Below are 127,712 nucleotides of genomic sequence, written 5' to 3' on the forward strand. Positions count from 1 at the left end.
TCAGTAATATTGGTGTAATCGTTAATTTCACAGACTACGGTACAAAACTTCAACATGAATTAAATGTTTGTCTACAAACCACAGATTCCGTCTAAATATCTCTGCAGACGCTCGTTAAGATAGGCTTTCGCCTAATGTTTGTGAATTATTTGACGTTTATTGCTTATTAATTAATTGATGCCCTCCAATTAGCCAACGGAGGTCATGCTGGACGGTCCGCTATTCTAGAAATGCGCCAAATGACATATCTGATTCGCTACAAGAGGTGCCGAGGCCAATCGTTTAGTAGCCAAGATGAGCGTGATAATCACTGGTCGAAATGTGAGTTGGATACAAGCATTATCTAGGTGTATACGATTATTTTGAATTGATCAATAAGATAAAAGCACACACAAACTGTGCTCTGTGAAAAGGGGTTTTTAGTGCATGTGCGTAAAGTACAGTTCCAGATTAGCCTGACCGTGTGTGCAGTCCGCAAAGGCTAATCACGGACGATATGGTCCGCCTAAACTTGAATTTTGTTAAGAAGAGAGTTACTTAAAACAAAACACATCATAAAAGCGGACATTGCCGTCCCTGATGAACCTGCACGACTGCACAAGCTATCTGGGACGACACATGCATTATGTCCAATTTTCTCAGAGCACGACTCATTTATTGTTACGAAATTTCACTTACGTGTTCGGAGAAAAACATAATTTAGATACCAGTACACAATATAATAATAAAAAATATGGAAAATATCGATTCCCTATCAAGAATCACAGTTATGATATTAAGCAGCTTATTTAAATAAGATAAGTGGGCATTTTTTGATTAACATGGCGTTTTGTTTTGTAATTTATGTCGCGCTTCATTCGAATGTTTTATTTTATACTTTCCGGTGGTTTATAGAGAAATATCAGTGAATTAAAACTGATAATTTCACTGTTTCAAACAATGAAAATTATCAGTGAAAATTATCGATAATTTTCACTGTTTATGTTAAATGACGTCATTTTTTTGACGAAATGACGTCATGTTCCCAACGAAATTCTTTAGTTAAACTCTTTAACAATGTATATAAACTGTGAAATAAAGCATAAAATAAAAAGAAAATTTGTTGGATTCGGTGGATTATCGATTTTAATTCACTCGTGATCATATAAAATATATATTTTCACTCGTGGCTGCGCCACTCGTGAAAATATTATTTTCTATTATCACTCGTGAATTAAAATCGATAATCCACCGAATCCAACAAATATCCTCTATTTTATTTCTTTTGTAACGATACACAACTGCTAGATTGTTTTTTTAAGAATCTGTTTACAATGCCCTCAAAGTTGTTGTTCACATATTTCCCAGGAAACGGACATCGTACGTTTTTTATTGTTGACAATACTTAAATAGCCAGTACAAACCCGCATTCCATTCCCAACAAGAAATTGGTGTTATAACCTGTAAAATTTAGTGAGCGTGTCCGCGTTCACATCATCTTTCCATTTAGGTGACCGTCCAATCTCTGTACATCTTACTGCCGACCATAACCACGTGATTTATGGGTCGCCAAGATGGCAAAGACTAGTCCATGGTCTAAACATGTGGCGTCGTAGCGCAAAACATTACAGAATATCCGATCACTCACAGTCGAAAAACAAGGCAATTAAACCTATCGCGATGCTACAATACATTCGCCTTCCTCTCCAGAAAACACAAAGTCTGAAGAAATGCGAAAATCCTTTATCGTTTAAATACTCCATTTATATCTGCCATACGACATTTCCTTGAAAATATATTTCCTCGTCTTTGAAGACATGTTAATTGCCAGAGAAAATAACAATATCAGATTGTGGGTGTCAACAAAAGAGTTTTTGAGAGCATTAAGCGTTTTTGAAGCTCGCTTATTTTCCTCCTGTGAAATGCCCGCAAAAAAATGAGCAATTTTGTGTCAATTATTTTCGAATTATCTTCTCCGAATAAGCCATACCCGCAAAGAAGATGAATGTCTGGCCTCACATTGAATTCTTCAAATGTTCAGTTTTGTTTTCGCCACAAATATATTATATCTCAAGTTAAGATGCTATCTTTTAAAACGCCAATGGCCAATACAGAAACTAATTGAAAAATGAACAAGCTGAGAGATGTTCACCGTAAGTTCGTCCGGAACTTAATAGAGCATGAATATCACTGAAGATTTGTCTATTTACTTTTAATTATTACTGACAGTGTGAGTTATAGGTGTGCGTATAGTAGCCTGAAAGTTTAGATTTTTGTAAAATATTATGCACATTTTACATTGACACAATTTTTATTGCAAGATGCTTAAAGCGTCACGTTTCATGTAAACGTATGTGCATTTTAAGTTACAAGATAATGACACTGACAGCCTTTGCTTTTTTATGTTTATTCTCACATAGAAGTTTTGTTGTTGGTATTTGTAGTTTCAAGGAAGTCCCTCCTTACAAAAAATCAAGTTTAGGCGGAAAGTGTCGTCCCTGATTAGCCTGTGCGGACTTTTATTCATAAAGTTGTTTGACTAGTTTCTAGTGAAGTCACACATAAATATAAAAAGTGCTGGTTATTGCCGCAATAACAAAACCGTCTAGCCGTACATGGTTGGACACTTATAAAACAAGCAATTCAATTGTATGCAAAATATTGATTAAAAAGAAATAAGGTCATCCATATGTGTAACACATATCATACACTTACCCGTACACATGTAAATACCTCGATGTCATAATCACTATATGAAGTGCGTCTTTTTATGACTATTATTTTTATATTCTAATTGTCGCGTGTATCAGGATTGTCTGGCATTCGTCCAGTAAGTGGTAAGCATATTAAGTATGCATTTTACTTAAATGTTGGTATCAGTTTGTTTACTGTTGTTTATTTTATTTGAAATGTAGCATTTTTTGCAAACATGGAGATTAATTGTAATTAAACTTATAAATTTAATAATATTTAGTTCATATGATACTTTCAGAAAAATTAAAACAAAACCAATGTCAAACATTTTGTCTTTACCTTTGCACAATCCTTTGTTACATCCATTTATTTAAACGAAAAATAATATTGATATTTGTAGAAACTAGCTTGACAGTGCATACTTGTTGAAGTATTAATAAAATTCGCTTGGTATCATTTACAAACAAGAATCAGTACACGAATATTGACTTATCGGACCCCTTCATTCTCGGTGAGATTTATGTGTAAATCTATGACAAACTGCGTCGTCTGTCCACAATTTGGGTCTTTATCGCGATAGAAGTTTCGCATTTTATTCAACCTTGACTTAATTTGCACAGAAAGTGTATGACGTAGACATCTTGGTTTGGATTCTTATTAGACTAGAATTCACCAATACAACAGTTGCACTTGGTACAAATTCGTGAATATGCCATTTGTACAACATTCTGTTTTATTTTCTGTCGAGTCGTTATCAAGCTTTCTCAGCTTGTATATTACAATGTGATCTAAGGTCGCCATGGCGTAGTGGATATGGTGTCAGACTTGCTATCGGTAGGTCACGGGTTCGATCCCTACTGTTGGAGCGTTCTTTAGATCTTGTCCTTCCTCGAACCCCTTTTAAGCTCAACGGAGTCGTGGGCCTCGTTTCGGGTAAAGTTTAACAAGCAAACAGTAAAATTGTATGACTTTGGCATGATTAAGTCAAACTTGCGAGTAATTGATACACCCGCTAGCATGTTTCAAACGGGACCTTTCGAACAAGCGGGTCATTTCAACCTTATGTTGGAAACACGAAAACGGTTAATATCCCTCCAGTGCAGAATATTTTCCTCAGTTTTGTCCCAACAAATTTTGTCTCTATTCTAAAACTTTGCATCAATATTAAGCACATCGTTCTGCGAAATGAGTTCACAAGAACCTTTCAGATAAGTTAAGATCATACACATAGCAATAACGTCAATTTCATTAATGGCTTTGGGGAAATTACTTCATTTTTATTATAACATTTAAATAAAATCAATGAAACTACGTGATGAAATTATTGTTCATGAAACCATGAGCAACATGCTTACAAAAAAGTTCATGTTAAGTTTAAATATTGTTTCTTCGTATATTTTGAAAACTTGAAACTTGCTAATTTGATGAAACGTCTATTTATATAATTATATTCAATGGCGTTGTACAAAACATATAAATATACATACAATTGATAAAAATATGAGTGGTTGATACTATTATGCAGCATTAATTAAAGGATAAATAATCTAAAAATGTGTGATATAAATAAAAATGCAAGAAACTTAAGCAATAAAACAATACAGGCTACGATATTAAAATACAGGAAAAATAAAATATTATGTTATAAATTGATATAACTAGGGTTAAGAAAATAATTATAATTATATTATGAGCAAAGTTTTGGCAATATAAAGATACCTTTTTTCATTAACTAAAATGATAGGTGAAATGATATTTCTGCAATCTGGCTGTCGGATCCCACAGCTACCGGTCACCCTTACGGACACTTCTTTTGGTTTTATTTCTTATTTGAACTATTGTGACTACAAGTCACAAATAGACTGACCAAGTGTGACTACAAGACACAACTTGAAGGTTAAAATTTCAGTGTGACTATAAGACACAACTAGAGGGGTTAAGCGTGACTAAAAGACCGCTGGATGATGTCATTCAATAATTGAGCAAAGATGCCCTAATGATTTTTGGTTACCGGTCACTTGTACAATAAATATCCTTTTTGAGCAAAGAAGCCCGCACAATTCTTTAATTTCTTAGTCTTCCGAGTCATGGTTGTTGGAAAAATAAGCCCATACAACTAAGCCTCTATTTGTTTTGAAATCACAGGTATTCGAATTAAAATAGGTTTTAAAAGTCTCTGAAGAGAAATGTTTTCAAATTCCTTTTGAAAATGTCTATTGAGACAGAAGTCCGAATACTTGATGGTAGGCCATTCCACAGTTTCGGACCAACAACTCCAAAACTCCTGTCCATTAAAGTTTTTCTCTTTGTGCGTTTCACATCATAACATCCGTTTCTACGAGACGGTAGATCGTAGGTTACGTGCTGGTACTTTTTCTTTTAAAAGGTATTTCGGCGCGTGACCAACAGAACAATTATACATGAAGGTCAGTAATTTGAATGTTATCCTAGCCTTTACTGGTAGGCAGTGTAGTTCATACAAGGCATCTTTTGAACTGTCATATTTCTGTCGGTCGAGTACCAATTGGACACACATGTTTTGGATACGTTGAATTTTATTTATTTCGCATTGAGCTGTTCCATACAAGATGAGATTACAATAATCCAGATGGGATATTACCAAAGACAAAACGAGTATTTCTGTTGCTTATTTTGTTAAGTATTTCCTTTGTTTTTTTGTTTTTGATTTTAAGGTAGTTGTACATGACTGTAAGGGACCTAATTTTGATGTGTTCTTTAAAATTTAGTGTTTCGTCTAAATATGGACAAATACCGTATGCATTTTTCTGCTTTAACAGTGTCACCAGCAATATCTATTTCTTTAGATTGACATTTATTTGATTGGGGTCTACTACCGAAATTGATGAATTCCGTTTTTGATGCGTTCATTTTCAGTTTATTCTCGTTCTTCCAGTTGTTAATAACGAGTGCACATCTTTCAAGTTCTTGGATGGCAGTTTTTTCAACTTAAGAAGATGTAGGTTTGAATTGCTTGTTTGCGGTGTGGTCGTCTGCAAAACCGTAGACTGTGATGGAGGGAGGAACAACATCAAACAGTGTTCCAGCGTACGTCAGGTAGAGCCATGGACCAAGACAACTACCCTGGGGGACACTACACTCCAAAGAACTTGTCGCCGATAAAGCTGAATTAACACTTATACGACAGCTTCTTGGACGAAGATAAGAGTCTATCTAGTTTAGTGCCGTGCCACATGCACCGTATTGTGTTTGCAACACGTCTAGTAGAATGTCATGATCGACTGTATCGAAGGCAGCACTCAAATCAATGGCGATAAGTGCTGTAACCTCTTGTTCCTCCATACCTTCGAGTATATCATTGACTAGTCTTAGTAAAGCAGATTCACAAGAATGGAATTGTCTGTAGGCTGACTGATTTTTTGGAAGGAGATTGTTATAATTTACGTGTATATTGAGTCTAAACAGCGCAGACTTTTCAATCACTTTCGATAGAAATGATAAGTTGATCACTGGTCTACAGTTGGCATAACTCAGGTCTAGTCCAATTTTCTAAAGAAGTGGTCTAACTATTGCCTGTTTGAATTTTTAAGGAAAAACTCCTTGAGTTAGAGAGAGATTTACCAATTTGGTCACGAACGGTAGTAACTCGTTTAAAAATGATTTTAGTACTGTTGTTGCAATGCATTTAGTTTGCATGATTTTGTTTGAAGATGATTGATGATCTTTTTTACTTCATCTTGTGTTAGCTCCTCGAACATACCGAAACATGGTACTTCCTTGTGATCGGGTGTGAATTTTTCGAAACTTGCATGGGCATCTCGAATTTTGTTAATTTTATCCAGGAAGTGATCGGCACAATTTTCAGCTATCGCGGTGTCGCTTTCACCTTCCGGCATAGGGTTATCAGTATTTTTTCCTGTTAATTCTGATACAAACTTGTAAAGTTTTATAGAATCTCCGTGAAAATCAATTACTTTTTGACTAAGCGATCGTTGCTTCTCTGCATTCAACTCGAAAGTGTATTTATTTCTGGCATTTTTGAAAAGTTCAAATTGGTCTTGTTTGTATTTTCGCCACATGTGTTCCAGTTTGCGTGTTTTGCGTTTTAGTTCAAGAACGTTTTCATTAAACCATGGTTTTGGTGCACGACAAATTTTGTTTTTCTCAATGTATGGAGCGTGTTTATCAAGAATTCTACAGATTTTATCTTCAAATTGCTCTACAAAAGTATCTACTTTGTCTGCTGTAATTGACATTTCATTGAGGTCGTTAGTAAATCCTGACTGGTCTAAGTTTTTAAAATTTCGAAATTTTATTGTTTGACTCTTGATATTTTCTTTTTGTACTTTGCTAACGACTTTGACTACAAAGTGGTCCGATAAGAAAGGGCCTGGTTCACACGAATTGATTTCAATACCATTTGTAGCCTCAGAGATTACTAGGTCGAGTGTATTTCCCTCTGTGTGTGTGCTGAAATTAACATGTTGTTCCAAACCTATTGCTACAAGAGATTTCTTTAATTCAGTCACAACACTGTTAGTTTTGTTAACATGCAAGCTGAAATTTCAAAATATCATAACATTTTAATGGTTGGGAACAATTTCCTCCATTTATTCGAAAAATTCTGTCAAAAATTGGTGTTCAGTCCCTAATGATTGTGGTCTGTAAACGTCAATTACATTAATTGTAATGTTTTTTAGAATCAGTTGCCACATACCATGTTCAAATGTCCGGGTATTACTACTTGAAACTTTTCGTACAGTAACCCCAGTCCGACAAGTTAAAGCCACTCCGCCGCCTGTTCTATTTGAACGATTTACATTACTCATTGGGTAACCATTTTGATTTAAGTCTGGGGTATCTATTTGGTGTTGCTTTTCATCTGAGAACCAGGTTTCTGTGAATACGGCAAAGTCGATTTTTTCTTCTCTCAGATATTGACCAATCAAAACATCTTTGTTTCTGACAACAGAATGACAGTTTCATGTAAAGCAATATATGTTTTCGTTTAGACCATTTAGTGTATTTCATTTCTTGGGGTATGAAAGGTTGTTTAAGTTTGCATCTGAAATGTTTTGTGTGCTGTGTCTTATCAAAGATGTTACAGTTGGAATTTGTGATGGTAAACTTTGTAGATTATTTAAATTTACTCCACTATTTGTGTCCCATACACGTAACTCTTGATCACCTACCGTCTCGGGTACCTCTATATTTCAAAAGATTGTATTGCTTTAAAATGGTTTACGTTCCTTTGTTTGGTATTGTATGATTTCTCGATACTGCAGATAAATCCAATAATTGGTCTCTATTATATCTTGTCAGACACATTTGTGATTGCAAGTATGTTAATCCGTTTAGAAAGTGATCACCACAGGTAAAATATTAATCCGTAGAATGTCATGATCGACTGTATCGAAGGCAGCAATCAAATCAATGGCGATAAGTGCTGTAACCACTTGTTCCTCCATACCTTCGAGTATATCATTTACTAGTCTAAGTAAAGCAGATTCACAAGAATGGAATTGTCTGTAGGCTGACTGATTTTTTGGAAAGAGATTGTTTTAATTTACGTGTATATTGAGTCTAAACAGCGCAGACTTTTCAATCACTTTCGATAGAAATGATAAGTTGCTCACCGGTCTATAGTTGGCATAACTCAGGTGTAGTCCAATTTTCTTAAGAAGTGGTCTAACTAATGCCTGTTAAAATATTTAAGGAAAAACTCCTTGATTCAGAGGGAGATTTACCAATTTTGTCACGAACGGTAGTAACTCGTTTAAAAATTATTTTAGTACTCTTGTTGCAATCCATCTAGTTCGCATGATTTTGTGTGAAGATGATTGATGATCTTTTTTACTTCATCTTGGGTAAGCTCCTCGAACATACCGAAACATGGTACTTCCTTGTGATCGGGTGTGTATTTTTCAAAACTTGCAAGGGCATCTCGAATTTTGTTAATTTTATCCAGGAAGTGATCGGTACAATTTTCAGCTATCGCGGTGTCGCTTTCACCTTCCGGCATAGGGTTATCAGTATTTTTTCCTGTAAATTCTGATACAAACTTGTAGAGTTTTATAGAATCTCCGTGAAAATCAATTACTTTTTGACTAAGCGATCGTTGCTTCTCTGCATTTAACTCGAAACTGTATTTATTTCTGGCATTTTTGAAAAGTTCAAATTGGTCTGGTTGTTTGTATTTTCACCACATGTGTTCCAGTTTGAGTGTTTTGCGTTTTAGTTCAAGAATGTTTTCATTAAACCATGGTTTTGGTGCACGACACATTTTGTTTTTCTCAATGTATGGAGCGTGTTTATCAAGAATTCTACAGATTTTATCTTCAAATTGCTCTACAAAAGTATCTACTATGTCTGCTGTAATTGACATTTCATTGAGGTCGTTAGTAAATGCTGAGTGGTCTAAGTTTTTAAAATTTCGAAATTTTATTGTTTGACTCTTGATATTTTCTTTTTGTACTTTGCTAACGACTTTGACTACAAAATGGTCCGAAAAGAAAGGGCCTGGTTCACACAAATTGATTTCAACACCATTTGTAGCCTCAGAGATTACAAGGTCGAGTGTATTTCCCTCTGTGTGTGTGCTGAAATTAACATGTTGTTCCAAACCCATTGCTACAAGAGAATTCTTAAATTCAGTCACAACACTGTTAGTTTTGTTGACATGCAAGTTGAAATCTCCAAGAATCATAAGATTTGAATAGTTGGGAACAATTCCCTCCATGACTTCGAAAAATTCTGTCAAAAATTGGTGTTAAGTCCCTAATGATTGTGGTCTGTAAGCGCCAATTACAGTAATTGTAATGTTTTTTTAGAATCAGTTGCCACATACCATGTTCAAATGTCCGGGTATTACTACTTGAAACTTTTCGTACAGTAACCCCAGTTTGACAAGTTAAAGCCACTCCGCCGCCTGTTCTATTTAAAAAATTTACATTACTCATTGTGTAACCATTTTGATTTAAGTTTGGGTTATCTATTTGGTGTTGCTTTTCATCTGAAAACCAGGTTTCTGTGAATACGGCAAAGTCGATTTTTTTCTTCTCTCAGATATTGACCAATCAAAACATCTTTGTTTCTGACAACAGAATGACAGTTTCATGTAAAGCAAGATATTTTTTCGTTTAGACCATTTAGTGTATTTCATTTCTTGGGGTATGAAATGTTGTTTAAGTTTGCATCTGAAATGTTTTGTGTGCTGTGTCTTAACAAAGATGTTACCGTTGGAATTTGTGATGGTAAACTTTGTAGATTATTTAAATTTACTCCACTTTTTGTGTCCCATACACGTAACTCTTGATCCCTACCGCCTCGGGTACCTCTATATTTCAAAAGATTGTATTGCTTTAAAATGGTTTACGTTCCTTTGTTTGGTATTGTATGATTTCTCGATAGTGCAGATAAATCCAATAATTGGTCTTTATTATATCTTATCAGACACATTTGTGATTGCAAGTATGTTAATCCGTTTAAAAAGTGATCACCACAGGTAAAATATTTATCCGTTGAGTAAGTTTTCACCACAAGAAAAATATTAATCCGTTGATAAAATATTCCCAAAATATTCACACAGATCAAATTGTTTCTACTTTTATTCTGTTTTTAACATATCTGTTTTTTAAAGATAAATAAAGTATTGCATCCGTCAAACATTAATGATCAAAATGATTCACTGAATAAGGTGTCAATTCTTTAAATGTGGAATACAGAAGCGGCCAGTATAGTTACGATTTAGCTGTTGCACGGTTTAGTACGTTTATTGTATTGTACAACTCCCGGAACTCACAAGTACTGCTACTTAATCGACAGACTTTCCCAACACGTACTAGAGGATAAAACATGGTTGTTTTCCTTATTTGATTAATCTAAGCAGTCGCTTGCTGTGTTAGTATTTTTTCTTTTATCCAATTCTTTTTTTTAATTTTCTAGATATTGATAAGATAAAAGGAAACAATAAAAAAAAGATATTCTAACGCGTCGACATTGCGTTTCATGTTAGTTACTATTTCAGTTGGTGATAATGTGTTGAGCATTACTTTGCGATGGAAGATCCGGGGTCAAGTCCCACTGGAAGTTTTGCGATTGATATTGCCAATTATACCATGAACATATTATGTTTATCAGATTCTACATTAGTTTTAACACTTTTTAAAGCGAACACGGTCGCGCATTTTGAGTTTATAATGATGCTATTTAGAATGCTCCATATTATTTTATTCTCTTAGAGTGTTTTTCCAACGATAATTAAAAAACAAAACAAAGAAAGTATCGTGATCCTTTTAATCGAACGTACAAACGTTCGATTTCTATACGATAAGTTTGAACACTTTTTTATCCGAAGTTTGACCACTATGCTCCGTTAATGTGTATGACCACTTTATGATCCGTTAATGTGTTTGACAACTTTATGATCCGTAAATGTTGATGCATTAAGTATTATCTCTAAATTATCCACAAATCCCGATTCCGATTTGTAATATTATTAGTTCGTCCAATAGTAGATGAATCATATAATTTTCCTGAACTAAATTAAGATGAGGCTACGGGCATTAACGGAATGGTAATCATTGCACGATGTACCATACACAGCTTAAATAATATACTATTGATACACGAACAAACTGGTTATTATAACCTTATCCACCGTAGTTTTTGTATGTGAAATTGTTTCGTGATCAAACACTCAACCGATTGATTTTAGTTCTTAAATCAACTCATATTCAGCCTTGACGTTAACCAAATAACCTGAAACAACCGCATTAATTAAATACGATGATTTGCCTGTTTGTTTGTTTTTAAAGTGTATCGATTTAGGAAATTTAAGACGCTAGGTTTACATAATTTATGTTTGTCAATCGACTTGTATTAGTCCTATAAATCGACGACACTATATCAAAAAGCTTACTGTCATAAGCTCGAGAAATTGAGTTTATCTAAGACAATTGATCGTCTTAAAGGATAATACTGCTTTAGCTTTGAACATTCAAAACGCATCATCAATGCTGTTTATGCAATACCATTCATCAAACTTATTAAAGAAAAACACTAAATGTATCATGCTAAAGAAAGATAATGAATCAATCGTGTTCTTAGAATACAATGACCTAAACGTTTAAATCAAAGACATTGCATCGAGCTCCCTAATCAAAGACAGTGTATAAGTCGTTTTAATGAAATACGGTAAAACAAACATGCCCATAGAAAACGGTGCATTCAAATAAATTAATTGAATTTAAACATTTTCCCAAACGCTGCATCATTCGCGTTCAGTGTAATATACATGATTTACTCTGTGTTGTAAAAAACTAAAGCATATAGAAGATAAAAAATAATAAAACAAAAGCAACGTGTATAACGTTTGTACTTGTATTACATGTTATTGTTTATTAAAGTTTAATTGAGCTCTAATTCGATTTCATAAAATCATTAAAACAGGAAACGTTACACATATTTTGTCTACGGTATATCGACGGTTATTTATATATCAACGTTGATGTTCAGAAACAAAACCTTTTGATAGGGTCAATTAACTGAGGAGTGTTTTTAATATTAATTGTATTGAAATACGGGTCAAATAAATAATGATATGTTGTGTGATTCACACATGCGTTAGTCGGAAAATGGCTTATCCTGTGTAATTTTAGTGGGTAAACGTACCGATAAATTTTGTTCTAAATTGATTCCAAAATTATTGCCTTTTTTATAAACAAGAATATTTATCAAATATATCGAAACTAAAATTAGTGCGTCATCAAAGTCAAATTCGGGGTGGTATTTCAAGTTTGAAAATTGTTATTCGAAACAAGCATACATGATTAAAATCACGATGACATTTGCAATATATTTGGTATAACTAATACGCAATTTTCTACCTAAACCTCTTCATTTTACGCCGTTGATTGTTCGTTAGTGTCGATATACCATAGTTAATAAATATATCACTGTTCTACATTTATTTAAGAATTGTCTTACATATTTTCACGGGTATCGCAACGGCTTTAACAGCTGTTATTTAATATATTAAGGATCTGACATTATACAGTATTTTGTTTCCACTAACATCGTATAAATCTGTCAAAGTCTAATTCAACATTCTTGCTAAAACTTATTTAATTTAACTTAAAGTTTATTAAAGCGAGATTATACGATTTTGTCAAATATTTAATAATTTATGTAAAACGTATAAAAAACGTATTTAACATATATTTCAATATAAATTAAAATAAATGTTAAGAAGAACATGCGTCGAAAAATGCTAAATAAGCCAGATATTTAATTCCTAAATCGAAAATGTCTGTACAGTCGAATTCGCCAGCCTGTAAATCATACATGTACGATGTGAATCTAAATTTAGTTTAACGGTTCATTTTAAATTCCTGAAACAATATCTATTCATACGACACACGAACACTAACTAAAAAGACGTATGCTTCGGTTATTGTAAGAAAATATGTACGAAATATATTCTTCACAATCGGCTCGGGACGCTAATTTTCTCTTTGATGCATTTTAAGAAATTCGTCTTCAATGTATATTTTGTCTTGCCTATTTTATGCTATTGTAACATATTTTATCAATTTATTACAATTTAACACATATTAAAAATCGTATAATCTCGCTTTAAGCAAATTTGATGTAATGTGGCTAAAATGATCATAAACTTAATAGTTATTTTAGTGAATTTAGATTAACTTGTAAGACTGAAACAAATAGGGTCGACAAACATTTTAACGTTTACGCCTTACACATCATCCACCGTTATATACACTGCAATAGACCGGAACATGATAAAAGTTACACTGCAATAGACCGGAACATGATAAAAGTTACACTGCAATAGACCGGAACATGATAAAAGTTACACTGCAATAGACCGGAACATGATAAAAGTTACACTGCAATAGACCGGAACATGATAAAAGTTACACTGCAATAGACCGGAACATGATAAAAGTTACACTGCAATAGACCGGAACATGATAAAAGTCTGCGATACATTCCGTTTACGACTTCCACGTGTACATTTTATTTAACTATGTTTGTTCTTAAGACTTACACATTAAGTCTGTGTACTAATACAAAACGTATCGATGTGTATGTATGCATGGAAGTGTAAACGGGGCCCATAACAGACGAGGTGCCATATACATTACACTTTAACTTTGTTATAAAACCTTATTCGATAGAATCTTCTTTAAATATGGTATTTAATCAGTGTTAGTGTAGTAGTTTGCTCAGTTATTACAATTATATTTCCATACATGGCACATTCATTGCAAGATAAACTGGTAGTAATTTTTTAATTGTTCGGGTTACAAATTATGTACGAACATAAAGCTGCTTCAGATAGATACTTAATATACCAGGCTATATAATGGGCAACGTAACGCTCAACCCAGTTTTGTGATGAAATTGTTCCAAAAGTGTAACCACTTCGTTGTGTGTCAGTGGCGGTTGTAATTCACGTTCAGGTGTTAATGCTGGTGAGGGCAGGTCATGATTCAGTGGAATAGCCTGGTGTAATGAGCATCTATCTCAGGCACCTTCATGTTCCGGCCTATTAGCAGGTGTAGCGACTTGGACATTAACTATGTCCCGAATTTCAGCTTGACGTCCTAAATTGGTATCACCGCTCAAGTCGCAAACGTGACTTATTTGAGCAGTCGTTGGACGTTGCGCACGATCGTTGTTTGCACACCATGAGGTGGAGAGAGGCTGCTTGACATGCGTTTGTTCCGATGTTTCATCCGCAGAAACTTAAAAAAAATAAATAAAGATTTCAATACAATATTGTTAATCAAACCAAGTCGAATGAAGCATTTTTATTACGATAATTATTTTTTGTTCCAGGACCAACGTCTTTTATTTAAGCATACTCATACAACTCTAAAATACAAAACAAAAATATGCCAAAAAACTATAACATACACATATAGAAGAAATACAAATAGTAAAAAAATATAACAGTATTTTTATAAACATTTTTTTGTTTATTAGCGAAGTCATTAATGTAAAACATGCAAAATAATAATAATCAAGTTTATTAAGTTCGTCATTAGTAATTACCTTAAACATACGTTTGAAATACAAAATAAATTTTGTATTAAAACATTTAAAGGTTTATACACAAAAGGTGGAACTTATTCAGAATTGTACACGTCTACATAGGTTCTAAAAATAAGAAACCGTGCATCACTTCATAAATATTAGAGCGTGAGTAACGTTTTAGGGGATTTTGTTATCCACACGAGGCTTAACATTCATATAATTATTGCCACACAATGCAACTACTAAATGGTACATAAGGCACAAAGAGATATGCATATGTTTGTAAATGGAATTACATAATGCATGCATTAAATTCTTTATATTGATTGTTTGTATTAAACTGTCTTAGGATAGTATATTTGCAATTGTGATTTGTGAGTTGAAGATAATCGTGCACAAACAAACGATTAACGAGAACTTAAAATATTGGTCATGTTTTAAACTATCTACAATAAACATGTTAACTTTAAAACAACCACTCATAAAAAAGTACCCTTTGGTCGATGAGTCACGCTAATTGACTTTGATTTTTTTAATCACGAACATCTAGAGTGCCAAACACCGAAATTACACGATTTGAAAATTACCATGGGCGAAATTCACGAAAATTCTTGTATTTTTGTATACGAACTGTTCTTAAAAATTAGCATAAGTGAAGTATATTCCTTATGAATGAACACGTTGTTTGTATCCACAAAGCCGATTTACCACGATTATTTATTTGGTATTCCATAATGTTTGTTAATGTTTTTTTCTACGTAAAATCGTATTCGCATAAGAAATATTTTCATATACATAATTAAAAGCAGAAACAACCATTACAGGTTTCAATCATTTAAAACCCGTGTAAAAGTGTAAATATTGATTAATAACTGATAATTTTTGCTTACAAAATGAGTTTTTTCACTATGAAATTTATATCCCATGGGATTTTTGCATTTTCCCATGGGATTGTTTTTTCCCATGGGATTTGTTTTAATGGGAATACCTTTCCCATAATTTGAAGATGGAATTTTTTTTATATTTTTTAGTAATATAAAAATCCAATTTTTTCAAAAGGAAAAACAATAACATGAGAACGAATTTATTATTTTTAGGCATGTATTCATGTAATTGCATAATGTTGATCATCATCATTACCGCCGCCGTCGTCGCCGCCGCCGTCGTCGTCGTCGTCGTCGTCGTCGTCGTCGTCGTCGTCATCATCATCATCATCATCATCATCATCATCATCATCATCATCATCATCATCATCATCATCATCATCATCATCGTCATCGTCATTGAGATCGTGATCCTTCATTTATCATTATGATCAAAATCATTACAATCATTATCAACGGTATCAGCAGCAACAGCGGATAATGATCATCATCGCCACCATCATCTATCAGTAAGGCATTTTTGCATTCGCTAAAATGATCGCTATATCTAAACCCATTTAGTGTCAAACACAAACACTATTATCTTACTATTTTATACTATTTTAATCTTACTGTCATGGAAAGGAGGTTCAGGTCTCGTCCAGGGCGTTGCAAGACGACCGCCTGAATCGCTTTTGGAACTGCTAGTGATCCCGAAACGTGATTCAAACCTTTCGCAGGGTATATTGTTTCCTGACGGATAACACTTGACCTCATCTCGCAGACAATCTTCCCCTTCAAAGCAAAGAAAAAATGACAGAGTTAATAACGTCATCGTTAAATCATCATAATTTTCCTCCTCCTCCTCCTTCTCCTCATCATTATTCTCTTCATCACGATCATCACAATCATCACAATCATCATCATCATCATCATCATCATCATCATCATCACCATCACCATCATCATCTTCTCCTTCTTCTTCATCACCATCATCATCATCATCATCATCATCATCATCATCATCATCATCATCATCATCATCGATATCGATATCGTGATCCTTTCATTCATCAATCTGATAAAAACCATTATAATCATTATCAACGGTATCAGCAGCAACAACGGAGAATGACCATCATTGCCACCATCATCAATCAGCAAGGATTTTTTGCACTCGCTAAAATGATCGCTTTATCTAAACCAATTTCAATTCAAACACAAACACAATTTAATCAGTATTTAAATCTTACTGCCATGTGGAGGATGTTCAGGTCTCTTCAAGAGCGTTGCACCTGGACCGCCTGAATCGCTCTCGGATAAGCCATTTATCCCGAAACGTGATTCAGACCTTTTACACGGTGTATAGTTTTCTGCAGGATTTCGCAAGACCTCATTTCGCAGACACCCCCCTTCCAAGAGAAGAAATATTGACTTAGTTTATAACGTCACAATCTTCATCGTCATCGTGATCATTATCATAATTACAATAATAATAATAATAATAACAATAATTATCAGCATCAGCAGCAGTTGCAGAAGTAACAGCGTCATCATCATCATCATCATCATCGAGATCGATATCGTGATCCTTCATTCATCATTAAGATCAAAATCATTATAATCATTATCATCGGTATCAGCAGCAACAGCGGAGAATGATCATCATCGCCCAATCCTCAATCGGTAAGTAATTTTTGCACTCGCTAAAATGATCGCTATATCAACACCCATTTGGGGTAAAACAAAAACACCATTTAATCACTATTTTAATCTTACTGTCATGGAAATGAAACTCAGGTCTCGTCCAGTACGTTGCACGCGGACCGCCTGAATCGCTCTCGGAACTGCCATTGATCCCGAAACGTGATTCAGACCTTTCACACGGTGTATTGTTTCCTGCCGGATTACACCTGACTTCATCTCGCAGAAAATCTCCCCCTGCCAAGCAAATACAATTTGACTGAGTTTATAACGGCATCGTCAAATCATCATCATCATCATCATCATCATCATCATCATCATCATCATCATCATCATCATCATCATCATTTAAATCGATATCGAGAGCCTTCATTGATCATCATGATCAAAATTATTACAATCATTATCATCGGTATCAGCAGCAACAGCGGAGAATGATCATCATCGCCACCATCGTCAATCAGTAAGGCATTTTTGCATTCTTAAAAAGGAAAGTACTGACAGTACTGGTGTGACGATGCTTTTGATGGATATAAAAGACTCAATTTAAGTTTATCTACATCACCACAATTGTGTATGTGTGTACAAAAATTTTTGGTGCGAAAAAAAATGTGTACGAAAAAAATTGGTAAAAAAAATTATGCCCAAAAAAATTGGGTACGAAAAACAATTTGGTTACGAAAAAAATAGGGTACAAAAAAACATTTGGATACGAAAAAAAAAATTGGGTACGAAAAAATTTGGTAGGACAAATTTTGGGTACGAACACAATGGGGGGTACGGGGAAGTAGTACCCTTGGGGAACTTGACCCATTTAGCGACACTGGGAGGCGTGTTACATTCTCGATCAAATATAACAAGAAATATCTTTAAAAAGATATTCGACGTGTATTTTCTGTACCACTTATCTTAAACAAGAGGGCCTGAAAGGCCCAAAGTCGCTCACCTGAGATTACACGATATTATTGGGACAAATCTTCTGACCAAGTTTCATGAAGAGCGGAAAATTAATGTGGCCTCTAGAGTGTGAACAAAGGTTTTAATATAGCCATATACGGAAAAAAGCCCCGCCCCCTGGTAGCCATGTTTTTCAACCAACCGGCATAATTTTTTAACGCATCCAAGAAATTATCGGGATGTATCTTCGGAAAAGTTTCATGAAGATCGGACAGTAAATGTGACCTCTAGAGTGTTAACAAGATTTTACAATAGCCATGTAAGGAAAAATGTCCCGCCCCTTGGAAGCCATGTTATTCAAGCAAACATAATCATTTTCGAACTCATCCAAAATATAATTTAGACCAATCGTCTGACCAAATTTCATGAAAATTGTACAATAAATATGGCGTCTAAAGTGTTAACAAGGTTTTACTATAGCTATTTATAGCCATATAAGGAAAAATGCCCCGCACCCGGTGGCCATGTTTTTAAAGCAACCAAAACCATTTTCAAACTCATCTAAGATATCATTGGAACAAATCTACTGGCCAAGTTTCATGATGATAGGAAAATAAATGTGGCCTCTAGAGTGTTAACAAGGTTTCACTTTAGCCATATAAGCAAAAATGCCCCGCCCCCGTGGTGGCCATGTTTTTCAACCAACCGGCATCATGTTCAAACTTGTCCAAGATGTTATTGAGATGAATCTTCTGACCGAGTTTCATGAAGATCAGACTATAAATGTGGCCTCTAGACTGTTAACAAGATTTTACTAAAGCAATATATAGCCATATAAGGAAAATTGCCCCGACCCTTGGCAGCAATGTTTTAAGCAAAGATTACCATAATGATTTTCAAAGTAATCCTAGATATCGTTGGGACAAATCTTCTGACCAAGTTTTATGAAGATCGGAAAATAAATGTGGCCTCTAGAGTGTTAACAAGGTTTTACAATAGCCATATAAGGAAAAATGTCCCGCCCCCTGGCGGCCATGTTTTTCAACCAACCGGCATCATTTTCGAACTCGTCCAAGATATTATTGGGATGAATCTTCTGACAAAGTTTCATGAAGATTGGACAATAAATGTGGCCTCTAGAGTGTTAACAAGATTTTACTATAGCAATATATAGCCATATTAGGAAAAATGCACCGCCCCTTGGCAGCCATGTTTTTCAAGCAAAGGTTACCATTTTCGAACTCTTCCAAGATATCATTAGGACAAATCGTCTAGCAAGTTTCATGAAGATCGGAAAATTAATGTGGCCTCTAGAGTGTTAACAAGGTTTTACTATAGCCATAAAAGGAAAAATGCCCCGCTCCATGGCGGCCATGTTTTTCAACCAACCGGCATCATTTTCAAACTCCTCCTAAATATCATTGAGATGAATCTTCTGACCAAGTTTCATGAAGATTAGACAATAAATGCGGCTTCTAGATTGTTAACAAGATTTTACTATAGCCATATACCATATAAGGAAAAATGCCCCGCCCCTTGGCAGCCATGTTTTTCAAGCAAGCATAACCATTTTCGAACTCATGCAACATATCATTGAGACCAATCTTCTGACCATATTTCATGAAGATTGGACAATAAATGTGGCCTCTAGAGAGTTAACAAGGCAAATGTTCACGCCGCACAACGCACGACGGACAAAAGGCGATCACAAAAGCTCACCAAGTGCACGTTGCGCTCAGGTGAGCTAAAAACGTTCTGTTACAGTAAAACGTTATTGGGTTATAACATTACGTTACTTAACAGATATATTTAAAACTTGATATGCTCTTTAATTACACCATGCCATTTAATTTCACATGTATATCATAGCAAACTTTATATTTCGTTGTTTTCTTTCCTACGTTAATGATGTTAAGTGTGCGGATGTCATTTTACATGCCCTTGTGCATGAACATATAATTTTTCTCTTTGATTATTGTTTTATCTCTATATCAATACGCTTAGGCATGTTTGTTCGTACGGCAATAATATCATGATGATTTCCGAAAGTAGGCATGAGCACATAGTCGAATACGACTTGAATACGTGAGTTCGCCCATGAACACATGGTAAGGTTAACTAACTCTCAGCGATATGACCTAATATGTGTTTAAAACAGCAAACAATATCCAACAAACGAATGAATTATCAAACATAGTATGTGCACTGATGTGGCTCTGTAAGTTCTGTTCGAAAAGTTTATTAAATATGCAAAATGAGAAAGCACGCATAAGAGCGAGTTTCATAGATATCGTATGGCTATTATGCTGTTTATATACTATACTCGCTATAACGTTTACAAACGGCAGGTTCGAAAAAAATTCGTTTTCTTTACACTCATAATCGCGTTAAACGTTAATTATACAAGTTTTCATTCGCAATGTATGTACAGATTCACGACAAATGTCAAATACAATACAGACAGTACATAGTTATTTCATTGATTTTTACATATAATGGATGAATATAACTGATTCAAAATTAATGTTTTCAAACTATTATTAAATCTTTTTCCCAGAATATACTGTCCTATTTATAGCTGAGCTTCCTTTACCCTTTATCAATGATAATCAGCGAGGTATGCCGATTAGAAAAATCGAGATAGCTCAATCGGACTGGCTCGGTCTTTTACAGTCGCCATTGTCAAGAATGTGTTCATGGTATGATAACTTAGACGAGCTGCTTCGCAGCATCGTCAATGATCGCTATATCTAAACCCATTTAAGGTCAAACACAACCACTATTTTATTACTAATTTATTCTTACGGTCATGGGAAGGAGGTGCAGGTCTCGTCCAGGGCGTTACAAGCGGACCGCCTGAATCGCTCTCGGAACTGCCATTGATCCCGAAACGTGATTCAGACCTTTCACACGGTGTATTGTTTCCTGCCGGATAACACCTGACTTCATCTCGAAGGCAATCTCCCCCTTCAAAGCAAAGAAAAATTGACTGAGTTAATAACGGCATCGTGAAATCATCATAATTCTCCTCCTCCTCCTCCTTCTCCTCATGATGATGATGATGATGATGATGATGATGATTATGATCATCATCATCATCAAAAATATCATCATCATCATCATCATCATCATCATCATCATCATCATCATCATCATCATCATCATCATCATCATCATCATCATCATCATTATCATAATCATCATCACCACCACAATCATCATATTAATATTCATCATCATCATAACTACCATTATCTTCACGCATTTAAATTATTGGGGTATAAACTGTTATCTTTAATGGAAAACATTTTCAAATAATGGATTCACAAACTGGTTTGTTTTTGAGAAGAAAACCGAGATGAGTTAAGACAATGTACACATTTTCCGCTGAAGCAATTGAATTTTAATATTAACATCACCGGAAAAAACTTTGCGAAACCTAAATTTCGCAAACTTAATTTCCTTTTTCTTTAAGATTTGCCTGCTTGAGATAAAGTATGCAAAAGAAGTCGTATTTGTGATTAATAACTGATTATAAAAATTATGTTTATTTATCTCATCCCATAAAATTTAATGACACAGTTCGTCTTTAGTTCACTTTGCTTTAATAGAAATCCCATAAATCCCATGAGACCGAACATCTTATGGGGAACAAATCTCATGAGAAAACGAAACAACCCCATCGGATAGGGTATTTTGAACAACAAATGTTTACTAAAAAAAAGTTGAAAATGTATATAAAAATACTCAATATATGATCGCAAGGGAGCATTGTATCGCAAACTGTATATCAAATATGACTATCTTAAATGACAAAAGATACATATATTTGCGAACTTTCGGTTTCACAAAGATTTTCAGGTGGTCGTTTATAGAAAGTTGATCCTTATGGTCTACCTACATCATTGATGAAACCAACCGATGGAAATTTCTATGACATTTCACACAAATCAAAAAACACTTCAATAGTATGTGTTTTAGAACATGTTGTGAGAAACAAAAGTAACAATAGGGTCATGTGCTCTAAGGAACTCACCTGTGACACAAGGATTAATGGTTTTAAAGCACAAACCTGCGTCCCAGGTTGAAAATAGTAAAAGTTCTTTATACAACTTAAATTTTATATTATATGTACCTTCTAAATTTTATTTCGGCTGAGTAATCTTCAGAAAAACAATTCTGACATGTTTATGAAGATTGGACGAAAACGTGACTATAAGAGTGTTAAGATATTTTATTTAAAATGATCAAGTGAGCTAGTTTTTAAGTCCCCATTACCCAGTTTCTATCTCAGTCATGATTTTATTGGGACAAATGTTCTGACCAAGTTTCATGAAGATAAGCCAGTCAATGTGGCAAAAAGAGCGTTTCACGACACCATACAATAAACCCCAACCCCAATCCCGCCCACCTCCTGGCCGCAATGTTTTTGAACAAATTAAAAACCATTTACACTTATCCGAGATTTCATTAGAATAGATGTTCAGTAAAATACAGCATCATCTGCAAACAATAATAAATAAATATATAGCTGGTCTAACGTTATCATGTGTTCATTGATTTAACTTTAAAGAGGTCGTTAGCGAAAAGAGAAAAAAAGTAATAGCGAGATTTTCTACACTTGCAATAATCCAACTTCGCAATTAAAGAAATCCGACAACGTCCCCATATGTTTACACATAATTTCACTACATCGTACATCGACCGAATAATATTTAACCATTTACCGTTAATGCCGCTCTTAATAAGCTTGTACCATAGTCCGTTTCGATAAATTGAATCATAGCATTTCATTAGCCCAATATAGCAACCGTATAGTTTCTGGTTACTACTAAGTTGTCTATGAAAGCCTTCAGAAAAAAATAGCATTGAATGTGTTATAGTTAGATTTGAATCCGAAGTGTGAGCTTATTGTTTAGAATAGCCCACCTTTTAAGTCGTTCGTTTATGACAACTGTAAACAATTTGGCAAAACAGCTCACTTATGTTATACTTCGATAGTTGTTTGGGTCAAATGATTCACTTTTTTTGAAAATATAAAGATCTATAACTACTCCCTTTGACATTTTCGAAATGACTGTTTTTCATGAATATTGTTAAATAATATTTCCAGTGGTGTATCAAGGACCTCCTTTCCTACTTTAAAATATTCGTATGTAATATTATCAACTGAATGAGATTTCCCAATAATTGTATTGCCTTTCGAGTTTCTTCCTTTGTAAATAAACTTTCCAACTCTTCAAATGTCCATGACTTCATGTTTTTTTGTAGTGTGACGTGATACATAGTCGTTAATATATCCTTCTTCGTTACTTATATTTAAATGAAGAAAACGTTTAAAAATGTTCAATAAAGCATCGATATTTTCACCAGATTTATTAAATTACTCCTTTTTAAAAAGTTTCCAAAATTCCTTTGGGTTTTCAGATCGCATTTAATTCATTTTGTTAAAATAACACTTAGAGTGTCTGCACTGATACGTATAATCTTGTTTCGCTGTAAGCATCGCTGTAAGCATCGCGAGTCTACTATGAACATCTGTATACAAGTTGAACGTGTTTAGCTTCTCAATATATATATTTTTGTTTACATTCACTATAAAATCATTTGTTATTTGTGTTTGAAAACTGTGAGCATTTATGCTGTTTTCGAGCCATTTTAAAGTATTTATCTCCATATTTATTAACAACAATGTAAATCGGCCGACATTTTTCATCCGAATCTAGATTGTTTTTTTATTAACATAGGTCATGGCATAAGCGATTAACTCCTGTTGTTATATCCGTTAAAACACATCACTTTAATTATTATCCCATTTAACGTAATAGCTTACAGCGTTTATTACATCACACATTGCGATTAAATCGCTATTTTCATTCAAACTGGTAATGACGTATATTCTACTCGTATTCATTCGCCCGCATTAACGAACCGTCTTGGGGGTCGGGCTATGGTTGTGAAATTTCTCGCAAGTAGTAAGAAACATGGATACAAATTGAATATGATAGTGATGATGAAGAATTTACTGCTAAACCGCACATGTATGAGACGGATTTCAGTGTGTGTTTTCTGAATCTTACTCGGGCAGCGAAAAATCTTTTGACGATGCTCAATATTACCATCGTGTTGGGAATAAATAATTATCTTACTTGAGTTAATGCCCATGCCGGAAACAAAACACAATTTTAATTTTGATATCGTTGATCGTAATTCAACAATGCGATCGCGTTGAATATGACGTTGTACGGCACATAATTATCGACATAAAACGGATATTTGGAAGATTTCTGAATGGATTTATTGAAACTTCAAGTACAACATGCGAAATAATAAGGTAATGAAATTAAAACAAGGGCATTGTGTAGGTAACAGGGGGAAGGATGGAACACTGGTGCAACAGGGTGTGGCACCCCTGTGTAAGGACCTAGTATTATAGCGATTATTGGCTATGAAAAAAGTTGATTTAATTTTGGGAGGTCTAATTTCTTATCTGATACCGCAATGTGTCTGCAATTATCAACTTGAGATGTATCCGCTGACATATTTCAACACCCAAATAAGAATAAACTACACGACACCATCTCTATGGAATAACACAATGCGCTGGTAACTTGTTTTAATTTGAGATCTTGCGTATGTAATTGTTAATGATATTTGCGGAGGATAAGACAATAAGACCTTAAATTTAATCCAAATACTTAAAAGTAATGAGAAATCCGAATTCAATGCAATAAATACTAAAATTAATGATACATGCACAACACCCTTAGCATATTATATATTTCATTGTGAATATTTTAATTTAACACAACTGAATGGTGTTAGAAAGCAATATATATTGCATTTATACTATTCCAATCGCCATTAAAAACATTTGTTACTAGTCTGTGTAGTGAACAGTTAATTATTTGGGTTAAATATCAATATTAGTAAGATTTCATATTTTTTATCTAATAAATTCTTATAAGTTGAGAAAATAAAACGGATAAGCACACTAAATATTGTTGAAGACCCAGTCCATAACCCGATTTAGTTATAAGTTGAGTGTAGTTGCCATTTTATAGTTGTTATATTGATACATATATTATTTCTTAATAATAAGCAAATGGTTCAAATAACGTTTCTATTGTTACCAAACCATTGATATGTACATGCTTATGAAACACAGTGACATTTTGAAGTAATTTGTGTATGACATCAACATAAAGGCGTAACAATAATGCGTTTCCGTATTTCTAGTTATTCTTATGCATAAACAATATTGTCCCGCAATTTAAACAAATATGAAAAGCATTTTCAATTTTGAAATCCGGTCAGGTCCTTTTTTCTTGATTTGGGGAAATGGCATGGCCTTCCGTATTGTGGAAAAATAATCGACGAAATTGAAAAAGGAGAAGACATTTCCCATAGTAAACTTAAAATAAAAATTGCATCAATTTAAAGACATTATTATAGGGGAGGGCCTTCCTCTTCGGGGAAGGGGCCTACATACGGCTCTACATAAAGAGTGTGCATTTTGTAGTTTTCCGGACGCTCAATGCACCCAAAGGCACACCGAACAATGTCGAATAATGTTTGTCAAGCAAAATCAAAACAAATTTCAACACACGCTTTAAATAAAACTTAAAGAACAACTAACAAACTCACACGATACTGATTGTCGCTTAGCTCGAAATGTTCAAGCTTAAATGCGTTATCAAAATGGACGAACTTCCGTCATGCGCGTTGGGTCGAGTTTACATTATCACCTAAACATATAGCAGAAATACCCGAGAGGATTACGGAAGTGGCCGATCAACAAAATGATCGGTTATAGTATCAGAATATTTGTTCCATGATTTCAATCGTTTTAGGATATTTTTATATATAAAATAGCATATTTCGTAATAATCATGACAGTTCAACGTTAACTCAATTTAATGATGATACCCAAATAGTACACATATGGTCATTTTAATTTTGCTATGATTGTCGTAACGATCCATATGTCGTAGAAGTGTTCATCTTCAAGTATCGTAGAGGTCAACTATGCATTGTACTTAGCAAATACTACACCTTTGACAGGGTTTGTAATCTACATTGATTTGATGGGGTCCGCAGGAGTCTGGTGGTTAATTTGAACAATACCGTTTTGTCCCTTGTGTTTTTTTAAGTATATTTCTGAATATTTTTAAATACTCGTTTAAATGATATCGTTTGACCACAGTTTGGTATGTTTTGATCCACGTACATTAGCACACACGAAGAGACCTAATCGTACAACGAAGCTGCATATAAAATACGTAACCACGGGGTTTATGGTTTCAGAAGATAAGTTTGTTTTCACTATTAACAATATATTAAAAGTTTCGTCATTTATAATAAGCCAATATAACACACTATGGAAAGATTGCAAGGAAAACAGTATTTAACAAGTCTCTTTAACTTTTCAAATAAGCAATTGAAAAACAACGTGTGAAGTCATTTACCTACCACTTCATTATGTATATTGGGGATGATACAATGCAAACAGGTTAATTACATGTATTACCTCTTTGCAGACGCTTCTTCTCTGAAAAAAGAGGAAACAATAAATTAATATGTATGCATCATCAATGCAATACGTATCATTACATGAATGCCATTAACTCTGCCTTTCACGTTCGTAATGATTTATATATAATACATGATCAAGGACGGAGCAACGTATTAACCAAAAATTAACTTAAACCCTATACTTATCCTTATCTGATAAGTATGCGTGTCCACATCAATACAATACAGACGCCCTATTTTATATCCTTATGAACAGTTAAATTCTTAATATATTTCGATTACAAACATGTCTTAAATAGGATCGTTTTAAAATTGTTATAAAGGCGTATGCAACAATGGCTAAAATAAAAGGTAAAGCGTTTGTTAATTATATTGTCAACACGCGCCATTTAAGTATAGCACGTTGACTCCAAAGAATAATTTGTTGTGAATAAATTTACTCCTGAATCATATCATCTATGCCGGTCACTTGGCAGCAAAACAATTTAAACGTAATCCTATGTTAAATTGTAAAATACTTAATTTCTTTATGCCATGCCGCCATAAGCAGTATTAAATCGGCTCTACGAAAGATTTCAAGCGACCAAGTCCTGTGGATTCAATATGTAGAAATAAACTGTGGACATATTGCAAAGTTCAAACTGTTTTGTGGTTTTGGATTTCATGGGAATTAAGATTTTTAAAACGCCGAGGCGAATAAGGGTTTATACAAAATCACTCCTTCAATTTTAAATTTGTAACTTTGTACAGGACAACTACACGATGGCATACAACCAAATATAAACCTCACGTACTCATGTCATAGAAAAACAAATTCAAAGTTATTTGTTAAGTCTCTTTGGGTTAACCCCCAGGTAGTGGTTTGCAAGGCACACTTTGTAAAGGAATACATACATAATAACAAACCTCTGTACTACAAAAACATACAACAACACATAAATTGTTTGCAATTACCATCTTTCTAATTCATACCAATTACTTAAGCGACTTAGTTAAAGCAAGCGGAAAGGCTCCATAAAGAGTTTGACAAACTTAAGAAGAAAAGCGTTCTTAAGAACACGTAAGTGTGGCAATGTGTCGATGCTCGGTCCATTATGTCTAATAATATTCTAACAAATAATTCAGTATTTGACCAAGTTTTGTTGTGACTTACCACTTTAAAAACAATTGTAAAATAAGATAGAACAGCTGAACATTTTAAATGAAGATTGAGAGGACAACAAACTGTTAGTGAGTTTGCATATAAAGTATATATTAACCATGTAACAACAATATGTAGTTAACAGAGAGACGATATATATAAAAATATGTGTCTTGTTGTTTAAGAGACAGAACGTGTTTAATTGATTATATAATACGAATGTAAAAAACAATTAGACAGTCGCGTTGAGTCTAGCTTTTACCCCCTATTGATTTATTTAAACAATATATTTTATCGTCAATATTTAGGGCTACATATCTAGAATTAGAATTAAACAACTCTCGACACTTTTTGTTACATACACAGATAACTATATTTAAAAGTGCGAACATTGGAGAAAACTTACCTTCTCGGCGAAACTCCGACAACGAAAATAAAAGACAAAATAATGTAAAAAATGTTTTCTCAGGTTGTATATGATATATTAAAAAACACCCATATTGTGAGCACGAACCGGACTGAGGAGTTATGTGCGTTTTTTATAAAAAGTTGCAACCACAAATGAACGGTAAAACAAACTGGCGAAAAGTATACTAGGGGTGAAAACGTGTGTGCAAGAATTGAACTTAAAGCAAAAGTTAGTATTAGTGTCAAGCATTTTTAAATAGTATGTCAAGGCAGGAAATGGACATTCAATTAGACTTATGCAACAGAAAATCGTCTTCATACTAAAATATACAATTATTATCAGGTCTGATATATAGACAGCTGTTCATTATAGCAAACAGTGAAATTCGAGAAGCTTTATCAGACGAAAAATTCAACGTGAACTACAATTTACCAACACCCGCATGTTATGAAACATGTAAGGCCCTTATCTTTATTTGCATGTCTTGTCAACATTGTATTTAACCGCTAACCTTATTGAATAAATATTAATAGCAAATTTAACATGTAATGACATCTCTGCAAGCGTTCAAAAGAAAAAATAGTTTGTAAATTATTGTGCGCTAATGTGTATCTGCATGAAAACACATGTGTTCTAGTCACTAACATACCATTTGATTATTATAATTGTGAGTGATTAATTGCAAATATGGATATTAAATGTTCTACCTCTTTGACGACGTTTGTCCGCTGTAAGAGAAAGGTATAATTAAATTAACATCGAGGTATTTTCTAGGCTTACATAACAAACATGTAACTGTTTACGTAGACTGCGATGTATACATAACGTAATAATATGGATCGATGTTTATGTTCAAGTTGTCATTGTTTCCCTAAAATAGGAAAGCCCAATTAAAATTATTTAGTATTTGGGCTGATTTCCATACGTCCATATCCTTGTCCGTTCTAATCAGCATCAGTGTCCACATTAACACAATAAAGATCATTTTGATAAATCCGTTTTTACCGTTGAATATTTTTTATATATTTTTCTGAACACAAATGTCTAAAAGATATGTGCCTTGAGATTGTGCTAAAAAAATATTTCTTTATATTTTATAAAATCGTTCGAACACATGGGTTTGATAATTTTTTACCGCATTTGAATGAATTGAAAAAAACAACAACACATATTTACAACTAAGTTCCATTCCAAATAGTTCACCTAAAGGTTTCTTGGTGTCAGAAAATACGATCGTTTTAAACAATTTAGATATGTTATGTCAATTGTTTAACAATCTTCTCTTTAGCCCTTCATATACGCGTAACGAACATGCCCTAGTGTTTCTCCCAGTTTATTTACTAATATGATCTTTACAAAATATTATGCGCTAAAGTGAAATTGCAAACATGGTAATTTAAAATTTTACCTTTTTTAAGACGACCTTGATGACGATTCCATTCTGTAAAACAAATGTATAATGAAATTACTTTAATCGAAAGTATTTTTTTATATAACTGTCAACTAAGTCAAGGCCCGCTTTTTTAAATAATTAGTATAAGTCACCTGCATTGAGAGATGGTATGTCAAAGACAAGCATACGGCCTTTGGTTTATTAACAAAGTCATAGTTAAATAAATCAAACATCTACACTTTAGAATCTCTATCAGGAGCGACATTCTATGTCTACAACACGTTGACTTCATCGTTGACTTTTTCCACTTTCATGAAATGTTTAACTTGACATAAGAGGAGAAAATGTTGAAGAGTATCACGTGAAAAAACGCTGTCCGTATGTTGAAGGTAAAAGCTTAAAGTAAAAAGGTAAATTTATGAGCGCTATTAAAACTTTGTCCATTCATCGACTAAAAATGACTTTATTGACGAAACCGTCTACAAGACATTTGAATGTGTTCATATAAGGAGAGAAATGATCTCTTTAGAGAACTGAACCTCTCTTTAATAGACATCAAAGGCATACTTAGTGGAATGTAAAATATACCAATTGCTTAGTATCGTTTCAGGCCCCAAGAAGCGTATAGGGTTTCATACCAGGGGTACGAAGGTCATACAATCATAAACATGGTTTCAAGGAAGGCATGAAGTAGCACTCAGGTTTTTTTTAAAGTATTGTTGAATATTTCTTGTCTGAGTTACATACCAATACTTGCGGTCACAGTAATAGTTATTGTTTGCTTTTGTTTATTGTCATAAAACAGACAAATTAGACAATTCTAAATATACACCATTTGTTTTAAATTAAAAACATGAATGCTTTTATTAGATATGATGTTGTTGGCATTTCTTTTTGTATGGCTTTGAAAATCTTATTTAGTTTTCAGTTATATATCAACAATGTGGAACTCCGGCTACGTCAGTCGATTAAGTTGTTTTATTAGCGTCCCGACGTATTTTTTGCAATGGACAATTAGCCAAACGGCATTCACTCTATTTACACGAATAAACGCACCCACACACTTATACAACTGTTTGATTTGCGCAATTAAACGATCAATGCAAAGAATAGATACTTTTTGTATAGGTCTATATGCGACTTGCACGCATACACGATGTGTGTAAAATGCACTGCATGTGTGTTTATTATAGAAAAGTGAAATAAAGATTGTAATACCACCAAGAGTTGAAACCAAACCTATACAAGAGGAATTTATTTAATCGCACGTTTGTTTTTACGTAATTTGGATAATGCAAAGGTTGAAACTTCAGACTCATCCTAGCTTATAAACAATCAATACTCATCTCGATACAAGGGTGGTAGTCATTGAACAGTGTAAGAGATCTTCCATAAATATCCTAGACTATATCTCATTTTGAATAAATTTTCGAGGACAACAAAAACACAACATGTCAAAATGGTTAAATTAATAAGTGTTGCTGATGGAGTAATGATGTCTCATGGTCAACTACTGTTATACCTGTTTGGTTATCATGTTACCTTGCAATTAGGCGGATTTAAGGCATATGACAAAATAAAACAAATGGAATAAGAAATCAAAATGTGTAATTATGCTCAAGCTATGTTTGTTTTGTGTAGAATGCAAAACAATAACACTTTCCTTGTGCGACCAACTTAATTTAACCGCTGCAATATTAAGAAACTACGAACGCTAAAATAAGAAACTATAAGGAAACTTAGAAACTAAAGGGACTGCTTTAAAATGGCAAATCAAACGAAATGCCTGCTGGCAATCCTTGCAATGTTGCAGAAATAATGTAAATCATCACCACACTATATTTTGAATTGCCAAAACAGGTGTTAATTAAAAGATGGTTTTCTGTGTTGATCATATATAAATGGTCGTATATAAACATTTACCCTTAAATTGTTTCTCTATTTAAATTTTATACGGTATTCGTTGGGCATATTAACAATGTTCAAAATGTGGAAGTTTTACAACACTTTTCAATATGAAATATTCCCTTAAATGTTTGGCTCAAAAGAAGCATGTCTGAAATAGAAGAATTGTTTTCACATAATTTCAGATACTATGTAAAGTATTGTTATAACCTTTATAAAAATAATGGTGTATGATAAATGCTTATGACAGTAACTCATAATGGTTTGTTTAATATATTATACATTTTTCATCCTCGGCCAGGTGAATCGCGATATAAATTTTCATATAAACACTTTTTCTAATGATTCCTATTAATATTTAATTCCAATCTACTGGCAGAGAATCAGTTGGTATCCCGTTATTGAATAATAATTATGCTTAATAACATGTTTTGCCACGTTTTTAAGTTTCTTCTTATGAAGTCACAGAGCGAACTGCATTTTTAAGTTGTAATTGTTTTTGCAGATATTGCGGCCAATGATACCGTGACGTTTTGTTTTATGTTGTATCAATAGTCATATAACAATCACGTTATAAATCTTACGAAGCTAATGATAGAATATCCTAAAGCAAAACAATATATTGCATTTCATGTTAAAATGAATATAAATAATTTTGCGATATTATTTAAGATCTTGAAACACAGAATGATCTACATTACATACATATCAAAATATTGACCCTTAAGTTAAACTAACAAACATATCATAATTTATCTCATACCGAGACTAAGTGCTTTACAAAACCGCTAAATAAATAAAAGCTAAACTTGCATATACTATGCAGTTGTCAATGCATATAATTATACACCACTCTGAATACTGTTGACAATAAATTGGAACGCCCTTTAAAATGACCAAGATATACCTATATATCTAATTTGTTGACTCATTATTTACAGAAGTGAGTGTAGAAATTACATTATAAAAGTAAACACTACAAATATTCGACCGAAGACCATGGCATGACAATAAGTGTTTTATAGGGCCAATAAACATAACACTTCTTGGCCGTGTTGATCAAGAAAATATATTTATGTAAAAATGTGTATATGATACATATGCCCTGTGTATATGAACTTGAACATTGGTCTGTTAAAAACATACGGGCATTATTTGAACAGAGTTATTCGGATTAATGTTAAGTTTATATTGAACATGTGATGATTAAGATGTGAACTGTGCATGTATGAATCAAATTGCTTTGTAAAATACTACATTAATATACATGATGTAGATGATTAATTAATAAATTGCATTTATGTTTTACCTTTCCTCCAACGTTCCTCCTCTGTAAAACAAAGGTCAAAGAAAATTAATATCGATAAATAATGGTTTAACCTTCACGATCGAAACAATTAATATGTACATGTACCGACACTATACTGATCATTTTTTGTATGACTTTTTTTTCATCGTCAGATATTACATACATACATACAAGCATATATTAAACATAGTTTTTTAAGAACAGGTACTAGATGGGTATATAACTGACATCAAAGGCATACGTAGGGGAATATAAAATATACCAATTGCTTCGTATCGTTCCAGGCCCCAAGAAGCGTATAGGGTTTCATACCAGGGGTACGAAGGTCATACACTCATAAACATGGTTTCAAGGCAGCATGGAGTAGCACTTAGGGTTTTTGTAACGTATTGTTTAATATGTCTAATCTGAATTTCATACCAAAACTTTTAGCAACAGTAATAGTTATTTCATGCTGATGTTTATTGTCATAACCCTGACAAATTAAACTATTCAATATAAACATTGTTAGTTTTAATTCAAACACATGCATGCTTTTATTTGATATAATGTTCTTGGCATTTCTATTTGATGGCTTTATAAAATTTACTTAGTTTTAAGTTATACACCAACAAAGTAAAACTCCGGCTCAGTCAGTCGATTAAGTTGTTTTATTAGCGACCCGATGTAAATTGTTTGCAATGGACAATAAGCCAAACGACATACACTCAATCAACACGAATAAACGCACACATTCACCCATTAAAACTGATTGAACTGCTTTGCGAAATTGAAACATCAATGCAAATCATTGAGATTTGTTGTATAGGTTTATTATATTATTCTGCAACTTATACAAGTTTTGTGTAAAATTCACTTCAGGTGTGTTTTATAAAAAGTCGAATTCGGTAAATGACTATTTATACCGGTAGAAATCAATTTATTTACCTAACAGCATTTGAAATGATATCGTCCTATAAAGGGAGCAGTATGTTTAAAGTTTTTACTTTTTTGTTATTTGCCATTTCAGGCAAGAGTTAGCAAAGCTGTGAAGTTAAATTTATTTAAGAAAAGAAAAAGAAGAGCAAATCAAAATAAAACTATTGTGCATCGATATGTTGCTTTTATTACAATATTATTATAATTTTCGGAAACTTAATTTTTGAATCTATATTTTCGGACACCTGGAGTTTTTGAATATCGTCCGTTCTTAATTTTGGGACAAAAAAACACAATTATTTTTAAGTGTCCAAAAACTGTGAATAAACACTTGCTATTTTTTCCGATTTGAACTCAAATATAACTTGTACTGCTTCTTATTGCATGACCGGTTTTATTCACATTTAATTAAGTAATTAATAATTCACTAAATAATATTATGTCACAGTGAAGCTTGTCTTCCTCAATACCCTCAAATAGGTTTAAACCAGAAAGTACTAGCTGTCAAAAAGACTTCATCTGGATTAATGACTATCAATTTATGTATTTACTCGTGTGTTTTTTTACAAACTACAATTCATGTGAAACATATGCGACCTCCCGAAGAATAAACATCAAATCGTTTGCCTCGTAATTCTTTTTTCTTAAACATTGTAACACTCTATTTACTTATAAAAAATCAAGATATTTTTAGAGTTTATTATTTCATCATATTTATTTTCTAACTAAAGTAGAACTTGTATTGTTATATTAAGGATCGCCTGCAATTACAAAAATTATGTTAGCTTTATAGAGACGATAATTTTGTGTTTAATGCAAGAGCGAAAACTCTAATATCATCTTTTGAATATTTTTATTTAAGTTTGATCCACTTACATTAGCACACACGACGAGACATGATCATACAAAGGACGCTGCATATCAAAAACGTAACAACGAGGTTTATGGTTTCAGAAAATAAGTTTGTTTTCACTATTAACACTATATTAAAAGTTTCGTCCGTTATAGTAAGCCAATATAACACACTATGGAAAGATTGCAAGAAAAACCGTATTAACAAGTCTCTTTCACTTATTTAATGTGCAAGTGAAAACTATCGTTTGAAGTCTTTTACCTACCACTTCATTATGTATATTGTGGATGATACAATGTTAACAGGTTTATTACATGTATTACCTCTTTGCAGACGATTCTTCTCTGAAAAAGAGGAAACAATAAATTAATATATATGCATCATCAATGTGCCTTTCACGTCGGTAATGAGTTATATATACACGAAAAAGTACGGATCAACGTATTTAACAAAATTTGACTTTAACCCTTTACTTATATTATCTGATAAGTATGCGTGTTCACATCAATACAATATAGACGCCCTATGTTATATCCGTATGAACAGTTACATTATAAATAAATTTCCATTACAAACATGTCTTAAAAAGGATCGTTTTAATATTGTTATAAAGGCGTATGCAACAATTGCTAAAATAAAAGGTAAAGCATTTATTAATTATATCGTCAACACGCGCAATTTAAGTATAGCACGTTGACTCCAAAGAATCAAAAAACTAATTTACTCCTGAATCATATCATCTATACCAGTCACTTGGCAGCAAGGTTATTTAAACGTATGCCTATGTTAAATTATAAAATACTTAATTTCTTTATACCATGCCACCCTAAGCAGTATTACATCGGCTCTACGAAAGATTTCAAGCGACCAAGTCCTTTGGATGCAATATGTAGAAATAAACTGTGGACATATTGGAAAGTTCAAACTGTTTTTGTGGTTTTGGATTTCATGCCAATGAAGATTTTTTAAACGCTGAGGCGAATAAGGGTTTATACAAAATCACTCCTTCAATTTTAAATTAGTAACCTTGTAAAGGACAACTATACGATGTAATACAACCCAATATAAAGCTCATGTATTTATGTCATACCAAAACAAATTCTAAGCTATTTGTTAAGTCTCTTGGGATGAACCCCCAGGAAGTGGTTTGTAAGGCACACTTTGTACAGGAACACATACATAATAACAAACATGTGTACTGCCAAAAAAACAGCAACACTTTTTAATTCATACCAATAACTTAAGCGACTCAGTTAAAACAAGCGGAAAGGCTCCATAAAGAGTTTGACAAACTTAAGAAGAAAAGCGTTTTTAAGAACACGTAAGTGTGGCAATGTGTCGATGTTCTGGCCATTATGTCTAATAATATTCTAACAATAATTCAGTATTTGACCATGTTTTGTTGCGACCTACCACTTAAAAAAAAAGTAAAATAAGATCACACAGCTGAATATTTTAAATAAAGATTGAGAGGAAAACAAACTATTAGTTTGCATATAAAGTATATATTAACCATATAACAACAATATGTAGTTGACAAATATACGATTTATATACAAAATATGTTTCGTTTAAGAGACAGAACGTGTTAAATTGATTATTCTTTGCGAATCTAAAAAATAATTAAACAGTCGCTTTGTGTTTAGTTTCAACCTCCTATTGATTTATTTAAACAATATATTTTATCGTCAATATTTAGGGCTACATACTGAGAATATAACAACTCTCAACACGTTTTGTACAGATAATTATATTTAAAAGTGCGAACATTGGAGAAAACTAACCTTCTCGGCGAAACTCCGACAATTCTAGAAATAAAAGGCAAAATTATGTAAAAAATGTTTTCGCAAGGTGTATATGATATATTTAAATACTGCCATAATATGAGCACGAACTGGACTGAGGAGTTATGTTCGTTTGTTATGAAAAGTTGCAACCACGAATTAACGGTAAAACAAACTGGCAAAAAGTATACTAGGGGTAAACAAGTGTGTGCAAGAATTGAACTTAAACAAAAGTTTGTATAAGTGTCAAGCATTGTTAAATGGTATGTCAAAAGCAGAAAATGGACAGACAGATAGACTTATGAAAATATTCTTCGTACTAAAATATACAATTATTATCAGGTCTCATATATAGTCAGCTATTCATTATAGCAAACAGTGAAATTCGAAAAGCTTTATCAGACGATAAATTCAACGTGAACTACAATTTACCAACAACACGCAGGTTATGAAACATGCAAGGCTCTTATATTTATTTGCATCATGCCATGTCAACATTGTTTTCAACCGCTAACCTTATTGACTTACATATTAATAGCAAATTTAACATGTAATGACATTTCTCCCAGCGCTCAAAGAAAAAATAGTTTCTAAATTATTGTGCGCCAATGTGTTTCTGCATGAAAACACATGTTTTCTAGTCATTAACATATCATTTGATTATTAAAATTGTGAATGATTAATTGCAAACATGGATATTTAATGTTCTACCTCTTTGACGACGCTTTTCCGCTGTAAGAGAAAGGTATAATTAAATTAACATCGAGGCATTTATAGGCTTACATAACAAACATGTAACTTTTCACGTAGACTGCGATGTATACATAACGAATGATATGGATCGATGTTTATGTTTAAGTTATCATTGTTTCCCTAAAATAGGAAAGCCCAATTAAAATTATTTAGTATTTGAGCGGATTTCCATACGTCCATATTATTGTCCGTTCTGATCAGCATCAGTGTCCACATTAATACAATAAAGATCATTTTGACAAATACGTTTTTACCGTTGAATACTTTTTATATAATTTTCTATACAATAATGTCTAAAAGATATGTACCTTGATATTGTGAAAAAGAAAATTTCTTTACATTTTATAACATCGTTCGAACACATGGGTTTGATATATTTTTACCGCATTTGAATGAATTGAAAAACAACAACAATATATATTTACAACTGAGGTACATTCCAAATATTTCACCTCAAGGTATCTTGGTGTCAGATAATACGATTGTTTTAATCAATTTGGATACCTTATGTCAATTGTTTAACTATGTTTTCTAGAGCCCATCATATACGCGTAACGAACACGCCCTAGTGTTTCTCCCAGTCTATTTATCGATATTATCTTTACAAAAAAATTATGCGCTAAAGCGAAATTGCAAACAAGTTATTAAAAATTTTACCTTTAAGACGATCTTGATGACTATACCATTCTGTGAAAGAAATGTATAATCAAATTTCATTCATCAAAAGTATTTTTTTAAATACTCTTTTGAGAGATATTTGTTTATAGGATTGAAATACAATGTGGGACCATCGTCAAACACGTATATAATCTACAAAATTAAATTGAATTACGTTGTAAGTCTACAAAAATATTCTATACAATTTAAATGCGAACCGTCATGAGATTAACCAATATAAAGAAATTGCGACAAAAGCTTCATGAACAGAAATTAACTTGCTGCCAACACTTCAAAAAACGATGAATAAAAGACCAAATTACGGTAACAATATTTTGTATGGTTTTATCTTATTAGTTTAAATAAACACACCTGTTAAATGATCGGCCGGAACTTTGGACTGGCTTAAGTACTTATGAGACAGAGGCATTTGAGCAATTGTCTAGGTCCAAGCGCAAAGGTTTAAATACAATGCATATCTTGATCAGCATATCATACGCATAATTAAGTCAATAATCACATTTTTAAATAATTAGTATTAGTCACCTGCATTGCGAGATGGTATGTAAAGGACAAGCACATGGTCGTAGGTTTATTAACAACGTCATAGTTCAATAAAGCAAACATCTACACTATAGAAAATCTATCAGGAGCGACATTCAATATTAACAACACTTTGACCTCATCGTTGTCTTTTTCCACTTTCATGAAATGTTTGTCTTGACATAAGAGGAAAGAATGTTGAGGAGTATCGCGTGAAAGAACGCTTTCCGTATGTTCAAGGTAAAAGCTTAAAGTAAAAAAGGTAAATGTACGAGCGCTATTAAAACTTTGTTCAGTCAACGACTCAAAATGACTTCATTGACGAGACCGTCTACAAGACATTTGAATGTGTTTATATAACGAGATGAATGATCGCTTTAGAGAACTTCAATAGACATCAAATTCATACTTAGTGAATGTAAAATATACCAATGGCTAAGCATTGTTCCAGGCCTCAAGAAGCGATAAGGGATTTATACCAGGGGTATGAAAGTCATACACTCATAAACATGGTCTCAAGGAAGGCATAGAGTAGCACTCAGGGTTTTTGTAAAGTATTGTTGAATATCTCTAGTCTGAGGTACTTTCCAATACTTTAAGCAACAGTAATAGTTATGTTCTGCTGTTTTTTATTGTCATAAACCAGGCAAATTAAACAATTCTAAATATATACTGTTTGTTTTAAATTAAATACATGAATGCTTTTATAAGATGTGTTGTGCTTGGCATTTCTATTTGTATGGCTATGAAACACTTATTTAGATTTCAGTTATATATCAACAAAGTAAATCTCCGGCTACGTAAATCAATTAAGTTCTTATTTTTGGCAGGCTGATGTATTGCTTTGCAATGGGCAATTAGCCAAACGACATTCACTCTGTGAACACGAATAATCGCACACACAAACTCATTAAAACTGTGTGATTTGCGCAATTGAACGATCAATGCAAAGATTTGAAACTTTTTGTATAGGTCTATATGCGACTTGAACGTATGCAAGTTGTGTGTAAAATGCACTGCAGGTGTGTTTATTAAAAAAAAAGTGAAACAAAGATTGTTATACCACCAATAGTTGAATCCGAACCAATAGAAGAGCCATTTAATCAACAACACGTTTGTTCGCACGTAATTTGGATAATGCAAAGGTTGAAACTTCAGACTCATCCTAGCTTGTAAACAATCAATACTCATCTGGATACAAGGGTGGTAGTCATTGAACAGTGTATGAGATTTTCCATAAATATCCTGAACTATATCTCATTTTGAAAGACATTTTCAATATATCAAAATGGTTGAATTAATAAGTGCTACTGATGAAATAATGGTGCCTCATGGTCAACTACTGTTATAGCTTTTTGGTTATCATGTTACCTTGCAATTATGCGGATTTCAGGCATGTGACAAAATAAAAAATGGAATTATGAAATCAAATTGTGTAATTATGCTCAAGCTATGTTTGTTTTGTGTAGAATGCCAAACAATGACACTTTCCTTGTGCGACCAACTTCCTTAAACCGCTGCAATATTAAAAAACTATGGACGCTAAACTAAGAAACTATTAGGAAACTGAGAAACTAAAGGGACTGCTTTAAAATAGCAAATCAAACGAAATGCCTGCTGGCAATCCTTGCAATGTTGCAGAAATAATGTAAATCATCACCACACTATATTTTGAATTGCCAATTCAGATGTTAATTAAAAGATGGTTTTCTGTGTTGACTATATATTAATGGTTGTAAATAAACATTTACCCTTAAATTTTTTCTCTATTTAAATTTTATACGGTATTCGTTGGGCATATTAACAATGTTCAAAATGTGGAAGTTTTACAACACTTTACAATATAAAATAAAAACTTAAATGTTTGGCTCAAAAGAAGCACGTCTGAAATATAAAACCTGTTTTCACATAATTTCAGATACTATGTAAAGTATTGTTATAACCTTTATAAAAATAATGGTGTATGATAAATGCTAATGACAATAACTTAAAATGGTTTGTTTAATATATTATATATTTTTCATCCTCGACCAGGTGAATCGCGATATAAATTTTCATATAAACACTTTTTCTAATGATTCCTATTAATATTTAATTCCAATCTACTGGCAAAGAATCAGTTGGTATACCGTTATCAAATTATAATTATGCTTTATAACATGTTTTGCCACATATTTTAGTTTGTTCTTATGAAGTCACAAAGCGAACTGCATTCTCAAGTTGTAATTGTTTTTTTTGCGGATATTGCGGGTCATGATACCGTGACGTTTTGTTTTATGTTGTATCAATAGCCATATAACAATCACGTTATATATCTTACGAAGCTTATAATAGAATATCCTAAAGCAAAACAATATATTGCATTTCATGTTAAAATGAATATAAATAATTTGGCGATATTATTTAAGATCTTGAAACACAGAATGATCTACATCACATACATGTCAAAATATTGACCCTTAAGTTAAACTAACAAACATATCATACTTTATCTCATACCGAGACTAAGTGCTTTACAAAACCGCTAAATAAATAAAAGCTAAACTTGCATATACTGTGCAATTGTCAATGCTAATAAGTATACACCACTCTGAATACTGTTGACAATAAATTGGAACGCCCTGTAAAATGACGAAGATATACCTGTATATCTAATTTGTTGACTCGGTATTCAGAGAAGTGAGTGTAGAAATTACATTGCAAAAGTAAACACTACACATATTCGACCGAAGAGCATGGCATGACATATAAGTGTTTTATAGGGCCAATAAACATAACACTTCTTGGCCTTGTTGATCAAGAAAATATATTTATGTAAAAATGTGTATATGATACATATGCCCTATGTATGTTAACTCGAACATTGGTCTGTTAAAAACATACGGGCATTATTTGAACAGAATTATTCGGATTTATGTTAACTTTATAATGAACATGTGATGATTAAGATGTGAAAAGTGTATGTATGAATCAAATTGCTGGGTAAAATACTACATCAATATAAATGATGTAGATGATTTATTAATAAATTGCATTAATGTTTTACCTTTCCACCAACGTTCCTCCTCTGTAAAACAAAGGTCAAAGAAAATTAAAAAAAGAAGATCGATTAATAATGGTTTAACCTTCACGATCGAAACTATTAATATGTACATGTACCGACACTATACTGATCATTGTTTGTATGACATTTTTTGTCATCGTAAGATATTTCATACATACAAACAAGCATATATTAAACATAGTATTTTAAGAACAGGTACTAGATGGGTATAAAACTGACAGCAAAGGCATACGTAGGGGTATATACAATATACCAATTGCTTCGTATCGTTCCAGGCCCCTAGAAGCGTATAGGGTTTCATACCAGGGGTACGAAGGTCATACACTAATAAACATGGTTTCAAGGCAGCATGGAGTAGCACTTAGGGTTTTTGTAACGTATTGTTTATTATCTCTAATCTGAGTTTCATACCAAAACGTTTAGCAACAGTAATAGTTATTTTATGCTGTTGTTTATTATCATAACATTGACCAATTAAACTATTTAATATATACATTGATAGTTTTAATTCAAAAACATGCATGCTTTTATTTGATATAATGTTCTTAGCATTTCTATTTGATGGCTTTATAAAATTTACTTAGGTTTAAGCTATACATCAATAAAGTAAAACTCCGGCTTAGTCAGTCGATAAGTTGTTTTATTTGCGGCCCGATGTAAATTGTTTGCAATGGACAATACGCCAAACGACATACACTCAATCAACACGAATAAACGCACACGTTCACTCATAAAAACTGCTTGAACTGCTTTGCGAAATTGAAACATCAATGCAAATCATTGAGATTTGTTGTATAGGTCTATATGATTCTGCAACTTATACAAGTTTTGTGTAAAATGCACTTCAGGTGTGTTTTATAAAAAGTCGAATTCGGTAAATGACTATTAATACCGGTAGAAATCAATCTATTTACCTAACAGCATTTGAAATGATATCGTCCTATAAAGGGAGCAGTATGTTTAAAGTTGTTACTTTTTTTGTTCTGTGCCATTTCAGGCAAGAGTTAGCAAAGCTGTGAAGTTGAATTTATTTAAGAAAAGAAAAAGAAGAGCAAATCAAAATAAAACAATTGTGCATCGATATGTTGCTTTTATTTCAATATAATTATAATTTTCGGAAACTTAATTTTTGAATCTATATTTTCGGACACCTGGAGTTTTTGAATATCGTCCGTTCTTAATTTTCGGACAAAAAAAAATCAGCTGTTGATTAGATAAATAATTCACATTTAATATTCTTCATAGAAGTGTACCGACAAACTTATTGCCAATGATGAGATCTATTTAAATTATAAAGTCAAATTGAGTCTTTGCATTTCTAAATTTTTAATGAAGATTAAAATAAGAGGGTTGTTTTCCTTTGCTTATATTTCCTATTTCAACACACTAGCTTCAACTGCTTCTAGTTGCAGGGCCGTTTGGCATCACAATTCATTTATTAATTAATAATTAACTAAATCATAATATGTATTGCAAAAGTGAAACTTGACTTCCCTCAAATAGATTAAAACCAGAAAGTACTAGCTTTCAAAAAAGACTTCATTTGAATAAATGACTATCGATTAATGGATTTAATCACATTTTTTACAAACAGCAATTCATGTGAAACATACCTTCATCTTCAGGCTCATCATCCACAGTCATACGGTCCGCGACCTCCCAAAGAATAACCATCAAATTTTCCGCCTCGTAATTCTTCTTACCTAAAGATTGAAACACTCTATTTATTAATCAAAAGATCAGATATATTTCATATTTTATTATTTCATTATTTTAATTTTCTAATAAAAGCAAAACTTTTATTGTTGTATTAAGCATCTCCTGCAATTGCAAGATTGCTGTTAGCTATATAGAGACATACATTTGTGTTTATTGCAAGGGAGAAAACTCTAATATCATCTTTTGAATATTTTTATTTTAAGTTATCCAGCTTAGAAAAGATTAGCTTAAATATTTCAACAAGTTCATAATAAGCAAAATTCTAAACCAATATTGGTACTCAAATATAATAAAACAATGAAAATAAAGTTAACATGCTCATAAAAATGAACCCTTCAGGATCAACTTTAAATAACAGAGAAATGTTTTTGAATAGTTATATATAAAATGTTCTATTTTTTACTTATAAAATTGTTAAAATGTGTATATTTTACCTCCATTTTTGAGCATATACAACTGTATGGCTTGTTTTGATTGGTCTTCAGAAAAGTCAAACTCTTTTAACGTTTGAATAATGATCTTATCTTTTTCAAATGGATCTTTCTTTTGAACCGCGGGCCGCTGCTAAAATTGATATACATGGGCATGTTCATAGGAACAGACACTTGAATATCAGTATTGATTATTGAACATAATTACGGATCTTTCTACTTAACTTTGAGCCTTTGCTAAATAATTTCATTATAAATAATTAGTACATATATTTTTAAGAGCATGAGGAACATTTAAAACTTAACAAATCTTATAATTATTTATTTTTGTAATCTCTTATCAAAGCAACAGCTTTTCTACCTCACAAAAATGAATGTATTTATAGTTGTTTTACAATGTTATTTTAAGCCAATTTGTTAGTCAGTTGTTTAACTTAATAAGTTATTTGAGCTGCTCTCTTCAATCTGTTAAGTTGACAGCATTAATGTTTAAGTTAAAACTGTCAATAACTTGACTCCATGCGAACGGATTCACTTAGAATGTGTAATAGTTCAATTGATAATATTGACCAATGTGGCATAATTCGATTATTTTTTTATTTGCTGCTTACATTCTGGATTTGTCCGTCAGTCTCTGGTCTTTGTCCAGATCCAATCTGTTGAATAAATTGCTTCCCCTTGGCTATGAGGACGTGCTGGCAGTTTGGGTACCATTTGGCGTGTTCTTCCATAGGGCTGTCTCCATCCTCCCAACCTCGCAAGCCACCACCGCAGTAGTAACATCGAACACTGTCACCAACGCCTGCAAATGAGGAACTTCATTTACAATACAATCCTGAAGCTTTTGATTGTTAAGAGTATGCTTACTGTACATTGTTCAAATAAAAATATGAAATCTTGTCAGTATGTAAATATAATCATTAAATATTAAAGTCCAATATAATAGACACAAACATAAAAAAAGAAACATAACTTGGGATAACATTAAACATGACAACCAAAAGAATTAAAAGTAAAAACGCATGTGAATGTTCACAATTTCTTAAATTATAATAATTGAACTATCGCATAAACCATCAGCTACTGCATTATTTGTTGCTTTTAGTATCTCAAATATTTTGCTTGCCGGTATATTTAATAAATACCACTTTTTTTCAATTCTCATTTGAAGGCAAAAGCACATAATTATTATCAATAAATAATGAATTTATTCAAGTGCTTACTTGGGTAGGACAATTAGTCAATATTAAGTATCAAAATCATTATAAACAAATATAATGCATCAATCAGGATATTAAACTTGCCAGGTAATTCAAAAAAAGTAACACAATTGAACTGACAGCACCTTAGTTATAAAAATATGAATTCATATTAAATTATCCAAATAAAAAATTGTGACATCACATTCATATAAATAAAGTAAAATTAAACATTATGTCAGTCTTAAAATTCTGTCAGTGAGCTTAACAAGTAAGATGAAAGTACTCAATGCAGAACATGACTCATGAAAATCTCAAGTGCCTGCCAGTTGATATTACAATAAGGATCCTTTAATCATATGTCCTACAGGATATTAACACTGTCATAATTTACCAAAGGCTAAGTTTCATGATACCTCTTACTATCTTCTCATTGTCATGTATGTTAAAATATCTTCCCGACCAAATAACATTGTTAAAAAGTAAAAATGATACTTAAATATATAGTGTTATTAAGATAGCTAATGTTTATTCGCTTCAGAATAAACCATTTTATCCAACGCAAGCAAGCTATTTAAATATATTGGTATATAAACGAATTATCCGTCAAACAAGAGATAACTTTCATGAAAATTATTCTCTCGCGTAAGGGCGCTGAACCCTAGTATATAACGGGCTCAAATTCCACGTGCGTTCTTTTAACCTGTTGTCTCATTGCTGTGTAAGTTGCATTTCATTGTTTATTTAGAAATGTATTTGCTTTTAATACCTGTTATGTTTTTTCATTCATGTGTTTTTGCATGGTGAATTGTAGTCACATTTATTACTTATCTGGAATTATTCATTTTCAATCCTGTTGGAGAGATTAAAACTAAATTACACAACGCGTCGCCGTGAGCACGTGGTCTTGTAAATCTGTCAATGTGTTAGTTCTAATATTTTGTTTTGAATTTGATTTGTTTGCAACGTTATTTACACAAATATATATTTAGAAATATAAATTTATTTGTGAATAAAAAATAAAAACATACGCGTTATCACCGTGTGCTTGTCGTTACAGTATAAATGATAAAAAAACAAATTCACACATAAAATAAACTTTCTTTTGTGCACTGATTATTTGCTGTCGCAATTAAAGCAGTGTAGTTGGGTTATTATTCCATATTGCCATGCCACCACGCTCGAGGAATCGTAAACGAAGTTGCGGAGGCTTTACGGGCCATGGAGACGCCGGATGTCGGTAATCGGGCACCAGCACGGACCACGCGGCAGTGGTACCTGTCCTGGCGGAACCACTGGTATCAAGTAACAATCAAGATTTCACTGTTACAAACATGGTCAGTCGTTATTGGAAACTACAATGTAGGTGTGTAATTATCGTATGTTTCTAATATTTCGACTTTCTCTTACTAAGTTCTCGGTGATTTGCTCTTTAAATATAGATCCCAATTATTAAAGACGGCGCTAGTTAATTTTGGAAGGTTGAATATAATTTCGTTAGCGCGTTACAAACTGTATGTTTCAATTTTACTAGTACTTGAGACAGGGTGTGCTCGGGCTAGTTTTTTGAAGGTGTTAACTATCTCATTCAATGCATGTGAATTGTTGACTTGTTATTATTGTGCACATGAATGACAGTGTCTCCGGCCTAGCTACGCCCGTTAAGGCGTCTCGGGTGGAATAACAATAAACTCGTGGTTCTGGTCTTTAATGTGTATTGGTCAGATCCTGTAGTAGTAGTAATAATAATAATAATAATAATAATAATAATAATAATAATAATAAAGATAATAATTATAATAATTATTATTATTATAATAATAATAATAATAATAATACAGAAGTCAATAATAGTGCATAATAAAATTGGCGCTTCTCTCAGAACTTCAACTTCATTCAATTGACAAAGTGTCTGTCTCGCTTTAATGTTGATGGGCCTGGCAGTTACGTTGCAAACTCGTACTTGTATTCTTGCAGTCTTTCCCGGGTTACCAATACTAACCACCCTAGGACAAACGATGGCACTATGACATGGTATGTCTTCAACGGCTTCGGTAACAGCTTCAGTTGCGAGTCTTTGTTTCCTGAAGAAACCGGTGACAGTTCTGCTCTCGCCAGGATGTAAAGTGATCGGTTGTGTTGCTGTAACAAGTCCCATCTCTGTATTTACGGACATTAATCCACATTTCCATATCTCATTTACGGTTGTATTATCAGCCCTGGGTTTCATTTCTCGTAGAACATTCTTTCCGAGTAATAGATGAGCAATGCCATGATATTCTTTTTTTTTTAATTCAATATCATACATACAATGTAAACATGTATATGATCATACAACATAGTGATTGTACAAAGCAATAAAGTTCAAACATGTTATACAAGATATGCTAATATATATTTTTTTAGAGAGAAAAGAAAAGAACAACAGAGGAATAGTTATGAAAAATGATGAGTTGTATAAAGTCGGAAGAAAGCATGCTGGACTTGTGTGTTTTGTTGTATATTCACAATGATCTTGTCAGATTGACAAAAATAAATAAATAAACATAACTGTTTTAGAGAGATAAACTAACATTATAGTGAATGTATATAAGTGGACAAAACATTATGAGAATTTAATCCGATTCCATTTTTGTTCAAAGATTTGTAATGAGTCATTACTGAGGGCTATTTCTTTCTCAATCTGGATTTTTAGTTTAAGACTATGGACAAAACAATTAAAATTTGGTACTAGTTTTTTGTACTTCATGTTTAAGATAAAATATTTCATCAATATGACCATAAAATTCACAATATTATTATAGTCTATTGAGTTCAATGAGTTAATTCCGAAACTTATATTTAAGAAAGATAGTTTAACGTTTAGTTGATGTTGTTCAAGAAAAGATATTACTTGATTCAAAATAGGCTGGATGTGTTTGCACTCCAAAAAAAGATGTTCTATAGTTTCAATGTTTTCACTGCAGAAGTCACACAGATTTGAGTTAGATAATTTGCATTTAAAGAGATATTTATTTGTAGCTATAATTCTTTGGATGTATTTATATTGAAAATTTCTCAGTGTGCTTTCAATAGTTGCTTTATATGGCATGGTAAATATGTGTTTCCAATTAGGTTCATTTTCTCCAAAAAGGACTTGCCAATTATTTTCGATTTTGGAGTGTGTGTAAAATATTTTATTTGTTTTGTTTTTTCTTCCAAGTATGTTTTCTACAAATGTTGTTTGAGTACATGGTGTATTATTTGTATTGATTTCAGATTTAATATGTATGGGTATGCTTTTGATTAGTGTGTAGTATTTAAGAAAATTATTTGAAGGTATTCCGTATATGTAGCATATATTATCAAAAGAGTAGAAATCCTTAATTCTGTAGTCATATAATTGGTCGACATATTTAATGCTTCGTTCAAACCAGTCTTTATAGAAAAACGTCTTATTGTTTGAAGTTATGTCTTTATTGTTCCATAAAATTGTTTTACTGCTGGTTTGGGTTTCTAAGTTATGAGTGACATCACTCCACGCTGATAGAACATCAGACAGAAATATGTTTTCGTTTGCAATTTCATGTAAGATAGTATTGCTGATTTTACATTCAAAGAGTAAGGAGTCACCATATTTTTTTAGGATTTTCTGGTAGAATAATTTCCATTTACTCGTATTGGTATTATCTAGGTATCTTTTAACCCAGCTGCATTTGATTGCATTCAAGAATGAGTCAATGTTCGTTAAGTGGATACCTCCATTTTCTACAGATTGAATTAACTGAGTTCTTTTTATTTTATCAGGCTTACCGTCCCATATGAAATTAAATATTGCTGATTTTATATCGTTAATAACATCATTTGGTGGATTTGGGAGAACTGTTAATACATATATTAATTTAGGAAGTGCAACCGTTTTCAATACTGTGTTTTTTCCGATTAGTGTAAGTTTACGATGATGCCATGATTTTAAGCAGTTTTTGAAATTCTGTAATTTAGGTAGTATGTTTTTAAGAACTGTATCATTTTCATTATTTGTGAAAGTAATTCCTAACGTTGTGGCTTCATCGGATGTCCAATTGAATTTCATTTCTTTTTTATATTGAACATTACTTTGTTTTAATTTACCTACTCGTAGCACAGTACATTTACTTTTGTTTAGTTTAAGACCCGATGTCATTCCGTAAAGGGTTAGCGACTCTATTAGGTTATGGAAAGAATCGTAATTGTCATTTAAAGAATAAGTTGCATCGTCGGCAAAAAAGGATTGTTTGATTTCTTCGTCAGGTTCTAGTGATATGCCTTTTATGTGTTTATTTGATTGGATGTGATGTGATAGATACTCGATGCAAAAAATAAATAGCGATGATGAGAGTGGACATCCTTGTCGAACCCCTCGTTCGATGCCATGATATTCTTGCACTGGAACTATGAGCAATACAGTTTCTATGGGCTTCTGCGTAAACTCAGTCTCAACATTTGCAAATATGTATCCGCTATATGGAATTGAATTGCCATTTGCACATTTCAGTTCTACACCGAATTCGTCCATAGGGTATAATATTGGCTTTGGTAACAGGGTGTTGTAAATGAGTGCCGTAGTGTCATGTCCATCTAATTTGATCGTGTCTAAATTGGCATCACCTATCATTCGTTGTAAAATATTTTCCTTTTTGAGTGTTTTGGAGTTTATGGCATCCTTGCTGGTTCTGCTCTCATCCAACTCCTCGATAAGAGCCTCTTCTAGTTTAAATGTTGCGTTCGATTGTGGTTATTATTTCTGTTATCAAATGCGCCATTGTTCTCTTGGTTTCCTGTATAGTCATGGAAGAATCTACCATTTCTTGGGCGGTATTCTCCCCGACTTCTGAAGTTGGTGTTGCCTCTATAGCCTCTGTACGACTGGCCTCTGTTAGTCTATGTACTGGTGTTAACTTGATCATTTGGTTTCTGTCTTTCTTTCACCACTCTTTATATCTCCAAAATTGATTTCTAGCGTTTTAAGTATCTCCTCAGTTGTCGCTGTGGGTTTAAGTGTGGTAAGTATTTTCCTGGGTTTTCACCAATGGCATTTCGTATGGCCTGTCTCAGAATCTCTGTGTGGTAAATGTTGGAAATGAGAATACTTTCTACTTCAATTTTCCATTATTGAAATTGTGCAGGGTCGGAAAATTTCGGAACGTTTGGCTTGATCATGAATGACATGTGTTCTTGTTGCCGGTTGTTGTCTTTCTGTGCGTATTGGTTGTCTGTTTATAATAACTAGGCTCTATTAGCTCGCCATCTAATGAACATAAGACGCTCTGTTTTTCCAAAAGACTCTGCTCTTAGTCACGTTTCTGTTGTTTCAAAGCTCGAACCCTTTCTGTATATTGCCGATCTTTTTCTTCTCTCAAGCTGTCTCTTTCTTTCATCTCTTTCAGGTGTGCTTTCATTTCAATTGCTTTGGAAATTTCATTCTCCTTCAGCCTCATCAATTCTTTCTGTTTCTGGAGATGCTCTATATCATCGTGGCCACTTTCATCCTGTATATCTCTTTTGATAAGCTGATGATCATATGTGTTGTCTTTTCTCCTCTCTCTTTTAATTCTGTCCTCAGAATGAACAAATTGAATAATATCTTCTTGTATTGCTTTCTGTTCCAGCTGTCACGTAATCGTTCATAGTTCATAGACGACACATAGTTACTGGCAATGTTTATTACTCTTAAATTACCGGTGTGTAGCCTATCATTCGATATCTCGTCATGCGCGAATTGCCAAGATGACGAGATTTGCATTAACTACCATTTTCTCGTGTCACGCATGGGACAAGTCGGTCCCTCTCTATTCTATCGGTTTCTCTGCATAATATAGGATAAAATATTCAACAACACCATGTATCAGTTTCTAGTCCAATTTAATGTCTAACATACTTAATATTTTCGGTTATACAAATACAGTCTGATAGCTACATGATCGTATCTTTCTCGATCCGTACACCTCCAAGTCTAAACGCTAACTGTCTTGTTTCCCTCTAACATCTGACCCGTGAAACTCAGTTATGAATCCCATTGGTCAGTGTTCAATACGTGCTTATTCCTGATTGGCTGAATTTCAACCTACTGGAGTAGTCACTATTCAAGTATGCACACGTTAATGAGCGTTGTGGTACAAATAATAAATAATGCAAATACAGCCTAAGGCTTCTGTCAACAGCATTGTAACCCCTTTGTTGTTAATGCATACTCGCTACTGATATACTTGTCAATATTTCGTACATAAAGAAAACCCAAATATTTCACCCAATTTCTCATCATTATTTGACACAGCCAATTTAGTTCTCTGTCTACAGCGGCTATGGATGCTGAGGAGCCCTCACTCAAAATGTCCAATGGTGTTCTTATTTGATCAACTCGACCATATTCACCCACTGTAATTAGAGACTGTCCACTTTCTGTGTTCATCTTTGAACAATCCATGCGGTAATCATATCCGCATGCTCCTTGCAACACAACATCATCATCGTAGACAATGTCAATGACTGTTTCCCTCATTCTCTGAAATTCTAAATCCGAATCTGTCCCTCTCTTCTCTAACGTTTGTGAGTCATGAACTTCCTGTTGCCATCTGGTGACGTGTTCTTCCTTATTTCTATTTAATTCATCCTTTTTCTGTTTTGCCTCTCTTCGAGCTTTAATAACTTCCTCTCGCTGTCTTTGAAATTCATTCAGCTGGGCCATTTCAATATCTCTATCCCTCTGCTTGATTCGTTCAACCTTTTCTGTTCCCCTACTTAATTCATAATCCTTTCTTAGCATTTCCCGTCTGTGAAATCTCTTTTCCCTGACTGTCACACCACCATCCATGTTTCAAAATGTTTATTTCAACCAATCAGAAGATTATAAAGTTTATATGTAATGTTTCCGGTTATACGAATTCACGTTATAATGAACACTTTGTATTGTATATTGTCATTTCAAAACACACTGTTCGTAAAACGGTATTGTCTTCAGAAGCGTCTATTTCACAACACACTGTTGTTAACGTTAACGTTTCTTTCACATCCACATATGTAAACTTTCATACAATCAATGTAACATGCAGATTTATTCACTTAATCACTGAACTAAAATGAATAAACAATTTCAAATTCACAACTAAATGTATATTTAATAAACACTAAACATGCGCACAATAATCACATTTAATCATCAATCTTTATGATAATATATAATCCAATAATTATGCAATTATTTGAATATTACGTTCAATTTAAAAATTAGTATGTATAAAAATGACTAAATCACAAGAAAGCTGTATATCAACCACTTAAGTACTATAGAGAAATAGCTATTTAATATCTTACCGAATAGAATTTCTAAAATATTTACTAATTTTACAGTTAAATTTTGATTAAATTTTTTAAAGAATGCCAAAAAGTATTCAACTAATCGTAATTTAATTAAATTATAATATTGTAACAAGACCATAAAAAAATCTAAAACATTTTGTCAAAACACTCTAATACGGGCAAAAGCCCGCGAAGCGGGCGTTGGCCGTTCATATATATGTAAATTTAGACATAAAATTACATAAGAACACCACATATGGATGCGTCTCAAAAAAAAGCCACGCGACATATATTTTCGCGATGCTATTTATGACCTTGAACAAATAAAAAAAACACTTTGACATATGCTAAATCACATGTAAATACATACCTCAGGAAAAATTATATCAATGACATCATAATTGTGTAGCGAATCGCACTAAATATTATCGCATTTTTTTTCTTCGCAACCGTTCAGGAATTAAGTCATTACTTAATTATCTCCCCTGAATACTCATCTTCAGTGGGTATAAGCCGAAGACTGGTTCACTACATATAGTGACAGTCTTTACCAAACACAATTTACGTGAACATAACCCGTCTTAAATATATTGCCGAATCTCAGATTTCTGTCGAATTTATTTGCTTTGATCTTTTCGATATCTTATTGTTATTATTATCCTGACAAATCACAAACGCTTGTTAAAAAATTATTTGTTTTAAACATTATAGTTGGCATCTCTATTCTTCCAGTATTATCGCGGTATTTCAATAACGACACCCTACTGTTTATTTGTCAGAATTTGTGACGCATTTTCCATTCGCTCTCAGAAAGAAGTTGTACGTGTGACCATGAGCAATATTCTGGTAAGTTGTCGTTGTTTTGCATTATAAACACATTTATTCACAAAATTTAAAGATATTCCGATCTAACTTTTTAGTCTTTTAGCTTTAATTTTTAACGTATTTACACCTCGTCTGCTCGCACTTTACCGATATCCCGAAAGGTTACATATCACTATACTAAGTTTAGGCCTAAAACCACAAAATCCGATACCTTTGGATTTTCGTACTACAATTTTACGTAAAAAATCTTCCAGATTCGAAATCAACAAAAAAAAAGACATATATAAATTGTCTGCATTATTGATCAGATTTAAGGATATGTGTTGGTTTTCCGTCTATAGAAGCTGTTCTGCCAAGGCAAGAGCTGGGCATCACACAAGCCATTCTATCCAGCAAAAATGACAGTTTTGGTTTACAGAAATCAACAAAGGAGGGATTCTTCTTCAATTCTTGAATCTTCTTCAAATTTGTATATAATCTATTTCAATGCATTATATACTTGAAACTTCTATGGTTTGTTTTGCCATTCTGATATTTTTATTCATTTTGTCCTTAATTAAAAAAGAGATTTTAAACATTTATTATGAATAAATCTGATTGAAAAGCGGCTCAATAGATAAGTGTTTTGATTGGCTGTACAGAAAATGTGTACGTCAAGGTACAAACATGTATGTCCAAGTACAAATTGTACTTTGACGTACAAACATATACTTGGAAGTGTATTTTATATTTGTATGTCGTTGTACAATTGTTGACTTTCAACCCAAATGGTACGCCATAGTATGTCTTTAGGGTTATCTAAAGAATTCTCCCACTTAAGAGATCAATACAGAGACCTCACAGTGACTAAGCCAGTTAGCAGACACCCCATCCATTATACCACAGCCACCGAACTAGCTTAAAATTCCTGTGGCTAGAAAAAAAAAGATGCTAGATCTTGAAGCTACGAAAATGTAACTCGTTTTTAGGTAGCGCACCTCTAATGATTTCCCGCGATTTCTTCGAAGGTTGAAGAGCCTACTATTAGGTGCCGTAGCCTAGTGGTTAAGGCGATAGACTAAAAATCTTTTGGGATATTCCCGCGCAGGTTCGAATCCTGCCGACGACGTATACTTTTTTGCGACGCGTTTTATTTATTTTCTAACGTAATTTGATTTAATATGGCATATAAGCTATATTTATTGTAAAATATTTTGCAATTTTTATGCACATTCTTCAATTATTAAAATTAAAACAACGTTATGGCGAAATTGGGTGATTTACTGTTGAAAATACGAACCATGCATGTTGCATTTTTATTTTGATTTCAAAAAGTAAACGGTAAATCTGTCTATTTCTTGGTATTTTTGCTGTATATAGTGTTTCTATAAAAACTAAGTTTAAAATATGACTTAAATGACACTATTTTGAATTTTATGACACTTTGTTTTTAACCGACCCAATTTTTACTTGGCTGAAATCACTTGCATTTCATGGCGCTCTTCCATTGATAAAAAATTGTAAAAGAGTAAATGTCTGTAAAAGAATACTTATTTCATCTTGTTTAAACTTTAAACACCTTTACCGCATATGTACACACCAACTGCATGCCCATATTTGGAAATTTGAATTAATTATGGAAATTTTATAAACCCCAGGGGTGAAAATAAATTGGACAAAAGCCGAGCGTGTGGGTGGTTTTGAAAAAATCGGTATATTTTTTTAAAAAGCATGGAAAGCCTACCTACAAATTTGCATGTAGTTCAGTGAAATGATGCTGATTGAGAAAATAATTAATTAGATTATATTTGGATATGTGCCCATTAGAGGTGCGCTACCTTAAGATTGAGTTTTTAAGATGCATTACTTAATTATTGCAACAATTACAATATTTTGAACACAATCATGTCCATATATTTATTAAAAATACATGGTTATCAAAAAAACTTAAAAAGCTTTTGCCTGTAAATTAGGTAGCACCTATAATCATATTACATAATCAAAGTAACATTAACTTTCTCTATATCAACGGTTTACAAACGTGCGCAATCAATTTCCGGTATTTCGCTTTCCGGTTTAAAAAATCCGGTTCCTGTTCAAAGTTCAAACGGCTGCGCTACAATGTTTTACTTTCGGTGCTTGCGAAAATTGTTTATCAATAACCTGTCAATCAATTACTACGCGCGTTCTCCGTTTCCGATAAACGCCTTTTAAACCCCGACCGGTAACTCAATAACTATCCAATCGCAATATATGCAAATTTTACAGATTAAACCTGTGAAGATTTACAATATTCCGATTTAAATCAACGTACGACCGCTTACTAATCGAATCGCGCTTTAAATATCAGACATTAATATAACCTGAATATATAAATATAAATATAAACCTGATTGACTAAAAAAGACAAAAATAATAAAGCTCACCACACCACCGTCAAATAAATCGATGATCACGAATCAACAAAATGTTTACACACTGTAACAATATTTAATGTCACAACTCCAACTCCAGCGACGAATCCCTGGTCCGGTGTAGATGTAACGTTCTAGAAGATGGGGTCCCTTAAAACGTTATGTACCCGCGGGTTCCTGAAGATAAATTTTTGGTACCGTCCTGAAGATCTGGTAAACCAAACGTGCACGCTATCTCATTCGACCAAACATTCGAAGACTGCAACGTTGGGCGCCATTGTCTCCGGCCTAGCTACGCCCGTTTAGGCGTCTCGGGTGGAATAACAATAAACTCGTGGTTCTGGTCTTAAATGTGTATTGGTTAGATCTTGTAGGTTTATAATTAAACCCTACAAAAATGGATTTAAATGTGCCGATTAAGATGGCGATCTGTACGTGTTTGTTGTCTTTGTATGTCAGACAAATTGCGGGAAAGTAGCGAAGTAGTGCGGTGAATAGATATTAGTACTCGTGCAACCGGTAGGTTACAAACTACTATTCTAACTACTACATTGGAGTGATATCTTACTTCTTATATTAGAAGCAAAGTAAGTTGAACAAAAGCCTAAAACATAATTAATACTGAATACACAAATGAATACTGAAAGGTAACTACTAGAAGAGATGTTCTACTATATATCTTTATAAAGTAAAAGGACATCTTATTTTTTACCCTATGACAACAGCAAAAAATAAACAACAAACATTTAATTAATTTATTCATTTCATAACAACAATACTCTTTTCATTACTAAACAATCACTTATTTTAGGGATGCAACATGTTTTAAAACAATTAACCGGTTAAATAATTTTTGTCACCGGTTTATTAATTGGTTAACGGAAAGACTAAAACAAAGCTAGCTATTCGATGTATTGCTATGAAGTCGGGTTGCTGTAGTGCATAGGTGACCGGAAACACTTTTCTTTTCACATGAAACACATAGACATGCAAAATAGTAAAAACTAATTTTAAAAAAATTAAGTGAAATACAAATAATGTAGCTATCATATTGTCCATTACGGATAACAAGTATTGCGATCTCATACACTTCTAATTACTTTTTTAAACGTACCCTAGTGCGCAACTGTAAAATAATTAAATACATACTACATGTAATAATTTTAATGACTTAATAAGTATTGGTTTGCAATTGAATTTGTTTAATAATTCGCTCTTAATTAAAACGATTGTGGTAACATCGTGGATGACGTAAATTACAAAGACAATTAAGACTTATAATATTAAATTCTGATTGAGCTAATACGACGTGAACTGATCATACTTTCAAAAAACGTTATATTGTTGATACAATTTATATTTCTATGCACTTATTTACACGAGCAATCAGTATTGTAGGTTGGTTAACAAAACATCAAATAATCAGGCCAAAGGCTAATGCGATGGACTTTACACGTTTTTAATAAACGTGCCATTTAAGTCTACTCTAAACGCCCAGACTGAGTGCGCTTTCATTTCTGACACTGCGCTTTCGGTACCTTTCGGTTTCAGTAACCGTTTTCGGACGCAAGCGGTCAAAAGAACTTATGTTGTGGGTGTTACTTTGCCGCGGAATGGGCTGTTTTTCCATGGCCGTCTGAATGGGATGAACACGTGTTTAAGGATATAACATTTTTAGAGCTTGTACAAATCATGTTGCTTTTTGACGATGCTGGAACAGCAGCGTCCAAGGTTTGATAACCAGTAAAAAAAATCTTCACAATGGCAACCTATGTGTGTAAAAGACCGAGCCAGTCCGATTGAGATAACTCGATTTTTCAGTTACTTCCCTTGGCATTCGCCATTGCGTAGGAGATTGCTCGTTGATTTTCATTGATAACATTCTCCTAGCAAAGTTGTCGTTCGTGTTGATAAAGGTAAATATTAATAGATCCGCATATCCTGGGGAAACAGATTCAATAAGTGTATCAGAACGTTAATTTCAAATTAGTAATTTTACATCTATTTTATTTTTATGGACCAATGAAACAACTATATATTTTCTCTATTTTGTTTGATATTTGTTCTCGATTTAGTAAATAAATTGCGAATCAAATCATGTAAAATTAACTTTTTACGTGATCACAAAACTAAAGAATGCGAACGATTTCGAACCTGCAAATCATAAACGCTGCACTGCTATGATATATATAGATAAAACAACTTATTTTGCGTAATTGTTCGTCCCGCTAGCGCAGTGGTAAGGACGTTCGCTTTTTCACCTTTTCGACACCGGTTCGATTTCCGCTCCCGGCGCAATGTTATATTTTGTATGTTTTGTGGTCACCATTCCTGACAGTTGTTTTTTTTCCGGAAAATCTCCCCCCCCCCCCGCAGCATTTGACCATACAAAAAATTAAAAAGTATTTCAGTACAAAACAAATAACTGGAAATTGCAATATTTGTTCTCGATTTAGTAAATAAATTGCGAATAAAAACATGTAAATTAACTTTTTACGTGATCACAAAACTAAAGAATGCGAACGATTTCGAACCTGCAAATTGTAAACGCTGCACTGCTATGATATATATAGATAAAACAACATTTCTTTGCGTAATTGTCCGTCCCGCTAGCGCAGTGGTAAGGACGTTCGCTTTTTCACCTTTGCGACACCGGTTCGATTCCCGCTCCCGGCGCAATGTTATATTTTGTATGTTTTGTGGTCACCATTCCTGACAGTTGTTTTTTCCGAAAAATCTCATCCCCCCCGCAGCATTTGACCATATAAAAAATTAAAAAGTATTTCAGTACAAAACAAATAGCTGGACATTGCAGCTATCATTCAAAATTTGTCCCAACTGTCGTCAATCTAATCTTATTAGGTAGAAGTGCTGGACACACTCCGGGTCCCAACATTATGCAGCCTCAGCGCGGACGTAACTCATTACCTTGGAAAACACAAATACACACACTGGGTGCAGCCTAGGCGCGTAAAGACTCAAACAAGGCAACAAACTCAAGTGCGGGCACAATCATTTAAAATTTACATATTGAATACGATATTCTAACATAAATTACACAACCACCTAAGTGTATATACCATGTTTGATATTTCGTTCGATTGTTAGATTTCAGCATATACATGTATAAGGTCATTTCGCTATTAGTTAACTTATCCATATGTTCGTGGGCGAACTCGGATAGTCAAGTGCTTATACGATTGAGCTCACATGGTCCGGCTATGTGCTCATACCTACTTTCGAGAATCATCATGAATGTATTGCCATACTTAATGAACAAGAATGTGACCCGCCTCCCAGTTTCGCTCAATGGGTCAAGTTACCCACGGGTACTACTTCCCCGTACCCCTAAACTTTTTTTCGTACCAAAAATGTTTCGTACGCAAATTTTTTTCGTACCAAATTTTTTTTCGTACCCAAAATTTTTGTATCCAAATTTTTTATCGTACCCAAATGTTCGTATCAACATACACAATTGTGGTGATATAGATAAACTTAAATTGATGTTTTATATCCATCCTCTTCAAAAGCATCGTCACACCAGTACTGCCAGTACTTTGATTTACTTGTGGGGTCATTATTTACAGAATAAAGAGATTATTCTACGATTCGATCATCAAGCCCTTAAAGAAATTATCAATAAGAAAACTATAAAAATAAGCAAGTTATGCGATTTATACGACAACTCATGGCTATAATTTTGGAATTTCACGGGATTTTAAAATGTATCCATATCCCAGGAATACATAATGATATTGCTGACGCTATAAGTAGTTTTCGGTGGGACAAGCTGGCCCAACTTTTCCCATCAAATATTCAGTTGGAGATCGCCAAGTGATTTCGGGCGGGCTTATCAAAACTCGAACAGAATCGTATTGCAAACGCGTTATCGATCCTCAAATCTGGCCAACAACTTTAGAAATGGTCTACCAGTACATTGCTTTTTTGTAAGTTCGAGAGTATGCGCATTCGACAACTAGCTTGCATATTTCGGCCATCAGTTATTACAACAAAATTAACAACCTTAAGATAGTTCCCGGAACTACATTGTTCGTTAAATGTTAAAAGGATTAAGGAAAACATCGGACTCGCGTCTTCCGATATCTCCCGCGGTGCTGAAATTATTATTAAACAAACTCAGACATGTATGTCGCTCACTATATGTGGAAAAAAATAGTTTGCTGCCGCTTATATGGCATAACTACGTGTGAGCGAATTAAATCAGCCTTACCCAATATCAAAACAAAGCGTTGTTTGTTAAGAGGATGTTAGTATTGTTAACACTATTTTAAGTGTTTATATACGATCTTCAAAAACGGACAAGCGGCGGGCGAGTGTAATTATCGACAGCGAAATAAACTAAAAAAATAAAGAGTGTAACGATGTTTTCTACAATATTGAAAATACCGCCCGTACATAGGTGTTCCCCTGTTTTGTCACTTCGATCACAGCCCTTTGACAACTATTACCAATTTAATGCCGCGCTGAAAAGAACGATTATAATAGCGGGTCTTGACGATCGGAGGTTCAAATCTCATTATTTTAGAATCGGTGGTGCTTCAAGTTTATGTAACAAAGGGGCATCCGTTACGGATATTAAATCTAGGGAAAAATGGCGATCGGATGCATACACAACATATATTAGTTAGTTTAGGGCTAAATAACTATGGCACCCAGAATTAAGAGTGATTAAAAACCTGCATCACGATTATGGCGCATTTTACTTCATACTCAATTAGTTAAGAAAGCGGTAGTATTTTATCTATTTAATTTCGGGTCGTTTTCTTATAATTTTATTTGCGATAATGTTCTGATCTGGAAGCGGCACATGCAAATCATGCTATGTGTTTGAAATGTGTTTAAGTCGTCATTCAAGTTTAATCAAGATAAAAAGTAAACGTTTACACAAATCTTGTTGTTTTGTTTACTATTGTTGTTATTTCTACAGGGCATTTATTATGTAAAGAAAATTAATGCAGATCTAGTCCAATTTCTTTTTATCTTTTCTATACCATAAATGCTGATACAAAATCTGATGTTGTACTACAACTAGAAGCACATGTGGATTTTCAAAAATATAAAGATAACGATCTGGTTAAGTACGACGATCATTGTTGGCTTGAAATAAATTCATATTTACTATGGATATAAAACCGATGTCGGGCCTCTCAAAAACTGGGACATAATCCCTGAAGAACCTTGTAAATATTCATTTACTACATATGATAAGATAAAGAATAATGTTGACTTATTTTATAAAACGCTCAAGCTCGGAGCATGTATAGTTTTTCAAAATTATAAGATAATATTCTGCCAAATGGCTTATGGTTAAAAGCACGGCGATCAACTTTGTCTTTAAATAAATCCAAATTTATGGTTCTTGGTAGAGAAACCGGTGCCGGGTCTCTACCGGAACTAGCACTTAATCCCAGAAGAACCTTATAAAGATAATGTTTCATTTACAAAATATAATGAGATAAGGAATAATGTTGATACATATATTAAGTTGAATTTATTGCATAAAGCGCTCAAGCTCAGAGCATGTCTAGTTTTTCAAAATTATTAAGATAATGTTCTGCCAAATGGCTTATGGTTAAAAGCACGGCGATCACCTTTGGTTTTAAATAAATCCATATTTAAGGTTCTTGGTAGAGAAACCGTGTCGGGTCTCTACCGGAACCGGGACTTAATCCCGGATGAACGATATAAAGATAATGTTTCATTTACACAATATAATGAGATAAGGAATAATGATGATAAGGATAATAATGTTGAATTTATTGTATAAAGCGCTAAAGCTCAGAGCATGTCTAGTTTTTCAAATTATAAAGATACCGATCTGCCAAATGGCTTACGGTTTGGCGTTCACATTGAGCTTTAAATAAATTCATATGTATGGTTCTTGGCAGGGAAACCAGTGACCGGTCCGACACTACCGGAACGGGGACTAATCCTAGAAGAACCATATAAATATAATGTTTCATTGCTTGCACTATATGAAGAAGTGCAGAATAATGGTGAAAGGATGACAATGTCAACATATTATATAAAGCGTTCCAGCTCAGAGCAGGTTTATGTTATGATTACTTCAGAACTTAATGAAGTTATATGGTTATATTAGACCGTAAGTAATTTATGGTTATAATGGAAACAAAATACTACATGTATATAACCTTAACGCTTGTTTGGAAGCTTCGTATATAAATGAATGAATCTCATAAATGCATTTCTTGGGATAAATCTCCTCATGACATCATTTTCATGTATCGGAGTTCTTGTAGGCAACATCATTTACGTTTCGATTGTCGGTTCATCCATCGTCAGGGACGCATTCCAGAGGGCAGAAGAAAGGGCAGGGGGCACTGATCTTGGTCTCCAAAGTTGAGGGGTTAAAATCAAATTGGATTATAGAGGTGTTATGCGTTTAGATCAACTGGATGTATATATACGCTCTTTACTCGAGCTTTAGTCTCCCCTAGATTTGCTCATTATTCGTTGTGGTTAAGATCAAATTGGCTCACGCTCTATGTAAAAAATATCGTACAATTTTAAATCAAGTGTTCGTAATCTACAACTGTTTATGCCAAATACCACGTTTGTATTTTCTCAAATACTACCCCGTTTAACTTCTTGGCGTTACATTGATAGCAATAGGGTAGCGAATAACATTAGGAGACTTCTTAACTATAATATTTCAACATGTTTCATTAAGAATGGAGGGTGTTACGTTAGATACACTGTCATTGAAGACCTAAGATTTATTTTTAATCTGACGATACACACCTGTCCAGCATGGGTTATGATCATTTACTTGAAACTTTGTCAAACGCCATATATTCATTTGTATTTGGAAACACCCTATATTTCCATTCTAATTCAATCATGTTTGTATATCTGTCTAGGCACGGACCCTAGATTACACGGATAAGAAACGGGACCGTTACGCCAAATATCTTGTCACGTGACCGTGTCGTAACTATCGATCTTTTATCGAAGCGCCGAGGTTATACATTTGATGTACCCCCTCACTTATTTTGTTAAATTATAGTTTCATTTCTAGGCCGATTTTGACAAATTATATATCATTAAAAAGCTTACGCAACGTAGTTTTCAGATATAAATATATATTAAGTTTTTCTTCTGATTTCGGCAGCCCGGCGAGTTATAACTTTAACTTTTGCAAATATCATACCGTTTTGGAGTTTTAAAATCTAGATTTACGGTTGGCATGTTCGTACTTTATACCGATTTGTAGCGTTTATATTTCGAGTTCAGTTTTAAAAATAACATCTGGCTTGGGAGAATTGAATTCTGTATATGATAGAAAAAAATGGTTTAAAAATGAAAGCAAGTAAGGAATGAAGGCGGAAGAAAGTAGCGCGCGGTCCTAACGAACCGAGCTGATGCTAAGGTCTTGGCGATAATGGTTTTGTTTAGGTACCGGCCATTGAATTTCCTTTGCCATGATTATTATATTTTTTATGGAAGATATTGAAATATTTTGTTCTAGAGACATATCAATAAAGCTAAGTATTAATGAAGCTTAATAAATTAGCGATTTCAGCTCTTGATTATAACACAGAAAGGGTGTTAATTTTATGATGAAACAGCGTAATATAGCGGACCCTCTCGATATTATTCGGCTTTGCATGCATACTTGAAATGAAATGGGTGTCAAAAACATTCATCGTTTGATGTTTATTATCAACGAGGTCATTATGTATAATTATATGAAATGTTATTTACCTTAAATTATCAATTTATTAAAGATTCTTGAAAATCACGGTCGGTGTTACGCGGGTCATTTCGTATTTAGACATCAGGGCATCATGTCCAACTATTCAAAATCAGATTTGTTTTTCACTGGGACGATGACGGCTTAGATTTAGACAGGCAGCCATATAGTATATTCAGACTTATACAACAGTACATCGTCTTCAACTCAAATATATAAATTATTTTTAGACGAGTTGTTAGGTGATTACACATATAGCAGTGATGATTCTGAGAATGGTGCCATGTTTCTTATCCGTGTAATCTAGAGTCCGTGATTTGAGCATTTTAATCGCGGTGTTCAATAAAAGATATCTCAATAATCTTGTTTATTGATAGATCTGTGGTTGTAGTGCCCCTGTGTTCAGCACAAACCAATTATCTCGTAATGATCAGATATTGTGCCGACCAATACTAAATAACACTATGGTTTCATACGCCACAGAAGGGACCTATACTTGTATATTGGTCCCTAACCACAGGTGGCAATATCTGGTCAGTTTACACTTTTTATGATACCTCCATGTCTTCTCGTGGTATTAGTGGTAATTTCTTGGAGTAATGTAACGCCAAATACTCAATTTTGCATTTATAAGATATGTAGCGTATTGAAAACATTTATAGTCATCTGCACATACAGATTGCCATAAACTAAATACTGTATAGATGTCAGCCAGCTTAATCATAATAATTATAAGTGCTTAATACCTATACATGTACATTTTAAACATTTAAAAAATCTAATACTTAGCATTTAACGTATTTAGCGGGTACCGGGAAATATGTATTATTTCTTACAAAACATAGCTATGCATTTGTTGTTTACAATCAGCCTTGACAGATATTTTACCAAACTTAAATAATAAATTAATTCCGAACGTATTGTGCTTGTCGTTGGATAAGTAATGTTTATTCGCTTCAGAATAAACCATTTTATCCAACGCAAGCAAGCTATTTAACTATATTGGTATATAAACGAATTATCCGTCAAACAAGAGTTAACTTTCATGAAAATTATTCTCCCGCGTAAGGGCGCTGAACCCTAGTATATAATGGGCTCCAATTCCACGTGCGTTTTTTTACCCTAATGTCTCATTGCTGTGTAAGTTGTATTTCATTGTTTATTAAGAAATTTATTTTTAAAAAACCGCCCTACTCCCTGTGACGTTTTAGAATGACCATCGATACTCGCCATTTCTTCATATACTTTCAGCCATTGTATCCATGACTTCGTGTTCCCTTCGCCTGTCATCGTCAAGGCTGATCAGAGACTGATTGAACATATTATCGACTTCCGGTGCCAGAGTGCTGTCTGTATTAAGATCTATATCCGGGACTTCCGGTTTCGGGGTCTTGATTATTTTTTACAAACATCCTTCCGGGGTCGGGGGATATAAGCTATCATAATTGTATTGTATTATTTTTTTAATGTATTATTTCTTACAAAACATAACTATGCATTTGTTGTTTAAAATCAGCCTTGGCAGATATTTTGCCAAACTTAAATAATAAATTAATTCCAAACTTATTGTGCTTGTCGTTGGATAATGATTCCTTATTTGGCCTTAGAAACTATTTTTTTCTTATAATTCCCCAAACAAGTATCATTCCTTCTTTCCCAATTTCCGCCTATCAACTTAATAGTATTATAATTATTTAAGTACTGAAAGTGTAACTGTTGAATCATCAACCATGTTAAAGAACTTTTACGACAAAAATAATAAATTGATCAGGGAATCCCACCTGTGTGCTGTTGACACCATGTCACATACCTGTGTACACCAATCCTGCCTCAACTAGGTCCTCGATCTTAACAGGGGAATGCTTCGGCCAGGGGTTCGCTGCCTCTTCGAAAGACTCAAACCTCTTGGAAATCTGTGCATAGTGAGGAAACTTTGGCTTTATTGTGCTGATCCCAAGTGTGCTTGGGGTCGAAGTTTCCTGTCTGTAATGCGCCACCCCATTCCGGGACTGTATTTTGTCTGAAACAATTCAAATATATCCTGCATAACCCAACAGTACAACCATAAACTTAGTTTTTCCAAGATTGTCGTATTGTTCAAAATGATATACATGTTAATACATATGGAAACCCAACGAACACATTATTTTAAGCGAATGCTGCCTATATTTAGCATATGCCTTAACTACAATGGAAAACTTATTTCTCAAAATACAATGATTTGAATATACGTTAGTAAAACTAATAATTGTCAAAATGAGTGTAAAGGTTTAAAATTCGTAAATTTTAACTTAAAGTGACGCATATAAAGCAAGTAATATTACTGGTTCATTCATTTTTTTCAAAACCTCTCTTTGTAGAACACACTATATTGTATTATTAAATCTGTTAACACTCTAGAATAGCGTCGTGTGGTTTATGCAAACTGGCGATGTTGATAGTAGTAGATTGTGTGTCGCCTATAAATACGCTTCATGTTTTTCCGATCATTTGCATACAGTTGCAATTGTATTTAGTGAGGCAATATACTCTGAATCGAGTTGTTATTCATTGAGTCCTCATGTGATTAAACTATCAAAATGTATCGTCCTTCTCTGCACCACTAGTCTTCAGTAAACGCTTACGCAATGCCTGTACTTGTGTCTAGGTCCCAGAATAAGGAGATACAACGCACATTTAGCCCGATACGTAGACTAGATTTCATATCCCCGTTTAATTGGTTTTCCGCACCAATTTCAAAGACACCATAAACAAACACCAACACTCGTGTAAAGCTACAGAGAAAACCTAGTTGACACAGTCTTAAGATTGTTTGAAACAAGAACTTAGCGACGCCAACTATATATATTAGTTTGAAATAGAAAAAGAATTTTCCAAGTAGTAATTAAAACGCACAAATTGCAAATTACCCTTAAGACTAGCGGAAGTAAATGTCAGGTCGACGTATCCTATTCTTCCGTGGTGAGTTGAAATTAAATATTCACGCCTTGGGGGATTGACATAACTATACATGTAGATGATACTATTGGTATTCAGGTATAAGTGACATGTATTTTTATGTTATCTCGTTACTGGCTTCATAGTACGATCTCTTTCGGGTCCTTTAATCGGTAAATGGTCATTTGTTTGTTTCGCAAAATAAAATACTTATCCAAAATTTGCGGTTTATCGGATATATCTGACTTCTGCTTTAATATACTCACGTTCGATCAGGATTCTTAAGCTCGGCGCAAACCAATTTCTTGAATTAAAACGTTATATCCACTCGTGATCGAGGAATAAAACGGTTCGTGTATATACCGTCTTTTCGTTTTTCGTTTTGTATTCGACACAACAAAACATTAAAATCAACGCCTATTAGTTCATATCCCGAATAACCGAAACGAAAACAAAATTGACCTCTTTTTATCGTTTTTCGATGTACTTATTATATAACAAAACGCGAAATGAATTGCCTTGTTCATATTTCATTTCAATCTTCATATAACAAAAGTCAATGATTAAAACTTAAAACGGTTTGTTTGGTCCCGTTTAACGTTATTGGCTTGATATTACGGTTAACGAAAAACGAGTGGCGCTGTGCAAAGATCTATAAATAAATGTGTATATATTGATCTTTGCTCTGTGCTGCTGTCTCGGGGAGGTAACTCATTAGTGGGTTTTGCGCGTATGTTGTCCCTTACTAAATAATAAATCACTAATTTCCATCAGCATGGCTTCTTACGTGCTTTGTTGTTGTTTTGTTGTTTTTTTTTTTTTTTGGGGGGGGGGGGGTGAGGTGAAGTAAGGGAAGAAGACGTGGATATTTTTAGTTTTTTTCCAGGCACTGTATTTTTCCCAATTGAAATGATCATAATATTGACATCTAAATGTTTCCCAACGTACCGGTTTTTCATGTCTATCCTATGGAAAGCCAAAGGGGACCCCCGCTAAAATACACAAGTGGTTAGCGTGTTGCTATGATATTAATTAGTGAAAAATTATCTTTTTTGATCCACTATCAAATATATATATAACAAGGTATGCAACTCAAAATCACCCCAAAACGGGGTGCATCTCTTTGAACAGCCATATCTTCATCAATTGTGCAGCGATTTTCACGATCTTGGTCTTATTCAACGCAAAAATGAATTTCTCGAAATGTATATGTCTTGCAATATTTTCACAAATGATGGGTCAACTTTTAAGAAATAACACGATACACAACTCGCATGGCCCAGTTGACAATATGTAGGAAAAACATCAACCATATAAATTTTTACCGGTACTATTTGATTTAAACAAACGATTGTTTTCAACTATAAAAATCAATTAAAGGGGCCTTTTCACAGATTTTCGATGTCAGAAAGTTGATGTCAGTTGTATAGGGGATAGTGAAGTTGAGGTCAGTTGTAGGGAATAGTGAAATTAGGGTCAGTTGTTTAAGGAAAAGGGAGGCAGCTTGTCAATGGAATATTGATGATGGAGTTAGTTGTCTAGGGGATAGTGAAGTGAAGGTCAGTTGTCTATGGAAAAGTGAGGCAGCTTGTCAAGGGAATAGTGATATTTTCTAGCGAACAATCAAGTTGAGATCAGTAGTCTAAGGAATGGTGAGAAAAATAGACAAAACAGGTTGATAGTCTAGGGAATGGTGTGTCATGTTGTCTAAGGAATAGTTGAATAGACATCTTTGGATAACTTCTATGACTGTAAGGCATGTTTATAAAATACATAATTTAAATGTAAAACAGAGCGGGAAAAGGTACATTGATTTCGATTTAAAGGGACCTTTTCACAGATTTTGGTATGTAATGAAGTGTTTCATTAAGTGCTTTATATTGATAAATGTAAACATTGGATCTTAAAAGCTCCAGTAAAAAAAAACACAAGACAACAATCAAAGAAAGAAGGAAAAAATTAACCCTCTTCTGGGCTCGAACCACTTCGGACCCCTGGAGTAAGTCTATCGGAGTAAAAGTCTATTGCTAAGACCATTTGGCTATCCGTGCTTACACAATATGTGATGTATTTTATACTAAATATTATCAATCCTCGTATCATCACAAAATATAACGACAGCAACAGAACTCTCCAAATTATTCAATCGTTTTGTGTTGCAACGCTTTATAATTTAGGTTTTTAAAATCGTCAAAAGATGCATGTAATGGATATTTTAGAGCATTGTAAATGTTGAGTATTACTGTTTCCTCACACATATAATAATTACAATGAAAGTTGGCGAATCTAAAACAATTTTATTAAATTATGTCAATTTATCGCAACGTGAAAAGGCCCCTTTAATACCATAAAAATGGACATCAGTTATCAAAATCAATTTAAGTATCAGTTTTGTTATGAAAGTGAGGAATTTACTGTAACTATATGTACCTTTACACAAAAAAGAGACATACCAAGACCCAGCACAATATTCTTATGAGGGATGATTTGATTACTATAAGCAAGTAAAAATTAGAGACGTCATAGGTCTTTGTGCAGACTACTTTTTTAAAAAGGTGCACCATTGATTTTAAGCTCATCTATTTTTTGAAAAAAAATTATGAGCTATTGTCATCACCTTGGCGTCGGCGTCGGCGTTGGCGTCGGCGTCCGGTTAAGTTTTGCGTTTAGGTCAACTTTTCTCAGAAAGTATCAATGCTATTGTATTCAAACTTGGTACACTTACTTACTATCATGAGGGGACTGGGCAGGCAAAGTTAGATAACTCTGGCGTGCATTTTGACAGAATTATGTGCCCTTTTTATACTTAGAAAATTGAAAATTTTGGTTAAGTTGTGTGTTTAGGTCCATTTTATTCCTTATGTATCAAAGCTATTGCTTTCATACTTGCAACACTTTCTAACTATCATAAGGGGACTGTGCAGGCAAAGTAATGTAACTCTGATTGGCATTTTGACAGAATTATGTGCCCTTTTTTATACTTAGAAACTTGAAAATTTGGTTAAGTTTTGTGTTTAGGTCCACTTTATTCCTACAGTATCAAAGCTATTGCTTTCATACTTGCAACACTTATTAACTATCATAAGGGGACTGTGCAGGCAAAGTTATGTAACTCTGACTGGCATTTGGACGGAATTATGGGCCCTTTATACTTAGAAAATTGAAAATTTGGTTAAGTTTTGTGTTTTGGTCCACTTTACCCCTAAAGTATCATAGATATTGCTTTCATACTAGGAACACTCGCAAACTATCATAAGGGTACAGTAAAAGGACAAGTTGCATAACTCTTATTGTCATTTTTACGGAATTATAGCCCTTTTTGACTTAGTAACTTTGAATATATGGTTAAATTTTGTGTTCCGATCCACTTTACTTCTAAAGAATCAAGGCTATTGCTTTCAAACTTCAAATACTTTCATGCTATCATGAGGTTACTGTACCTGGCAAGTTGAATTTTACCTTGACCTTTGAATGACCTTGACTCTCAAGGTCAAATTATTAAATGTTGCTAACATTGCCATAACTTCTTTATTTATGATTAGATTTGATTGATACTTTGACAAAACTACTCTTACCTAACATACCACAATAGACTCCACCCAAACCATCCCCCGTGCCCTCCCCCCCCCCCCTCCCTCCCCGAATCCGCCCTTATTTATTTTTATTTTTTTAAGATCATCCTACAAATGACCACCACACCCTCACACTATACCCCCCCACCCACCCCCCCCCCCCAATTTTTTGAAACGGTAAAAAAAACACAAATATTTATTTTTATTATTTTATTTTTGAAATACCGTCCAACCATCGCACCCAAGAATCCCCTCCCCCCACCCACCCCCCCCCCCGATTTTTTTTCCCATTTTTTTCGCATTTTTTCGCATTTTTTCGCATTTTTGGAAGATAACGTAATAAATATCCACACCCCCACACTATACACCCTTCACTCCTTCCCTCCCTCCTTTGTGATTGAAATTGAAAGAAAATAGATAAGCGGTCTGCACCCGCAAGGCGGTGCTCTTGTTTCTACTTCTGCCTCATGAGTATGGTAACAGTCTCTTCATATACAGGTTTAACTGACCATTTCATAAATTTGATATTTGCAATTGATTAAATTACCGTCTCTGCAAATTTCTTGTAACGCTGTCACTTTGGATTGCACTCAAATTCCAATCCATAAAAAATTTAGTTCAATTTACAAGCATTATCATTTTAACCATCAATAATTATGATAATAGTGTTGACAGTATATTTATTAATAACAATGATTCTGGATTTTAGTTTAAATAACTATATATTTTAAAATAATCCCATTTTTGTTTTAGATTTCTGTGCATATATAAAGATTATTTTTATTTAAAAATACAGTTGAAAAAGAAATTAATACTATTACAAGTATTTTAATTCAACACCAACTAAAAGAGAGCTGAGTATTTAATTACTGATAAATTTCCAAAATATTTTCATAATTTTTTGATTTGTATTGTTAACTTAAAAACAATGTTTACAACAATCAATATTGTTTATATAGAGAATAATAGGTTAGTGTTGATTATAGATCAGGTTTATCATGCGAGGCTTAGAAAACAAAAAGCACGAGCCTTGGCGAGTGCTTTTTCGTTTTCGTGCCGAGCATGATAAACCTGATCTATAATCAACACTGACCTATTATTCTATTTATCCCACTTTTTATTCAGTAAACTTTTTTTATTTAAACAAAAATAAGTTTTCATGAGTGTTTGTCGTACTTTGATAATGACTGTAGTGTAACCAAGGTCAGTGTATTACTCCGCGTTCCAAAAATAACCGCTGATCAAATAATCATTTTTTTAATCAGAATATCGTTCTGTAACAAAGTGTCGAGCGTTATTAATACCAAATTTAATCATATTGAATTGCAAATCTTTAAGTTGTATGATATCAATATGACATTAAGTTGTTATATACAAGGAACTACATTTGTTTACAACGTAGCCTAACATCACACACAATTCACTTTCGATATCAAACTACCGAGTCGATCACGAGGTGCACACTATTTGCTTCTCTTTGTTATAATATGTGGTTATTTCGTGACGAAATAACAAAGATTACTTGAATTTAAGCTAATTATATACATTAACATTTTGAATGTTGAAAGTGGCACCAAAGAATTGTGAGGCAAAGTTGTTCGAACTAGAGAAAGACATTTGCTGGTGAAGTGACTGGGTGGGGCAAACATCAAGATCAACTTGTTCGACGGTAGACAGTGGTTGTCTAGGCTGCATTTCGGCCATAGTTTCGGTGCGTGAAGGCGAACAAGAGGAATCTGTTGTATTGTTACATTTACTGGACTGAGCAAGAATGAACACTTTTGCTGCTGTTCAACAGATATGTTGGAATAATTGGTTATGGACTGGACATTTTTGTGCCCTGTTATGGCCATGGTTTCAGTGGGTGGAATGTTTGCATTTCGAAGTTTTTGGACCAGGAATTTGCGAACTGAGTGGTTCGTTATTCTCTTGTGCTTGAGAAAGCCGGCGTCTTTTGCCATGGCCTTCAGCATCTGACCTAACTTGTTGACACTCTATTGTTGACGCGAGAATCACCGGGATGCAGTGTCATTTGTGCGTATTGCCAGGTAGAAAAGATGCTTTGAAGAAAAATCAGATGGACGCATATCCGAGTACAGCTTGTAAATTAACACAGGATTTCTTGGTCCAGACGATTGTTTTCTACGGTCAAAGGGGAGCAACTCGAACTGACTTCTTCAAAGGGGAGCAACAACAACAGAACCTATTTGCATAGTGTTAAATTTACCTAATACTAGGTTTTAATGACAATAAATGACAAAAAAAACACGTTTTTTGCTACTTTCCTTTGTTTTAAGGTCATTAAGATTGACAAACTTTTGAGATTGTTTTTATTATTGATGCACTTGGCAAATACAGGTGACGAGGTGCGTGGGAAAAAGTAGTCCCGGTTCGGCAGTTGATGACGTCATTTCGTGCCATTGATTATAGCCTTGCCGTTGATTATAGATGAAATTTAATAAACGGGGCTTTAATCAACCGATTTCGCTGTAAAAGTGGGATAAATAAATGTTTTATACTGTTCAAGAGTTATTGAATAAAGTTTCAAAATATTATGTTTCTGTTTAGATTTTCCTGAACTTACTGTAAGTCTGGCCATTAGAAATGATTATAAAAGTTGCCAAAATTAAAGCAGACAAATCTTTTCAATTTATAGCAGCTGAAAACTTCAACAACAAAAAATACGATAGTTTTGCAACAACAAATTACTTCCATTTTTATAGTATTTTGCATGCAAAAGTATCGTAACTCTCGTAACTCAAGTTACGATACTTTGTCGTTGAAAATCCACCAAAAAATTTTAGCATTTTCCTTGCAAAAGTATCGTAACTAAAAAAAAAATATATAAAAAATGATGAAAGTTAATTTAGGTTTAACTATCTCATATTTAAAAGATTGTTATTTTGTACTCACATTAAGGAACTTCTGTCTTTAAGAAAACTATTAAGAAAAATAAAATGGTTTTTTGCTTCTCCTGTAAAATTTTCAAAAAGTGAGTTACGATAGTCTTGCATGGAGCCCACGATGTGCAGTCCACACAGGCTAATCAGGGATGACACTTTCCGCTTTTATGGTATTTTTAGTTTCAAGGAAGTCCCTCCTTACCGAACATCAAGTTTATGCGGAAAGTGTCGTCCCTGATTAGCCTGTGCGGACTGCACAGGCTAATCTGGGATGACACTTTACACACATGCATTAAGCCCAGTTTTCTCAGAACCCGACTCAAATAATAACTTCTTGTAATGTAATGTACTTGTGTCTTGTATTCGTTCAATTGAACGTCAATATATTAATAAATTTATTTTTTGTTTTCAACCTATTAATTCAAATAAGGTATTGTTTCGAATCCGTTTTTAGTTCGTTATAGCTGACGTAGATTTAAACATTCCGTCATAAGTTAATAAATAAAATTATTAATTAATTTATTTTTGTATATCTTTTATTTATAAATTTTGTAGGTCTGTGTTGCCAGTAATGGTTGAAGATATGCCAAACAAATTGTGCCACTCTATACAGACAGATTTCAGGTCTCAATTTCGACTTCAAAGGTCAACATATCACTTATATCAGGTTTGTCAGCTAATGGTTTGTACTATTCTTATCCACATTGCAGATAGAATAACTGGATAACTTTACTTTTCAATAGCTATTACATGTGATTTAAATTAATCATGTTTCTAAATTATTTACTAAATGCGGCTAATTCTCCACTTCAAAGTGTTGTATGTTGGAAGTTTTTTGTGACAAAAACTTGGAGTAGATCTATTGTACTCCCAAACTTCCTTTAAGAATGCGCAGCCGCTGTAGAGTGATGGAAAATCTACTTCTTTAAAGTATTTATAAGTGAATAGACCCTTTTCAAAATAAGCCAATAGTGCGTAGTCAAATGACTCGCAGAATTCCAGAATGAGGCTTAACGTGTAGAGATTTCTAATAGTGCATCGCAATATCGCTCTGCCTTTGATCATTCGGCGACTTAATGATATTGCCAACACAAGCTGACTTCGACAGAAATAGCCGTAAATCACTTAATATATACTTTCCATTTTAAATGCCAATATATGAAATATATTTTCTTGATTAAAGTACTTGTTTGTATTCAATTTTTTTGCACAAATTCTGACAATCCAGGTATGGCTTTCAATACTTAGTGTGTGTATATTTACAGTCTAAAACATATTGGATTATCTGACACTCTTTATTTGCGCATTATTAGGGCGATCAATCAATTATTTTGTTTATTGATAGATCTTGCGTTTAAATGCCCCTGTATTCAGCACAAACCCATAACCTCATTATGATCAGATACTGTGCAGACAAATACTAAATGACAACTTGATGTCATAAACCACAGGTTGCTGATATCTTTTTTTTTAAACACAATTAATGGCACCTCCATGTGACCATGTCTTCTCATGGTTGTAGAATTGGGTAGTCATTTCTTGAAATAATTTAACGCCAAATACTAAATTGTTGCTTTTATTGAACATAAAAGATATTGTCGACATCGAAAGTTATCTTTCCAAACAGATTGTCAGAAAATAATACTGTATAGATATTAGCCAGTTTTATCATAATTATAAAGTGCTTTTTATCTATGTATTTTTAATACTTCAAAAATGTAATGCTAAACACTAACGTAATTAGCGGGTACACGAAAAATAACACACCCTTATTACCTTGTCTTATACAGAGTGTACAGAAGCGTACGGAACAAGGTAATAAAAACACACTTTTTTGTTCGATCACAACATACTGGGTTAAATAATGTTCCCGAAAAATACAAACAATAAGGATTTATGGTATAAAATGCTGTATATTTATGAAACATAATCACTTATATAGAGATTCCAATATACATAAATTTGCACCAAGTTCGTTTTTTATGCTCCCCCAAAATTTATTTTGGAGGGAGCATACAGTCGTCGCTTTGTCTGTCCGTCCGTGTGTCCGTCCGTCCGTGCACAATTTTTGTCCGGGCTATTTCTCAGCAACTAATGACCAGAATTCAATGAAACTTTTTGGGACGCTTCACTACCAAGAGGAGATGTGCATATTATCAGCGGGTTCTGGTCGGATGATTTTTCACAGAGTTATGGCCCTTTGAAATTTTCCATTAACAGTATATATAGTGCAATTCTTGTCCGGGCTTTTTCTCAGCAACTTATGACTGGAATTCAATGAAACTTTATGGGAAGCTTCACTACCAAGAGCAGATGTGCATAATATCAGCGGGTTCTGGTCGGATGATTTTTCACAGAGTTATGGCCCTTTGAAATTTTCCATTAACTGTACATATAGTGCAAGTCTTGTCCGGGCTATTTCTAAGCAACTAATGACCAGAATTCAATGAAATTTTATGGGAAGCTTCACTACCAAGAGGAGATGTGCATATTATCAGCGGGTTCTGGTCGGATGATTTTTTTACAGAGTTATGGCCCTTTGAAATTTTCCATTAAATGTACATATAGTGCAAGTCTTGTACGGGCTATTTCTCAGCATCTAATGACCGGAATTCAATGAAACTTTATGGGAAGCTTCACTTCAAAGAGGAGATGTGCATATTATCAGCGGGTTATGGTCGGATGATTTTTCGCAGTTATGGCCCTTTAAAACGTTCTATAAAAAAAGTATTGTCCCCCAACTACTATGCCCTCAAGACGTTTCCTTTTATCTGAATATATAGTGCAATATTGTGACAAAAACACTTTGGGGAGCATCACCCGTCTCTGACGGTTTCTTGTTTTTTGTTATGAATTTTATGATTCTTCAATAGTGTCATTCACTGTAAAAGAAAACTAACTAAATGTATAAGAAAATTAACAAAACCTTTAAATAGTGTCATTTTCTTCTATTTTATAGGGCTTTGTCTTATGGTGTATTCAACTCTTACAGGTTCTATCATTCATGAAATTGTATACACACTAATACACCCATACCTTGGAGAATCGCAGTTATATAATACTTTGTATTGTATAATACTTCTAATTAATGACTTGTGCAATAATTGATGTTTAGTCTTTAGACCACATTTACTCTGATTCTTATGGGTAACTCATATTTTTAAATAAGATTAAACAAAATTTATTAATATGCACTAATAGTACTAAATATTATGTCGTTGAATTATTATTTAGATGTTATCAATTTATTGATAAAACACATGTCTGTATGCATATGTTTGACTTTATTGTAACCAGTTTCAGTACGCATTAAAATCTTGATATTCAACGCAATTTGCATAGCAAAAGAAAATACAGTTACACGTTCAGCCTCATTCTGAAATTTGACGCGTCACGTGATATCTAAAAATAATATCAGTGTAAATATTGTGAAACTGGTCTATTATTCATTTATGATTAATTTGATGAATCAAGTTTATTTTTGTTAAATAATTGTTAAATATTTTGTAATTTATATTATAATATAAAAGTTATGTATAGGGAATTGAGGTACCTACACATTCTTTTAAAATAACTTGTATTTTAAATGTATGCATGAAAAAATCATTTATTTTGTAGGAATCCTGTAAAACTCTGACCCCATGTATGGTACGTGAGCGCACAATGTCTGTTGACAAAAGGATATTGGCAACTTGTGGGTGCTTGGTAACCAAGAATCATACAGCAGCGTGGCTGACCGATTTGGAATAAGCAAAGGTAAATTTTATGTGAAGAAGTCATGACTATTGCGATTATGGTTAGTTTTTTGTTAGGCTCGCAGGCAGTGGCCCTAACCTTCATATATAAATAAAACGCTGAAGGAGTATTTATTAAAAATACTGTAATTAAGTGTGCAATATGTAACATTATTAACAATCAAATGAGACAAAACTTAGAAGCTTCACTTCATTTACTCAATACTTTGTCAGGCTGGCGTAGTGGATATGGTGTCCGCCTAGTGATGGGAACGTTTTTGTTTCAACCCTGTTTATGAGAAACCCTTAACGCTCTATCTTCATATATTCCAAGTACTGATTATTCCCAAAAAACGGACTCTAGAATGTCTCAATAAGCCTAAGGATTTCAATGCAATCAAGCTTAAATAAAATTGCTAAACTCGAGCATGAACTACACATATACTGTTTTTATTTCAGGGACTTTACATCTCACAGTCATTTCAACATGTAGAGTCTTGTCGACAATGATTGATCAGTACATCAGATTTCCAGAATCTCGTCATAAGCTGAAGACCATTGCCGATGGATTTCATAAACTATGTGGTATGCCTGGCGTTGTAGAGGCTGTTGATGGATCCCACAGTGCATGTCCTGCTCCAACATCCGAGCATCGGTCCTTGTTTAGTTCTTCAAGCAGTCTGTGACAGTAACTTGAAATGTTTGGACATATGCCCTGGATGGCCAAGTTCTGTACATGATGCCCACGTATATATGAACAGCCCAGTAGCGCATTAAATTGAAAATCTTCGATTGAGTACCATGATCTCGAGGATTCAGCATACCACCTGACAAGAAATCTGCTTGTTCTGTATCGAGGCCATGAACATTTGTACCATTTGCGAGAGAAATTCAACAAGTGCCATTCATCTAAGAGTTGATGTGGAACGGGCAATTGGTCTCTTGAAATGCAAATTCAGGCGGCTAAAATACTTGAACATGCTAGTGGAGCTGGAGATGCTGATATTTGCTTGTTGTGTCCTTCACAACTTCATTCTGCTGCAAGAGTCAGACACAGAACCTGAAGTTTACACATTTGATCAGATAGACATATATGCAGTTGGAAATGGTAAAGCCCACCGAGAAGCAAAGAAGAGGCGTGTTATTGCCCTGGAACTGTGATGGGTTGACAAGTGATAAGACTTCCCTACTACGATATTTGTGCCTGTGTTCATGCTTAATAGTTGATAAATAATTGGAAGTCATAACCTGATGGTGTTGGTGGGACTATGAATTTTGTTAAGGTAAAAAGAGTGGAAAATATGATTAAAAGTCAAAGAGTTCTGCTATTGTTAAGCATGCTTTATGGATTTGTATTGTTTGAAAGATAGTATTATGAACAGAATAAAATGTCCATTATTTTAATATTCTACTGTTTTCAGCAACATTTTATTTGATATAGTACAAAATGCTTTATCATGTTTTATCCCACTTTTACAGCGAAATCGGTTGATTAAAGCCCCGTTTATTAAATTTCATCTATAATCAACGGCAAGGCTATAATCAATGGCACGAAATGACGTCATCAACTGCCGAACCGGGACTACTTTTTCCCACGCACCTCGCCACCTATTTGCCAAGTGCATCAATAATAAAAACAATCTCAAATGTTTGTCAATCTTAATGACCTTAAAACAAAGGAAAGTAGCAAAAAACGTGTTTTTTTGTCATTTATTGTCATTAAAACCTAGTATTAGGTAAATTTAACACTATGCAAATAGGTTCTGTTGTTGTTGCTCCCCTTTGAAGAAGTCAGTTCGAGTTGCTCCCCTTTGACCGTAGAAAACAATCGTCTGGACCAAGAAATCCTGTGTAAAATTACAAGCTGTACTAGGATTTTTCTTCAAAGCATCTTTTCTACCTGGCAATACGCACAAATGACACTGCATCCCGGTGATTCTTGCGTCAACAATTGGGTGTCAACAAGTTAGGTCAGATGCTGAAGGCCATGGCAAAAGACGCCGGCTTTCTCAAGCAAGAGAATAACGAACCACTCAATTCGCAAATTCCTGGTCCAAAAACTTCGTAATGCAAACATTCCACCCACTGAAACCATGGCCATAACAGGGCACAAAAATGTCCAGTCCATAACCAATTATTCCAACATATCTGTTGAACAGCAGCAAAAGTGTTCATTCTTGCTCAGTCCAGTAAATTTAACAATCCATTAGATTCCTCTTGTTCACCTTCATGCACCGAAACTATGGCCGAAATGCAGCCTAGAAAACCACTGTCTACCTTCGAACAAGTTGATCTTGATGTTCGCCCCACCCAGTCACTTCACCAGCAAATGTCTTTCTCTAGTTCGAACAACTTTGCCTCACAATTCTTTGGTGCCACTTTCAACATTCAAAATGTTAATGTATATAATTAGCTTAAATCCAAGTAATCTTTGTTATTTCGTCACGAAATAACCACATATTATAACAAAGAAGCAAATATTGTGCACCTCATGATCGACTCGATAGTTTGATATCGAAAGTGAATTGTGTGTGGTGTTAGGCTACGTTGTAAACAAATGTAGTTCCTTGTATATAACAACTAAATGTCATATTGATATCTTAAAACTTAAAGATTTGCAATTCAATATGATTAAAATTGTAATTTATAGCGCTTGACACTTTGTTACAGAACGATATTCTGATTTAAAAAAATGATTATTTGATCAGCGGTTATTTTTGGAACGCGGAGTAATACACTGACCTTGGTTACACTACAGTCATTATCAAAGTACGACAAACACTCATGAAAACATATTTTGTTTAAGTAAAAAAAGTTTACTGAATAAAAAGTGGGATAAATATAATAATAGGTCAGTGTTGATTATAGATCAGGTTTATCATGCTCGGCGCGAAAACGAAAAAGCACTCGCCAAGGCTCGTGCTTTTTGTTTTCTAAGCCTCGCATGATAAACCTGATCTATAATCAACACTAACCTATTATTCTCTATATATCATGATCCGTTTTGTGAACAATCACATTTCTATGTATATTTGATAATGTGTCAATGGATGTTACACGCGTTAACCCTACTATTAGCCCAAACAGGTATTGCTTAGGAGTTTTGCCACTTTCTAGAGAAAAATACTTCTCAGGAACAATTGCATTTTGGAAAGTCTATGGCTAGTAAAATTTGGATTCCTTTGGGTTACCCAAGGTTACCAATTTTGTTTGATGAATTTGCAATAAAAAGCTTTGACAGAATTTTCCAACATAATGTCACAGAGTCGAAAAAAGTGTATGGAATAAAGTGGAAGTTGATTTAATGTGTAAAACACATGCATATGCTACTTTGATTCAAAGTTTATGTTTTCAGTAAAACTGCAAACATAGTAAGCTTAATGGTATTGCAACAAAATAAAAGATTCAGATTTAAATTGTATTATTTTAATGCGCTGTCTAAAACACATGAGCCTCGCACTGTGAAAAGGGGGTTTAATGCATGTGCACTCCAGATTTGCCTGGGCAGACTGCACAGGCTAATCAGGGACGATACTTAACGCACATGCATTAAACCCCTTTTTCACAGAGCAAGGCTCATATATGTTCCATCAACCAAAGATAATCAAAAACAAAATGAGACATTTGACCCTGTACCACTCAAAAACACACACATTCGAGAATAAATTTAATTTAAGACCTTTCTTACTAGATTAAAGTTTTAAAGGCTTTGTTTCTAACCAGAGGATACTGATGAGCAGCAAACAGCATAAAACCTGAAAAGATTGCGAGTTACTTGCAGGCTGTTCTGGTTTTATGATGTTGGCATGTAGCCATTTTAAAATTGCCTCAGAGCAGGAAAAGGTTATTAATAACACAACAGCAATTATACTTAAGTTATTTTAAGACTTCGGTTCCAATCAAAGTGCCATAGCACCTATAAATTTGATATGTAATTATTTCATTTAAAAGAATGGCACAGTGGTAAAGAAGTTTACTCTAGAAGACCCTGGTTTGAATCCCCATGAAACCAAATTATTTTTTTCTTTTATCAATACAGCCTGGCTTTAATAAAACCGATGTTCATACTAATGCAAGTAACTTGCAACTTTTTAACCAAAATCGGAGATGGTGGAAGGCAAAATTAATGGCTGTGCAACATAAATTATCTATTCATACTCAAACAATATAATGTTGATTTACAGTAGCATGTACAGCATGCATCTAAAACTACAGCCAAATTTGCTTACACAAATATTACAAGAAACACAAGTCATTAAAGACTTAACTTTATTGCATCAACCATTAAGCAGGAATAAAATATAAAGAGAGAAATTATGGCATTGTTTTCATCTGAACATACAAGTCTTGATATACAATCCCATAGCATATAAAAACGACAGTTTACTTTTTCTCCGTCTATATGTCAGCACATAGACAAGATGGTATTCACTGTGCAATGAAACGCAAGCAATCCTATTACAATTGATTTTAATTATATGAACTGTACCTTCACTAACATTCAAGAATTTTAATATAAATCCATGATGAAAGATGAGCTTTTGCTTGTCTTAAAATAACTTTATACTTTGCAATGACCAAACAATACAACTCAACATACAAATTATCCAACAAAATATATTTTAATGACACAATATTTTTATTCAACAATAGGAATAGCTTAAGGTTGCAACGTATTACACTAAAGCCACAGTGTCAATCTAAGCAAAGAGTAAAATCATAAAGAGATGTCCACAACGGATGATGTGCAAGCTGGCTGTGACTCAGATTTCCACATCAGTTCATATGCAAGCTGGTTATTACAAATATGTGAACAACCGATGACGTACAAGCTGGCTCTAAGACAGATATCCACAACAGAGATTGTCCTTGCTGGCTCTGACTCTAATCATTAATGTCAACAAGTAAATAACATGCAAGGTATCTCTGACTGATGTCCTAAACATATGACGTGCAAGCTGGCTCTAATACAAATGTCCACAACAGATTACGTGCAAGCTAGCACTAACAAGGATGTCCACAACAGAGAATGTGCAAGCTGGCTCTAATACTTATGGCTCTTACACGGATGTTCACAACAGATGACGTGCAAACTAGCACTAAAACGGATGTCCACAACAGAGGATGTGCAAGCTGGCACTAACACGGATGTCCACAACAGAGGACGTGCAAGCTAGCACTAACACGGATGTCCACAACAGAGGACGTACAAGCTGGCTCTTACACGGATGTTCACAACAGATGACGTGCAAACTAGCACTAACACGGATGTCCACAACAGATGACGTGCAAGCTGGCTCTGACTCGGTGGCCACAACAGATGTCAGATGGGCAAGCTGGTTCTTACACGGATGTCCACAACAGATGATGTGCAAGCTGGCTCTGACTCGGTTGTCAACAACAGATGTCAGATGGGCAAGCTGGTTCTGCCCCAGATATCTACACAGAAGATTATGTTCAAGTTGGAAACACTGCTACAGCTATAAAATACAAAAACCATGTTTCAAATTTGCATATTATTTAACTACATGTATTTCTTTCATAATACAGAACATTATACTCATTATTTGCATTCTGCTATTGATATCTGAAGGTTTACCAGATGCTTTGTTTGTGTGAAGAATTTAGCCATAAAACCCTTTCTAGACATAATGTGTATTCTGCTTTAAGAAATTGACAATTCACTGGTTAAATCAATTTTTTGGACTAAATTAGCTTGCCATGCAGACAAAATGTCCTACCCATGGTGGTCAATTCGTACCTGTTTTTTAGTCAAATTACCTACCCGAGCTTAACCCGTACCCGATATAAAGAAATAGGTGTAGGATGGTAATCATATAAGTCAAACAATTTAGAGACAATTTTTATTTTCCTCTTGATGTTTCCACTTCAAAAAGCATTTCTCACGCAAGTTGTCTGCTGCAGATATGTATGAAGCAGCGAAAGTGTTGATGAAAATTGACACTTGTGGTTGGTGTCTTTCAAGGATTTGACAATTGTGACAAAATAAGACAAATGTAACAAGTTGAATAGTTTGGATGAGGTACGAGTTGACAAAAATGGGTACGAGTTGACCAAGGTACGAGTTGCCTTTGGGATGAATTGCTTGTAAAGCCAAGGTTCTTTTTCTTTTTAATTGAAGATGTATACGGTGCTGGAATAGAGCACACGACTACCATAACAATAACTTGGCTTCTACTAACTGAGCTTAAGGGAAGAGGTTTCTTACCCACAAGCACTTTTTTGACGACATATGACGTGTTTATGTTTTATCAGACACGTTTGCATGATATCGACAAACCGTGAAAACAACACTCGATACTCTTGAGCTGTTTTAATTGCATTCAAATTCATGATTCATGTATGTTAAATACTAACCTCATGGCTTATGTCATCAAAATTGATCACTCTTTCGCCCTTAAAAGATTTTGTGTTAATGTGAAACAACCGTCATCGTGATGACTGCATGAATGCTGGATAAGACGGGAGTTTTGATTGGTTCATTTTAGGTGCCGGAACCAATCAAATTTTATCGCGTAACCACATAGCAACCCGAATTTCGTGCAGTAATTCAATGCTATTGAAAAATCGCGCAGAGTAATGAATCTTCCGCGCGATTTTTGATTAGCAACCCGCAATTTACATAGCAACCCGACTTTTGTACATTAGTTCAATGTCTAATTATTCCGACAAAAGATATGAAAGTTCCGCGCGATTTTTAGACCCCGCTTTTTGTACGTTGTTTAATGGACAATTGTTCCGAGGAAGATACGAAAGTTCCGCGCGATTTTTGCACAGTTCGCGAAGATGTGGATTCGATGAACGTTCCGCGCGATTTTTTGAACCCGCTTTTCTACGATGATTTGCACATCCGCGATAATATGGATTCCCGAGATTCCTTTGTGTATGAAAGTTCCGCGAAAAATGAAAATCCCGATAGTTACTATATAATTATATGTATTTTAACGGGGGTCCCCTTTGGCTTTCTATTATATCCAGTCAACTAGATAGGACTATAATTAGCCTATTATGACACTTCTTGTTCTTTTCCCCTACGCTATGTAAATTCAGTACTAATTTTACAAAAAAAAACTCGTTTTATTCCTATAGTTTGGAGGAAGTACTTACATTTTAAAAGCTGTAAAACACCTTCCACTGAGTCCCGTATTCCAAATAGTATACCCATTAGACCCACATGACTTTAAAGAAGCAAAATAATTGGCGGCGGCTGATAAAATGTCCCCTATGTTTTACTTTAAACATCACCTTTCATAATATAATGTTAAAGTTTTATTAGTACTGCCAATATTGAAAGACACAACAGACAACAGGAGAAAAAATAAAATAATTGTTTAAATATTATGTAAGTGTAAAGTGCAAGGTGTCTTATAAATAATTTCCAATTCGTTCAATTAAGAACAAATACATGCTACATTCAACAACTGAACGGTGGTATGTCTTGTGATTTTAGCTCTTAAACAAGAGTAATGACCAAACGATAATAAAATAAACTTAAATAAATAATATTAATAAAAGTGCCTAACTAATAATTATCTAAACAACATATTTACTTTTTTCGGAAAGAGCGCCCGAGATTAAGTTAATGCTAACACAATAACAACCTTCCAATTATATTATAACACCGCTAAAATTGCTGGTCTTAAAACGTTACCTTTCATAAAAAGGCGAATATCATGCTTCACGCCAATATAAACTACTTGCACGCGATGAAATGTTCCGTTCCTAAAATGAAACTTGAATACCAATATAGTTAAGCTTGTACATCTGTAATAATACGTGTTTCCGAGTTTATTGGTATGATTATTTCTTCAAGCAGAGCAGAGAAGAGGGATCTGTTAAAATACATCATTACACGCAATAGTTTAAAAAGATATTATTTGATTCCTTTTATACACATCCAGTTCATTTTAACAGTCATTGTTAAATCCGGGAATTAAATACATAAGATGTCATCACTGTTGTGTGAAACATCACATGAACATGGTACTATACACAGTGCACGTTAAATGAACAAATGACTTCTTTTTAAAAACCTTACGTATCGTGTAAGGATTCCTTGTGTCACAATACTGACGCTTCAAGAAAAAAAGAACTCATTCGAATAAAAGCAAGCATTTGCAGGAGTTATCCGTGACTGCAATGTTACATAAATAAACAGCACGGGTCTATGAGGATAGAAAAAAAAGAAACATTTCAATAATAGTTTCTCATAGGCTTTTAAACAGAAAATGAACTCAAAGCCTATTTTACAACCACATGATAACCGGGGCGTGACCCGTTCTAACAACAAGGGCATGATTAAAATACAGATGTTGATTACACAAGGCTGGAATTACATTCCAAATACAAGTTATGTACCTTGCGGTTTCGTGTTATAATTTTTCATTTTTCTAATTGTTTTTTGCTATACAATTGTTACTTTAATTTGACCATAGCGTCTTGGTTTTGTTTAACCGTATGATAATAACTTTAACTACCTTGTAGAGAATACACATTAAATACAACGTTATATTCTGAAGTCGCATTGTTTTGAGGTTTCAGTGTAAAATATTCTGTTTAAACATCAAAATCAATTACAACTTTGGTATTGTAGATGATAAATTAAAACTTTGATACATTTACCTCTTTGACGCTTCTACTCTCAGAGAGAAAGGTATACCTGAATTATGATCGACGCATCTTATAGATTTACATAAAATTATTCAATCATAATAATCATAATCATAACTAATATGTCTTAGTATAACTCGTTGTTACTTCGTTATATTTGTCTGGTGTGCACACTATAAGTTTAACATAAAGTGTTTTTTTAAAATAAACTCGAGCCGTTTAAGGTAAGCCTATTGACTTATTTTCTTTGAGCATATAGTGTTACTCGCCCTTGAGTCGATTTTGCCCTTGAAACGAATATTTTTATCTTTGTAGTTTGCACAATAAGTTTTGTTTGGCATGTTACTTTATAACGGACAATTTAAACTTCATACTCAAAATAAATAACATTTCGAAATGAAATGTTGTTAAACATTATGTCAATATGAATTTGGATTCGTAACAGTATTAACAAGAGCTTTGTCACAGACGTGACGTATACCCCCACATTCTGCATTGACACAGAATATTTTGCATGATGTCGTCACAAAACAAGAGAAGCTAATTTATGGCTATTTTTAACAATTATTATGCCATTATCATTTACGGCCATTTTCACCTTTGAACTCTTGAATTAGTTCGCATGACATGCCGCCCAAGTACTGTGAACAAAATAAATGTACCGAGTAATTTAAAAATCTCACAATGAATGACATAGTTATTGCCCGGACAAGATCATTTATCGCCATTTTTTACCTTTGAACTCAAAGTGTGGCCTTGACCTTGGAGATATCAACGCAATTCTTTCGCATGACACACCGTCCAATCATTGTGAACAAATGTACCGAGCAATTAAACAATCTCACAATGAATAACATAGTTATGGTCCGGACACGATCATTTATGGCCATTTTTGACCTTTGAACTCAACGTGTGACCTTGACATTGGATATATCGAAGTGACCGTTTTGCATGACACACCGTTTAATGATTGTGAACAAATGTACCGAGTTATTTTAAAATCTCACAATGAATGACGTAGTTATGGCCCAGACAAGATCATTTATGGCCATTTTTGACATTTGAACTCAAAGTGTGACCTTGACCTTGGATATATCGACGTAATTCTTTCGCATGACACACCGTCTAATGATGGTGAACAATTCTGCCAAATGATTTTAAAGTCTCACAATACATGACAAATTTATAACCCGGACACGCTCATTCATGGGCATTTTGACCTTTGAACTCCAAGTGTGAACTTGACATTGGATATATCGAAATACCTCTTTCACATGACAAACCGTCCCATGATGGTGAACAAATGTACCAAGTTATTTTAAAATCTAACGATAAATGCCATAGTTATGGTCCGGACAAGCATTTTGACCTTTGTACTCCAATGTGATCTTGACCTTGGAGATATCGACGTTCTTCTTTCGCATGACACACCGTCCTATGATCGGGAACAGATGAACAAAGTCATTTTAAAATCTAACAATTAATGACATAGTTACAGTCCGGACAAAATTTCGGTTTAAAACGCACTCAGTGATCCCGCGACCTAGTTTTTGACCCGGCATGACCCATATTCAACCTTGAAGTAGACATCATATCGATACAACTTGTGACCAAGTTTGGTGAAGATCGGATGATCATGCTGATAAATATTTAGTTATATACTACGCTAAATACTGCTGATGATAAAATGGAAGAACTATAAAAATCGCTAAATTATAACTAGATTTCGAACTGTCGGACGTGTTCATTCACGTGCAAAGCAATATGATAACACTATTAAAGCGAATGTTACTCTATAATGCTATATATTCATATAATAACAATCAAACATCGACGTAACCAAGGTAATTCAAGTTTAATGTTTGAATTCAATTTCGCTTATTAGAATTACTACGTTATTAAATGAGATTTTAACCCAAATAATGGCAAAATATATCGTAACGCTTCAAGACAGTTTTGTCAATTTTGTCTTTCTTGATCACTTCTTTATTGTAGAAGTTCGCAAATGTACTCTCATTTGACCAACCAGCTTAACTTAAAATGTCCTTGATTGGAACTCCATTGAGATTTGCCTTTGATACAACTGCAGATCGCGAACTATGTGGTGTAAACGTATCACTAACACCAGCCCGAAGCATTACCGCCTTTTACCATCTAGCAATCGTGTCTCTGTTTACAGGCTTAAATGGCTTGATATAGCTGATCAGCAATGCACTTTCAGTTTCACTTCTTAACATTTTGGTCCTGCACAAATACTCCTTTAAAACTGTGTTTACACAAAATCTCCTATCAGGAACGAAAACCTTCAAATGGAACAACGAACAATCAAAACCAGGTCTACTTTGCTTACGCAAACTTCTAAACTGTAAAATAAACTCAGAACTTAATTTTTTAATGTTATGTATACTATCAATGGAGGGTTGGAGAACAATATCCTGATACTTCCATATATTTGTGAGCACCCTTATGTACACTAAGTGGATGTATTGTCACTCTCGCTGCATTCGTAAAAACTATTAACATAGTGATGATGTTAGCTGGGCATTTCAACACAAAATAATGACGTTTATTTAGTCTCAACGGCGTGCAACTTCTCCCCTTCTTCACTTTTTTGTCATCAATGTATTACTGTAATTTGATTCCGATTTTCATTCGCAAACAAAGTAAAACGTGTCCGTGACTTTGCTCAGCGTTGTTTAAAACCATTTACAAGAATCGGCTTAAATTTAAATTTGGTATTTATGTACTGATCACAGAAAAAAAAATGTTGTAAATATTATACATATTTAATATAACAGTATTATTTAGTTTTTTTATTTAAATGATTGTCAATATAATCCAACAAATACAAAAGCATTCCCGGGTCGATCAAAAGTAAAAAGCAACTGATGTCGTTCGATATGCATTGTTCTGCATGACACTACTTAAAATATATGTTCAGCTATGGAACGCCACAAATGCAGGATATTTTAAGCTTTATATACTTTAGATCAGTATGGCATGTACCAAAAATAACACTGCGCAGCTTTGAATTAGGCCTAATAAGTTATTGCTGCTGCGTTTCTTTAAAATCTATCATTTTAAGAATATTTGTTCTTTGACACGATGGACAAAAGACCACCATACATGTTCAAACGGGCCACTTAACACTCAAAAACATTGAATTTGATCACCACAACTTTTATCAGTGTACATAATTATCATCTCTTTTTACATGATCTTTTGCTGCATTTTATTATTTATCATTTAAATATCATAAAGTAATACAAAATGGTAAATGCTTTACCTAGAAGGGCACGGTAGTCACTTGTAAAAGAAAGATATAGGTTGATAAAGTTTAAGAAAAAGTTACATGACTTTCGCGATCGAAACAATATATATATATATCCATTGTTTGTTCTTCCATATCTATATTGACATGTATTTTTAACCAATCTCCTGAATTTGTAGCATGCCATAGCTGAACATATATTTTAAGTAGTGTCAACGTACCCTTAGATGAAATTGCAAGGTCAAGAAGTGTAATGTTATTTTTTTCTCTTATGTTCATGTTTAATTTATTTAAGGACACTTGAACATACAACAGCGATGATTCGTGTTTCGATACATGTATATATATATATATATATATATATATATATATATATATATATATATATATATATATATATATATATATATATATATATATATAACAATGGATATATATAACATATGGAATAACAAACAATGGATATCAATAAAGGGATCGAAGAACATAAAAAAATGAAGTACATACCGTTGTAACTTTATTGTTATAAAAAAATTGAGTTTTTGTTTTGCTGTTGCATATTAATTGTCGATTTCTAACACTTAAGATTATATTCTCGATTAGTTTTGTATTTCTTCTAATATTTTCAAAAGAACAGTATGAAAAGGAACAGTTTAATGTGGAACAAATTGTTCTTGTTACAATCGGTAGTTAATCGCCAAAAATGTTGTGTACATGTAGAAGACTCGGCCATAATAATTATTATGTTATGTCAATAAAACAGTTGGTTTAAAAAATGTGTTTACGTCAAATTAGACGCAATACCTCACTAGAGCTCGTTCTGATTTCTTTTTCCACTGTGAATGAACAAAAACTGTCACGCGACCACAAAAGTCAACGTCAGTAGTCATTTTTTGACAAAAAACAGCCGCGCAAGGTAGTTTTTTCCAATATCTTTGCTAATCATCCTCTGACTTTCATAGGACCTAGTGCAGGCAATATGGCATGCATATAGCTTCCGATTGGTATATCACGCGTTTTGTGTGTTGCTCTGGTTTTCGAGAACACTTTGACACAAATTTCCATTTAAGAAGACAACGTCAGTTACGAAATTACGAAGAGTCAGTGTTCGCGAAAACTTATGATCACAGAACTGTCTATGCTTTACCGGAAGAACATATATTACATATGTCTATGCATAAACAAACAAAAATATCTACCGGATAATAAATAAACGTTTAAAGAGTGAAAATAAATATGGCAAACGTCAGTAGAACGTTTATGAATGGCAAACGTCAGTAGCAAAAATATGCAAACGGCAGTAGACGAATATATGCAGGGTTTTCCTTTGACCTTTTAGAGACTACCCCAACTATGTTTACGTATATAATGACATTTACTTTAGCAAGTATTATATTAATGCTAAAAATAGAGTTTGATTCTTGATAGTATATGTAACCACGCACACGTTAGCATTGCAAATGTGCTGTGTAAATTAATACGTACGAAAAGTGAAAAAGTTCCTTAGAAATTTGACTTTCATGACCGAATATGGCAAATGGTGCGAGCGCGACACGCGTCTTCGTGTTGTACGTGTAAATTTCCCCAAGAGTGGTCGTCCCTATTATACGTTATAAAGATATGTCGTAAAATGGTTACTTTACATTTTACTATGACAATTTTAAAATTTAAAATCTTAATTATTTTGAATTGCTTATTGTAATAATAAATTATTATCTCGCAAACATTACATTTTTAAAAACTATCCAAAGTTTATATCTTTGAATGAGCTGTGTTTAGTTTCCGTACACAATGCATAGTGTTTATTCGGTATATTAAACCTGTTTACAGATATGTCACATGTGTGTCGTTTTTGCGGAGACGCCCTCAAAACCACGTGGGGGCCAAAACGGCACTGTGTCAGGCATCGCGTCTTGTCAGAGTATTCTTGCTGTGAGAAGCAATTTAGTACAAAAGAGGACCTCACCAGACACACGTACGTATTTGTTAAGTAAATAGCAAGAAGCATTAACCGGCATTTTTAATAAGTTTCCCAACATGTTCATATTCACACTTAATAATTTAAAATTCCTTTAATTAAATTGACTGTGTCACTATAGGGCCCCAACAACTCTGAAATGAAGAATATACGATTATTTAATAATAAATGTTTATAATGAGATTTTTTGTCTGAAAAGTGTTGAGGCATTTTAAGAGGAAATTGTAAACTCTATTATTCTGGTTGTTACGCTATACTGTTTAATATTCTGTATAACATTAACAGTTGCGTAGAAATCGGTAATTTGATATTTTTTCATTTGAACCCGACGTCGTGAGCTTGAACGCCGCTTTATACAACTGTTTAGAAATGTTATTGATTTGTTTTATCTTTTTCAAACGTATTAATGCCAATAAAATTAAAGCATTTCAAAAAAAACAAACAAATGTTAACCTATTTGTGGCTTGGAGTTCACAAGATTCAAATTCAGTCAGAAATGCATATCTTTTTGGCGAATAAAAATGTACATGCTCCTTTTAAACTAGAACGAGTTTTATAGTGTCTTTTTGAACTTATTTTAAGGTGAGTGTGCATTGGGACACGAGCCAGCATGTTTGTCTAACCTGTTGTGCAGCTTTTACCACAAAGAAAGATCTGAAGAAACACCGAAGAAGAGAATACTCATCCGTAAGATTCAGGTGTGATGTGTGGGGGGCTGAATTTAAAGAAAGGATGTACCTACAGGCGCACATACACATTCATAGTGATTTAAAATGCAAACCTGTGACAAATGTGGGAAGTCTTACAGACACAGAAGCAGTCTGTCAAAACACAAGGCAAAAAACATGACAATTAAATGTTCATGCCACAAAGTCACCCGGGGTGACTAGAAGCCGATTCTTGTTACCCTCGGGTTACTACAAGCCAATTCTAATCATCCGGAGTCGACTCACGTCGGCTTGAAGTCACCACAGGGTGACATGAATCGGCTTGACGTCACCGTCACCCAAGGGTGACATGAATCGGCTTGAAGTCACCCCGGGTGACTTCAAGCCGATTCATATCACCCTGGGGTGACTTCAAGCCGATTCTAGTCACTCGGGGTGACTAGAATCGACTTCATGTCACCCCAGGGTGACATGAATCGGCTTCTTGTCACCCCCGGCAGACTTTTGGGCCATTTTAGGTCGACAATGACCCAATGAACCTTACGCTCAAATAATTACAACTTCTGTCACTTTCATATGAATGCTTCATTCTGATTGGATAATTTGTTCACGTGACCGGTTTTTCATTTTCCGATAAACCCACTTCGTATGCAAATTTAAACATGAATATTCATGGTACTACTTAAACAAGTTTCCAAAAAACGAAATGTAATTTTAAAATCTCACAATGAATGACAGTTATTGCCCAGACAAGATCATTTATGGCCATTTTTGACATTTGAACATAAAGTTTGACCTTGACCTTGGATATATCGACGTAATTCTTTCGCATGACACACCGTTCAATGATGGTGAACAATTCTGCCAAATGATTTTAAAGTCTCACAATACATGACAAATTTATGACCCGGACAAGGTCATTCATGGGCATTTTGACCTTTGAACTCCAAGTGTGAACTTGACATTGGAGATATCGAAATACCTCTTTCACATGACAAACCGTCCCATGCTGGTGAACAAATGTACCAAGTTATTTTAAAATCTAACGATAAATGCCCTAGTTATGGTCCGGACAAGCATTTTGACCTTTGTACTCCAATGTGATCTTGACCTTGGAGATATCGACGTTCTTCTTTCGCATAACACACCGTCCTATGATGGGGAACAAATGTACAAAGTCATTTTAAAATCTAACAATTAATGACATAGTTATAGTCCGGACAAACTTTCGGTTTAAAACGCACGCAGTGACCCCGCGACCTAGTTTTTGACCCAGCATGACCCATATTCAAACTTGAAGTAGACATCATATCGATACAACTTGTGACCAAGTTTGGTGAAGATCGGATGATCATGCTGATAAATATTTAGTTATATACTACGCTAAATACTGCTGATAATAAAATGGAAGATTTATACAAATCGCTAAATTATAACTAGATTTCGAACTGTCGGACGTGTTCATTCACGTGCAAAGCAATATGATAACACTATTAAAGCGAATGTTACTCTATAATGCTATATATTCATATAATAACAATCAAACATCGACGTAACCAAGGTAATTCAAGTTTAATGTTTGAATTCAATTTCGCTTATTAGAATTACTACGTTATTAAATGAGATTTTAACCCAAATAATGGCAAAATATATCGTAACGCTTCAAGACAGTTTTGTCAATTTTGTCTTTCTTGATCACTTCTTTATCGTAGAAGTTCGCAAATGTACTCTCATTTGACCAACCAGCTTAACTTAAAATGTCCTTGATTGGAACTCCATTGAGATTTGCCTTTGATACAACTGCAGATCGCGAACTATGTGGTGTAAACGCATCACTAACACCAGCCCGAAGCATTACCGCCTTTAACCATCTAGCAATCGTGTCTCTGTTTACAGGCTTAAATGGCTTGATATAGCTGATCAGCAATGCACTTTCAGTTTCACTTCTTAACATTTTGGTCCTGCACAGATACTCCTTTAAAACTGTGTTTACACAAAATCTCCTATCAGGAACGAAAACCTTCAAATGGAACAACGAACAATCAAAACCAGGTCTACTTTGCTTACGCAAACTTCTAATCTGTAAAATAAACTCAGAACTTAACTTTTTAATGTTATGTATAGTATCAATGGTGGGTTGGAGAACAATATCCTGATACTTCTATATTTTTATGAGCACCCTTATGTACACTAAGTGGATGTATTGTCACTCTCGCTGCATTCGTAAAAACTATTAACATAGTGATGATGTTAGCTGGGCATTTCAATACAAAATAATGACGTTTAGTCTCAACGCCGTGCAACTTCTGCCCTTCTACACTTTTTTGTCATCAATTTATTACTGTACTTTGATTCCGATTTTCATTCGCAAACAAAGTAAAACGTGTCCGTGACTTTGCTCAGCGTTGTTTAAAACCTGTTACAAGAATCGGCTTAAATTTAAATTTGGTATTTATGTACTGATCACAGAAAAAAAAATGTTGTAAAAATTATACATTTTTAATATAACAGTATTATTTAGTTTTTTATTTAAATGATTGTCAATATAATCCAACAAATACAAAAGCATTCCCGGGTCGATCAAAAGTAAAAAGTAACTGATGTCGTTCGATATGCATTGTTCTGCATGACACTACTTAAAATATATGTTCAGCTATGGCACGCCACAAATGCATGATATTTTAAGCTTTATATACTTTAGATCAGTATGGCATGTACCAAAAATAACACTGCGCAGCTTTGAATTAGGCCTCATAAGTTATTGCTGCTGCGTTTCTTTAAAATCTATCATTTTAAGAATAGTTGTTCTTTGACACGATGGACAAAAGACCACCATATACGTTCAAACGGGCCACTTAACACTCACAAACATAAAATGTGATCACCACATTTCTATCAGTTTACATGATAATAAACTCTTGGTACATGATCTTTTGCTGCATTTTATTATTTCTTACTTTAAATATCATAAAGTAATACAAAATGGTAAATGCTTTACCTTGAAAGGCACGGAAGTCACGCCATATCACTGTAAAAGAAAAATATAGGTAAATTAAGTTTAAGACAAAGTAACATGACTTTCGCGATCGAAACAATATATATATATATACATGTATCGAAACACGAAGCATCGCTTTTGTAGGTTCAAGTGTCCTTAAATAAATTAAACATGAACATAAGAGAAAAATACAACATAACACTTCTTGACCTTGCAATTTCATCTAAGGGTACGTTGTCACTACTTAAAATATATGTTCAGCTATGGCATGCTACAAATTCAGGAGATTGGTTAAAAATACATGTCAATATAGATATGTAAGAACAAACAATGGATTTCAATAAAGGGATCGAAGAACAGAAAAAAATGAAGTACATACCGTTGTAACTTTATTGTTATAATCATTGGATTAAAGATATCATTGAGGAATATAAATTTGAGGTTTTGTTTTGCTGTTGCATATTAATTGTTGGTTTCTAACACTTAAGATTATATTCTCGATTAGTTTTGTATTTCTTCTCATATTTTCAAAAGAACAGTATTAAAAGGAACAGTTTAATGTGGAGCAATTTTTTCTTGTTACAATCGGTAGTTAATCGTCAAAAATGTTGTGTACATGTAGAAGACTCGGCCATAATAATTATTATGTTATGTCAATAAATCAGTTGGCTAAAAAAATGTGTTTACGTCAAATTAGACGCAAAACCTCACTAGAGCTCGTTCTGATTTCTTTTTCCACTATGAATGAACAAAAACTGTCACGCGACCACAAAAGTCAACGTCAGTAGTCATTTTTTGACAACAAACAGCCGCGCAAGGTAGTTTTTTTTCCAATATCTTTGCTAATCATCCTCTGACTTTCATACGACCTAGTGCAGGCAATATGGCATGCATATAGCTTTCGATCGGTATATCACGCGTTTTGTGTGTTGCTCTGGTTTTCGAAAACACTTTGACACAAATTTCCATTTAAGAAGACAACGTCAGTTACGAAATTACGAAGAGTCAGTGTTCTCGAAAACTTTCGATCACAGAACTGTCTATGCTTCACCGGAAGAACATATATTGCATATGTATATGCATAAACAAACACAAATATCTACCGGATAATAAATAAACGTTTAAAGAGTAAAAACAAATATGGCAAACGTCAGTAAAACGTTTATGAATGGCAAACGTCAGTAGCAAAAATATGCAAACGGCAGTAGACGAATATATGCAGGGTTTTCCTTCGACCTTTGAGGGACTACCCCTACTATGTTTACTTATATAATGACATTTACTTTAGCAAGTATTATATTAATGCTAAAAAATAGATTTTGAAGCTTGATAGTATATGTAACGACGCACACGTTAGCATTGCAAATGTGCTGTGTAAAGTAATACGTACGAAAAGTGAAAAAGTTCCATAAAAATTTGACTTTCATGACCGAACATGGCAAATGATATGGTGCGAGCGCGACACGCCTCTTCGTGTTGTACGTGTAAATTTCCCTAGGAGTGGTCGCCCCTGTTATACGTTATAAAGATATGTCGTAAAATGGTTACATTACATTTTACTATGACTATTTTAAAATTTAAAATCTTAATTATTTTGAATTGCTAATTGTAATAATAAATTATTATCTCGCAAACATTACATTTTTAAAAACTATCCAAAGTTTATATCTTTGAATGAGCTGTGTTTAGTTTCCGTACACAATGCATAGTGTTTATTCGGTATATTAAACCTGTTTACAGGTATGTCACATGTGTTTCGTTTTTGCGGAGACGCCCTCAAAACCTGGGGGCTAAAACGGCACGAGGTCAGGCATCGCGGCTTGTCAAAGTATTCTTGCTGTGAGAAGCAATTTAGTACAAAAGAGGACCTCACCAGACACACGTACGTATTTGTTAAGTAAATTGCAAGAAGCATTAACCGGCATTTTTAATAAGTCTCCGAACATGTTCATATTCACACTTAATATTTTAAAATTCCTTTAATTAAATTGACTGTGTCACTATAGGGCCCCAACAACTCTGAAATGAAGAATATACGATTGTTTAATAATTAATGTTTATAATGAGATTTTTTGACTGAAACGTGTCGAGGCATTTTAAGAGGAAATTGTAAACTCTATTATTCTGGTTGTTACGCTATACTGTTTAATATTCTGTATAACATTAACAGTTGCGTAGAAATCGGTAATGTGATATTTTTTCATTTGAACCCGACGTCGTGAGCTTGAACACCGCTTTATGATAAAACTCTTTAGAAATGTTATCGATTTGTTTTATCTTTTTCAAACGTATTAATGCCAATAAAATTAAAGCATTTCAAAAAAACAAACAAATGTTAAGCTATTTGTGGCTTGGAGTTCACAAGATTCAAATTCAGTCAGAAATGCATATCTTTTTGGCGAATAAAAATGTACATGCTCCTTTTAAACTAGAACGAGTTTTATAGTGTCTTTTTGAACTTATTTTAAGGTGAGTGTGCATTGGGACACGAGACAGCATGTTTGTCCAACCTGTTGTGCAGCTTTTGCCACAAATACAGATCTGAGGAAACACAGAAGAAGAGAATACTCATCCGTAAGATTGAGGTATGATGTGTGGGGGGCTGAATTTAAAGAAAGGATGTACCTACAAGCGCACACACACACATTCATAGTGATTTAAAATGCAAACCTGTGACAAATGTGGGAAGTCTTACAGACACAGAAGCAGTCTGTCAAAACACAAGGCAAAAAACATGACAATTAAATGTACATGCCACAAAGTCACCCGTGGTGACTAGAAGCCGATTCTTGTTACCCTCGGGTTACTACAAGCCAATTCTAGTCATCCGGAGTCGACTCACGTCGGCATGAAGTTACCACAGGGTGACATGAATCGGCTTGAAGTCACCGTCACCCCAGGGTGACATGAATCGGTTTGAAGTCATCCTGGGTGACTTCAAGCCGAATCATATCACCCTGGGGTGACTTCAAGTCGATTCTAGTCACCCGGGGTGACTAGAATCGGCTTCATGTCACCCCAGGGTGACATGGATCGGCTTCGAGTCACCCCCGGCTGACTTTTGGGCCATTTTAGATCGACAATGACCCAATGAACCTTACCCTCAAATAATTACAACTTCTGTCACTTTCATATGAATGCTTCATTCTGATTGGATAATTTGGTCACGTGACCGGTTTTTCATTTTCCGATGAACCCACTTCGTATGCAAATTTAAACATGAATATTCATGGTACTACTTTCTGATCATAAACAAGTTTCAAAAAAAAAATGTTATGTTGTGCGCGAAACTTAATGGCGTTGTTTTTTATTGGTCAATAGCGACATGACGTTGTATCTTTTGCGCGAACTTCAACGATATACCCGTTTGACGGAGATGAACCGAAACTGAAAATAGATTCATGCGATAGATTAAAAAGGACTTTTTTGACCCTTCCCACGATAGAATTTCAGCTTTAAGATCATTTTGTGTTGTAATTATAATAATTGAATAGCATTTTTCTGCATTTCATCGGTGTATGAACTGTCGGGAAAAGTACGCCTTATGTATACATTAACGCCGTTGGCGTTTATGCAAATTAGGCGAAATGTTCCCGACAGTTCATATACCGATGAAATGCAGAAAAATGCTATACAATTCTTAAGTGAATCATGATACTGCGGTGATAAATGCTAGTTTCTGTAGAGTTAAACGTGATAACTCCAGGTTTGTCACCCCCCTCCTTAATGATAAATAATATCCGATAGTAATTTTAAAATCTCACAATGAATGACATAGTTATTGCCCGGACAAGATCATTTATCGCCATTTTTTACCTTTGAACTAAAAGTGTGGCCTTGACCTTGGAGATATCAACGCAATTCTTTCGCATGACACACCGTCCAATCATTGTAAACAAATGTACCGAGCAATTTAAAAACTCACAATGAATAACATAGTTATGGTCCGGACAAGATCATTTATGGCCTTTTTTGACCTTTGAACTCAACGTGTGACCTTGACATTAGATATATCGACGTGACCGTTTCGCATAACACACCGTTAAATGATTGTGAACAAATGTACCGAGTAATTTTAAAATCTCACAATGAATGACGTAGTTATTGCCCGGGCAAGATCATTTATAGCAATGTTTGACCTTTGAACTCAAAGTGTGAGCATGACGTTGCAGATATCGACGTAATTTTTGCGCATGACACACCGTCCAATGATTGAAAACAAATGTACCGCGTAATTTTAAAATCTCACAATGAATGACATAGTTATTACCCAGACAAGATCATTTATGGCCATTTTTGACAGTTGAACTCAAAGTGTGACCTTGACCTTGGATATATCGACGTAATTCTTTCGCATGACACACCGTCCAATGATGGTGAACAATTCTGCCAAATGATTTTAAAGTCTCACAATACATGACAAATTTATGATCCGGACAAGCTCATTCATGGGCATTTTGACCTTTGAACTCCAAGTGTGAACTTGACATTGGAGATATCAAAATACCTCTATCACATGACAAACCGTCCCATTATGGTGAACAAATGTACCAAGTTATTTTAAAATCTAACGATAAATGCCAGAGTTATGGTCCGGACAAGCATTTTGATCTTTGTACTCCAATGTGATCTTGACCTTGGAGATATCGACGTTCTTCTTTCGCATGACACACCGTCCTATGATGGCGAACAAATGTACAAAGTCATTTTAAAATCTAATAATTAATGACATAGTTACAGTCCGGACAAACTTTCGGTTTAAAACGCACTCAGTGATCCCGCGACCTAGTTTTTGACCCGGCATGACCCATATTCAACCTTGAAGTAGACATCATATCGATACAACTTGTGACCAAGTTTGGTGAAGATCGGATGATCATGCTGATAAATATTTAGTTATATACTACGCTAAATACTGCTGATGATTAAATGGAAGAACTATAAAAATCGCTAAATTATAACTAGATTTCGAACTGTCGGACGTGTTCATTCAAGTGCAAAGCAATATGATAACACTATTAAAGCGAATGTTACTCTATAATGCTATATATTCATATAATAACAATCAAACATCGACGTAACCAAGGTAATTCAAGTTTAATGTTTGAATTTAATTTCGCTTATTAGAATTACTACGTTATTAAAGCGGGTATATACGATCTTGTCAAATATTTATTTATTAATATAAAATGTGTAAAAACTTATTATACATATATTTTAATGTAAACTAAAATAAAAGTTAAGAAGAACATGTGTCGAAAAATGCTAAATAAGCCAGATATTTAATTCTGAAATCGAAAAAGGCTGTACAGCCGAATTCGCCAGAATGTATATCATGCATGTACGATGTGAATCTAAATTTAGTTTAACGGTTCATTTGAAATTCCTACAGCGATATCGATTCATACGACACACGAACACTTACTAAAAAGACGAATGCATCGGTTATTGTAGGAAAATAATTACGAATTATCTTCGTCACAATCGGCTCGGGGCGCTAATTTGTATTTGCTGTATTTTATGAAATTCGTCTTAAATGTATCATTTTTCTTGCATATTGTGTGTTATTATAACATATTTGTATCAATATTTTACAATTCAGCACATATAAAAATCGTATATACCCGCTTTAAATGAGATTTTAACCCAAATAATGGCAAAATATATCGTTACGCTTCAAGACAGTTTTGTCAATTTTGTCTTTCTTGATCACTTCTTTATTGTAGAAGTTCGCAAATGTACTCTCATTTGACCAACCAGCTTAACTTAAAATGTCCTTGATTGGAACTCCATGGAGATTTGCCTTTGATACAACTGCAGATCGCGAACTATGTGGTGTTAACGTATCACTAACACCAGCCCGAAGCATAACCGCCTTTAACCATCTAGCAATCGTGACTCTGTTTACAGGCTTAAATGGCTTGATATAGCTGATCAGCAATGCACTTTCAGTTTCACTTCTTAACATTTTGGTCCTGCACAAATACTCCTTTAAAACTGTGTTTACACAAAATCTCCTATCAGGAACGAAAACCTTCAAATGGAACAACGAACAATCGAAACCAGGTCTACTTTGCTTACGCAAACTTCTAATCTGTAAAATAAACTCAGAACTTAATTTTTTAATGTTATGTATACTATCAATGGAGGGTTGGAGAACAATATCCTGATACTTCCATATTTTTGTGAGCACCCTTATGTACACTAAGTGGATGTATTGTCACTCTCGCTGCATTCGTAAAAACTATTAACATAGTGATGATGTTAGCTGGGCATTTCAACACAAAATAATGACGTTTAGTCTCAACGGCGTGCAACTGCTCCCCTTCTACACTTTATTGTCATCAATGTATTACTGTAATTTGATTCCGATTTTCATTCGCAAACAAAGTAAAACGTGTCCGTGACTTTGCTCAGCGTTGTTTAAAACCTGTTACAAGAATCGGCTTAAAACAATGACGTTTAGTCTCAACGGCGTGCAACTTCTCCCCTTCTACACTTTATTGTCATCAATTTATTACTGTAAATTTGATTCCGATTTTCATTCGCAAACATAGTAAAACGTGTCCGTGACTTTGCTCAGCGTTGTTTAAAACCTGTTACAAGAATCGGCTTAAGTATAGATTTGGTATTTATGTTCTCATCACAGAAAAAAAATTGTTGTATATATTATACATATTTAATATAACAGTATTATTTATTATTTTATTTAAATGATTGTCAATATAATCCAACAAATACAAAAGCATTCCCGGGTCGATCAAAAGAAAAAAGTAACTGATGTCGTTCGATATGCATTGTTCTGCATGACACTACTTAAAATATATGTGAAGCTATGGCACGCCACAAATGCAGGATATTTGAAGTTTTATATACTTTAGATCAGTATGGCATGTACCAAAAATAACACTGCGCGGCTTTGAATTAGGCATAATAAGTTATTGCTTCTGCGTTTCTGTAAAATCTATCATTTTAAGAATATTTGTTCTTTGACACGATGGACAAAAGACCACCATATACGTTCAAACGGGCCACTTAACACTCACAAACATAAAATGTGATCACCACATTTCTATCAGTTTACATGATAATAAACTCTTGGTACATGATCTTTTGCTGCATTTTATTATTTCTTACTTTAAATATCATAAAGTAATACAAAATGGTAAATGCTTTACCTTGAAAGGCACGGAAGTCACGCCATATCACTGTAAAAGAAAAATATAGGTAAATTAAGTTTAAGACAAAGTAACATGACTTTTGCGATCGAAACAATATATATATATATACATGTATCGAAACACGAAGCATCGCTTTTGTAGGTTCAAGTGTCCTTAATTAAATTAAACATGAACATAAGAGAAAAATACAACATAACACTTCTTGACCTTGCAATTTCATCTAAGGGTACGTTGTCACTACTTAAAATATATGTTCAGCTATGGCACGCTACAAATTCAGGAGATTGGTTAAAAATACATGTCAATATAGATATGGAAGAACAAACAATTGATTTTAATAAAGGCGAAGAACACAAAAAATGAAGTACATACCGCTGTAACTTTATTGTTATAATCATTGGATTAAAGTTATCATTGAGGTAAATAAAATTGAGTTTTTGTTTTGCTGTTGCATATCTATTGTCGATTTCTAACACTTAAGATCATATTCTCGATTAGTTTTGTATTTCTTCTCATATTTTCAAAAGAACAGTATTAAAAGGAACAGTTTAATATGGAACAATTTTTTTCTTGTTACAATCGGTAGTTAATCGTCAAGAATGTTGTGTACATGTAAAAGACTCGGCCATAATAGTTATTGTGTTATGTTAATAAATCAGTTGGCTTAAAAAATGTGTTTACGTCAAATTAGACGCAATACCTCACCAGAGCACGTTCTATTTTCTTTTTCCACTGTGAATGAACAAAAACTGTCACGAGCCCACAAAAGTCAACGTCAGTAGTCATTTTTTGACAACAAACAGCCGCGCAAGGTAGGTTTTTTTTCCAATATCTTTGCTGATCATCCTCTGACTTTCATACGACCTAGTGCAGGCAATATGGCATGCATATAGCTTTCGATCAGTATATCACGCGTTTTGTGTGTTGCTCTGGTTTTCGAGAACATTTTGACACAAAATTCTATTTAAGAAGACAACGTCAGTTACAAAATTACAAAGAGTCAGTGTTCTCGAAAACTAACGATCACAGAACTGTCTATGCTTTACCGGAAGAACATATATTACATATATCTATGCATAACCAAATAAAAATATCTACCGGATAATAAATAAACGTTTAAAGAGTGAACACAAATATGGCAAACGTCAGTAGTACGTTTATGAATGGCAAACGTCAGTAGCAAAAATATGCAATCGGCAGTAGACGAATATATGCAGGGTTTTCCATCGACCTTTTAGGGACTACCACTACTATGTTTACTTATATAATGACATTTACTTTAGCAAGTATTATATTAATGTTAAAAAATAGATTTAGAAGCTTGATAGTATATGTAACCACGCACGCGTTAGCACTGCAACTGTGCTGTGTAAATTATAACGTGCGAAAAGTGAAAAAGTTCCTTAGAAATTTGACGTTCATGACCGAATATGGCAAATGTTATGGTGCGAGCGCGACACGCGTGTGCGTGTTGTACGTGTAAATTTCCCCAAGAGTGGTCGCCCGCTGTTATACGTTATAAAGATATGTCGTAAAATGGTAACATTTCATTTTTCTATGACTATTTTAAAATTTTAAATCTTAATTATTTTGAATTGCTAATTGTAATAATAAATAATTATCCCGCAAACATTACATTTTTAAAAACTATCCAAAGTTTATATCTTTGAATTATTTGTTTACATGATACATGAGCTGTGTTTAGTTTCCGTACACAATGCATAGTGTTTATTCGGTATATTAAACCTGTTTACAGATATGTCACATGTGTGTCGTTTTGCGGAGACTCCCTCAAAACCACATGGGGGGTAAAACCGCAGCTTGTCAAAGTATTCTTGCTGTGAGAAGCAATTAAGTACAAAAGAGGACCTCACCAGACACATGTACGTATTTGTTAAGTAAATAGCAAGGAGTATTAACCGGCATTTTTAATAAGTAAAAAGCATTTTTTCAAGATACAAAGGTTCATAACTCTGTCATTAACAGACGGTGTACAATGCCATTAGGCGTGCATCATCCTCTTATCCATATATATACTCATACCAAGTTTCATTGAAATCCGCCAAAGCACTTCCAAGATATGGCTCCGGACACAAAAGTGCCGGACGGACGGAAGGACGGACAGAAAGACGCACGGAAAGACGGACGGAAAGATGGACGGATGGACGGACGGACGGGCAACGCCAAAACAATATCCCTCCGCCTATGGCAGGGGATAACAAGGCATAGTATTTTTTATAATAAAGGGAATAACTGCATCTAAAAATGTTGTCCTTATGGAAACTTCATTTACACATCACTTACAGCATGTCAGCTTTTCAGTAACATCAATAACCTTGACGTTATTTTCGACTTTTCGTTATCAATGGAGGTAACGTAATTTTTAAAATACTTATGACCAAAAAACAATGTCCCATTTATGTACCGATTCAATGGCGTCACTAAATAGAGCTTCGCACCAGGCATCTATAGGAAAAAAGGACACTAATTTCTGCGTTCGGCGGCATAGTTGAATCAAATAATTACCAAAACAATCATGCTTAAATTTAACAAAGTTTATCTGTTGTTTTAGTTTTCTTTTAATTTGTAGCAATGTAGAGAATACTAGGTCGGTGTCAAATAAAGCAAAGTTTATTTTGCGAGACTAAGAAAATCTGAACCACGAGCCTCGGGCCGAGCAAAAATAAACTTCGCTTTATTCGGCACCGGCCTAGTATTCGATTTATCCCATCAATTTTATAAGTCGTCAATTATTTCTTTAAAAATATAATAGGAAAATAGAACTTCTGTACCGGTACACGGAAAATCCCAAAGTTAATTTAAGCAAACATTGTTTTATTATTTTATTCGTCCTGAGGCTTATATATAACAAAAAGATCAGTCACTAACCTGATGTTCTATTTATCATACCTTTAGATCTACGTCCCCGATTTGTAAGAAATAATAATAAAATATACTAAAAGACTGCAGCTTTAGCGGGAAAAAAATATAACTTTTGTCGTTTGACGTCTACATAATGACGTCATGAGTACGCGCACTTAATATTTGTACATGTTTTTCTCTGTTTGTATTGTATTTAGTGTGTAAAATATATTACACTTTGGTATCAAATTGTTTGTTTTGTTGAATCTGATTCGATTTTACTAAAATGATTACTTTATAGTTGATTCCGAATAATATGACAATAAGAGTCCGCCGCGCGTGACAGCTATATTTCAGCATTGCCGAAATAAAGGAAAATATATTCCACCGTGTTTATTTCGACAATGCACGTCTAACGATGGGATAAAATCAAAATAATGTTCTGGGTTTACTGACATGTACGATGTCACATTGATATTCCGCGCACTGTTTAAGAATGAATAATGCGTCATTTGATAAACATTTTTTACAATGAAGTAACATATATATTGAATTCGCAGAAATGGGGAGATTATATTAGCCTTGTTCTGAGAAACCTGGCTAAACAGGGACGACACTTTCCGCCTAAACTTGATTTTCGGTGAGGAGGGACTTCCTTGAAACTAAATATACCATACAAGCGGAAAGTGTCGTTTCTGATTAGCCTATGCGCACTGCACTTTACGCACATGTATTAAGCCCAGTTTTCTCAGAACGCGACTCATATTAATATAGTTCTCATTTATTAACTTTAAATACATGTAGATTGTGACCTCGAGCTGATCGAAGAGTAATTGTTGGTTATTAGGGTTATCTTAACCAAGGGTATTTCGTTTCGATGCGTGTTAGCTCACATGAGCCTCCTGCTATTAAACCACTCGGTCTGTCTTCGCGTGATTTAATTCCTAGACACCGAAATTCCAACCCGTGGGCATTTACGGCAATAACCAACTCTTACCCGTCGAGTTCTTAAATAAGTATATAATAATCAGTTGTCGTCTATTCCCATCCTGGATGTTAAAAGCATCTTGGATTCGTTTCGTCGAGCTTTTTCCCACCGAACTCCCAGTGTTCCTTTGTGAATGGCATTTCTGTGTGTAGACACAGTTCCTAATTTGACCTTTGTCGAACTTTCTCTTTTGTGAAACTCATGGTCCCTGATGAATGTCGCACGTTAAATGCCTATATTTGATTTCGCAAACGAATAAAGTCATATTAACAATTAAACGTGATTCAACCGAAATCAGGAGAACACAAAACCTACTTTATTTGAATACATGTTTTAAGCCGACAACGACTGATTTAGCGGTAAAATTCCCGGGTACGTTTTAGTATATTAACCGTACCCGGGGTACATGTAAGTATTCTTAAGTGTACCCGGGGTACATGTGAGTAGTACCCGAGCCGACAATGACCAATTGAGCGTGAGTAAACAAATTGTATACTAGTACCTTAAACTGTATTGAAACAAAAACTTGAGTGTGCTCCCTTTTCGAGCGGCTGGTGAGGCAGATGTTGTTTACGTCGACAAAAGCATATACTTGAGGCTAAGCTAAAAGAAAACGCTAACACCTTAGCACTTTTGACGATACACAGATATCATCATAGATACCCTTTAAATGATACTCAAATTTTATAGAAAAATGTTCAATCAAGTAAAATAGTATAAGTCACAAATCAATAAGATTGCATTTAATTTTATTTACATTAGTTCATTGATGTTGTTGAAGAATTTATATATATGTCGTGCATTATGACATCAATCTTAACTTGTTATATCTAATTTAAATCTAAAGTAGCATAAATTATATTGTCTCACATGTTTTTATTAAATTGACCGCCTGCATATATTCGTCTACTGCCGTTTGCATATTTTTGCTACTGACGTTGGCCATTCCTAAACATACTACTGACGTTTGCCATATTTGTTTTCACTCTTTAAACGTTCATTTATTATCCGGTATATATTTTTGTTTGTTTATGCATAGATATAAGTAATATATGTTCGTCCGTTAAAGCATAGACAGTTCTGTAATCGTTAATTTTCGAGAACACTGACTCTTTGTAATTTTACTACTGACGTTTGCTTCTGAAACGGAAGTGTGTGTAGAAGTGTTCGTGAAAACCAGAGCAACACACAAAACGCGTGATATACCGATTGAAAGCTACACGCATACCATATTGCCTGCACTAGGTCGTATGAAAGTCAGAGGATGATCAGCAAAGATATTGGAAAAAACCTACCTTGCGCAGCTGTTTGCTGTCAAAAAATGACTATTGACGTTGACTTTTGTGGTCACGTGACAGTTTTTGTTCATTCACAGTGTTTCCTTTGCCTCACCAGATAAACTTTCTCAATCACAGCATCAACCATGCATTCTCTTTATACTGTACACAACGGTATTAAACAACATAATAGTATGAAACAAACAATCATTGAAGTCAGCTTTACATAGCAAAATTTGCTTATTATTAAAATACACGACTTACCATCCGTAAGAGAATTTGGAAACACACCTGAAAAAAGCAAAACGTGAATTAACGTAAATTTGTGACAAAACACAGGCATTCAATGTAAAACCGTTAACAGCTTCAATGTTTGCTAAATCAGTAAATATATCAGCTATAACAATTTTGTTTACACAGAATTTTGCAGAAAAAAAAAATGCAACACAGCATAATATTAGCCTACATCCAGTATGATGGAAATTTGTCAAATTAACGTTAGCTGATGACAATTTTCAATAATTGTGTAAAACTCACATTAGTATTCTACATTTTGGTAACCGTAATATTTAATTCAAACGTCATATATGAAAGAAATGGTAGGGGTAGCCAACCACGTACAATACATTTATTGGTGTTTAGCATTAGACAATGACGCCATATTATATATTGTTTAACAGTACATTTGTTATGTGGATTGCTTTTTTCGTTTATTCGATGGGCGGTGATGATGTTAGCTGGGCATTTCAACACAAACAATGACGTTTAGTCTCAACGGCGTGCAACTTCTCCCCTTCTACACTTTATTGTCATCAATTTATTACTGTAAATTTGATTCCGATTTTCATTCGCAAACATAGTAAAACGTGTCCGTGACTTTGCTCAGCGTTGTTTAAAACCTGTTACAAGAATCGGCTTAAGTATAGATTTGGTATTTATGTTCTCATCACAGAAAAAAAATTGTTGTATATATTATACATATTTAATATAACAGTATTATTTATTATTTTATTTAAATGATTGTCAATATAATCCAACAAATACAAAAGCATTCCCGGGTCGATCAAAAGAAAAAAGTAACTGATGTCGTTCGATATGCATTGTTCTGCATAATTATACATATATACCAGAACCATTATCTGATAATCATATTAGACAGATCCCGATTTTTTCATCTGCCGATATTGTATACACACTTTTGAAGTCGTTAAGAGAAAACGTATATTGTTTAGTTACGCTTCAGAGCAGGCTGATTCCTCTGTATATTAATAAAAACATTTGCCCTTAATGATCGTGTGAGCTTGTGCTTGCCCCATATTTATTATTTTATAATACAAATAACACTAATTAAAGTATCAGTTGAAAAATACAACAATTTGCTATGCGTGAAGTTATTGAGCAATATTACGATTTAAAAATTAAAAGCTGCACTTCTCGTCCATGTCAGGTGTTTCAAATGTCGAATAAATCCATCAAAATTCCCGCTAAGAATGTCTCAATACCTTATGGTTTCTTGTTAAGTAAATTACTATGAAAATAGAATAAATTTATGTTCTTGTACAACGTGTATATGATGTTCATATGATTATGCTATTACCATTATATTTTTATCAATATTAATAAAGGATAACAGATTGATACATATTTGCACAAAAAATACAATTAATTTGCTTCTTAGGCAGATACACCATGAGTTTGAAATGGCGAACAAGTTCAATCTTATTTCTAGATATAATTCAAAAAATGTATAAACCTTGTACGCTAAACCATGTATACTGGACAACAAAGAACACATTCGAAAATTTAAATATATATATTAATATGAAATGGAATGAAAAAGGTATATTATTGAACTATGGATTTAGGCTGTGTAGCAAAACATGTTGTCACGTTGTATAAACTTGTTAATTAAACATTCGATAATAATAACTTAATAAAAAACAATGCTAGCCCCGTTTCAGGGTGAAAATCACTCCATTCCGGCAGGAAAACAAGTGGTAATCTTAAACTATCAAAACAAGTTATAACATGCTTTGCCACATATTCTTTAATGTGTGCTTATCAAATCACTTGGGGAAAAGTATGCTAAATGTGTATTTTTTCCTGCCAATATAGCGGAGAATGTTATTGTCAAAATTTACGTTATTTTATGTTCGCGAAATAGTCTCTCCAGGCAAAAAACTAAAACGACATCTTTCATTCTATGTTAATGTTGTTTGGTCTTCAAATCTGTCCACATAGCTATATACACGTATATTAAACACTTAAATAAACACAAATAACTTGTGTAAGCCATATATGTACTGACAGAGTGGTAAAATCCACAGAAATGTCGTGTCGTGTTGTCGTCGTAAGCTTATCTTTTTTTATTTTACTCGTGGATATATTGCTGTGCTAAACCATGCAATTAATAAAAATTAGTCCAAGCTTGTGCCCTGTCATTGGTTACAAATGTAAAATAAAACCATCTAAATTCCCGCTAAGAATGTCTCAATACTTTATTGTTTCCTTTTAAATAAATTTAGATTTGATTTATGTTCTTGTACAAAGTGCATAAGCAGTGCATATCATGGTACCTTTACCATTATATTTTATAAATATTAATAAGGGATTACATTTTGACAGATATTTGCGGAACAAAAGTTTAACAATGAATGTGCTTGTTAGCAAGATACGACATGAGTTTGACATGGCGAATAAGTTCAATCTTGTCTAGATATTATTCAAAAAATGTATAAACCTTCTACGATAAACCATGTATACTTGACAACAATGAGCACATTCGAATATATATATATATATATATATATATATATATATATATATATATATATATATATATATATATATATGAAATGAAATGAAAAAGGTATATTATTGCACTCTGGATTTAGGCTGTGTAGCGTAACATAATCACACGTAGAAACTTGTAAAATTTAACATTCGATAAGTTAGCGTGTACTTAATACGAATAGTGCTATCCCTGTTCCCGGGTAAAAATCACTCCATTCGTTTGCATTGAGTCAACAAAATTTCGTCGGGCCGATTTGAGGAATAATGCATACAACAGAAACAAACTCCAAAATAACTTCGCAACACGTCTTTTTATATGTGTTGAACATAGGGCTTACCATCATTTTCGACCCCCAAGTTCATGATTTTGACTATCCTTGCATTGAATTGTAATGCGATGAAAGAATAGACCATGTTGTTTCGTAAGTGTGTTAGAGATTTGGACACACGTACATAAAGCGATGTATGTTTATATATATTCGGTCGGAATGACAAATACTGACAAACAATCCGGATAAACGTTGAGCAAGGTTTTCTTAATTATTATTTCGGCGTTTCATTAACATTTATGCAGCAGTTAAAAACAACTGTTGTTTGAATACACAGACCAAAGGCTATCCTAAAGTCAAAACGAGGCACTCCTTACTTAAAAAACAACAACATAAAATTGGAGCATCGCATCGCTGACAGTGTAGGTTAAAGGAAAAGCTTTCATTATTATATTCCGCTACATTTTAATGAACAGTATAGGTGTCTTCTTGTATACAAAATCATGGAGTCATTTACATATTAATGAATAAGAAAAATGAACATTTTTTACCTTGCAGCGATTGCAAACATTCTGTAAAAGAAAAATACAGACAAATTAATAGTTAGACATTATAATGTCACTCACATCTATCGAACCAAGACGGATGACTTTTGAGGTTTAAATGGCCTTGCATTACTTTAAATCAAACAAATATAGCATAACATTTAAAAGGATGTTTGTTTCATATACCCTCGTACATATCCGTATTAACATCAATACAATGAAAAAGCATATATAAACGTATTAACCATCCACTATGTTAAAACCTTTCAAATTACGAACAATATTGTGTACATGATCGTTTAACAATGCTATATTGGTCTTTGATTTAATGTTAAACAGTAATTTTCTTGTAAATTGTATTGTGTAGTATGCGATTCAAGGCCAGAAGGTATTGTTACGAGATATCTTTTCGTATGAATAATTACATTTACGATTGATACACCGTCCGCACGGCAGGAAACCAAGTGGTACTCTTAAACTATCAAAACAAGTTAAAACATGTTTTGCCACATATTCTTTAATGTGTGCTTATCAAATCACTTGGGGAAAAAGTATGATAAATTTGTATTTTTGTCCTGCCAATATAGCGGAGAATGCTAGTGTCAAAATTTTACGTAATTTTATGTTCGCGAAATAGTCTCTCCAGGCAAAAATCTAATAAGACATATTTCATTCTATGTTAATGTTGTTTGGTCTTCAAATCTGTCCACAAAGCTATATACAAGTATGTTTTTAAATAAATGCTTAGATAAATACAAATATCTTGTATAAGCCATGCATGTACTGACAGATTGCCAAGATCTACAGAAATGTCGTGTACTGTTTTTAATTTTTTTAATTTTACTCGTTGATATATTGATGTGCGATACCATGCAATTAATAATAGCAATAACGTACAATCTTGTGTCGTGTCATTTGTTTCAAATTGAAAAATAAATCCATCGAAATTCCCGCTAAGAATGCCTCAATACGTTATGTTTTCCTGTTAAATCAATTTAGATGTGATTTATTTAATTGTACAAAGTGCATTTGCTGTGCATATGATGATATTACTTCCATTATATTTAATAACTATTAATAAAAGATTACATTTTGACACTTCTTTTGCGAAAAAAAAGTTTAACAATGAATTTGCTTGTAAGCCAGATACAACATGAGTTTGACATGGCAAACAAGTTCAATCTTATGTCTAAATAGTATTCAAATTTTTTATTAACCTTGTACCATATACCATGTATATTGAACAACAAAAGAACAGCTTATTATGAAATACTTTTATATTTTTACTATTTGTTTCATTTTATATCTTATCGGGAACACGTAAAAAGTGAAACAAGGGAACTGTTTAAACTAGAAAATAAATCAGATAAGATTAAATCAGTTGTTGGGAGTTTGATCGAAAATGTTTAATTGCCATTTCTATAGAGTTTGGCCTAAGACAAAAGAAGTTTATAATGTCAGTAAAATTAATTATTTTTGTCTATGTTCAATTGAAGCACAATATGTGATTTAAATATGAATATAATTTCGCTATAGACCTGTTACATGTATTTAACAAGAATATCAGTGAAACTGATGGATGCTCCCCGATGATGCACTTTGCCAATCAATGTGTTAATAACCACCTAAAAAACATTTTATTAGCCTCGGTGACCTTGACCTTGACCCCAGTGACCTCAAATCTCATCAAAAGGTAAAGGCCCATGCAAGGTACCTACATGCCAAATATGAAAGAGATCGGTAAAGTATTCAAGGCCCTTTGAAATCTGTAAGAAAAGCGTGACGGAAAATCTATAATACGCCTCGGTGACATTGAGCCCAGAGACCTTAAAGTAACAAAAGCATGACGGAAAATCTAATTTAAGCCTCGGCGACCTTGACCTTGACCCCAGTGACCTCAAACCTCATCAAAAGGTAGAGGTCCATGCAAGGTACCTACATGCCAAATATGAAAGAGATCGGTAAAGTATTGAAGGTGCTATGGGAAACTGTAACAAAAGTGTGACGGAAAAATCTATTATTAGCCTATGTGACCTTGACCCCAGTGACCCCAAACCTCATCAACAGGTAGAGGTCTATCCAAGCTTCCTACATGCACAAAATGAAAGAGATCGGTAAAGTATTGAAGGTGGTATGAGAAACTGTAACAAAACGGTGACGGAAAAATCTATTATTAGCCTCGGTGACCTTGACCCCAGTGACCTCAAACCTCATCAAAAGGTAGAGGTCCATGCAAGTTACCTACATGCTAAATATGAAAGAGATCGGTAAGCATTGAAGGTGCCATGAGAAACTGTAACAAAAGTGTGGCGGAAGGAAGTAAGGAAGTATGGAAGTATGAAAGTAAGGAAGTAAGGAAGGAAGGACAAACTGGCAACTATATGCTACCCGAAAATTTTCGGGGAGCATAAAATAAATTTATAAATCTTAGCGTCGTGCAATGCAGCATTATTATATTAGATAATTGAAAACTGTTTTGTACAGTTGATGCATGTTTGAGACTTTAATAATCGAATCTTAAGATGTCACAATTTAAGTTGTATGTATTGCTGAGTGTATATTGCGATTTACAGCAATTGAGTAAGATTGCTTTAATTTTATGGCGATTCGTTTTTGAAAATATTGTATTATATTCAAAATCTGCACGGCATTGGTTAACAACACAAATATTCACCCTTGAAACCTTTGTGAATAGAAGTAGATTTTAAAGTACATTTCTGAGAATAATCGCTAACAAAAACGTCATAATATTGATGTACATTTAAAGCAAAACGTACATACTTCAGTTGTTAATAATGCATCCACGTGTTAGCCTGAATATCACACGAATGCTTGACACATGTCTGGCAAGAGAACTATATTATATAATGGTTTATTAGAGTTTGTTTAATGGTCTTTTCGACGCTGTTTGTGTTAATGTCGCTTTGGGCCTTGAAAATACATGTATTTCATGTTTCGTTTAAAATTCGTTTAATTTCGTTGAGCGATTATTAAGTGTGAGAGCCGTTTAGTATACACTTGTATAGAATGCATGTGTAGTTTGTGTGATCGCCATTTATAATCTTCGACCAATATTGTATCATTCTTATTTTTATTTGTGTTCGTAGTGGATGTATGCTCTGGGTAGAGAAGAGACTTTGATGTTCATTTCCTTGAGTTCGTTATTTTCGTAAGAAAACAAATATGTATTAGTTTTATTGTGCTTTAGTATCCTATTACTTCAGTATAATATGCTAGTATTAGAAAAATTGTGCTATCGAGTAAGGATATTTGCAAGTTGAGTGAAAGATCTAGTTTGTTGATTCTACTGTATAGTAGATGCAGTGCTTAGTTAGCTAGTTCTTCGATTTGTGTTATTGCTGTATAAAACTTCTACTATGACTAAATTATGTTCCTAGATAGTTATAATTTTTAACTGTTTCTATGAATGTATTTTTTAACTTTGAATGAGTAATTTTGCCAAGATCTTTTATTGTTGCCAACTATTATAACTTTTTTATTTTTAACTTAACTGTTAATTGCCAATGAAAACAATTGTTTTTCAAACTCTTTTAAATATTTTTGAAAAGGTGTAGAAGCATTTGCTAATAGACTAGTGACATATGCGAACAGAAGGGCGTTAAGGGCAAGCAAATTAATTGTGTTTTCATTGAATTATATTTCCTTTTTGGTACTATTTTGTATGTATATAAATATAAATATATATATATATATATATATATATATATATATATATATATATATATATATATATATATATATATATATATATCATCTAACTAATGACTAATCATCGTTCAGTTATTTGCACATTAAATAATATGAATACAGCAAGCAAAAAATATCAATTGAAAAGCTAGCTTATACAATCTGATATTAAGATGCATGCCGATGGAATAAGATTTAAATATGATATTGACGTCACAAATAAATGTACTTCTCGGTGGCGGTGGATGTATTTGAGCAAAGTACTGTTTAGTCTTTAAATCAGCAAACATAAACGGATATTTTATTTGCTGTTAAACACTACTGTTCTTATTGAAAATGCACAACATAATAAAATATAGTGCATAGTCAATAAATGACAATCTGTTAACGAACTTTCTGAACCACTCTCGTCTATTTTGGAATGGTTGTGTAATACTCGTTGAATTTTGCTCATGGAATTTAAAGTCATATACTTATCTCGAACAAGACATCCCGTTAGAATGACATCAAATAATCAGGGATGAATACATTGTTTAAGATAAAGGAATTATTAACCTCAAGAGACACTATCGGGAGATAAATGCTTATTAACATTTCTAATCATGTATTTTAGGCAAGTGACGCTTTGTCGGTTAATACACGACAATACAATACAATACGACATTAATTAAAAACTGATAAAAGCTTTGATCAACGAATTGGATAGGTCGATGCAAAGAATTTGATGTTGACACCATACCAGTATATGCGAAAATGTTAATGTTATTGAATGTGTTTATCATATGCGTTTTTATTCATAAAAAATACGCTAAATAAATGTATGCATATATTTGAATAAGAATTATACGAATCGTAACTACCACTTTAATGTTATTTCGTGTCATTAACTCGAATAGAACATGCACACATATTCGACCTAATTACTTACCAATACGCTCGAGCTCGTCGTCCATCTTCTGCGCGGAGTTTCCCAGTAAGACAACCCAATAGTATTTTGACTTGTTTTCTTATGCTGGAAAAGAAAGCATAGCCATTACTGATGTGCTAAACCAGCCATCTACCGAAAATAAATCAATTCACGGCGAATTGCCATAAGTATAAATAAAAATATTAAGGTCTATTTCACTAAAGATTATTTCGTTTGATAAATGCATTACCAATATAATGTCCGAAAGCTCTTTGTGCGAATAGAATACAAATGCTACCATACGCTTGGTACGACAGAAGTGTACCGGTTTAGAAATGGGGTATAAGACACTATCAATTGTATAGAAACAAATGTTTATTTTCAGATTGTTATTTTTACTCCGATTTTAATGAGTTTCTTTTATTAATGTTGGTCGATAAAATGTCCATTATAAACGGTTTATGCATAACATTATTACAGTGTTCGTTTTGGAGCTTTAGCAGCAAGAAAAGACGAACATGTGTTTAGTTTTTAGTTGTTCGCTTCAGAGCAAGTTGTGCAAGCCAGTTTTGATCATGACCCGAAACCTTACCCTTGCCTGAATACGCGTCGACAAATAATTCGTGGCATTGTGTCAGTTCTTGAATTACAATCATTCACAAATTGAAACATACTATGAATATCGTGTGTTAAATGATATAATTTTGAAAGGATCATTTATATAAAAATAAAAAAACATTTTTTTAGATATACGTATCCCGAAGAGTAAGTTTATGCATGATTAAAATAGTCTTCTACGTGCTACGTTTGGCAAGTGGTATTTTTCCGCAGCACACTTCCAGGGCTCGAATTTTACTTTTTTTTCTCCTTGCAAAACATTGCGAGCAGCTTTAATACCAACTCGCAAAAACAAAAAACTTTCTCGCAAATTTTGCTGGAAACATAATTTAATTTCGTTTTTTTTTATTCAACAGTTATTGTGAGTTAACTTTGCTTTATCTTTCGTATTGTTAAATCCATCTGTGGGCAAAAAGAAACTAGTTATTTTTCGCTTCGACGCCATGTCTGTTCAAGTTCAATGAACAGTACGTGTGAATTAGTTGACTGTTTAACGTTTCGTTGTACCAATACGATCCTCGTATCTGTACTATAAGTATACTAGTCTATATTCAAGCTGCACGCTTCCGCATATGGGTATGAGGACGTTCTATGACCTATGGTTTAGCATTCAGGAAGTCGAACGCATTTAGCAATATAACTTTTTTTCACTATTTCTTTACTCGCAAAAAATTACTAGTGGCTTAAAACTTAACTCGCAATCGGTATTTTTCACTCGCATTTTGCGAGTGTGCGAGTGTTAATTTCGAGCCCTGACTTCATTCTAAATATGAGGCTATTAATAGACGATAATAACAATATGATGTCGCGATTTGCGTAACCTCTATGATAGCGCTTGACTGATTTCTGGTAGTAAAGCGGGGGGGGGGGGCGATCTGACATGGCTGAGAAATGATCGGAGATCGCAATAGTCTGATCCCGGAATTCGCTCGAGTTTAGAAAACCTCACTAATTACCCCGGTAAAAACAACGGCGGTTTATCACATCAACCAATGATAGCTTGATTTAAATAATAGCGGTTGATACGGTGTGTGTTTTTGAAAGGATTATAAACACACACACACCGCCGATTCCTTTTCTGATCAACGAGAGAAAACTGAAAAACTCAGTACCATGTTATTAAGTGATCAATAGAACTATTATTTCATTTTATTTCATTTTGTAAATCGAAAAAAAAATGTTAAAAGCAATATGTTTTACTGTAATATGAAAATTAATTCTATTCTATTATGTTTCATACTGATACGTAATACGCTGTAAATGGAGAAAAATAGTGACAATCGGAAATAAATTATCCATATTCGCATAACACACATTTCATGCGGTGAATATGCGATAAGCTTAAGCTTGTTTATATTCACAGTTCTCAATTTATGAAACGTTGAACATGAGTTGCAAAAATGCTTACTTAAAGTTTGAAATTTTCGTTTCTTAATAATTAAATTGAAAACAAAAGTTAAACTATTGTGTGTGTGTTTTTGCTTATAAGTCGCATATTCACCGCATGAAATGTGTGTTATTTTAGTCAAACCACACATTAGTGTTAGTAGATACAAATTATACTACGGGAGTTCACATCATATGTGTTCTCACATGGCGTATTATTTGTTTATTTCTCCACCATCGAAATATATCGTTTTTATTAATATTTAACACTCAGTTGTTGTTTTTTTCGAAACATTCAAATAACCTTCATAGCCCGTCATGCGAAAATGTGTCTTATGGCCTTTCGACCAGCGTAGCTCAAGGCCAGCCTGTGCATTAGCGAAGTCTAGTCAGAGGCGATGCTGTCCGCTATAAAATCACTCAAGGTTTTATGGTCTCATGATGTATTACCAGACTAAGAAATGCGCGGGCTGGGTAAGCTATAGCTATGATGGGCGCATATGGCATAATGCCCATTTTGGCATGACGCGGGTCTTTTTAAATCTCATTGCGAGTTGTAAATGGCATATTTTAGCACAATGCATATCGATATAAAATTGAATCTCAAAAAAGCAAATACAGAAAACTGGCAAATAAGGGTAGCCTATTCAGGCGTTCGGGAACGATTTCTAGACGTGCTGACCGAGTGCGGCAAACATTTGCGGTTAGATTGTGACGTAATAACCCCGTAGAGATAAATAAATTAATTAGTTATGTTTATATAGTATAACAAATGATATAAATTAATATGTAACAACATACGCATATCAGTTATTATTATAGCATATTGTTTATTCGTATGATAGAAAATTAATAAGAAGATATTTTAATAATATGTATATGCAATGTTAGGATGAAGTTTGAAAATTTAATAATAAGTTTTCGTGAGATATTTGTCATTTACAAATAATCTAAGAGTACCCATAAACTATAACTTGAATTAAGATTTATTACTAGTAAGAACACATCCAGGGTGGAGTATAAGTTGAGTCAACAGAATGAAAAGTCATTTAGATAAGAGAATCGAGGGACCATATACTTAACAATGAGTTCAATTAACGAAAGGGTCAGCATATAGACATGAGATTAGATTACCTCATATAGTCATTGAAATAGCACAGATGAACGGGTCACCGAAAAGCCTTATTTGCATAGGTTACACAAAATATTGCAACGACAAACATAACAGTAAAACTTTATACCAATGCAAAGTAATTAGATTTTTGTGTATTTGGCAAGCATGTAAATACATGATTACATTGGTATATTCCAGCAAGTCAACCAATCAGCAATAAGTACGTTAGCTAAGGACCAATAAAAGTTATAAAGAAAAGATATGCAAATTAACCTGTAGACAAAGAATAGAGGGGTAGTCAGAAGTAGAGTCTGCTGGTAGATTTGAAAAGACATTTGTCCCGTCTTTTTGACGTGGCGGCCATGTTGGCCGCCGCGCTGTAAAACATTAGCAAGCGTTATGTTAAAAAATATTCAACAGAAATAAATCTCGATGAAATCAGAAAGGAACTTTGGTTGTTACTGTGTGTTCTCCACGAACAATGTGTAATTACGTGACAATATAATTAAACGATTTTCTCGTGACACTATACTATTTCGGTATTTTTGTTTCTCATCTTGAAAGCAAAACTGTGTTTATCGATAGTCAATTATGTCTTTCCCTGACGATTAAGTGACCGAGTACAGACCCTGAAATTCTACGAGGTGGATTTTAATGCGTAATTGGAACTGGGCCACAATATGTGTCTTTTTGTCGTTTGAACATGCAGAGATTAGTCCGGAATTCCGTACATTTAACATTATTACATCCGTAACGCTGCGCACAAACACAGTGATGCAACAACATTTCAGGGTATTTCTCTCGAATCAGCCTATAAAATATTCAAATGCATTCATTCGTGCTTGCTGGCGTTACGTAGAGGTCTTTTAAGGTGAAAAGCTGTGTAAAACAGCTATGCCGAAAAAGCACACCAGTGTTCTATACCGATATTAAGATAAGAGACTGTTTGACACTGTGTAAACTACTAGAGTAACAAGTAATTCATCAACAACAAAGCAAGGGTAAACAGCGCTGTCTTTATGACTACCTAAATCGTGAGTAAAAACTACTGCTCGCAGATTTCTTTTTTATTTATTTTCATCAATTATCTTATTGTCTATTTTGAATTGTATATCGTGTCAAGCAAGTTTTGTAAAGGGAATTTCCATCATGAAATAATATTCTTAGTGTGATAGGTATTAGATATTCCACAATATTCATTAAATGCGATGGTGAATGCAAATTGTATATATATTAATCGGTTGTAATTTTACCATTTTCATAATATTGTTAATGCTTACAAAACGTCAACAAAGAGACATGTTGTTGTTATTTTGTATAAGTTATCTTTATAACATAAATATGAAGATAAACAGTGCACACACATCTCGTGGGTTAAAACATACTCTGAATAAATTTAAATGGGTTGTGTTCATTTCAAACTTGCGATTTAAAAAGCTATAACATATTTTTTTTTGAATGAGTTGCGTCTTAGATTATGCAATAGCGAACAACGTCAGTGCCTTCAGCGCTTTGATTTAATTAGTGATAAGAAATGAAATTTTGAAAACATTTCCGACATTTATTCCCAAAGATTGAATAAGAACTACATTGTCTCAAGCTACTTTGGTATGGTTTGATTTCTTTAATGTTTTTTGTAGATTTTACCACTGTTCATCATTATTAATTATGACAAGAGAAGACAAATAGCCGAAATTGTTAATATTACCGTTACTCGTCACTTATGCGTATTATGACTAAGAACAAACTGAAAAAAAAAACATTTTATTATTTACTTTTAAGTCCAGAATATGAGACAATGTCTCGAGGTTATTGATTTAATCCACAATACTTTGGAGCTGGCCACACTGGTACAAACATTATTCAATAACTAATAGTGTTTAGTCCGTTTCTGATTCAGCGTTTGCCGTAATATTTTGCAGAACAAGTTTCCAATCCAGAAGAATATTCAATACTTTTCATTACTGCTGTTAAGAACTCTTCCGTCGTTCATGTTTGACAGTTTTACCTTTTAATGAGTACATTTCCATGCGCTTTTTTGTCCATGAAAACACATCTGAGTGTTTCCATCGTGTGATCTTTTGTAAAACTATGTATAAACGTGCTCTACACGTTTAATGGTAATTAATATCCTATTAATGATCAGGGCAAGACGGTTCAACCCATTTCTAAAAACATAGTACGGGTACAAAACGTCTTAAAAGCAACCGATGTGAAAAGAATAATCAAAGTCATTTCAATAAAAAGAAATTGTTTTTGGTTTCGCAGTACTACCTTCACAAATGTTTCTGAGGGAAGTGAGAACAGTCACACAAAATATCGGGAAAATAGTTATATACATATTCCCCGGGATAACCCCGAACACACATATATCCACTGTGTTATTTTATGCAAATGGTATGAACAGATCGTAAGCCATCGGTGTTCGCTTAATAGGGAGCCCATGATTACTATTCAAATTAATAATAAATCAGTACAAATTTGTTTGTTTCCACTAACCCGACCGACCTAATTGTGTCTGTGCCGACCTTAAATGTGTGTTTGGTATTCAACGGTGCGTATTCGATCAATTGTGGTAGCTTCGACCATATTCACTTAATTAACTTTTGAGAACGCAATAACTTCTTAATTTTAAATAAACTGAACATTAGTAAAAACGAATGTAAATTAGAGACTTTGAAGATTTTTAAATGTGATTGCATAGTTTCATTTAAGTTAATAATCGTAAGACAAAAAAATGTTCAGCCTACCAACCCACCCTAATTTGTTTTGTGATTTAAGTGTAAACAAAAGGAGTTTTCATTTTTGCCTTATGAAACAACACAATACTCTAAACATTTAAATTATACAGCAGACTTTTTGGAAACTCAAGTACATGTTAGACATAAGTGCGTTTACACAAAAAGATGTTTAATTATAAAATCCTGTTTGAATCGATGAATTATGAATACAATAAACATGTAAAGGAAGAGAAACATTAACTTACCCAAGCAGTGTTCAACAGGAATATAATGTTTTCGGGTTTTCCGATCTAAAAATAAATTGATGGGAACCCGTATATGAGATAATCACTTAAACTAGTGCAAACAATATATTCAACGAAATCAAAATTAAAACATAGAATCATAGTTATGTTCGCGACTTTCGATCAACAAATAAAATGAATACATTGTATTTATTTTCATTAATATTGCAATACATGTGTACTGTTGTGTGTACCAAACTCACTTTTAATGGTTCATAAGGAACTACAGATGTATATAAGTTATTGCAAATCGTTCGTTCATTTGTATAGCTGTTTGCATTTATATAAATAATATGTGTAACCTATGGTCTATCGTAATCTTAACACAGTGTAATAACGTCAGTAGTTCCTAAAATCCTTAAAAGAACAGACCAACATGAAATAAAGTAAAAATATGCATTAATCTACCTGTTGATTCGGTAATGTCCCAATAACTCACTTCCTACAAAAATGACATAATCCGATTGGCTAAGAGCGGTCACGTTCCCTTGGTGTATTTTCCTAACATCCGCGCAGAAATTTGACGGGAACCAGCATAGGCTGCACACCACACGTATTAGCCACCAATGTGAGTTGGCAAGGGAGAAATTTCTAAATGAAGAGTGCATTGCTCAAGTAAGCACCATTTTGAGTGTTTAAATAATAATAAATGCCAGATCTGAGTTGTGGTGATTTTTCTTGGATGTTTGTAAGTTACCAAAACATTGGTATTTGTAACTATAGCTGCATACAGGAAGTAGAATGTATGCAATTCGAAAACATGTGTAATGCTGGCTCCAGTCAGTATTTCTGGTAGAAATTTGAAAGGGCGTATGGATGTTGAAATATACCAAACAATCTAACCCTTTGACCCACAATTTTCTCCAATGTTGTTTAGTACATGGTAAGATACCTTTGTGATAGCATGGTTTCCAGGCACCTTGCGTCTGCAGGAAAGTGGCAGTTTGTGTGTTGAAACTGGCTTAAAAAGGCTCGGAAACACACATAATTCTGATGTTTTCACTTGAAATAATCAATACTAAAACATTTCGCCCCAACTCATTTGATTTGAATGTTCCTGATTTTTAAGAAGGCACACCCTCAACCATTCTGGAAATGTGCTTGGTTTATTTTCAGATTTGCGAGGTGACCAGTTTTCAGACAGTGGTTCGCTCCTGCTTGTGTACGAGATTGGCCGAGACTAAAAAAAAACTGTAGTTTGCCACCATAGCTGGATCAAATTCCTGCCTTCATAACCAACCACGTGACGATAGCCTAGCCACGTGGTACAATAATTAACCGTTTTTTTTTTGCTTTTGTTAATTTAAGTTAGTTTTGTTGTATTAACTTTAAATTATACACTATTCTCAAAAATGTAAAAAAAAAAGATACAAGTTCATAATATAATGCTTAAACCAATATAATTAAAATCCTGACTAATCTGGTAGGATTTTCTTGTGACTGCAGAGATGGTATGTGATAGCAAGGAACGACAACTCTGCGTGGAGATTGGTATTGTCCATACAACCCGAGTAATTTCCATACACCCCGAGTAATCGAGTAGTCGGTTGAGAAATACTCGTTACACAGTTAGTTACTGATGACTCGCTCTCGTATGGTATGAAATTACTGATTGTGTTATATCCCATACACCATCAGTTACTAACGCTCGATTGATCATTGTCGGCTCAGGTACTACTAAAATGTACCCAGTGTACTCTTTAGTATACTTAAATGTACCCGGGTACGGAAAATAAACTAACACGTTCTCGGCCAACTTAGACTGAACCCATGTGTTATTCCAGCCCAAACTCCGATGACGTAAACGTTCTACGGAATATGAAACAAAAGTCTATTGGAACGAAACCTGCCTCAACATGTTTTTAATTAGGAGTTTCGATAATTTAGAAGTCGTTTAACATAATATTGACATAAATATAAACATAATTAATTCGAAAAAAATAGCCGACAACTACCACATTAGCGTTATAATTCCCGGGTACGTTTCAGTATATTTTCCGTACCTGGGGTACATTTAAGTGTACTTAAGTGTACCCGGGGTACATTAAAGTTGTACCCGAGCCGACAATGACCAATCGAGCGTTACTAACAGTGTAACTAATAATAACCTATGATTTGGAAATGTTTTGTGGGCTACTTAAGTCAAAATACTGCAGTATATTTTAATCGATGACAGAATGGAGAAACTAATTAAGAAGTAATGAAGAAGTATTCTTAAACAAAGGGACATCTTCTTTGTCATAATAAATGAGATATGTTGTAATTACATTGAATTGTTTAATAAAAGATAATATTCAAATTCTTGAATACTCATACTTGGAGCTATATTGTTAGCGGTTGCTAGTAATGCGGCACCAAATTCATTGTTTTTTTTCGGAATCCCACACATGAAATTCCATGTGAGTCGTCGTATAATTCTTCAAAAAAAGTTTATGCAGCAATATTTGCTTGAATATTGAGAATACTAGTAATTTCCTACTCTTATATTCTTTTCATAATTCCGGTGAATGTCGGTATAATTAAATTTCATGTACACTCTATTTAATTTCAAATTAAAAAGATTGTTTAAATACAATGTCATAGATATACTGGGAAACCAAATTGCATGTAGCCTTTGATAAACTATCGGAATAAAATCAAAGCGCTGAATGCACTGAAGTTGTTGGCTATTGCATAATCGGAGACGCAATCATTTTGCAAAATTATGTTATAGTATTTTTAATCGCAAGTTTGAAATGAACACAACCCATTAAAATTTATCAAGAGTGTGTCTTAACGCACAGGTCCAGATATGTGTGCATAGTTTATTCTCATAGTTATGTTATAGAGATGACTTAGACAAAATAACAACAACCTGTCTCGTTTTTGACGTTTTAAAAGCATTAACAATATGATGAAAATGGTATGATGAGAACCAGTTAATATAAAATAAAATTTGCAATCACCATCATATTAAATTAAAATATTTAGAATATCGAATCACACTAAGAATATAATTTCATGATGGAAAAACTTTTTTGACACCATATACAATTCAAAATGTACAATAAGATCATTGATGAAAATAAATAAATAGAACAAACAGATTCGTTGAATTGATATCCGCGCCAAATAAATGTTGTTTATGGATGGGTGTAGAATTAAAAGAAAAGGTATAAGTGAAGGGTTGTGCCTGATAATTGAGAACAATTACATCTGGACATTTTTAGAATCCATTTTAGTACGGTAGAATCCTTACCAAATAGCTGCGCTGATTATTGAAAAAATCGTTCACTTAGTGATGCAAGCATGAAATTTGGCATAAATTATCTTTAGGTACCCCTTTCTTCAAAAATCACGTTAGCCACTTGAAAATTAAAAATGGCGGCATTTTTTTTAAGATGGCCGCCAATACTCTTTATTAAGAAAAAAGTACTAGTATGGTCAATATATGAAAAAAATACCTTCAACCACCAAACAATTGCTGCAAAGGGTATTTTAACTGATCCTGGTAGGGAAGAAGGTCCTTTAAAACATATCAAATGTTTACCACAATCGGATCTCCAGAAAGTCGTTTTTTTTTCAAGATGGCCGCCAAGCTGGCCGTCAATTACCTATTAATGATCTAACTATGTAACTATACAATCAAATTTGATGAATGTGTTGTGTAAACCTAAGTTTCAAGCGGCAAAGAACACATAAAGATCATCAGACATTGTTTAGGTTTATAATAGTACACACAAATCCAACATGGCGTCTAAAATGGCCGCCAAGATGGCCACCAAAACCTATAAATGATCATGACTATGTAAATATCCACTCAAATTTAATTATTTTGGTGGGTAAACATAGGTTTTAAGGGGAAAAAAATCCCATGAAGATCATTATACATTGTTTAAGTTTATTATATTACACACAAATCCAACATGGCGTCCAAACTGGCCGCCAAGATGGCCACCAAAACATATAAATGATCATAACTATGTAATTATCCACTCAAATTGGTGAATTTAGTGTCTATACCTAGGTGCCAAGGGGCAAAGCACACATAAAGATCATCAGACATTGTTTCAGTTTACACTCGTACACACAAATCCAACATTGCGTCTAAAATGGCTGCCAAGATGGCCATCAAACCCTATTCAAGGGGCAAAGAACATATTAAGATCATCAGAAATAGTTTAAGTTTATTATATTACACACAATTTAACATGGCGTCTAAAATGGCCTCCAAGATGGCCACCAAAATCAATTTATGATCATTACTTTGTAACTTTCCACTCACAATTGATAATTTTGGTGTCTATACCGAGGTTTCGAGGGGCAAAGATCACATAACGATTGTCAGACATAGTTTAAGTGTATTATGTTACACAGAAACCTCACATGGCGTCAAACGACACAATACGAAGGACCACAAGTCCATTACTTTTGACGTGTTACTTTTGCTTGTTATGTGAATCGCCATGGTTTTGACCTGCCGTGATTTTTGGATTTGGACAAGATGATCGATATTTTTTAGCTTCAGGCAACATTGAATTTGCAGGGAATGATGCGTATCTTGCACCAGAAAATACAGTACCCCGGGCTGCAAATGTCATTAAAATTCTTGCCTATGATGAATATGTACAATGGGGACAAAGCGTGCATTCTGTCAACATAAGCCTTCGTTTGCAACCTTGCCACAACCTTCACATCATTGTAACGCTTAACCAACCCTTGTATTGGAAGGCTGCCGAAATCATCACTAATGCTCCACAAAGTAGTTTAAAGTGTTGAATAGAAACGTATGAACTTGCGGGAGGGGGGCAAAGGATCCCTCATGGCAGGAACCGCTCTCAAAAACATACTTGAGGCAGTCTATAGAGAAAATGCGCAAAATTGTGCACATTTAGACACGAAAAACTGTCCAGATGGCTTCACGGGACCATTTTCTTGTTGAAAATTGCATACACAGCCAGCTTACAGCCGAAATGACACAGGAAGATCCAGACATTCAGATACTGCTGGATCATGCGAAGGATTTGTACTCTTCCCTTCTTAAGGGCAAAATGACGCTAGCAGATGATATGTTATGCGATTTATATCAAACCCGAGAGGGCTAAAGAGAAGAAGAAACATGAACTTGCCCAGACCTCAAAGACAAGCATAGTATGGCTGAATTATCAGCTTATGATTAACAATTTGAGGGTGTTGATTAAAGCATATCGTACTGAATGTTGGCTGTTGCATAAGCAGGCAGTGCCCGATTTGCTATCCATTTGTGCTGCAAATAAGCGACCTAGAGGAAACGTACCCAGACGTTTATCGATAGTTCGGTATTGGTTTTCACGTTTTTCGTAAGAGCCATCAGTGCTATGCTGGGCTAGGACGTGATCTTGTCATTGAGCACACATTGATGATGTGTTTATAGAGCACATGTGGTCTAACTCGCGGCAGTGAAATGGCCGAGGAAATTCAATCCCCTTGGACCCTATCTGCACAACAGTGGGATGCAGGATTTCACAGATATGACCTATACTTCAAATCCACAACACAAAAATTCAACTGAGGCTTGCATACAAAGGGGATTCTTTTGATATATAGAAAATGCAGACACAGATTACAGCCTGCTCTCCATACACAACTAACCCTACTCTGAGAAACATGCTCAATAAGAGAGTGGCTGGGTCAGATGTGAATGTTCATGCAGTTGAGGTGGTTTGGAAAACGATCATAAGATATATCATAGGAAAGTCAGTCTTTGCTTATACATTCAAGAGAAAATACAGAGCCAAAGCTCTTAGGAATAGCTAGGCTGTTAAGATCGCTTCTAACCGTGCTTTTTATCCTGCTCTTCTGTTCCAGCGTTTCCTGGTCGTGTCAAAATCTGGAGATCCTTCTTTTGCAGTCGTATTGTCTTTTGAACTGAGCTCCGTCCTGCTGCCATCTTTGAAACCAAGAACATACTGAGTAAAGCAGATAAGCCTCATATCGCTCAGGCAATTTGAGAGTATGCTATAGACACATCATGTGAGGCTGGGATGAACTGTATTCATGAAACAGATGCATAATGGTGGCACTTTGCTGAATTCTTGACAATGGAAAAGGGCGACTTATATAACGCAATAACCGAGTCTTATGTAAATTTATAGAAAATGCATTACGAACAAGCGACAGTGTGGTTCGATGGCTACGAAGACGGTCATTAGAGCATAGACAACACGCACGGGAGACGATGAAACAAACGTGAATCATATTGTGAGTTTCAGCAAAGAAACAGAATGCTCATGTAAAAAAGAGAGACTTTTTGTCTCGTGACAGAAACAAGGCCGGCATGATTGCTCTGATCAGCACAACTCTGCCTTAAATGGGATGCTATGTTGTTCTGTCTTCAGTGGATGCAGACGTTGACATTGTTAAAGAAACAGTGTAACGATCCCGTCGTTGCAGCACACAGTTGGTGGGCGAGGATACAGATTTGCTCATCTAGATCCTGCATTACTCCGAAAGGGACAATAAGACCATCTACTTCTGCTTTGATGTAAATAAATAGTCAAAGGAAAACAAAGTGTATAATATTAACCTTTTGGAAGAACTCATGCTTATTTAGGCTGTAATTAATATTCAATGATTTTCAGCAACGGTAAAAAATGAAGTCTACAGAAGTTAGTAAAACCTGATTCTATTTTGAAGTCATGTGCCAGTTCATTCTCTCTTCCAAATGTAATGAATTGGAGTTTATGATTATTCAACTGCTTAATGATAACCTCAACTCGATCAAAGTGTTACTTGTCTCCTAAACTGGCATTTACTTGTGGTCCTTCGTATTGTGTTAATGGCCATTTTGGTCGGCGTGTTGGATGTTTGTGTAACATAATTAGCTTACATTTTGTCTAATGATGTGTGTGATATATAATAAACTTAAAAACTGTCTGATGAAGTTAATGTGTTCTGCGCCCCATGAAACCTATCTATAGACACCAAAATCTAGATTTAAAATTGAGTGAAAAGTAATATAGTTATGATCATTAATATGTTTTGGCGGCCATCTTGGCAGCCATGTTTGACACCATGTTAGATTTCTGTGTGACATTATTAACTTACACTTTGTCTGACGAAATAAATGTGTTCTTTGCCCTCTGAAACCTGGGTGTAGACACCAAATTCATCAAATCTGAGTGGATAGTTACATAATTATGATCATAAATAGGTTTTTGCGGCCATCTTGGCGGCCATTTTTGAAGCCATGTTGGATTTGTGTGTACTATATTAAACTTAAGCAATGTTTGAATTTAAATTCAAACTAGTCAAATTGTTGTAATATCCA

The 127,712-nt window shown here is 33.9% G+C and overlaps 1 protein-coding gene and 1 non-coding gene across 7 annotated transcripts; one reads left to right on the forward strand and one right to left on the reverse strand.

The window, feature by feature from the left end:
* Positions 1 to 12,019: 12,019 nt before the first annotated feature.
* Positions 12,020 to 120,930, reverse strand: LOC127877942 (uncharacterized). 6 transcript variants are annotated; one of them, XM_052424268.1, is made up of 25 exons: positions 120,833 to 120,930; positions 120,386 to 120,430; positions 114,303 to 114,386; positions 109,673 to 109,693; positions 106,324 to 106,350; positions 100,930 to 100,959; positions 93,752 to 93,781; positions 64,870 to 65,079; positions 44,205 to 44,395; positions 43,597 to 43,726; positions 43,057 to 43,146; positions 41,426 to 41,446; positions 37,837 to 37,866; positions 37,138 to 37,158; positions 36,427 to 36,450; positions 34,966 to 34,986; positions 32,872 to 32,892; positions 29,673 to 29,705; positions 28,972 to 28,992; positions 26,710 to 26,730; positions 20,985 to 21,146; positions 17,358 to 17,519; positions 16,832 to 16,990; positions 16,212 to 16,373; positions 12,020 to 14,423 (listed from the first exon to the last, which is right to left on the reverse strand). In XM_052424268.1, the coding sequence occupies exons 3-25, from the start codon at positions 114,325 to 114,327 to the stop codon at positions 14,203 to 14,205; spliced, it is 1,833 nt and encodes a 610-aa protein (XP_052280228.1). In that variant the 5' UTR covers positions 114,328 to 114,386; positions 120,386 to 120,430; positions 120,833 to 120,930; the 3' UTR covers positions 12,020 to 14,202. The 6 variants fall into 6 exon arrangements, with proteins under 6 accessions (XP_052280228.1, XP_052280233.1, XP_052280230.1 ...); XM_052424273.1 differs by having other exon boundaries at positions 17,358 to 17,455; positions 21,083 to 21,146; positions 120,833 to 120,853; XM_052424270.1 differs by having other exon boundaries at positions 43,597 to 43,723; positions 120,833 to 120,852.
* Trnaf-aaa (transfer RNA phenylalanine (anticodon AAA)) lies at positions 53,958 to 54,039 on the forward strand. The gene has a single exon. It is a non-coding gene; the product is annotated as a tRNA-Phe (tRNA).
* Positions 120,931 to 127,712: the final 6,782 nt, after the last annotated feature.

Source organism: Dreissena polymorpha, chromosome 4, assembly GCF_020536995.1.
Source record: "Dreissena polymorpha isolate Duluth1 chromosome 4, UMN_Dpol_1.0, whole genome shotgun sequence".
In the NCBI taxonomy this organism is placed as follows: Eukaryota; Metazoa; Mollusca; class Bivalvia; order Myida; family Dreissenidae; genus Dreissena; species Dreissena polymorpha.

Excerpts from the sequence above, each read along its gene's own strand:
- LOC127877942 (XM_052424268.1), bottom strand. The coding sequence starts at position 114,327 with ATGGACGACGAGCTCGAGCGTATTG. Across the intron at positions 93,782-100,929 it reads TGACTTCCGTGCCTTTCAAG|TGATATGGCGTGACTTCCGT; the intron begins GTAAAGCATTTA and ends TTTCTTTTACAG. Across the intron at positions 17,520-20,984 it reads TGCACCTCCTTCCCATGACC|GGGGAGATTTTCTGCGAGAT; the intron begins GTAAGAATAAAT and ends TTTGCTTGGCAG.